Below are 138936 nucleotides of genomic sequence, written 5' to 3'. Positions count from 1 at the left end.
ATATCACTGACATCTCATTTTAACAGATATATTTACCAAAATTACATAAAAAAATATCTTGAAATACTAAAGAGTAAATTTGTTCATTAAAATCACCATTAGCTTCAAACACGGCCTCCAGACAACTTTGGAGTCTCCTGCAATTCTTCTGGATGGTCTCCTTGTTTAAGTTGAATGAATGCAGCCATAATCCTCGCCTTCAGTTTGTCTTTGGTTTTACAAGGATTTTTGTTGGTTTCTTGTTCAAATGCATTTCACAGATAATAATCAAGGGGGATGCAGTTTAGGGAGTTAGACAGCTAGATGTTAGGGGTGATGCGGTTGCAGAAATTGTCTGACAGCCATGACTGGGTTCTCCTGCTTGTGTGGCATGGTGCAGAGTCCTGTTACCAGATATAGGGTATTCCAGAAGCAACTCTCTTGACCCAGGGCAGCACTACCTCCTCCAGGCACTTTATGTAGGCCTCCATGTTGATTCTGAGCCCATGTGGGATGATGAATGGAGGCAAAATGTTGCTATCACTAGTGCTCACTCCAAACACCATGATGTTGACTGGATGTTTGATTTTTATCACTCTTGGTACATGTTTTGGGGACACGGCAAGCCAATGGTTTTTTCTCTGTGTTCACAATCTGTTCATATTGGAGCATCCGGTGTGAATGCCAAGCAGTACAGCATGTTGTTTCCAAATTTCTGGTGGAGTGAATTGCATCATGGTGCTGTTTTTCTCACAGATGGTGCCCTACTGACCCTACTATACTGTGTAGTTGACAAAATAAAAAAAAAACAATGCACATGTGCAAAATTAAAAATATAAAATGACAACAATTTACCCATCGCACCCTGTATATATATGTATATAGGCATGGCTGTGTGGTGAGAAGATTGCTTCCCAATCACATGGTTCCAGGTTCAGTCCCACTGCATGGCACTTCAGGTAAGTGTCTTTTACTATAGCCTTGGGCTTACCAAAGCCTTGTGAGTGGATGTGATAGACAGAAACTGAAAGAAGCCTGTTGTATATATATATATATATATATATATATATATATATATATATATATATATATATATATATCGCCTGATTTGCACTTGTGCCAGTGGAACGTTAAAAGCACATCTGAACATAGGGTGTAACTGGGCTACTTATGAGTACCCTTCATTCGTTGGACAATGAACTTTGCTTGTGAAGACCTATTGAGGCAAGTGTAAACAAACCAAAATCGCTGACGTGGCTGATGACAGTACCGCGTGATTGGCACTCATGCCAGTGGAACGTTAAAAGCACATCCAAACGTGGGGTGTAAAAAAACCATCATTTTTTTCCATAAATATATATATTATATAAATTAAATTATATATATATAATGCACATGTGCAGATGAAGCATTCCTGCCATGACCATCCTGTATTATTATTTTTTTTTCTAACTAAATACTCTGGACTACTTTATTTGCTGTATCCTGTTTCTTTCTTTATCTTTCCCTTATGAGTACCCCTCATTTGTTGGACAATAAACTTTGCTTGCGAAGACCTATTGAGGACACATAAAAGGTGCAGAGGTATCACTGGAAGACTAACAGAAAAAATAGCCTTTACATGTGGCAGATGTGCATGTACATTAAACACTAGGAATGTACAAAAAATAGACTCCCTCAAATGTCATGGGAGGTCCTTAGAAATAGTAGACGGTTTCTGTTACTTAGGTGACCAAGTTAGTAGTGGGGGAGGTTGTTCTGAAAGCATAACTGCTGGAATAAGAATAGGCTGGACGAAGTTCAGAGAGCTTCAACCTTTGTTAGTAACAAAGGGTCTGTCCCTCAGAGTGCAAGGCGGGTTGTACGATGCCTGTGTATGAACAGCTATGCTGCATGGCAGTGAGACATGGGCTGTGACTACTGAGGATACATATAGGTTTGAGAGAAATGAAGTCAGTATGTTCCGTTGGGTGGGTAATGCCAGTGTTGATATAGATCAGAGTATAAGGGATTTGAGAGAAAAACTGGATATACGACGCATTGGATGTAGTGTGTAAGAGAGAAGACAGTTCTGGTATGGCCATGTAATGTGTATGAATGAAGACAGTTACATCAAGAAGTGCTGATCTTTAAATGTAGAGGGAACATATGGAAGGAGTAGACCCAGGAAGACATGGAATGAAGTGGTAAAACAAGATCTACATACATTGGAATTCACAGAAGGGATGACAGGGACCGAGACTCCTGGTAGTTTGCTGTGCTTGAAAGCACACATCCAACATGTGAAGCTAATTAAGAAGCTAATTAAAAGTGTGGTTGTCCTTCATACAAGCTCCTTCCCTACATCTCTCTCCAGCTAAGCATTCCTAATCTTGCAGGCTTGAAGGTGCTGGCGCCACATACAAAGCATCTGTACCAGTGCCATGTAAATACACCTGTACTGATGTTGTGTAAAAGCACCGAATAGACTTTATAAAGTGGTTGGCATTAGGAAGGGCATCCAGCCATAGAAACCAAGCCAAAACAGACATGGAATCTGAACAGCTGGTCAGCTCCTGTCAAACTGTCCAACCCATGCCAGCATGGAAAATGGATGTTAAATGATGATGATGATGATGATGATGATACACACACACACACATATATATATACCCCTCCTCCACATACACACACTATATATATATATATATATATATATATATATATATATAAGTTTAGGATAAAAACTTTATAAGAATTTATCAGGTAGTTAGTGTGAAAAAACCTCATAAGGAAAAAAACCCATCATTTTTTTCCATAAATATATATATTATATAAATTAAATTATATATATATAATGCACATGTGCAGATGAAGCATTCCTGCCATGACCATCCTGTATTATTATTTTTTCTAACTAAATACTCTGGACTACTTTATTTGCTGTATCCTGTTTCTTTCTTTATCTTTCCCTTAAGAAATTTAGATATATTTTGAGGGAGATTTCAATGCTAAACCTATCAGAGGCTCTCTCAGATTTCAACAACAGAAAAGTTAACCCTTTCGTTACCATATTTCTTTTGAAATACATTATCTGTTTTTCGACTATTTTTTAAAATGATGAATTTAGTAGAATAGTTTAGTGATTATTAAGCAGATGTTTTGAATATAAATTAATATGAAATTTTGAAGAAAGGCTTTAACTAAAACAGTTTTATAGCAGGGAGTTTGTATAATTGAATCAGGGGTAGTCTCAGGTGGGTTGGTATCAAAATGGTGGGCTATTAATGACCACATGGTTCATAAGTTCTAGACTTATTAAATCTGTTGATATAGCACTGTGCTCCTGATCAAGGCACATAACTCTGTCGATTCTGGTCTGCTTGTTCAGAATTATTTGTGTGAAAGTAACTCAGAGGAATTTAGATCAGATGTAAGGTAGACATCAAAATAAGAGTAGAGTCTTTTTATTTATTTATTTTATTTGTTTATTTTAAACTTTTATCTAGCCCAAAGATGACCAGTGTTAGTGATTCCTTGCGGCCCTCTCAGATATGTTAGATTAACATAGCATGTTCAGTTTTAACTTCTGCAATTTTTACCTTCCTGTCTTTAATTTGTTTCACTCATTGGACTGCGGCCATGCTGGGGCATTGCCTTGAAGAATTTTTAGTTGAATGAATCGGCCTTAGTATGTATTTTTGTTTACAAGCCTGGTACTTATTCTATCAGTCTCTTTTGCTGAACTGCTAAGTTCAATATCAGTTGTCAAGCAGTGGTGGGGGACAAACAAACACAGAGACACACATGACAAGGTTCTTTCAGTTTCTGTCTACCAAATCCACTCAAAAGGCTTTGGTTAGCCTGAGGCTTTAGTAGAAGACATGTGTCCTAAGTGCCACACAATAGGACTGAACCTCGAACCATGTGGTTGGGAAGTAAGCTTCTTACCACACAGCCACGTCTGCACTACAAGTTAGTGTTTTGCCCTCAAAACAACCCTGATAGATGAAGCAAACTTATGATTAAAGGTAATCCAATCATGACCAAATCATCTTTTTAGAGGGTATGTCTAATACTTCATTATGTTTAATGAGTTATTTTTTTTTAATTAAAGATGATAGGTTATAGTTTGATGGAGATTTGACTATTACTTCTACCAGGTCTAGTGATCACATATAGACTCTCACATTGGCCCATACATACATATATATATATATACACACTAATGCTGATTAGATGTGAGTTGAGGAAAAACAAATGTTGGTTACTATTTCCAGCAGTTCTTGTAACCACATATTCTCCTCAAAGCCTAATGAGAAACAGAGCAGACTAGAGAGTTACAGTTGCTAAGGAAGAAAGAGTGGGTAAAACAATTATTTAGGCTGGGATTTAAATAATGTGACATTGTGCAAATGATAATATAATAACGATGAAATTATTGTATACAGAGCTCAGAAAAAGTAGCCAAAACTGCACGAACTGCACATAGAATATGCACAGGAAGTGAACAGTGAAAGAGTCTGCAACAAAAAAATGGGGGTGAAGTGCATCAGATGTACTCTCTTTACTCTGTTTCAGTCATTTGACTGTGGCCATGCTGGAACACCGCCTTTCGTCGAGCAAATCGACCCCAGGACTTATTCTTTGTAAGCCTAGTACTTATTCTATCAGTCTCTTTTGCTGAACCACTAAGTTACGGGGACGTAAGCACACCAGCATCGATTGTCAAGCATTGTTGGGGGGACAAACACAGACACACATATATACGACGGGCTTCTTTCAGTTTCCGTCTACCAAATCCACTCACAAGGTTTTGGTCGGCCCAAGGCTATAGCAGAAGACACTTGCCCAAGGTGCCACGCAGTGGGACTGAACCCGTAACCATGTGGTTGGCAAGCAAGCTACTTACCACACAACCACTCCTACTGTTGACTAATTTCAGGAAGCATGGAAGTTTTGAAGGATGTAGTGTTTCAACAGCTAACAACTGATGCAGGTAATTTATTCCATGCCTCAGGGAAAGGGTGGTGGCCTGGGGAAGAAACTGGGACAGTGATGCTACACAGCTGGCTAGTTCAGTGACACAGGGGCAGCAGTAGAAGAGACACAGGGGAGATAAAGAGTGCTAGTGAATAAGGGGAATAGTTACTGTTTAGCCCTAGGTCAGTCATAATCAAAGCCATTCCAACTATGACAATCCTACCTTCTTTTTCATGTTTCAAGGAAGACTTGGTAACATTTCCCAGTATCCTTCTCTAAAACAGTGTGATTTGAGAAAGATTTGACTGCTATTTCTAGCAACCACAGAGGCACTTTTATTGATACATAGCGGCTGTAGTATATTGATGACATAATGGTTATTATTGAAACTTGTTGCAGTTCAAGAGAAAAATCCAGAAGTTAATCCCAGTTTGGGATTTCTGGGGTTTGACAAAATCACACAAATGGTGTTTCCTTGTACCAAGTAAGGGACTCAATTTCTAACACTTCATGGAAGGCAGTGAAGTGATTTTTACATGGTTACTCGACTTGCTAGAAATGCCAGTTAAATCTTCTTTATGTCATCATTTATCTTTTCCTTGTTTCAGTCATTAGACTATGGCCATACTGGAGCACTGCCTTTAAGAATTTTTTAGTTGAATGAAGTGACTTCAGTACTTATTCTATCAGTCTCTTTTGCTGAACTGCTAAGTTACAGGGACATAAACATTACAATACTAGTTCTCAAGCGGTGTGTGTGTATGTGTGTGTGTGACAAACACAGATACACACACGCATATATGATGGGCTTCTTTTAGTTTTTGTCTCTCAAATCCACTCAAGGCCTTCCTTGGCCCAAGACTATAGTGGAAGACACTTGCCCAAGGTGCCATGCAGTGGGACTGAACCAGGAACCATGTGGTTGGGAAACAAGCTTCTTACCGCACAGCCATACCCGTGCCAAGCATCTCATGTCAAGAAAGGATAAGTTAGATAATGTAGTCTTACATAAATAAAATGGTATAATTAAACTGGAATGGCTAAATAGATGGCTTTTTGTCTTTTTTCCCTACAATTTTTCATTATAGGTACAGGTATGGCTTTGTGGTAAAGAAGTTTACTTCCCAACCATATGGTCTTGGGTTCAGCCGTACTGCATGGCACCAAAGCCTTCTGAGTTGATTTGGTAAACGGAAACTGAAAGAAGCCCATAATATATATATGTGTGTGTGTGAGTGTGTGTTTTCCCCTACTACCACTTGACAACTGGTGTTGGTGTGTTTACGTCCCTGTAACTTAGCAGTTCAGTAGAAAGAGATCAATAGAATAAGTAGGTACCAAGCTTAAAAATAAACACTGTATTCTATTCATTCACATATATTGTTATTTATACATAAATATGTACTAATAACCTGGTGTAGGACTCAATACAGTAATCCCTTTCCATATCGTGGTTTATCAAGCTTACGTCGATTCCTCCGTAGTGTTGTTTTGCATTTATAATAAAATAAGTATATATAAAAAATAATGACAAAAATAAAACAAAAAGTGGAGGGAATAGGTGAAGGAGGAGATTGGGAGGGTTGGTTTGAAAAAGGAGGACGTCCAAAGCTGGGTAAGGTAGCGAGATGGTAGGAGGGTGGTGGCTATGGCATTGAGGTAGATCCGGCCACCCCCATTAACGGGGACAAAACCCAGACTTAAAACACTGGATGATGATGATGATGATGGATGTATGTATGTGTGCATGTGTATCTCTCTATATATATACATCAATGAATGTATAATTCTAAATGCATTTTATGTAAGTGCATGTGAATAAGTAAATACATGTCATGTAAAATATATATTCTTTTATTCTTTCAGTCATTTGACTGTGGCCATGCTGGAGCACCGCCTTTAGTCAAGCAAATCGACCCCAAGACTTATTCTTTGTAAGCCTAGTACTTATTCTATTGGTCTCTTTTGCTGAACCGCCGAGTTACGGGGACATAAACACACCAGCATCAATTGTCAAGCGACGTTGGGGGACAAAACAGTCACACAAACAAACACACACACATATATACAATGGGCTTCTTTCAGTTTCCGTCTACCAAATCCACTCACAAGGCTTTGGTCAGCCCAAGACTATAGTAGAAGACACTTGCCCAAGGTACCACGCAGTGGAACTGAACCCAGAACTATGTGGTTGGTAAGCAAGCTACTTACCACACAGCCATTCCTGCGCCTATGAAACATCTATTAAATCACTATGTATATACATACATGCAAACGTATGTACATACATGCAGTTTTGAGGTTACTATTGCTACTCTGAGTTTCACAAATCACTGCCAGTCCTGAAACTAAAGGCAGCACTACAAAGCACAATAGACAAATATTCATGAAATGTTTTGGCCACTTCTGCTCAAACAAAGAAGGCAGTCTTGATGAAAAATTGAGGAGATTTATAATGAAAATAACATGCACTTCTAGCAACAGAAAAGAAAAGGAAAAAGGGAAAGAAAAAAAAAGAAGAAAAAAAACAAACAAAAAACAAATTAGTACATAATAAAAGAATACAAACACACATTCATATAAAATAAGACTTATAAACATTTAAATGTACAGACACACAGATATACATCTACATATGGCTGTGTAATTAAGAACTTTGCTTTTCAATCACTTGGGTTCTAGGTTCAATCCCACTGCATCTAAGTGGATTTGATAAAAGCTAAAAGTAGACATTGATATGTATTTGTGTACATATGCATGTATGTTTATACGTGTGTGTACACATGTGCATATACATATGTATGATGAATCTACAGAACTTTAAGCAGCACGGAGTTGAATCAAACTGCTATGGTGTATGGTAAGTAGCTTGCTTCCCAACCACATGGCTCTGGGTCCAGTCCCACTATGTGGCACCTTGGGCAAGTGTCTTCTACTACACCCTTGAGCCGACCAAAGGCTTGTGAGTGGATTTGGTAGACGGAAACTGAAAGAAGCCCATCGTGTATATGTATATATATATATATATATATATATATATATATGCGAGTAAAAATAAATGCAAAAAAGGGGTTTTGTATGATTGTGTATAGAGGAATATATTATTTTGTTTAAAAGAGTTCCAACACTGTCTGTTTTTTATGTTTTATTTATATTCCTGCAAAACCAATGTGGGATATAGAATATGGAATATACAATATATAATATAAAATAAAAATGGATGGTACAATGAAATAAAGTATTGAATGTCTTATTGAATATATGGAATATGTCTTATTGAATAGATGAAATATTGAGTGTTCAATATAAAGGATTAAATATATAAAGGCCTTTATATATTTAATCCTTTATATTGAACACTCAATATTTCATCTATTCAATAAGACATTCAATACTTTATTTCATTGTACCATCCATTTTTATTTTATATTATATATTGTATATTATATTATATATTCCATATTCTATATCCCACATTGGTTTTGCAGGAATATAAATAAAACATAAAAAACAGACAGTGTTGGAACTCTTTTAAACAAAATAATATATATATATATATATGTATATATGTATGTATGTGTGTGTGTGTATATGTTTGTGTGTCTGTGTTTGTCCCCCCAACATTGCTTGACAACCGATGGTGGTGTGTTTACATCCCCATAACTTAGTGGTTCAGCAGAAGAAACCGATAGAATATGTACTAGGCTTACAAAGAATAAGTCCTGGGGTTGATTTGCTTGACTAAAGGCGGTGCTCCAGCATGGCCACAGTCAAATGACTGAAACAAGTAAGAGAGTGAGAATAAATGTAGCTGGCTACAAATAACTTCAACTACTTGATACTCACACATATATCTATACATACATACATGCATGAAATATACACTCATCATCCTTGTCTATATAAATATGCAAATATATGGTGTAAGAATGGCTGTGTGGTAAGAAGCTTGCTTCCCAACCAAATAGCTCTGGGTTCTTTCTTACTGCATGTCACCTTGGACCACTAGTGTAATGGGAGGAGGGTACTTTTAAAGGGGCATCAATTTTGGGTCTGCTGTAGGCAATATGTATTTCTTGTGGGGTCTGGGGATGACAAACAGAAGGGCCACCCACGGTGGCACACTCTAGCTACGCTAGTGCCTTGGACAAGTGTCTGATACTATAGCCTCAGGCTGAGCAAGGCCTTGTCAGTGAATTCGGTAGGCGGAAATTGAAAGAAGCCCCATTATGTGTGTATGTATGTCCCATCATGGTTTGACAGCTGGTGTTTATGCCCTCATAACTCAGCAGTTCAGCAAGAGAGACTGATAGAAAAAATACCAGGCTTAAAAATTGGTTTGACTAAAATTCTTCAAGGTGGTGCTTCAGCATGGTCACAGTTTAATGATTGAAATAAGTAACAGATAAAAGAGAAAAGATACACACGCACACACACACAATCTTTATTTTATGTCCACTTGTCATGTTGTCAGGGGTCCACTTGTCATGTTGTCATGATTTAGCAGGATTCAATGTGTCAGAGGATCATAAGTTCTTTCAATGGCTCATTGGTATGGTATCTATGGCTGCCACTCCTAATGCCAACCACATTTACAGAATGGAGTGGGTACAATTTTTATAGCACCATCACAGTAGAGGTTGCCTTACCATCAACAAGACTAAAGAGCTCTCTCAAGTAATGCAGTAAAGCTGTTTGTGTCGATTGAATGTACTAAGTACTTCTTGTAGTACCAACAATGTTGGGGGACACCTTACAGTTTGCAAAGTGTAAGAAAGTACCCCATGACAGATAGAACAAAATTATTGTGCGAGGACGGTAATAGAGAATAACAGAGGGAACAATGTTGAGAGTGGGAGTAGAAGAGACAGGAAGAGGGAGAAGGATAACATTAGGAGTCAGAAGGAAATGGTAACAGGATGGGTTGAATAGGTGAACCCAGTGATGGGATGGGTCAGTCTGTCTGCCATGCAATAAGTTTATTTTTATTAGAATTACAGATTTAGTGGAGGCGCAATGGCCCAGTGGTTAGGGCAGCGGACTCGCGGTCATAGGATTGCAGTTTCGATTCCCAGACCGAAAACACCTAAAGCTCCACGAGGTTCCGGCAGGGGATGGTGGCAAACCCTGCTGTACTCTTCCACCACAACTTTCTCTCACTCTTACTTCCTGTTTCTGTTGTGCCTGTAATTCAAAGGGTCAGCCTTGTGACACTGTGTCACGCTGAATCTCCCCGAGAACTACGTTAAGGGTACACGTGTCTGTGGAGTGCTCAGCCACTTGCACGTTAATTTCACGAGCAGGCTGTTCCGTTGATCGGATCAACTGGAACCCTCGACGTCTTAAGTGACAGAGTGCCAACAACAACAACAACAACAGATTTAGTATTGCAAGACAGGGTTGAGATAATCTTAGGAGAGGAGGTCATAGGAGGAGTGGGAAAAGTATCATCAGGAGGTTAGTGAAAGAGTGTTAGCGTGATAAGACAGTGGGGAGAGTTGAAGAGGACGGGGGTGTAGTTATATAATATATTATGCCTGGCACCTTGCTATACTCAAGAAGACCCATGCTCCACAGCAGTGTTAAGGCTGGTTTTCCCTGGGGGTGAGGATTGACCTGCAAGAGTCCTGTGCTGGCGCCATGTAAGATGCACTTGTGCCAGTGCTACATAGATGCACCAGCACACACTGTATAAGTGGCCGGCATTAAGAAGGGCATCCAGTTGTAGAAACCAAGCCAAATCATACAGGAATCTAGTGCAACTCTCCAGCTTGTAAGCTTTGGTCAAACCATCCAACCCATGTCAGCATGGGCAATAGATGTTAAATGATGATGATTGGGTGGTTAAAATAGGGTGAAAGTGAGTAACAGGAGGGAAAGGAAAAAGATAGTGTCAGTGTGATTAGAGCAAAGTGCCTAGGATGGATGATAGTTTAGGTATATCTATTATTGTATTATTTATTTGTCCTTTTTTACATGTTAGAGGGTGTATAGGGTTATGTTATAATTTTTTAGGGCAGTTTTGTTTTTGATTTTTAGTAGGTGTATTTTTTATTTTAACTTGGATTGGAAGTTGTCCTGTAGAATATCCATATGAAATGATTGGTCGAATTTTTAGGGTTATATATTTTGTTTGTTTTTTAATTCGACCTATTTTAGATATAGTATGAATATATATATTAGATTATTAGGTTATATTGGATGATTATGGGTTTTGAAAACCTATTATAAGTGTTCGATTCACTTGTAACCTTAATATAGTTATAAAAATATATTATTTAATTTTGGTTTACAAAACCAATGTTTTAGTTAAACTATTATAACTTTATATGATTATAAATAATTGTTTATTGATAGGAATATATATGTATATATGTGGATTATTTGTATTAATATTTCAATGAAAGCATATTTTAAATATTTTATTGGGTTTTGAAGTATTGACATTAAGAGTTTTTTCTATATTTTTTTTTTCTGTAGGTATAGTTAGTTTAAATTTTTATTTAGTTGTTGTTATAATTGTTTTTGGTGTTTGTGAAGCTACTTTAGGGTTATCATTATTAGTTAGTTTTATTCGATTACATGGAAATGATTACGTTTTAAGATTAAGGGTTTATAAATTGTAGGTATATTAATGAGAATTATAATATTATTATTTATAAATTTTTGGTTAAAGTGGGAGTTGCGTTTATGATTTATAATAGGTTTTAGTTTTATAAGGTTAAAATATTTAAATGTTGGTTATAGAGGGGTTTGTGAATTTTATTTTTTTTTTGATAAAAGATCAAGGGTTTTGATTTTGTTAAGGTTTTGGACAAGTAGATTGATATTATTATCTAGTTATAAGTCTGTAAAGAAAAAAAACCAACTTTATTATTTACTCTCTTTACAGACTTATAACTAGATAATAATATCAATCTACTTGTCCAAAACCTTAACAAAATCAAAACCCTTGATCTTTTATCAAAAAAAAAATAAAATTCACAAACCCCTCTATAACCAACATTTAAATATTTTAACCTTATAAAACTAAAACCTATTATAAATCATAAACGCAACTCCCACTTTAACCAAAAATTTATAAATAATAATATTATAATTCTCATTAATATACCTACAATTTATAAACCCTTAATCTTAAAACAGTCACATCCCACATGTTTATGGTTAGGTAGAGTGGTGTAGGTAAGATGACAATGAAGAGCCAGAGCATATCCTTGTATTAATATATCCAAGAGAGAATGGTAACAGTGGAGTTAGAACCAGTAGAATGCCAGCATGCAATTTCTTCCTAACCTAGCATAATTTATAATTTGGAAAGAAAGATCAAAAGTAAGATGGAGGTACGGGGTGGAGAGAGAGATATATTGAATACACCCAAATCAAGTACTTTCCTCTCAGCTATGGGCATGCCATGGGGAGTAGAAGAGAGAATGGAGAGGGTGTTAAATATAAGAAAGCCATTTATTGTAGAAAAAACAATAACCCAAAAAACAATATACAAATGGAAACACATTACTTCTATGCTTTTGATATGCAGATATATGCTGTGTTATACATAAGATATATATTTGTTATATGTCCCTTCATATATATATATATATATATATATATATATATATATATATATCACATGGTTCTGGGTTCAGTCCCACTGCGAGACACCTTGGGCAAGTGTCTTCTACTATAGCCTCGGGCCGAACAAAGCCTTGTGAGTGGATTTGGTAGACGGAAACTGAAAGAAACCCGTCGTATATATATATGTGTGTGTGTGTGTGTGGTGTGTGTGGTGTGTGTGTGTGTGTGTGTGTGTGTGTGTGTGTGTGTGTGTCCGCAACATCGCTTGACAAGCGATGCTGGTGTGCTTACATTCCTGTAACTTAGCAGTTCGGCAAAAGAGATCGATAGAATAAGTACTAGGCTTCCAAAGAATAAGTCCTGGGGTCGATTTGCTCGGCTAAAGGCGGTGCTCCAGCATGGCCGCAATCAAATGACTGAAACAAGTAAAATAGTGAGATATATATATATACACACACACACACAGAGGAATATATAGGAATGTACTGACACATATATTTATGCATACACATTCAAGCTTGTATGACATACAATTTATATATAATACATATAATATAATGCATTATATCATTCATATTGTATGATATAATGCTACAATAATAGTTTTTTCATAAAGAATGCGCACTTAGTTCTGAGGTAGGTGACAATCAGATCTAGAATGTGTCATAAATGCTGTGCTTTGTAACAAACAGCATTTTGCTGCATGATCAGTGAAGCATCACAAAACTTGGGTGTAAGCTCATGAAACTTGGGTGTAATCAACAGAGCGAAATCTCTTTACCCTTTGTTTGTAAATTCAAAACAAATATGTGCACATAAATATATTTTTTGATGCATACATTCACATATATATATATATATATATATATACACAGATAGATAGATATGCATATAGATTAGCCAACTTGTGATTGGCTTCTTGGAAGTATAAACAACAATGCTGCCGCTATTTATTGAAAGCATTATATTGGGTCATCCCATAAATAATGCGGTTTTTCAATTGCATAAAGTAAAAGTTGGAGGGGGATGGGATAAAGTACCTGCATCAACTGGCTAGAAAAGCAGGTAGTAATTTTACTTTGACTTATTCTTAGTGAAAGTTTTGAAGAGTGCAGTTCGATTTTAAGCTATTTTTTTCAAAGCTATAATAGAAGTGACAAAGGAGCATAATCGGCATATTTTGCTTTATGAGTTCAATAAAGGCAACAACACAACGGAAAGTGCGAAGAAAATTAATGTAATATATGGGGATCAGACAATAAGCAGAAGCCAATGTCAACAATGGTTTCAGAAATTCTGAGCCAGAAACTACAGCCTAGAAGACAAGCATTGTCCTGGATGATCTGTAGAGCTTGATGAGGATGTCTTGCAAACCCTGGTGGAACAAAATCCCATCGTAACTGTTGAGGAACTAGCAGAGAAGCTAGGATTAAGTCATTCAACCATTCATCAACATCTGCACTAGAAGAAAAACGACCATCTTTGGTTTCAAGACAAAAGGTGTTCTTCTATCAGGATAATACTCAGCCACATACAGCAAGGACGACATTCCAAAGGCTGGAGCAGTTTGAATGGGAAATGATGCCTCCCCCACCATATTCGCCAGACATTACCCCATCTGATTATCATTTATTCCACAGTCTTCCAAATCATTTGGACGGAAAAAATGTGAATTCTGTAGACGAGGTCAAAACAGTACTGGAGAAGTATTTTACATTACAAACAAGTGAATGTTAGAAGAGGGGTCATGCTAGTCTACCAGAGAGATGGAAGTGCATTGTAGAAAATGAAGGAAAGTATATTTTAGATTTAAAAAGACCTTTGCTTATCTTAATTTTGAAAAATAAAATAAGTATAAAAAAAGCCATATTATTTATGGGATGACCCAATATATCATCATCATTTAATGTTTATCTTACATGCTGGCATGGGTTGGATAATTTTACAGGAACTGGCAAGCCAAAGGAATGCGCCAGGTTCCACTGTCTGTTTTAGCATGATTTTTATAGTGGACTGGGTAATTTTTACGTGCATCAGCACTAGCAAGATCTATTTGGCATAGTTTTCATGGCTGGATGACCATCTTAATGACAACCAGTTTACAGGGTGGGCATATAAGTAGTAATTTTATATACAGGAAGACACATTGTAGTATGCTGTCTAAAGCCTGTTCGCAGTATTTGACTACCTGATGTTATCAACTGTATGGATTTAAATGCCACTGGGTTTACTTCAAGAATTCCTTTTGTGTTTGTAGAGTTTATGAAATATGAGGGAAAGAAAATGGAATTCACAAGACTCTTTATTATTCACTACAATCGTTTCAACCCTTCATACACTGTTGTGGTGCATCAAAGGTACAGATGTATCTCGTCAGGTACCTTGTTTTTTAATCTCCATTTCACTTATTTCTATCACAATAAATTTTGGTAGTTGTAGTAGTGTGCTTCACATCAAAATAACAGGTTGATTGTAGCTGATTCTTTGATTTGTTTAAAACTTTCTTTCACAGGTATCATCCATAACAGAATATTCTCTATATTCCCCTGCTGTTTATTTCTCACTCAGATATAATTTTTTTTGTTTATTTTTTTTCTTTTCCCAATGCCAGTCAGGTAGGTACTGTATTTGCTGGTGTAGAAAATGCATTCTTGTATAAAACAAATCTGTTTTTGTGGGGGAGAAAGTATTTAATGTTTCATCATAGACTCAGTATCCCATTTGTAACACAGTTGCATTAAATGCCTAGCATTTGGGTGGGGGGAGGTTACATTTTAGGATTAAAAAAGTGCATCTTAAACAACAGCATATTCAATAGGTACTCAATCATATATTTGCCTACAAACTTATGCAAAATCTGTTTGCACAATGTATCCCATGCTCTAATCACGATTTTTTCGTGTACTATAAGTAGAATATACACTCACCATCATATACAAAACTTAATGTTAATGCCAAAAATACCATCTTTAAGATGGCATAGTCATGCTGTGTGGTAAGTAGCTTGCTTACCAACCACATGGTTCTGGGTTCAGTGCCACTGCATGACACCTTGGGCAAGTGTTTTCTTCTATAGACTTGGGCCAACCAAAGCCTTGTGAGTGGATTTGGTAAACAGAATCTAAAAGCCCAACTAAGGCGGTGAGCTGGCAGAATCGTTAGCACGCCGGGCGAAATGCTTAGCGGTATTTCGTCTGCCTTTACATTCTGAGTTCAAATTTCGCCGAGGTCAACTTTGCCTTTCATCCTTTCGGGGTTGATAAATTAAGTACCAGTTACACACTGGGGTTGATGTAATTGACTTAATCCCTTTGTCTGTCCTTGTTTGTCCCCTCTATGTTTACCCCTTGTGGGCAATAAAGAAATAAGAAACTGAAAGCCCATCATATATATATATATATATACATACATACATATAGGCCACAGTTATGGCAAGCCAAGTGAGACCATAACTGTGGGCTATGCCAGTGCAGCATAACTGGCCCATCTAAGAGTACCCTTCAATCATTGGGCAATAAACGGCGCTTGCGAGACCTGTTGAGTCAAATGAAGTCACTGTTGTGGCCAATGACAGTACTGCTTGATTGGCTCCATGCCAGTGGCACGTAAAAAGCACCATTCGAGCGTGGTTGATGCCAGTGCCGGCTGACTGGCTCCCATGCTTGTGGCATGTAAAAAGCACCATTCAAGCGTGGTCGATGCCAGTACTGCCTCGTGCCAGTGGCTCGTAAGAAGCATCCACTCCACTCTCGGAGTGGTTGGCATTAGGAAGGACATCCAGCTGTAGAAACTCTGTCAGATGAGATTGGAACCTGGTGCAGCCCTCAGTCAAACTGTCCAACCTATGCCAGCATGGAAAGCAGATGGTAAACGATCATGAAGATGATGATGTCTGTGTTTGTCCGCCCACCATCGCTTGACAACCGATGTTAGCATGTTTACGTCCCCGTAACTTAGCGGTTCGGCAAAAGAGACCGATAGAATAAGTACTAGGCTTACAAAGAATAAGTCCTGGGGTCAATTTGCTTGACTAAAGGCGGTCCTCCAGCATGGCCGCAGTCAAATGACTGAAACAAGTAAAAAAAAAAATAAAAGGATATACACATTCACACATGTGATATACATAAATCAACAGTTGAGGTCCTAAGTTGCTCAACATAGAAAACACGCAGAAATGCTCAAACGATTTGAACTTATACATGAGTATTTGTCCTCTAAGTATTTTCCAGTTGTTTCTCACTATAACATTACATGTGTTTATGTATGTTTATTTTTTTATATCAAGCCTGTTTATCTGCATCTCTCTCTCTCTCTCTCTATATATATATATATATATAATTAAGTGGAGAATGGAGAATTATAATTATAAACTGCGGTTTAAACGATAAATTACCTGCCTCTGGATACCTTCTAACAAAGACGGTACCCACACAAGTAATCTCCAGGAGTGCCTTCGGATTTAACTATCCCCTGGTTGCTTAGATACTTCAGACTACCCCTGAAATATTGAAGCAATCTTATATATATATACTTTTTCAGACATTTCTTTGTGTTGTCTTAAATATTTTTTTTTCCTTTTCTCCTAATAACTTCTGTTTATTTACCATTCAGTCTGCACACCTCAATCTTTTCTGTTATTGTATTCATCTCAGTTCTTTGTCCTTGTTCATCTGCCATGTCTAATTGTTTACACTCTAGAGTTATGTTGCTGACACTGCAAAATTGAACAACATTGTCAGAAACTTTTGAAATTTTGATGAGATTTTCTCAACAACAAGGTGTTGAACTTGTCTGCATCTTTTTTGATTTTTAAAAAATTCTTTTCTGATTTTCTACATAAATACTTTTTGTTCTCCTTCTGTGACATTTTATTATTTTTACACACACATAAAGGAAACTGTTAAATCAACAAATGCTTACCTAAGAGCTTGACAGATATTTAAAGCTGACACTTGTTAGAAAAAGCTGGAAGAACTTCCTGTAACCTTGATAGATTGAAGAAATTTGAAATAAATAGCATTTGAAGAAATTTGAAAAAGCATTTGTTGTAAGAAAATGGTCATTGCTGTTGTTGCTAAAATTACAGAACATCAGCAATATAAGATTTGGTTATACAATTAAATTATGGTTGATATTGGTCCATCTAAATGAAGAATCAATAGATAAATTAAAAATAGCAGCAGAAAGTTTTAAATTTTATTCAAACTACATATTGGATCTTGAAATTATACCAAGTTTTGAGACTATATTGTCCATCCATCTTCTGTACCCACTATTCCTAGGAGGGTTGTAAGGGTAGAGTCCTAAGGCACCTCATCCATAGGATCTTGTAAGATGCAAACATTATTACTGTAACCTCTCAATGCAAATAAGTAGCGGCTCAACCCGGAGCGACTCCTTTATCTTACAGTTGAGCAACATTAGTCCAGAGATCCTTCCGAGGAACCGTTTTGGCTATTTGCATTCACAATCATTCATGACCAAAGATGAAGATAGGAATGAAAGCTGAATTGAAGATAGTGAGTTTGCTTTTTTTCCCCCCTTCTTTACTAACCTTTCCACATCTGGGAATCAAATGCTGGGCTAGCACATTACTTTGTGGAGGCACATGGCCTTGTGGTCAAGGGATCAAATCTCAGACTGGGCAATGTGTGTGTTTATAAGCAAAACACCTAAGCTCCTTGTGGCTCCAGAAGGTAACTTCTGCCACAACTTTCTCTCACTCTCTCCTCCTGCATCTAGCAGCTCACCTGTGACGGACTGGCATCCTGTCCAGGTGGGAAACCTACACGCCAATGAAACTGGAATTATGAGCCAAGCATGGCTCAAAAAGGAACAAACAACATTACTTTGCCAGTACCTGCAATCCAAGCCACCTGCTTCCCATCACTTGTGAAAAGTCCCAAGAAATTTGAACTTCACTTACTTTAGTGATGTTCCACTCATATCTGGAATGTAGAGGAAGACTTTCTTGAAAGGACTAATGTCTCAGCGTTTACAACACTGATTCTTACCCCTGCCTCACAGCACTCAGCAGCGAACCCATTCAATGCATGCTGGCGATCAACTTTTGAGTCAAGTACCATTATGACACCTGCAAATATCGGTTGACTGATCCTACTCACCAATTGTGATTCCACTTCAACAGTCAAATGCCATTTCAAACAGACACCTCTTAATAAAATCAAATATTATCTTTAGACATTTGATAGAAACAATTCTTTTTTTTTATATAATTACTAAAACTAGAGATAATTCATATTTCCTCAGCCCCTTATGCTATTTGGAACAATAGCACTCCAAAGTCCATTTAAGGTTTTAATACCTACTTTGTTTCATCACCAGAATGAGGTTACAACAATAACATACCTTCCAGTAAGTTGTAAATGTTCACAATAATATTGAAGTAGCTAGTGAAATCACCAATCTTTTCAGTCATTCAATGGTTAAAACCCTGTTAAAATTTCATGCTTTACTTTACATGCACCATATAAGTGTGTTGAGCTTGTTTATTTTGTCATTAGTAAAATTTCCATACCTTTTATCTTTGTGCAGATCTATATAAAACTAGCAATACCAACTACTTAATGTTTTTCTAATTTTATTTGATGGACTAATAATTTTAAATTTGGTGTTGAAAATGTTATCATTTCTATTAATTAGGCTTGGCTTGGCTACATTGTTAAGAAACTTGCTTTCCAGTCATGTGATCATGAATTCAGACCTACCAAGAATCACTTTGGGCAAACATCTATTATAGCTCTAGGCTGATGAAAGCCTTGTGAGTAGATTTGATAGACAAGAAACGAAAGAAGCCCATTGTATATATATATATATATATATATATATATATAATGTATGTACCTTCACTGCTTGACTTCATATGATTGTAAACGAGCATTATCGCCATACAAATGAGGCTCATTTCCAGTCTTTCTGTGAAAACATGTCTAACTATGGCTATGGGAAAATGTTACCGTTTGGAGAGTTGGTGACAGGAAGAGCATCTGGCCATTGAAAATCTGCCTCAACAAATTTCATTTGATTCATGCAAAAAAAAAAAAAAAAAAAAAAAAAAAAAAAGCATATAAAATAGTGTTGATAAGATTTCAAGAATTCTTTGTGACTGACCAGTTACAAGACACAAACAACAGGACATTATTATAAATAATTCATTCTGGTGATAAGGGAGTACCATCTTGAAATGGTAATTAGAACTGGCACTCTGTTTATGACAATATATGTTCCAGTTGATCTGATCAATGTAACAGCCTGCAGGTAGCTGAACACTTCACAGACACAAGTACCTACAACGTAGTTCTCCGGGTGATTCAGCACGACACAGAATGTGACAAGGCCAAGTGGACAGGAGCAACATGAAATAAAGTGTCTCGCTCAAGGACACAACATGCTGCCAGGAATCAAACTCACAACCTTACAATTGTGAGCCCAATACCTTGACCCCTAAGCCACACACCTTCATGTAATTGGTATGCTTGAGAAGAACTGTTGAGTGAAGTTGAAATCATTGTCATAGCCAATGCAAGTACTGCCTGACTGGCACATAAAAAGTACCATTCAAGCATGGTCAATGCCAGTCCCACCAGAGTGGCTCCAGTGCAGGTGGCACATAAAAAGCACCAGTCGAGCACAGTTGTTGCCAGAGCCACCTGACTGGCTCCTGTGCCGATGGCACATAAAGAGCACCATCCAAATGTGGTCGTTGCTAGTGCCGCTGGCATGTAAAATGCACCATTCGAGAGTGGTCGATGCCAGTACCGCATGACTGCCGCCCCCCCCCCCCCCATACTGGTGGCACGTAAAAAGCACACACTACACTCTCGGAGTGTTTGGAGTTAGGAATGGCATCCAGCTGTAGAAACCATGCCAGATCAGATTGGAACCTGGTACAGCCTCCTGGCTTGCCAGTCCTCAGTAAAACCGTCCAACCCATGCCAGCATGGAAAGCAGACGTTAAACAATGATGATGATGAACTGCTTCAAATTAAACAGATTAATATAATAAATATTCAAAAAATAATTCTCTTCAAAAATATTGAACTTGAACTGTTATGTCTTTACTGTAAAATGATTTGAAGGAAAAGTTTAGAAGCTCACTCTGCATCAATATAGTTTCAAGTCCAGTGCCGCTGTGTCGCAGCTGAGGAAAGCATTGTCAACTACAGCTCCAGGCTGACAAAAGTCTTGTGAGTGAATTTGTTAAATGGAAAATGTATTAAACCTGTGTGTATATACATACATACACATTATATAATATCTCCCTCCTTCTCCATCTGGGGTATCCTTGTATCTCTTTCTAAAGGCAAAGATACCTATCTCTATTCCTGTTATTTCTTTAACCTCTCACGTACAGGCACGAAATCACCTCCCTCAGTTGAGGGGACTGTCTTACAAGCTGCCTAATGATCCCTCCATATGAAAAGCACCCAGTTACAATCTATAAAGTGGTTGGTGTGAAGCTCCAGAAACCATGCCAAAACAGACAACTGGAATTTGGTGCAGCTCTCTGGGTTGCTAGCTCATTGAAGCATCAAACACATGCCAATATGAAAAATAAATACTAAACGAGGATGATTATATTTGCACACACACACACACACACTTGTATGAATGTTGATATTTTGCTTGATACCATTTTAGTAAAGCTGTAATTGTTGACGACACTTGTTGATATTACAACCAGTCAGTCTGTGCTCTTGAGGACCTGTAGAATACAAAAATCCATTCCCTTATAAACAAGCAAGGGTTGGCAAAAGAAAGAACTTCTGGCCTTAAAATCAATTCCTGGTATAAACCATGCCAGCATGGCATGGAAAAGCTAATATTGAAACAAGATTTTATATATATATATATATCTGTAAAAATGTGACACTTATTCGGTAGCCATGATAAAACTCCGAGTTCTATCATGACTACAGAATAAGTGTCACATATTTTTACAGATAAATTCCTCTATTTACATAATATCGAGGTCTCTTTCTTTCTTTTGTTGTCCTTCCTATCAATATATATATATATATATATATATATATATATATAAGGAAAACAGAAAACAACAGATAGACATCAGTTTTTAAACACATTCTTTTAAGAGGTATATATTCTCATAATGAATATAAACACACATACACATGCCAAAACAGTTGCAGAAGTCTGGTGCAGGCTCCTGCCTGGCCAGCTCCTGTCAAACAGTGCAACCAATGCCAGCATGGAAAGAGGACGTTAAACAATGATTGAGACATATATATATATATTTGAAGAAAAGCAAGAAAAATGCATTAGGTTATAGCAGTACGTACGTTTCGTACAAACTTCATTTGTTTATGTAGTGAGAATGCCACATAAGATGTGCAATGAAATGTACTCCTCAGCTGCATAATGGAAGTTCATTTCAGGAAGTTGAAATGAACTTCCATCATGCAGCTGAGGAGTACATTTTATGTAGTGTTCTCACTACATAAATAAATGAAGTTTGTACGAAACGTACGTACTGCTATAACCTATTGAATTTTTGTTGCTTTTCTTCAAATTTTATTCACCAAATCTCTTGATTTTGTTTTTGGTTTTTACCCTACCAAATTCTGGTGCCTCAAACATTTTAAGTACCACATTTAATCTTTTGATTAAAGCTATATATATATATTATACACACACACACACACACACAAATTTAAATATATATATATGTATATTATATATAATACAAAGAATATGTATGCATATATACACACATATATGTACATACTTACATCTACATGTGTATATAGATGCATATCAGGGTACAGGACGTTAGAACAATGAACTACAGACAACAGAACGAACACACAGGAAAACAGATAGACACTTGGAATTAATCCTTCGTCAGCTGCCTCTATTCTAACTAGACGTTTCGAAGATAAGGCAGTGAATGCATTTTAATGAAGAGTTCTACATGGAGCAAGAAAATAACTTCTTTCATGAAAAAAAACTGAGTGGTTGTGTGGTAAGAAGCTCGCTTCTTAATCACATAATTCCAGGTTCAGCTCCATTGTGTGGCACCTTGGGCAAGTGTCTTTTACAATACCCTTGGGTCAACCAAAGCCTTGTGAGTGAATCTGGCAGATAGAAGTTTAAAGAAGCCACCTGTGTGTGTGTGTGTCTGTGTGTCCTCCCCTTCCACTACTTAACAACCAGCGTCGTCCCTGTAACTTATCAGTTTGGCAAAAGCAACTGATAGAATAAGTATCAGGCTCAGCAAAAAAGTAAGTACTGAGGTTAATTCATTCAGCTAAAAATTCTTCAAGGTGGTGCCCCAGCATGGCCATAGTCTAACGACTGAAACAAGTAAGAGATAAAAGATAACAAAAACAAAACAAAGGCGGAGTATGATGTAGTGGAATCTGCCATTTATATTTAATTGCAATAAATTATCTTGCACACAACATGGACTTTTCAAAAACAGTAAAAAGTACCAATCTATTCATGAGGAAGATACAATCTGTTGTATGCCATATGCAATATTTGCAAAACAAAACATCACATAAACATTTTAATACATTAGAACATGTGGAATATCAAAAATATCCAATAGGTTGGTAAATGTATCAAACATTCCCTTTCTTTATAAATAAAATTTAACACGAAAAAAAAAAATGAACATACTGAAGCACTGTCTTCACAGTAGTACAACTAAAACTTAATATGTGTTTATTATATGTGTATATATATATATATATATATACTCTTTATTCTATTACGTATTAATTAATGAAATTATCTTTTTTGTAAAATGAAAACGTTTAAGTAACTCAGTAATCTTTATCGAAAATTAAAACAATGACTGACTAAAATTTTAAATAAACTTATACTTTCATTCTTCAGAAAATATATAGTTCTAATTCTAACAAATATTGTATTCAATTTAAATTCTTGTCCAGGAGAAATTTGTTGAAATATTTCTGAATATTCACTTAGATCTGTTTTTATCAGCAACTTTATTGGCTGAAAAGGAAAAAAAAAAAGAAAAAAAAAAAATCATAGCATTAATTACAGAATACTTTCAAAATTTCTTTTGTGAAATTCAAAATAAATTCTTTTGTGAACTTTTCCATAGGAAATAACTTTTGAAAGTTACTCTTACAAGTGATTGATCTTGAATTATTTTAGCATAATGACAATAAAGAACCTCGGAAAGAGAATATTACCCCATTTTTTTCAGTTACAATGAGTGAAAAACCTTAGAACCAAAAAGATTAGCCAAGGTTTATTAGAATTCCTAGTAGCTCCATTTCATCAGTACACCAAATGCTAATAAGAGAGAATAAGTCATAGTTTTCCTAAGTCAGTGCAAAGGGATTAACCCCTTGGCATTCAGATTATTCCGTCAAATGCAATGCTTATTTATTCACAAAGTTTTGAATTAATCATGCATTATCTTCTGGCTTTGAAATTTCGATAGTTTATTTTTAGTATGATATTGTAGGGTAGGTGTGAGAAGCCAGATCTGGTCAGTCTGGGCTAGATATGACAGGTTTAGATATTAAAGGGTTAAAGAGAAGAAAAAATAAGACTAACTTCAATCTGCATTACACAACCAGATGTTAAAATATTTCACCAAACAAACTATGTATTACCTGAGCAAATTATTGGGTATTCAATGTATTGATAAATTTATAGATTTAACCTTCCAAATGTTTAACAGCATCGCTTCCTGTCAAGCTCAATAGCTCTAATAAAGTCAGTATCTCATGAAATATGAAGCTACTACAAGAATAAATGACAACTGACAGACAAGGCAGTCATTTTTGAGCAAATCACTGGTATATTAGAGCCAACCATGCCATTACACTCCATAAATAACTTCCAAAAACTAAGCAAATACTTACCGAGTTTGTTTTTCTTTTTTTTGGCTTTTAATTTCTTATTCACTGAAGACAAAAAATATAGAGAAACAGGGAAAAAAAAAAATCAATATAAACTGAATCAATTCATGATTGTGGTTTAGAGAAGTGGTTCTTAACTGGGGTCCACATACGATTTTGCTGTTAAAGCTTATGAACAATGAATAAGTTATACTTCTATAGTATTGTAACAATTTTTAAATACAATTTGTAATATTCAATAATCATTAAGAGTTTTTTTTTGACGGTTCCAGGTTCATGGCAACTTAGGCAAGTGCCTTCTACTATAACCTCAGGCCGACCAAAGCCTTGAGCGGATTTGGTAGAGAAACTGAAAGAAGCCCGTTGTGTATATATATATATATATATATATGTGTGTGTGTGTGTGTCTTTGTCTGCCCATCTTTGCGTGACAACCGATGTTCGTGTTTATGTTGCCATACTAGGCTTACAAAATCTTACAATAAGTCCTGGGGTTGATTAGTTCAACTAAAGGTGGTGCTCCAGCATGGCCACAGTCAAATGAGTGAAACAAGTGAAAGTAAAAATAAGGGTCCAGTAGAGTAAAATTGAAGGGGTCCATAGGCAAAAAAATGTTTGGGAACCACAGGATTAGCTGGAGATTTCAAAAAATACAAAACAGCTAAATAAATAACTGACAAGAACAGAGAGAAAAAAAAGCAGAAAGTGAGCTTACCATTACAATCAATCTGTGCTTTTATTTGAAATTCTGCAAAAAATAAATATATACAATCAAATAATTTGATATTTAGAAAAATTATTTAAATTTATATGCTGTGTTTGGTCTTTCAATTTTACTCATCTAGAACTTTTTTTTTTTTTGAGGTGCCATGTCCAGAATGTCAGACATGGACAATCATGACCTGTCACAATTTTTTGTTCTTTCTTCCGTCCACTTTATCAAGCTTGACATCTATATCAACCTTCTTCCCCTGCTTCTTTTCCCTTCAATCTTTCCAATCATCACATGACCAAGAAAATTCAGTTCAGCCTTTATCTCACAAAGTAATTTCCTAATTTACTACAGCTCAGGTGATCACTTTTGCATTAGATGCTTTGTCTATCCATGCTATCTTCAAATTTTCCTTCAAATTTCATAGCTCTTCAAGCACTTTCTCATTCTTGATATATGTCTCATTTCCATACATTAGCACAAACAAAATATTCTCAAAACTGGAATTTAATATCTATATTCATGAACTAAGAAGGAAAAAAAAATGTTACTTTTATCTTTCTTTCTAAAAAACAAAAAAATTAAACTTTTGCATGTTGGAACTCAAGCTTAGTTTTACAGTTTGACAGAGCAGTTACTCAAACTTGAAGTGGAAGTTGTTACAAAATCATGCAAACACGGCAAGGTTTTAACTTGCAAACATGAAAAACTCATCACATCACTAAATACTACGGAGGGATTAAACCTTGTTACTATATTACTGTTGAAATATACTGCCTTTGTTTCAATTAATTTGAAAATAATGACCATTATCAAGCTGGTGTTTGGAACATGCATTAACATGAAATTTTGGTGGAAGAAGGTTTTTATTTAGATCACTTTAAAACAAGAAATTTGTATCAGAAACAGGGGCAGTATCAGGTTAATTGATATCAAAAAGGTTAAGCTGTTTGAATAGGTCAAGCAAAGTTATCTATCTTGCAATAGGCACTGTGAAATAGCTACAGTAGCTTTCAATTTGTATTGTACAAGTCAAATATCCTTAAATTTGATTTCTACATAAGCTTTGTAACTAATTAAATTCATGAATGATCAATTCAAGCAAGGCACCTCGATTAAGGAAATTCGTTTTGTAACATGCTTCAGGTCCTACAGTACAGCACTTTGGATAGATGTCTTCTAGAATAAACCTTGAGCTAATCAGTGCCTCAAGGAGACACCTGCATATTTTGTGTAAAAAGAGTACAAATTAGAAAAAAAAAACTGAAACTGGTACATTCAAAACAAAAAGTACCTTGTCGAATTTTTCCACAAGCTGTTGGCCTTTCACCGACAGTCTTGCCATCAGAAATGGACCAGTGAATGACCTACAGGGAAACTTGTAACTAACAATATTGTTGCTCATAATGCTATCAAAATTAATCCAGTGAATTAATTTTGTGGGGTTTTATTTTTTTCAGCAAGAATTTGACATAATAGATTTATTATTCAGCCTTCCAAATGACTAATAGCATTTTTTCCAGTGAAACCCAATAAAATAACGAAAATTCAAAATTCCAAGAATTATAGGACCAATCCTGGCAATAAACATGGTGCTCATATTCTGAGCAAATCAACATGACATACTGGCACGTCAACTTATATTTGGCTCAGAGAAGGTGTGTGGCCTTGTGATTAGGGTGTTGTACTCACAATCATGAGATCATAGTTTCGATTCCCGGACCAACTGTGTGTGTTACTGAACAAAACACTTTATTTTACATACAAGGGTAAGATAGCGACTCATGAAAATCACTCAAATAGGTCTTGCTACCTATGTTTTGTATTCAGCAATTAAAAGGATGAATAGTACAACCAATACTGTGAATCTCAACTAGTTGGAATTGGTTGTTCAACCATGGTAAAGGATTATTATGTATTCTCTCTCTCTCTATGCACTCACTCAATGGTCCCATAGTGCATAGAGCCAACAAGGTCCACAGTAAATTCAATGCAGCACCATTAAACAATAATACTTACGGTTGTCTCTCTTCTTTTTCTTGGATTTTTTCTTTTTTACCACTTCGGCTGAAAAAGAAATATAGGAAAATAATAAAAAAAAATTTAAAAAAAAAAAAACCATTAAAAATATTTTTTCGCTTTTATAGTGCATGATCTAGATGAATTGTTATTTTCGAAAAAGAAAAACGGTTAAATATTAGAGAAAAGTTAATAGGATAGGTCAATAAAAAAAATAAACTAACTTTTGTATTTAATCTTCGGTTTCTTTAATGGAATTTCTGTAAAATAATGAAAATGCAGTTCATCATTTAATAAAAATAATAAAAACTCAGAATAATTATACTTGGAGAGTAAATTACTAAAATTAAGAAGCCAAACATTTTTTTTTTATGTTGGTACACTGTTAAAATTTAATCTCAAAACAAGTTTATTTCACAATCATTTTGACGCCTGCTTTTCTATGCTTGCATGGGTCAAATGAAGTTTGAGGCAGATTTTCTATGATTGGATGCCCTTCCCGTTTTCTACCAGAGTAATACCATCCCATGCCAACATGCTTTTACAAAATATCAGAAACACACCAACATCGGTTGTCAAATGATGGTGGTGGTGGTGATGGGGGGGGGGACAAACATGGATACATATACATATATATATATATATATATATATATATATATATATATATATATATATATGTATATGTATATACACACACATATATAATTAATCAAAGGACATACTGAGTATGTCTACCTGCTGTTATTTCAAGCAGGTAGACATACTTAGTATGTCCTTTGATTAATTTTACTCCTTCAGTTATTTAATGCTTATTTTGGGGCCTGCAATCGCCTATATTATTCTGTTATCATTTTTAAATTGTTACACTAGATAACAGAACATCTTCACAAATTATTTTTTTGTGAATTATATTTTCTCATGAATTATTTGCTCCGTATTGAAATATATACGACCGGTTTCTTTCAGTTTCCTTCTACCAAATCCATTTACAAGGCTTTGGTTGGCCTGAGTTTATAGTAGAAGACACTTGCCCAAGGCGCCACGCAGTGGGACCGAAGCTGGGATCATGTGGTTGGGAAGCAAGCTTTTTACCACACAGCCAATCCGGCGCCTTGAACAATTTTTTTTTCTATTGAGAGGAAGAGTAGTGCCTATGATCATTTCAGGATCCCCAAGACCTGAAGTCCTAACCCAAATGCTTGGAACTAAATGGACTACAGTCAAGATGCTGAAGAAATATGTGGTATGGTTGAAGCCAGAAATGGATTAAAATCTACTAAACGAGAACAGAAATTATCAATGACTGGTTTCCACAAGGCTTTGGTTGACCCAGAGCTATGGCAGAAGAAATTTGTCCAAGGAATGATGTAGTGAGATTGAACTGAAAAACCACATAGCTACAAATTGAAATTTCCAAATATAGTTACACTTACATTCATTTTGTTAGAGTAAATGCTTAGTTATACAACTGGACGCTCTAGTCGTCACAATAATCATCATCATCAGTTTAACATTCACTTTTCCATGCTTGTAAGGGTTGAAGGCAGATGCCTTACCTGTCACCAACCCACACATTTCATCATCATCATTGCTTAACATCTGCCTTCCATGATGTTGGTATGGAGGGACAAAATAATTGTTTCGCCTGCAGGGGGACTTGAACCCACAACTCTCAGATGACTTAAGATTCAAACAGAAAAGTCAGATGCTCTACCAACTGAGCTTTGCAAGCTAACATTTCCAAGTTAATATTTTTCCATGGCCTGACATGTTTCCACAAGATATTGAAAATGAATGCCGCTACTCGTTTGACAATGATAATCATTTTACAAGTATCTCATGATGTCAAGACAAGCACAGCCACGATGGTCTTCTTTCAGTTTCTGTCTACCAAATTCACTAACAAGGCTTTGGTTGACATAGACCTATAATAGAAGATCGTGGAACTGAACCCTTGAGCATGTGGTTGGAAAGCAAGCTTTTTACCACACAGCTGCAACTAGTTACCGCTTACCAGAAATTGAAACAATCATGTAAATGAAACAAGGTGTAAATAGATGAAGATCAAATCATTAGAATTAGTTAGAGTTATGCACCTTCTCCTAGAATAACAAACAGCATGGAATGAACTTACAACTAGGTTTAGCAAGCAACTTGATCTTACAAATAATTTTGAATCGCACATTGTAATTTATCTTCCAAGCAGTTTATAGTTAATACTTACCATCATTTCCAACCATTAATTTCATATATCTTTTCTGCTCTTTCTGAAAAGATAGAAAAAAAAAAAAAAAAAAAATATATATATACACACACACACACACATATATATATAAAAAGTAAAAAAAAACAAAAAAAAAAACTATATATATATAATGCTTGCAAATACTATTAAGATTCAGAAAGTAAATGGTGTTCAGTGTGTTTAGGTAAATTAGTAAAAGCAACTCCTGTCCCATTGCTTGAAGTTTTAGTGCAAAACTTCAAGGAACAGGAAAGCAATGAAAGTTAACTGTGTGTGTGTGTGTGTGTGTGTGTTGGGGAGGGGGTGCACCCATACACCATAGAAGACCAGTAAGTCTTTAAACAAAGAAAAAATATAAGATTTTTCACCAGATGTGGTCATGTGGCGAGACATTAGCTTCCCAACTACATGGATTTGGGTTTAGTCTCACTGCTTGGTACCTTGGGAAAATGTCTTCTACAATAGTCCCACGCTAATCAAAGCTTTGTAAGTGGGCTTGGTAGACAGAAAGTGAATGAAGCGGATTGTGTGTGTGTACCTATGTGTGTGTATATGAGTGCAAGCTACTGTCTCCATGCCTTTATACTGCATAACAGACATAAATAAGTTTAAGTCTCATGCAAGCGGCATCCATTTCCTACCTTCCATGGAACACGTCTTGGCCATGGCATGGGTTGGTGGCGAGAATGGCGACTGATCATAGAAAATCAGCCTCAACAAATTCTGTCCAACCCATACAAAATAAAGTGGACACTAACACAATGATTTTTGTTTGAGATTACTTAAACAGGAGAGATAACTGACAAGTGGTGTCACTGAGCAAAACATTGGTTAATATAATGATTGGCACCAGAGTCCAGGAGAAAAATCTATTATTTTAACATCCTCTTCTCCATGGCTCAGACAAGTGTTCTTGTCATGCAAATCTTATACAAGTATATTCGCATATGAGGGGGGGGGGGTCTTGGGTAAAAGAAAATATAGGAGGGTCAGTAAATTAGGATTTTACTCAACATATCACCCCTCTCAGATTCACACGCTTATTGCAGCAGTCCTTCAGTTTTTTCTAAACTCTGTAAAAGAATTTGGAAGGATGTGCTTCCAACCAGGCCTTTTCAGCACCCCTTCATTATATATATATATATATATATATATATATATATATATATATATTACATATGAGGGTGTGCTGAAAAGTTTCTGACTTTGGGTAAAAGAAAATAGAGGAGGATCAGTTAATTATGACTTTATTCAACATATTTCCCTCTCAGATTCACACACTTATTGCAATGGTCCTTCAGATTTTCCAAGTCCTGTTAAAGAACTCAGAAGGTTGGGCCTCCAAACCAGGCCTTTCACAATACCCTTAAAGCCAGGAACTTTTCCCCACCCCCCTCGTAATTGCCAAACACTTACAAATGAAAGCTGTCATTTATTATCAGTTGAAATTCAAATCCCAATGAACAGTATTCAGCAAATTTCCCCGAACAATACTTGATTAATAATTTGAAATCCAAAATTAGGATTTGAGCAAACTTCCAAGGCTAACAATGACAAAATACCCATTCAGACTAAGTACAAATAGGCATTCAATATTTATGCAGTTCTTTTAAGCGTTTAGTTAGAGAGTGAAGAACAGCATCCATGGCATTTTGGCAGGTAAAGGATGGGAGAAAAAAGAGATTTGGACATATTAACCCAAAGACCTGGCCCAGGTGCTTGCAACAGAACTGATTCAGACTTAATTTGTCACACAATTCATTTCTATCAACACTGGAGTACAATGGGTGCATGTTATTGTGGAATAAGTGCTAGCGAGATTTCATCATCATCATCATCACCGTTGTTTAACGTCAGCTTTCCATGCTAGCATGGGTTGGACGATTTGACTGAGGATTGGTGAAACCAGATGGCTACACCAGGCTCCAATCTGATCTGGCAGAGTTTCTACACCTGGGTGCTCTTCCTAACGCCAACCACTCAGAGTGTAGTGGATGCTTTTACGTGCCACTGGCACGAAGGCCAGTCACACGGTACTGGCAATGGCCATGCTCAAATGGTGCTTTTTATGTGCCACCTGCACAGGAGTCAGTCCAGCGGCACTGGCAACGATCTCGCTCAAAAGTCCTTACACATGCCACGAGCACAAGTGCCAGAAAGGCATGTGTTCACTCACTAAAGACAGACTGAGAAGGTGAAGAGTTGATGCCCTTTTAGTAACCAACCAAATTTCCAAGGGTTAAATGCTGACTTATGATACACCTGGTATTTACAGATGCCACCTTTCTTCTGTTCAGTTTGCAGTTATTGTTTGCATAGTTGTGAAGATTTTAGTGAAAATATTAAAAGAAAAAGATTTATACAATAAATTAAATACAATGTTGTGCATACTTACTTCAAAATTTATTCTAGTCTTGAAGTGATTTTTATAGCTGACAATGAAAGGATAACTAGGTTTGATGAACTTGTACATGGCTACTTTATAACAATCCTGTTTAAGATTAAAAATACATATATTAAATGTATGTACATATGTATAATATATGTGTGTGTGTCTGTGTGTAAATATAAACAAACATTTGTTTTTATTAGAAGCGTTTGAATGTGTAGGGTACGATACAAACAAAAAGGTGATATTGTTTTGAAACACAGTATTGCTGTTAGAATGGCAGAAAACAATGAGTAAATTACCCTTACAAGGCGAAAAAAGATGTCAACAAACAGCCAAGTATATATATATCACCATCATCATCGTTTAACGTCCGCTTTCCATGCTAGCATGGGTTGGACGATTTGACTGAGGACTGGTGAAACCGGATGGCAACACCAAGCTCCAATCTAATTTGGCAGAGTTTCTACAGCTGGATGCCCTAATACATACATATGCACACACGTGTGCATGCAAGCACACAAAGAAAAAAGTATCACTAAATTTTATCCATCTTCAAAAATTCATATTTAACAAAAACAAATGTTAATCAAATTACTGCAAACTAAATACAGCAGAAGATACGATGCTGAATTGTCTAGAAACAATGTGCTCTTGTAACAAAATGTAGTCATTGTCATCATTTTAATGCCCACTTTTCCATGCTTGCATGAGTTGGGTCGAGTTGAATGTGGCGGATTAATTTGCCAAAAACCCTCACCAGTTACTAAGCAAAGGAAATATTTCTCTCCATGGCCAGACATGTTATCACAGAAGATTGGAAACAAATGACACCACTCGTAGGAGGATGACACTCGTTTACAACCAATATGCAATGTCTAGACAAGGAGACACTAACACACAGTGTTCTATATTTTAAAGATGAAGTATTCTGTACATTATTTACATTGGACAGATATGTGTCCTCATCTTGTTTCTTGTTACCAAGTTTCAGCTGCTTTACTCTCCAGCCTTCATCAGGTGTCCTTGTAGAATTTTAAACCCAACCCTGGGTTCTCATTCCTAAGGTATTTTTTTTTTTAGCTGATATTATTTATTCAAGGCACTGCCTGGAAGTGAACTTGGAATCTTGGTGCAATGGTTAAGAGCATGGGCTACTAACCCCAAGATTCTGAGTTCAATTCCAGGCAGTGCCTTGAATGTTGTGGTAACAACAAACAAGATGAGGACACATATCTGTCCAATGTAAATAAATACACACACACACACACACACGATGAGCTTCTTTCAGCTTACGTCTATCAAATCTATTTACAAGGCTTTGGTCAGCCAAGGGCTATAGTAGAAAATACTTGCTCAAGGTGCCACACAATGGGATTGAACCTGAGACCATGTGGTTGGAAAGTGAACTTATCAGTGCCTTAATGCAAAATTAGAGAAATGCAATGTAGATGGTATTTTGGTATGTTATATTCCATTTTACTGTTAGTTCTTCGTGCAACAAGAGTCTCTGGTTGTATCTATTCCAGCCACTCCATTCACTTGTATTAAGTATCAGTTTAATCAGTATTCACTCCTAAAAAAACCTGTAGTCATTCTAAGACCGGACAGTAACAGTTAAACAAGGATTCATTGATCAGGTATAATAAGAGAAACAGGCCTGAAGTCACTCTACCGATTTCTATTTCTAATTCCAGAGTTATCTCCCCTACTTTCCATCACTAGATTTAGCAATTAAAATTCCCATCTCCATTAAGTCATCATCATCGTTTAACGTCCGTTTTCCATGCTGGCATGGGTTGGACGGTTTGACTGGGGACTAGCAGGCCAGGAGGCCTCTCCAGACTCCAATCTGATTTGGCAATGTTTCTACAGCTGGATGCCCTTTCTAATGCCAACCACTCTGAGAGAAGTTAGGCATAAGAGGAATTGGATGCTGTGTGCAAGAGAGAAGACTGTATTTGTTTGATCATGGGATGCAGGTGGATGCTGACAGTTCCATAAAGAAGTGCTGATCTCTAATAGTGAATGGAACAAGTGGAAGACCCAGGAAGGCATGGGATGAAGCACTGAAGAATGATATCAGAACACTGAGCCTTTCAGGCGAGATGACAATAGACCTGTACCCGACAGCAGGAGTGTTAAGACTGTCCTTCTGATGGTGTAAAAGCACTTTTGGCTGTGCCATGTGAGAGTACCTGTGTAGCACCACATAAAAGCACCCAGCATACTCTGTAAAATGGTTGGTGCTGAGAAAGGCATCTAGTCATAGAAATCATGTCAAATTAGACTGGAACCTGGTACAGCTCCACAGCTTACCAGCTCTGGTCAGACTGTCCAACCATGCCAGCATGGAAAACAGGCATTAAATGATGAAGTGTGCCTTTGTATTTGCACCACTGCCCACCACTTGACAACCAGTGTTGGTTTGTTTGCCCCCTGTGACTTAGCAGATTGGCAAAAAGACCCCAAACTTAAATAATAAGTACTGGTTTCGATTTGTTCCACTAAACCAGTCAAAGGCAGTACCACAGCACTGCTACACTCCAATAATTGTAACAGGTAATTTTTGTGTACCTTTACCTAGACATCATGTGATGGTTGTAAAGATGCATGATCATCATACAAGTGAGGTTGTCCATAAAAAACCATTACCTTGCTTGGAAGCAGGTGAGGGCTGGCAAAAGGAAGGTGACCCGGCCGTAGAAATATTTGTCTCAACAGATTCTGTCTGACTCATGCAAGCATTGAAATGCAGCATGTGAAAAAAAACATTTGAGCAAGGTCGTTGCCAGTGCCGGCATGTAAAATACACCATTTTGAGTGTGGCTGTTGCCAGTACCGCCTGACTGACCTTCGTGCCGGTGGCATATAAAAGCACCCACTACACTCTCGAAGTGGTTGGCGTTAGGAAGGGCATCCAGCTGTAGAAACTCTGCCAAATCAGATTGGAGCCCGGTGTAGCTATCTGGTTTCACCTGTCCTCAGTCAAATTGTGCAACCCATGCTAGCATGGAAAACGGACAATGATGATGATGAACAATGAACTGTCACAGTAGAAATACCTTTTGTTAGATAACAGTGATAAAATTCAAGAATGTATACAATTAGCATTTCCCACCAAATATGGTAAACAGATCAGTACAAACATATACAAAGAAAAAAAAGCTAAAATAGTAAAGGATTGTTGATTAAAATTAGCTAATACATACATAGGCGAAATGTCCACATAATCCACAATTGGAGCAATAAACCCTTGGGTTACAACGAGATGGCACCTTCACAATAGGTCCTTCTTTGGTCTGAAGATCACATTGACATAAAAAATAAAAATAAAAACATTAGATAAAATTTGCCAGATTCTGCAACAAAACACTTTTCACAAACAGTTTTTCATGTTTTCAATTTCACATTAGTTTTAATTTTTTTTTAAAGTATTTAACCCTTTAGCATCAGATTATTTTGTTAAGTAACTTGCAAAGAAAACAGCAATGTCACTGGACACACACACATGTGTGTGTGTGTGTGTGTGTGTGTGTGTGTGTGTGTGTGTGTGTGTGCATTTGCTGTCCACCCACCATTACTTGACAACTGGTTTTGGTTTGTTTACATCCCTGTAATTTAGCAGTTCAGTATTAGAGTTCAACAAAATAAGTACCAGTTTAAAGAAAAAAAAAAAGGGTTCCAAGATAAATTTGTTCGACTAAAACTCATCAAGGCAGTGCCCCGGCATAGCAGCAGTCTAATCACTGAAACAAGTAAAAGATGAAGGATTATTTCCATCAGCTTGAAACAAACTAAATTCTGGATGTAATGAAAAAGAAGAAAGTTCCAATATAAAGTTCATTTTTCACTCGTACACAAAAAATGAAACAAAAATACATATATAGGTATAGGAGTGGCTGTGTGGTAAGCAGCTTGCTTACCAACCACACGGTCCCGGGTTCATTCCCACTGTGTGGCACCTTGGGCAAGTGCCTTTTACTATAGCCTCGGGCCGACCAAAGCCTTGAGTGGATTTGGTAGATGGAAACTGAAAGAAGCCCGTCGTATATGTGTGTGTGTGTGTGTGTGTCCCTAGCATTGCTTGACAACCGATGCTGGTGTGTTTGTCCCCGTAACTTAGCGGTTCGGCAAAACAGACCAATAGAATAAGTACTCGGCTTACAAAGAATAAGTACTGGGGGTCGATTTGTTCGACTAAAGGCGGTGCTCCAGCATGGCCGCAGTCAAATGACTGAAACAAGTAAAAGAGAGTGAAGAGAGTAAGACTTACGGTCATATGGTATCTTCTCCAAAGATCAGGGCATTCCTTTAAGAAAAAAAAAAAAAAAAAAAACCCATTTAAATTTCAAATTATTCATAACACAATTTCAAGGTCCTAATGAGTAAATAGTGAAACTTAACAACTGTTGTCATGAATCAATTATAAGAACAGTAGCAAAATACCTAGTTGGTGTTTAGCACCAGGTCAATAACAATCATGTGGAACTAGGATCAAAAGCTTCCTACCATGGCCAACCCATCTTTTTGGGGTGTATGTAAGACTATTACTTACTATGTTCTTTGGTCTTTGTAAAACTATTTTCCATCTTTAACTTGTTTAGGTTATTAGACTGCAGCCACGTTGAAGAATATTTTAGTCGAATGAATCAACTCCGTTATTCATTTTTTAGAGCCTGGTAGTTATTCTATTAGTTCCTTTTGACAAACCACTAAGTCACGGATATAACCAGATACTGATTGTCAAGTGGTGGTGGGGACAAACATACACAGACACGATGGGCCTTTTTCAGTTTCCATCTACCAAATCCACTCACAAGGCTTTGGCCAGCACAAGGTTATAGTAGAAGACATTTGCCCAAGGTTCCATGCAAGAGGACTGAACCCAAAATCACATGGTTGGGAACCAAGCTTCTTACCACCAAGCCATATCTGTGACATCATCACCTAATACATATACACACAATGATGCGCCTGCCCAGTTCCCACTTACCAATTCCACTCACAACTTTGGTCAGTCAAGGTCTTATAGCAGAAGACACTCACCAAAGGTGACGCACAGTTAGACCGAACCAAAAGAATTAAGAACTCTACAGCATATATGTCAAATAGAACTAATTATGATTACAAGAATTTAGCTGAAATGGAAACAAACGAAATAGTCTGTTGAATGTTTAATATGAACTTAGGAAGACATTAGAAGCTTTTATCTCAAAGTTGACGGTCTAGTCAAGAGGTTCATCCTCAGCTTGGCTGCCACGACTACTCAGTTGTGAACATCTCAACTAAGGGTGAATCTCACAGTAGACTGTCAACTTTGCAATAAAAAATACAATATTTACTTTTGTCTAAACTGCGCCTTTTGATACTTGGTTTTAACTGAAGAAAAAAAAGAACGGGATTTGGCTAATACAAAGGACAAAGCTGATACCAAGTTTGAATATGAAGAGGAAAAAAGAATTCATACCTAGATTTAATACTAAATTAGGGATGTGATTTATGAGTGTCTGTATATAATCACATATGTATATACTTATCTATATACATACACACTACCCAGTTTTAAGTTCTATAGCAGATGTATTCTATTACTGTTTATCCGACCGAAGCTTTGTAATTGAATTTGGTAGGCGGAAGTTACTGCCGTGTGTGTACATGTCTGTGTATGTGCCTCTCTCCCAGAGAGTGAGAAAGGGAATTACCATTCATACATTTGTTTAATGGAACACACACAGAATTTGGATCAAATTAGTGAAAAGTTGTGCCAAGAACAGAGAACATCAAGTTAGTGAGTGATAGATTAGGATTGAAGATTAAATCATTAAGATATCACAGATTTAATTAAATCAATGCAAAACAAACACAAGACCCTTCATGATACAGTTTCTTTAACATTTGAAGAGACATAGAATAATAATTTGTTTCTAGCAGAGGTAGAAGATCTGATATTTTAGGAGAGGAGGATAAATGATTATACCAACCCTAGTATTTGACTGGTACTTGGATTTTATCAAACTCAGAGAGATGAAAGGCAAAACTGAACTTTATGAAATTTGAATAAGGAATATAAAGAACCAGAAAAGAGAAAAAAAAGCAAAGTTTTTTTTTATCCAATCCTACTCTACTGATTTTGAAAATCCAATAAAAATATTTTTAATAAGTTTCATTTACTTACATGATTCATATGGCCCATTATGTCACATCGGGAACAGAGTGCATTATAAGGACGTTTGGGTTCATTGCAATCACGAGCAAGATGTCCAGGGCATTCACAATTATAACAAATACTATTTGGGCACTCTTGGCCTCTGTGTCCTAAAATTCCACAGAGGTAACATACAAGTGGTTTCTAAAATTAAAAAAAGAGAAAAGAATGCAAAAAATTTTGAAAAAGAAAAAAAAGAGAAATATATTTTATAGTCTGATTCTTTTAAACATTTAGAAGTAAAACTATTGCTTGGCAAGTATTTTGAAGTAAGATCTTGTTTTAAAAATGAATCAATTATAGAATAGAAAAGACATTTTAACTGTTTAAAGAAGGACAGAAAAAACAAAAAAACCCGGCTGCAATCACTTCATTTTATTTGTTAATAGTACTACCAATTATGGTCATTTTAACATTTGTTTTTCCATGCTGGCATCATTTTTAGAACTGCATGCCCCTGTCGCCATTGCTACCCCTAACACTTTCAAATAAATAATCTCTTATTCTCCGTGTCTTTGAAAGTGCAAAGGCAGCTAAGAGAGCCTGTTGACAGGCATACTGACCACAGCACTACTTGTAGCTCAGATTTTCAGGAAAGCAAATGTAAACAAATACATACATGCACATCATCGTTTAACATCCGCTTTCCATGCTAGCATGGGTTGGACGATTTGATTGAGGACTGGTGAAATCAGATGGCAACACCAGGCTCCAATCTAATTTGGCAGAGTTTCTACAGCTGGATACTCTTCCTAACGCTGACCACTCAGTGTATATGCACAGGCATATATATATATATATATATATATATATATATATATATATATATATATATATATACATACACACAGACATCATGACAGGCTTCTCTCAGTTTTTGTCAACCAAACCCACTTGCAAAACTGATTAGCCCAGGGTTACAGTAGAGGAGACTTGGCTAAAGTACCATAGAGTGGGACTGACCTCGAAGCCATGTTTGTGAAACAAACTTTCTTTAACCACACAAGAATACTCGTGTTTATGTTATGTAAAAGAAAAAAAAAGGAGATAGAATTTGGTCAATGAAAAATTCAAATTACAAACTCAAGTAGTGGAATTATATAAGCAATAAGATTGTAGAAGTCTGAAAACCTTTGAAGTTTAATGATATTGACAGTACTATTTGGAAACAAAATAACTAAATTTAACCGTTTAATATTCTGCTAAATGTAAAGCTTAGTTATTCACATTGCTTTCAATTAATCATGCATTATCTCATAGCTTTGAGAGTTTAATGCTGTGATTGTTTATTGTTACAATATCATTTTAGAGTAGATATGAAAGACAAGATCTGTCTTCATCATTTAACATCCGTTTTCCAGGCTAAGATGGGTTGGATAGTTTGACAAGAGCTAGTAATGCCACGGGCCACAGCAGGCTCCACTGTCTGTTTTGGCACGGTTTCTATGGCTGGATGCCCTTCCCAACACCAACCACTCCACAGAGTGAAATGGGTGTTTTTTTATCTAACACCAGCACCAGTGCTTTTAACAGGTAGAATATTAGAGCCAGGTATGGATAGCTTAAATGCTAAAAGGTTAACAGTATCTTTTTTTGTTCTTAAATGGTTAAAAAAAAAAGATTAAAGTAGTCTGTGATGTAACTGCAGAAGAAAAAGTAGAGAGTCTGAAAAATAAAGTGAAACTTTTAACAATAAAGAGTTTGATAAAATCTCCAATTTTATATTCGTTTTCTATGTCAAAGAAATTTGCAGAAGTAAAATGGGACAAATTTTACAGGCAGATGCTTTACTCTTTTACTGACTCCAGCATGTAAGTTGTGGCCATGGTAGGATACAGTCATTTACAATATATTTCTGATATTCCTTATATCAAGGGAAAATGGCTGTGACCATAGTTTTTATTTCTTCAAAGACTTAGAGATATCTGGTGATGTTAATGAGGTGAAAAGTGAAGAAAACTGACAAGGAAGGGGATCTAACCAGACTGGAATGAGGAAGAAGAATTGGTCAACATGCTTATTAAATGGTGTTTTGGTGGTGAATTAAGAGAAAGGGTAGAAAAGGTAAATATATTACATGCTCCGGTTGGGGAAACTTGAAGACTGTCACATTCAAAAGAGCAGGGATCCTTTTAGCAGCAGAAAAGAGCAGATGGCTAAAATGATAGACTAGTGATCACAGTTCCCTTACCTTAGGAAACAAGAATTTGTAAGAGGAATATTTTTTAGGAGTGGGTGGGGTGGGGGTGGGGGCAATTTTGGAACAATGCATAAAGTAGGCTATGCTGTGTGAACATTGAGAAAAGAATTTCGCCACACCTGACAGTTTTAGACATTGCATGGGGATAAGAGGGTTAAAAAAAAAAAACCCAGCTTAGAAAGGGAACTCCAGAGTGGACATATTGTAGCTTTCATTTCCTGTTAAGGTAATGGAGTTGGACACCAACGTGTAACAGAAGTGAGTGTTCAATTTATAAAGAGATGCCTACATAAGGGACTTGAAGTAGCATAGTTCCAACAGAAGTATGATTTGACTGCTCCTAGGACTAGAATATAAAAAGATACTAATCACACAGAACTTGAATACATCCACACAAGAGTGAGGGGGGGTCAGGGAGAAATAAAGACACTTAAGTGCATGTGAATATATGTTAGGCTACCAATAGACAAGAAATAAATTTTGTATATTTATCATTATCAATTAATGACATTTTAACACAAACATCAAAAATATTTAATAAGAGTTTGCTTATAGATGGGTAAAATATTGAGGAAATAAGTACCATTTGCTGACAATCTCTGCTAAGATGACCAACAAGGGAACAGTTACCGCACTTGAAGGTCTTTGTCAAAATAGGTTCTTCAGCATTCTTTTTATCTTCTTTCACTAATCAGTTAAAAGACAATGTTTCAATATAATAAACACAAATATAGTTTGGGAATGATGATTTTTTTTTTACTGTACAAAAGCTTCCTGTCACAACAGAGTTCAAATACTAATTTACGGAAGATGTAACATTTTGTACCCAAATCAGAAAGCCTGGAAGTCTTAAAATTCAACCCAAGTTTAGCCCAGAAGATAAAATTTCCAAAAGCCTTGTAAAAATGATTAAGTATTAACTACAAATTTAATGTTATATACATTCTCTACAGCAAGTTTATGAACAAGAAACATGAATTGATGCTTGCTATGGGATTTAGTCGAGAACAATTTCTCAGAGATGCTTTTGTGTTAAAAACACAAATGCTGCAAATGATGTCAGCAGACTATTGGACACCACAGCTTTGGCATAATTTCACCTCTTCAGCCTTTTAGAGTTAGCAAGGCAAGGAATTTCTATCACTTGATTCCTACAAAGCAAGGCAAGGAATTTCTATCAGTTGATACCAACAAAGGAACAAAAGTCTCTAGGTAGGGACAAAATAACTGAGGTAGTATTTGACATTGAGCAGGTGAAACACCCCAGATGTCATTTCGAGCAGGTTTTTAACAAAAAATTCCCGAGAAGTTATTCTCTGAGTCTGAATCCTGCTGCAAGTCTCATTCCATGTTTGTTTCATATATGCTACAGATAATGTACACACAGTTTTGATCTCTGCTGTTTCAAGTGCATAAACCGATTTAACTACAAATGTAATTTAAGATATTTTAAAGGAAGGTTTTAACTTGGATCACTTTAAAACAGAAAAGGTATTAACTCAGAACAAAGGGTGGTCTCACGTAGGTTAAAATCAAATGGACTAAATATGAACACTCTTAAAATGACTGCTTTGTATCGTAGTCACAGACTGGTCGGTATCAAAAGGGTTAAAGAAGGGAGTAAACTAATATTTAAAGTAAACTTAAAAAAAAAAAAAATGCATAACTAGTATTTTAAATCATAAAATAAAGAAGGTTGCATTTTCCAGGAGGAACTTTCTCAAACATTTTAGAATGGGCAAAGGATTTTAATACAATTGCATGGCAGAATTAACAGTCAAGACTATTTAAGCATTTTATCTGATCAAATTCATCCTATTTTTGCAGAACTGTTTCCAGAGGGAAATGCAATCTTTCAGGATGATAATGCACCAATTCACACCGCTAAAGTTGTTACTGAATGGCCACCACAGTCCCCAGATCTCTATATTATTGAGCATTTATGGTGCATTTTAGGAAAACAAGTAAGGAGCCGATATCCTCCACCATCATCACTACAAGAACTGGAGACTGTTTTAGCTGAAGAAAGGACAAAAATTCTTTTGGAAACAATTCAAGTTTTGTATGAGTCCATACCTCGTAGAATTCAAGCTGTAATTACTGCCAAAAGCAGTCCTACCCCATATTAAAATAAATTTGTTTGAAATTTTAAGGTGTTTCCATTATTTTATCCAACCCCTGTATAGTGATTTCCCCTCATATCACTATGTTTATACATTCCATCTATCCATTGTTATCCAGTGTATTATAAGCCATGAAGGCCCATCGATGATGACTTGCATTTGCAAGAACATGGTTAACAGATTATGAGGTGCCACTTTGTTCAGAAGTAATTTGTTATTTGAGTGGACATGAAATGAAGGACAATGTGCCAACGAATTTGAGAATTGAACCCACAATCTTACAATCACGAGGTTAAAAACAGTTTGTTTTTTTTAATGATATTACCATTGATTCCACAAATTCAAATATACATGTACCAATTCCTGGAGTAATATTTCTCTTAAAACTAAGAGTACCACCACAGAATATTTTAAAATTCTCCTGTTAAAAAAAGAAGTGATTTGTCTGGAATTTATTTGAATTATTAACCTCATCTGTCTTTAGAAAAGCCATTACCCGAGCTTAACTTTATTTGCTATATGCACCCCTAACAGCTGACCTTGATCTTGTGACAAGGGTAGTAGGGTCAGCTCGGAAACACTCTTGATTTTAATACACATGCAGAGCAATAACAAGCACTATAAATTAATGACTATTTCATATAACTGGCTGAAATGATTTAGCCTTGAGATTATTGTCAAATGCAATGCTTATGCATTCACATTGTTTTGAATTAATCATGCATTATCTCATAGCTTTGACATTTCAATGATGTGATTGTTTAGTTTTAGAGTGACAGTGTATGGTATGTATGAAAGGCCAATTTATGATCTGGCTAGTTTAAACATAAAGCAAATAGATTTAAGAATCAAGCACATAAAGAGAGTTCAGGACCCACTAATTTTGACAATAGCTGGTTGATAAGTGATTTGATCTCAGCTTAAATATAATTTCATTTCCTAACCGATTTACATGTTCATCTATTTGTATTATTGATATAAAAAAATTCCTTTCAATAATTTAGAAAAGAACCCTCCCTCCCAAAGACAAAAAAAACCCATTTGTTGAAATTCAATACTTACCCCTCAGCCTCATTAGTGGTCTATTTACAGCAGAATTTTCTTTTTCTAAAGAACTCCAAAGTGCTGAAAGGTAAGCAGAAAAAATTTACAAGGAAATAAATCTAAAAATGTAATGCTGTACTAGCTGAAACCCCTACTTTTTCCACAGAAAGAAGCTAATTTAATAGCAACAGAAGCAGCAGTAATAACAAATGGCAATCTTTATATCCAACTGAACATGGATGTTGTGTTAGAACATAGAATACTGCATTATTTATCTTGAGAGAACTTCTCATAGGGATTTGTGGTGCATAAAAACACTCCAACTTATATCACTGATAGACAAGAATTGTCTGCTATAGCTGTTTGAACTGCCAAATTATGTGATTTCACTGTGTTTTGCACTCCTCAGTGGCAGATGTCTGGTAGCAATGCAGTATTTGGTATTCAAACAAAGCATGCATGTTAAGTTGGACATAAAGATTGCATAATTTAATACTGGCACTCATACACTTGGTATCCCATCTGCAATACAGTCGCTTTAGACATGGAAATTTTTTTAATACATTTAAGAATAAAAAAAAAAAATACGTGGTATTCGGATTTGTGTGTGGAACTTGTACAGGTACAACAAACACTACAAATGTACAAAAAATAGACTCCATCAAATGCCATAATTGCTTGAATAAGAAGAGGCTGGGCAAAGTTCAGAGAGCTCCTACCTCTGTTGGTAAGAAAGGACCTCTCCCTCAGAGTGAAAAGCAGACTGTATAATGCCTTTGTGTAAACAACCATGCCACACGGCAGTGAAACAAGGGCTGTGACTGCAGAGGACATGTGAAGGCTTGTAAAAAATGAAGTCATTATGCTTCACTAGATATGCAGTGTTAATGTGCATGCATGACAAAGTGTAAATATCTTAAGAAAAAAAACTGGGCATAAGTGGCATTAAATGTGGTGTGGATGGTCATGTGATGTGTATGGACAAGGTCAGCTGTATAAAGAAGTGCTGAGTTCTAATTGTGGAAGGAACCTGTGGAAAAGGTAGGCCCAGAAAGACATGGAACAAGGAGGTGAAGCATGATCTTCGAATGTTGGGCTTCATGGAGGTGATGACAAGTGACTGAGACCTTTGGCATTATGCTGTGCTTGAGAAGACTTGTCAAGCCAAATGAAATTGTAGTCATGGCCATTGCTGGTGTCATGTAAATGGCACGTAAAAAGTACCCATTACACTATCAGAGTGGTTGGTGTTAGGAAGGGCATCCAGCCATAGAAACCAGGCCAAATCGGACTGGAACTTTGTGGCTCATCTGTTTCAGTAAAACCGTCTAACCCATGCCAGCATGGAAGACAGACATTAAATGATGATGGTTTATTTGTATGTATTGCATAATAATGATAGATGGAAACTAAACAATGTTTTAAAATAAAAGAGGTAGGAGGAAGAAGAAATAACAGTCGAAATTCAGAAGTGCAAAATTAATGAAATCATTATTCAGGAGACATCTTATATTGTTGCAAAAAATTTTGATTATGCATTTTTGTTCAATTGTTCACCATTCATTTCCCAGGATAGCTAATGAAGATCTTATGAAGTTAAGTCATTAACATATTTAATCCAGACAACATCAAAGATCTAATTTGAAATAATTTATACAGTAACAAAAAGACAGTATGTTTGGATCAAACTGTTTAGTCCTGGGACTACTCTGATCAAAAAGACAGACTTACAATCAAGGGTATTTCTACCTATGATTATACTGTCTTTTCTGAGTACCCTGGACAACTTATCCAGGGTGTCATTTTATAAGGATACATTAGGTGTGGTGTAGTGTAGTTATAAGGACACAGTGGAATGTGGAACATGGTTTTTGTGGGATGTAGTCATGTGACCACATAGGAGCTCCCTCATTGGTTCATGAGTAGAGCAATTTATTGCTGGGAGACAGCTTTTAATGAGAAAGGATAAGGTAAACAAAGCAGTTACTTGCCAAGGAGTAAATAACATAACATGAATGAATGCAATGAGGTCCAGGGTTCAATCCCACTTCACTGTTGCATCTTAGGTATCACCTCAGGTCAACCCAAACCTTTATAGTGAAATTGGATGTAAAAAAATTTTTAAAAAGCTCACTGAACGGATTGTAGCAATAATTCAAGAGGTTCATACCTGTGACAATTGGCCTAGAATCATGTTAAGAGTACACGTAGATGTATTTGGAATACTCATCCACTAACACGTTAATTCAATGAATAGGTAGTGCTTATTTGATTGAAGAACCAAATATTCAACCAAAACTAGATGAAAGAATACATTAAACAATAGTTGCACTTTGAAGAGATATGAAACTTACTTGGATCGACAGTTTCTGTTTCAAAGTCAATTTGAGAACCATAATGGACATAACTATACAGTTCGCTCTCTATTTCCTTCAATCTTTCTGCTTCTTCCTCTTCTTCATCCTTTTCATTATCATCATCATCATCAAATTCAATATACCTGAAGATATAATAGAAATATAAGTTACTGCCATCATTTAACATTCACTTTTCCATGGAGGGTTTCTCATCTACAGCAGAGTGGACAAGAACACTGAAAGAAAGTGTTTTTTGCAAGAGCACAATGCATCGCCTGGTCTGGGAATTGAAACCACAATGTTGCAAGCATAAGTGTAACACCCTAACCAAGTCCCCCATACACACAGTATATAAGATTTATTTTTAAATCTTTACTGAGGATAATATTTAAAAAATTGTGGAATGGAAACCATTCTTAACTGTAGCCATTTAGTCAGAACCAACAATACCCATGATCTATAGAAAGTAGCTCAACCCATACTAATCAGATTAATACAATTGATTTTGAATTTGTATAGGAAACAGAAAGTGGTAAAGTGATTTGCTTGTTTAAACAGAACAAATTTTATATCATCAAATGAAGATATATAAATTAGGAGTTTCTCACACTTATCTACTCAACACCAATAGACACTTCATCTTCACAGCATCAAATCCATTCCACTATGAACTGTATAACAGAACTAGTCTTCTTAGATTCTATTTCACTGTTTACTTCTCAGTCTTTTGGCTGAGGTTAAAGTGAAAAATATTGAGCCAGTTGTTCAGTGAGTGAGAGAAGGCATATGGTTCAGTGGCTAGAGTTTCAAGCTTACAATTGTGAAGTTGTGAGTTTGATTCCTGGACTGGGGCATGTGTTGTGTTCTTGAGCAAGACACTTTATTTCACATTGCTCCAGTTCACACATCTGTAGAAATGGGTTGCAGCATCACTGGTGCCAAGCCTTCGCCTTTCCCTTGGATAACATTGGTGGTATCGAGAGGAGAGGCTGGTATGCATAGACAACTGTTGGTCTTCTACAAACCACCTTGCCTGGACTCATGTCTCAGAGGGGAACTTTGTAGGTACAATCGCATTGTAAATCGTGGCTGGAGGGGGTCTTTCTTTCTCTCAGCAAGTGAGAGACACAGGAATGATGATAAAGGCAAATGTATCATATGGGCTGTAGTGGAGGTGCTTTGTAGTTTACCTGATTAGAAGTGTAGATGAAACAAAAAGAAAACGTTTGTTAACTAGAGGTTGTAGTGTATTGAGGAGCAATTAATTAAATGGTCCCGACATTTTTGGGGGAGTAGGAATAATCTGGAGAGTGTTGAAAACACCAGGTTGTAAGAATAGTTCAATTTGAACTAATCTTATTCGTGTGCCTAACAGAGGATCAGCAACTAACCAATATTGGAATATTTTTTAATATCCTCAAGAGGAAATATCTAGCTTTTGCAAGCAATGCAATTTTAGCAAGGTTAGACGTGTGGTAACACGACTTAGCATTTCCTGCAAAGTTGCTATGAGAAAAGCAGTTCTATTTCATTTGGCAAATATAGTCACACACACACACTCGCATTCCTAAATCACTCAAACCAAGTCAGAACATGTTCAAACTCGGCTAAAATCCCAGGGTATTATAAAGAAAATAAAAAAATAAAAAATTTCAATTGCCAACTCATCCATATTATTCATAGCGGTTATAAATGTTACTATAAAACCTGTGTACCTCGAAACTAAAAATTCTGCTAAGTTTGACATCCCTTCCAAACGTTTGTTCCTTTTATGCTCATACTGGGTTTCTAAACAGAAACGTCTGTAGAACCTTCAGGTTGAAATAAATTTTGTTGATTACGAATTTTAAAAGTTAAAATACTTACAGATAATCCGATTCGTCTTGATCACTAGTACGATGCAGCATTTTCACTGAAAAGCAAAACAATTTCCCTTTATATGAAGTTGACTCAGATTTTCTCCAAACGAGTTCAAATGAAATCATTTCTATAATTCTAATGAATTGGTCGTTAGTTAACTAATGAGTACATTGTAAAAAGCGTGAAGACAGTGGTAAAGTTACCTTAAACATAAAATATAATCCTTATTTATTAATCTAGATTAACAGAATAACTATTTACGGTATATTTTTTGGGGGGGTGGGGTAGCAAAAAAAAAATGTGATAATCATAACATTAGCCAGGGCACAAGGAAAAATATGTAACACGATTTAGAATAACTGCAAGTAGCTGATGAGAATAATCCAATAATTAGTATGACAGAGTCGGAAGTTTAAACTATTCCGTAACGGTGACGGACATATAATTCATAGAGATATTAATTTAATTTACTATAACCATAAGAGAATTCCGGGAAACCGGAGGATAAAAGTTAGCCTCTCAAATATGGTGACCATTGTATCTATTTGACAGTAAAATTAACTGGCGTTGGTAGCAATATACAATTTCTTTCTTGATTAAAAAAGTAATCTATTTGGATTAAAATATATCAGTTTTCTTTAATAAAAGTATCGAGGGGAAGCAAAAATGAGTGGACAGAAGGCGCATACGAAAGGCTAACAAAGATGCATCAATTCATATAAATACTAGAGTATATATAACAATACCTAACGTTATCCTATTTAAATATATACATAAATGATATTACAATGTAAACGGGAGTTTCTTATCAAAACAGGGAAGATAAAAGAAATGTTAAAACGGCTAAATGTGCACAAAAATCTGAAAGTTTTAAAGTAACCACTGAAAGAAGAAACTTGGGGTGGGTAAATATGAAAACATAAACAAGCGGTTAACTGTGCAACAACAAATAATAAACAACGGGCTTTCTAAATTCATTCAACATTATAAAGTAAGTTAATAATTTACGAGAAAAAAAGAGAAAGAGAGACACGAAGAAGATATTTGATAAATGGATATCAAGAAATTACTGGTTAAAAAGACAGCTGAATGTGTACAAATAGTGTAATGTGGTATAATTAAGATTATATATATTTTTTCTTTCTCTTTGTTTAGTGATAGGAAGAATCTAACAACATAAATTAACTTACAAAAGGTAGAATATACGAAAGAGCACGTGAAATATTAGCAAAAGGTATCATCCTCCCCCCCCCTAATAAATGAAAAAAAAAATCCACAAACTTAGAGTGATTTTTAAGTGAAATATTAAAGAATAAAAGTTGTGAAATCTAAATAAGTCAGCGTGGTTTACCGTGTAACTCTTTATTGGTCAGAGGTAGATAGAGTCATACGACGTTGGCAGCATGGACTTCCCCAGCACGGTGCGTGTTTTTTTTTTTTTTTTATATAATGCTTTCATCATCCGTTTTTATGCTACTTTGTTGTACTGCTGATCAATTGCTTTTTCTTTTAATTTCTTTTCTTTTTGCTTTTTCTTTTAATTTCTTTTCTTTTTGCTTTTTCATATGGTTCGATACATACATACGTTTCTTTAAAATTGAAAACCTAACTCCCCCCCCCCCCCGAGTTTAAAATAATAATAATATTATTATTATTCTATGATAGGCTTAAAGGGAGTGAAATTTGTAGAGGAGAGGTTAGTAAATACATTGACGCTAGTAACTTAACTGGTATTTATTTTGACGACCCCGAAAGGATGAAAGGTAAAGTCGACCTCGGCGACATTTGAACTCTGAATGTAAAGCGGAATGATGATAATAATAATAATTATGATGATTTCAAATTTTGGTACAAGGCCAGCAATTTCGGGGAAGCGGGTAAGATCGACTTCAGTGTTCAGCTGGTACTCTATTTCTCGACCCCGAAAGAATGAAAGGCAAAGTCAACCTCAGCGGTATTTGAACCCAGAACGTAAAGACGGACGAATAATAATAATGATTTCTATTATAGGCACAAGGCCTGAAATTTGATGGGAGGGGACTAGTCGATCACATACCTCCCCCCTCAGTGTTTCACTGGTACTTAATTTATCGACCCCGAAAGGATGAAAGGCAAAGTCGACCTCGGCGGAATTTGAACTCAGAACGTAGCGGCTGGCGAAATAATAATCCGAATCAAGTACAAGCCACATCTACCAAATGAAACATGAAATTTTTGAAATAATTGTATCTGTGTGCTCTTGCACACCAATTTTTTTTTTTTTACATTAAATTCCTATGTAATCGTAATTTACACCATCTGTAAGGTATTTTGCAGATAGTTTCATTAAAAAAAATACCCATTCTTCTAAAAGTTATGAAGAAATAAAGTTAGGTGGGGGACACACTTATAGTAAGTTGCCTTGTGATTTACGTAGGCAAATTTTAAAATTTATTTTATTATTGTTAAAATTGGATAGAGTAAAAAAAAATTCAGAAATTAGTAAATCTAAAAAGTTCTTCTCATTTAGTAGCTTACTTCAACTTCATTCACTTCGGAAACTATTCGTGTTTCTTTTAGGATTTTGAAAAATCAAGTAAAACTTTATCCACCTTAATGATTGAAGTAGACTAGGGTAATAAAACAACGCAATTAACTTATTCTTTTTAAGTAGTTTTGAAAAAGTAACAGTTTTCCCCTTATTTGTGGAATTTTATTTCCGTTTTATTATCAGTCGTTTATGTACAAATTCTTAAAACTAATAATAAGGTTTTGTTTCGTGAAGTGTCGTTACTGGATATCGACTTTGGCAAGATAAACAAAATTTTGGAAGTTCTAACTTGGATAACTCAGTATATTTTCTTCCTTGATTTCTAGAAAGAAAACTCATAAATTCTGTCGTAGTGATATGCGCACACTATCACTTTCTAAGCGCATAATTAGTACAGATATGGTCACTCTCACTTTATTTTTCACTCCCTTTAGCAGAGAAAATTGAATTACACTCAAGAATCTATATTTTCTTCAAAATTGAATGCCACCACGTTATGGGAACGATTTTTCGTCGTAGTTTTCTCGCACCAAGATTGCAATCCTAATTCTTACAGGTTTTCTCACATTTTGAAACTAAGCTTTAGTTTCTTCAATTTTGACTTCCCCCCCCCCCCAACACTTAACCCTAAAACCCTAACCCTAATTTAGAAATGTCGACTTTTGCCAATTTTTTTTTGCAGATTCAGATTCCCTGTAGCCGAAAAGGAGGTGGGGGTTGTGTCGAAAAAAATTTTTTTTAAAAGGGTGGTTTTTGTGGAGCAGAGAAGGGCGGAAGTCTTGCCTTCCCTTTGCATCTAGGATACCGTTAGTTCTTTGTATGCTCCTTCTGGGTTTCTGCAGAAATCATACTTCAAAGATTCGGCGGAGTTTCTTCGGTCAGGTCTTGCTTACTTTTAGACTAAAAGCAAGCAGGCTAGGCTTGCTTTTAGTCAACGAACTAATAAATAACTACCCAAACCAAACATCAACTGAATTGATTTCCCAATCTAAAAGGTGGGGAGGCATCAAATGTCTTGAGCTTCTCTTTCGACTAAGCGGTGGAGTGAACTTTTCACCAGATATTTGAAATGCAGTGTTTTATAAAAAGATGGGTATAAATCTGTAAACTACTTTCACAAATAAACACTAAACTCACCGCAATAATCTTAAACACGAACTTCTTGGGTAGTGTATGGTTGGTTATCTTCTTGCTCTTTTCTTTGTAGTTCTTTCCTGTCAGTATTTAAATTATTTTCCTCCCTGTTTATATTTAAATATAAATTGTCAGTTGTTTCTTTTTTTTTTTTACTTTTAATATTATTTTCAGGCAGATACATAATTGTCAAGAAGCCTCGTTATCAAGTTACTACCCTTTATACTTTGAGTTCAAATCCCGCCTGGTTTTCCTTTTATTCGACCGTGATCGATAAAATAAAGTATCAGTGAAATATCAAGTTATTTAATCATCTATAATCTCCCTCAAGATCTATGGTCGATGCTAAGAAGCAGTTTATTTTATTTTACTCGAACTTAAGCTTATTCATGCAACAACTTTTAGACTTGTAATGTTGCTTGTAAATATGCATCATTCATTACTTTGGTGCTACTGCTGTTGTTGTTGTTGGCACTCCGTTGCTTACGACGTCGAGGGTTCCAGTTGATCCGATCAACGGAACAGCCTGCTCGTGAAATTAACGTGCAAGTGGCTGAGCACTCCACAGACACGTGTACTCTTAACGTAGTTCTCGGGGAGATTCAGCGTGACACAGAGTGAGACAAGGCTGACCCTTTGAAATACAGATACAACAGAAATAGGAAGAAAGTTGTGGTGAAAGAGTACAGCAGGGTTCGCCACCATCCCCTGCTGGAGCCTCGTGAAACTTTTAGGTGTTTTCGCTCAATAAACACTCACAACGTCCGGTCTGGGAATCAAAACCGCGAGTCTGCTGCCCTAACCACTGGGCCATTGCGCCTCCACTTTGGTGCTACTACCTGCCAGAAATCAAGGGGAAAAGTCATTTCTTGAAGTCTTTAGCTGATAAGTTTGCATTCCAGTTGCATGGTCTCGGGTTCAGTCTCACAGTGTAGCATCTTCTACTGTAAACGACAGACTTGATTTTTTTTCTGTTTGGCTTCACTTTTCGAAATTTTAAAATTAAGTGAAATTTTTTCAAATTTGGAATATTGATGTAATTTTTCACGTTGAATCTGATGTTGTTATTCACTTCTTCTAGAAAAATTTTAGAAAAGAGTTACAGAGGTTTAAAGTCTGATGATTTTTGTCTAATAAGAAAACAGGATTTGGAAGCTAGCATTTTGTGCATAATGATACCATTACAACAACAAAACATTTGACGATTGAAGTTATAACTTATGTCATATAATGGTAAAAATTACCCCCCCCCCCAAAAAAAAAACGTTAAATTACAAAAATGCAGGTACTTCTTGGGGTCAAACTAAAGCGTTTGACCCGGTGACAAAAAATTTTAAAAAATAGTCTAATAGGTGTAAAACAACTTGCTGGGAACGAATATGAAGAAAAAAATGCGCGCTCGCGAACGGGGGTGGGGAGAGGGCTCGGAACATTCACATCGTCACACAGAGTCCATGGCCTCTAAACTATAGTGTTTGACCTATAGTTTAGAGGCCATGGACTCTGTGTGACGATGTGAATGTTCCGAGTCCTCTCCCCACCCCACCGTTCGCGAGCGCGCATTTTTTTTTTTTTATATATTCGTTCAGAGCAAGTCGTTTTACATCTATTACACTATTATTCTTTTGTTTCTTGGCTCCTGTGAGGCGTCTCGGAACATTCACGATGTGAATGTTCCGAGCCCTCTCCCCACCCCCGTTCGCGAGCGCGCATTTTTTCCTTCATATTCGTTCCCAGCAAATTGTTTTACACCTATTACACTAATTTTTATTTATTTTTGACACCCGGTCAAACGCTTTAGTTTGACCCTCAATAAAACAAACAAAAAAAAAAAACAGGAAAAATTAATAAACATGAAAACAGAAAAAATTAAACATCTTACTGAATCTGATAACATTTTTATAACAAATCCTACCATTCCTATTGAGAAGGCCAAAAGTCAACAATGTGTTGAAGTATCGAATCAAAAGGGTCTCAACTCTTTTAATCCAATCTCTTGTCACCACATAAACTGAATTTTTGAGGTGGGTAGATAACCAAAAAGCAATCTGAACGTTAAACAACGAAAAAAAAAAAAAACTGGTTCAGTTCATGTAACAATTGAACTGCTGGAAAAGACATGCAAAATGAATTTCATTTTAATCATTAGCATACAAAAAACTACACCAAATTTGAAATCAATTGGAACAACTCTAACCCTAATTCCTTCAAACAAAATTGAAAGAATTGAAAAGTGAAAGTCAAACAGAAAAGATCCAATAGGTTTCTTTCAGTTTCCATCAGCCATTCCACTCACAAGGTTTTAAAACTATATACAAGACACTTGCCCAAGATACCACGCAGTGGGATTGAACCCAGAACCATGTTTTTGGGAAGGGAGCATCTTAACATACTGCTGCCATGCCCGTGCCTCTCTCTCACTCTCTCTCTCTCTCTCTCTCTCTCTCTCTCTCTATATATATATATATATATATATATATATATATATATATATATATATCATCATCATCATCATCGTTTAACGTCCGCTTTCCATGCTAGCATGGGTTGGACGATTTGACTGAGGACTGGTGAAACCGGATGGCAACACCAGGCTCCAATCTAATTTGGCAGAGTTTCTACAGCTGGATGCCCTTCCTAACGCCAACCACTCAGAGAGTGTAGTGGGTGCTTTTACGTGTCACCCGCACGAAAACGGCCACGCTCGAAATGGTGTCTTTTATGTGCCACCCGCACAAGCCAGTCCAGGGGCACTGGCAACAATATATATATATATATATATATATATATATATGCCATGATAGATCGTTGACCAAACACCATTCAATTTTTTTCTCTCCTTGTTTTCTCCGTATTCTTTCTGTTGAAGAGCGTAGCTCGAAACGTTAAAGACTTTCCATATTCCCGAGCGTCAAACTAATACATCCTTTTGTTGTTTACACCACCTGTCCTCGTCTGTTGTTCTTTTTTTCGTATATTCTCCCCTATATATATTTGTGTGTGTGTGTATTTTTGTGTTTGTTCCCTACCACCATTTGACAACTGATATTTGTTTATATTCCCTTAACCTAGTAGTTCAGCAAAAGAGCCCAATAAAATAAATACCAGGCTTAAAAACAAGTACTTCAGTTGATTTGTTCAACTACACCCTTCAGCACGGTGCCCCAGCATGACCGCAGTCTCATGACTGAAGCTGATAAAAGATTTGCTTGGCAATTTTACTTTTATTTTGTAATTCACTCTTATCTCTCTCTATTCTTATAAAAAGCAAAGTTTGTTTGTTTGTACATTGACTGCTGAAAACATTAAATAAAATTGATAATATTTCAGGATTTTCATCTTATTTCAATTAATTTGACCATTCCACAGATAACTGTGCACTTATTTTCTGGAAACGGAATGGTGGGGGGGGGGGCGAGTTGGTGGTGCATTGACTCCTATTTCTACTAATCCACATACTGTCTATTTCACTAATGCTTTTTACAGAGTGAAAAAATACTCTGCCTATCACTAATTCCACCTCCAACTTCCTCTAACTTTATACATTCCATTTATTCCTTTGAAGTTGCTACCAGATCTCTGCTTTCTCTCTGTCTATATGTCCCCCTCTATGTCTCTCCCTCTCTCTCACTACCTCTCCTCTTTTTTTCTCTAGAGAAAAAATATGTGAGACAGATAGAAAGAGGATTAGGGAGAAAAAACAAATGAGACAGAAGGGAGAAGAGATGGTAGTAAGTTGTGGTTGTGTTGGTTGTAGTGGAGGCAATATAGATTATGACGAAAGAGAGGAAGAGTTGGAGACATACCGCTTAGAGGACAAGTGCTATAAAAGCTAAGGGACAGGTCTGGAAAGACTAGGAAAACGGTGGAAGCAGAGAATTTTATCACATAGCCAAAAGGGTAGCAGGGCATCTGATTAAAATTTCCAGTAGTGTAGGATACAGCTTAGTCACCTGTATATAATCAAGTTATTTAGGAAAGTACCATGCCCAATGACTGGTGTAGCAGTATTATAGTTAGCTGCTACAAGGGTAAAGATGATGCCTTATATAGAAACAATTACAGAGGTATCAAACTGTTAGACCAAGTCATGAAAGTTACTGAGAGGGTTATAGCTCAATTGATTAGAAATAGAATTAAACTAGATGAAATGCAATTTGGTTTTGTACTTGGGAAGAATACCACAGATGCCATCTTCCTAGTGAGATAACTGCAAGCAAAGTACTTGGCCAAAAGTAAGCCATTGTACTTAGCTTTCATCGACCTGGAGAAAGCTTTCAACATTTCAACAGAGTCCCCCGCTCTGTTATATGGTGGTCTCTAAGGAAGTTAGGAGTAGGGGAGTGGCTTGTTAGAGCTATGCAAGCTATGTACAGTGGTACTGTCAGTCCAGTGAGAGTTGGCCATGAATACAGTGATGAATTTAGTGTACAAGTAGGGGTTCACCAGGGCTCAGTTCTCAGCCCACTCTTATTCATTATAGTCCTCCAGGTCATAACAGAGGAATTCAAAACTGGGTGCCCATGGGAACTGCTATATGCTTGCTCTTATTGCAGAATCTTTGGCAGAATTGGAGAAGAAATTCCAGATATGGAAACAAAACCTGGAATCAAAGGGCCTTAAAGTTAACCAAGCAAAGGCCAAAGTTGTTGTTAGTAAGAAAGAAGATAAAACTCTCGTTCTGTCAGGTAAATGGCCCTGTTCAATATGTAGGAAAAGAGTTGGAAGAAATTACATTCGCTTCACCCAGTGTAAATTATGGACACATAAGAGGTGCAATGGAATCATAGGTAGATTAACAGATAAAGTAGTCTTTGTAAGTGGTAGATGTGCAGTAACAATAAGCATTAAGAGCCCACAGGACTTAGATTCTCTCAAATATCCAGGAGGCTCTCTTGAGGTTGTAGATAGTTTCTGTTACCTAGGTGACCAAATTAGCATTGGTGGAGGATGCTCAGAAAGTATTGGTTCTAGAATAAGAATAGGGTGGAGGAAATTCAGAGAGCTATATTGTGGTAGGAGGTTTCAGGTATACCTAAAAAAAAAGTGTGTCCCCTTCTGACTGCATTTCTTCATAACTTTCAGAAAAATAGAATTTTCTTTAATGAAATTTATTACAAATACCTTTCAAAGATGTAGATTCTGATTATATTGGAATTTGATGTGGCAACAAAAGGACTCTCTCTCAGAGTGAAAGGAAGACTGTATGATGCTTGTGTGTGAACGGCTATACTCCATGGTAGTGAGACATGGGCTCTGAATGCAGAAGATGTGTAGACTAAAGAGAAATGAAGGAAGTATGCTCTGTTGTATGTGCAACATCAGTGCACATGTATGGCAAAGTGCAAATCTATTGAGAGAAAAGTTGGGCATAAGAAGAATCAAATGTAGCATGCAAGAGAGAAGACTACATTGGTTTGGACATATGATGCATATGAATGAGGACAGGTGCATAAAGAAGTGCTGATCACTGAAAGTGGATGGTACCCACAGAAGAGAGAGACCCAGGAAGACGTAGGATGAAGTGGCAAAGACCGATCTCAGGATGTTGAGCCTTATGGAGGAAATGACAATAGATCGAGCTGTCTGGCAGTATGAGGTTCTTGAGAAGATCTGCCCACATCAGTGAAATTGAGTTCTCGAAGCGCTGTGCATCTCACCCACACATAGCAAGAAAACTTCTCACACACCCAACCACAACAAACCAAACTACATCTCTTCTCTTCCTCACATTTCCTCCTTCATGCACTATGTTTACCTCCCACTCCCCATTCATGTCCTCTTGGCCCTGTCTCACTGTATCATTACTATCTGCTAGCCCCCAACCTGTATGTTCCACCCACACTTAACAAGAAAACTTCTCACACACCCTACCACAACAAACCAAACTACATCTTTTCTTTTCCTCACATTTCCATTTCAGGCATTATGCCTACCTCTCACTCCCCAATCCTGTCCTCACTGCTATCCAGTAGACTGCCCTCCCCTACTCTATATACACTCAGGTATTCACCACTCACTTCCTCTCCCCACTCTCTAATCACACTTCTTTCACAGTATCCTGCCATTTATATTACGACCAACCTCAAGGGTTATTCCCTGGCACCTGCCACCATCTATATCTCTCTCTCTGCCTTTACTCAACCATCCCATTTATATTCTGATCCCTGTCCATTGTGAGTATGCCTGGCACTTTGCCACCATCTCTATCCTGCTGTCTCCCACTCTCTCTCTATCTCTCTCTCTCTCTCCTTCTGTTGCACTTTCCTCAGGATGAGTAACCATGTATCTCCTTCACACCAGCACACCTGTTTCTGTCTTCATTCCTGATCTTTCCCTCTCTCTCTCTCTCTCTCTCTCTCTCTCTCTCCACCCCCTCTGGCCAGGTAACCATGTATCTCCTTCACACCAGCACACCTGTTTCTGTCTTCATTCCTGATCTTTCCCTCTCTCTCTCTCTCTCCACCCCTCCGGCAAGGTAACCATGTACCTCCTCCACAGTAAGACACCTATTTCTGTCTCTGTCTCACTATAACCTTTCATCATCTTTTATTCCCCATTATCCTCTCTGCCCACATTATATTCACCAATCATTTTTCTGTACCATCAGCCATTGCTCTCTCTCTCTCTCTCTCTCTCTCTCCCTACCCCTCTCCCTCTCTCCCTCTCTCCCTCACCCCCTCTCCCTAACCCTCTCCCTCTCTCCCTACCCCTCTCCACTCCCCCCTCTCCTATGCTCCATTCTTAACCCCTCTCTTGTCTGCTATCATTCTCAGTGCCCTCTCATATCTACCTGCAAGCCCTGCTTACTATAGCCCCCCCCCCCCATATGTACCTCTATATCCCCCTCCCTGCTGCTCCTACACTTTGCACATCATTCTGCTACTTTCTACTCTATTCCCCTTCTTGAACTATTCCTATTTCCATCATCTTACCCTTCTCCATTCCATTATTTTCCCATTGACCACATCCCCACCCTCGTTCATCATTTGCTACTTTCATTTCCACCCCAAATTCTAACCATTTCTTGCTCTCCCTGCACACTCTTAGGAAACTTCAGAAGTGCAAAATTTTTTTCCATTATTTAACTTGGAATGAGATATTGATGGGTATTTTTGTTCTTATTTTGTTTAATAAAAATTTTTGTAAAGTAAAATTTTCATTCTAACTTTTTTTTAAATTTTGTTTTCAGACCGAGTATGCAGTTCAGATGTCTTGTAACAGTTGTGTAAACGCTGTTAAAAAGACTTTGGAAGGAGTTGATGGTAATATCTTAAATTTACTCAACCCTTTAGCATATCAGGCCAAAATATTCTCCCTGTTTTATGTTTAAACTGACCAGATTCAGCCTCTCACACCTACTCTACAATGTCATTCTAAAAATGAACAGTTATATCATTAAAGTTGCAAAGTTACAAGATAATGCATGATTAATTCAAAACAATGTAAATAAACAAACAGACTTGACTATATAGGCGTAGGAGTGGCTGTGTGGTAAGAAGCTTGCTTCCCAACCACATGGTTCTAGGTTCAGTCCCTCTGTGTGGCACCTTGGTTAAGTGCCTTCTACTATAGCCTCAGGCTGACTAAAACCTTGTGTGTGGATTTGGTAGATGGAAACTGGAAGAGGCCTGTTGTATATAAATATATTGGTGAAATGAAGTTCTTGAGAAGACCCACCCATGTCAGCGAAACTGAGTTCTGGAAGTGCTTTGTGTCCCATCCACACTTAACAAGAAAACTTCTCCCACACGCCACCACAACAAACCAAACTACATCTCTACATTTCTTTTCTTCCTCACATTTCCACTTCATGCAATATGCTTATTTCCCACTTCCCAATCCTGTCCTCTTGGGCCTCTGCCACTGTATCATTGCTGTCTGCTAGCCCCCAACCTGTGTGTTCCACCCACATGCCCTGACTCACTATATCATTGCTATTTCCTAGCCCCCCCCCCCCTGACCTGTGTGTTCCATCTACATGTAACAAGAAAACTTTTCACTCACCCTACCCCAACAGACCAATCTACATCTCCACATCTCTTCTCCTGCACTTCCCTCAGGTTGGGTAACTATGTAGTTCCTTTGCAGTGGCGCACCTGTTTCTGTCTTCATTCCTGATCTCTCTCTCTCCTTCTCTCTCTCTCTCCTTCTCTCTCTCTCTCCTTCTCTCTCTCTCTCCTTCTCTCTCTCTCTCTCCCCTTCTCTCTCTCTCCTTCTCTCTCTCTCCTTCTCTCTCTCTCCTTCTCTCTCTCTCCTTCTCTCTCTCTCCTTCTCTCTCCCTCTCTCCGGGTAACCGTGTACTTCCTCTACAGCAAAACATTTGTTTCTATCTCACTGTAACCTTTCATCATCCAACACAAGATCACCTCTTCCAATGCCCCTTCCACTCTTGAAAGTTTTTTTTTTGTTTTTTGTCTTGTAAGTATTTGGTGACCCTATCAGTGCAGGTGCCACTTCAAAACACCCAGCACACACTGTAAAGTGGTTGGTGTTCAGAAGGACATCCAGCTGTAAAAACTTGCCAAAACTGACCTCGCCTGCGCTTGTGACACATGAAAAGCACTCAGTCCATTCTGCTGGGCGATTGGTGTTAAGAATGGCATCCAGCTGTAAAAATCCTGCCAAAACAGGCACAAAAGTCTGGTGCAGGCTTCTGCCTGACTGGCTCTTGCGAAACCATCCCACCCATGCTAGCATGGAACACGGACGTTAAACGATAATGATGATGATAACATATATATTTGTGTGTGTCTGTGTTTGTCCCCTGCCCAATCACTTGACAACCGATGCTGGTGTGTTTATGTCCCTGTAACTTAGTGGTTTGGCAAAAAAAGAATAATAGAATAAGTACTAGGCTTACAAAGAATACGTCTTGAGGTCAATTTCTTCGACTAACACCCCTTAAGGTGTTGCTCCAGCATGGCTGCAATCAAATGACTGAAACAAGTAAAAGAATTACCTTTGATAGAGTAATCTGAATGCTAAAGAGTTAAGACCTCCTGTCAAGGTTTTCATAATTCCACTGTAGTTTAGGATCATATTGAAGAATTCCAATATGGCAAAATAAAATTAGACTGTTGTTGTTTAGTCCCAGTTTCGCTCTGATTGAGCAGACCAATGTATTACCAAAGGTTCTTCAGTTTTGACTATCTCATCTTACTTTTAAACTACAATGTTCCATGATCCACATTTCTCCAAGATGGTAAGGTGGAATTTGAGGTTTGATTCAGTTAAATTTTTTACTAGCTTAACCCTTTAGCATTTAAACCGGCCACATCCAGTCTTCTAGTTTTATGTTCAAACCAGCCCTATTAGGCCACTCGCACCTACTCTACAATGTCTTTCTACAAATAAGCAATCACACAATCACATTATATTAATCTTGAAGTTACAAGACAATACATGTTTTATTCAAAACAATGTGAATAGAATAAGCATTTCATTTGACAGACTAATCTGAATGGTTAAGTAACATTCCAGCATCTCCCATGTTAGGAAGTTGAGTCCTAATATACTTAGAAATTGAACTAATTTCTTCCGTTGTTCCATGTATTTATTCTTCATTTTAATTTTCATTGATTTTCCTAAGGCATCAGCTCTTTTGATGTAAACCTGGAGGAACAGCGTGTTGTGGTTAAATCTGTTTTACTAAGTTCTCAAATTAAAGAACTGCTTGAAAAATCTGGAAGAAAAGTAGCATTACAGGGCTATGGAACAGAATTTACTGGTAAATATATCTATTTTCTGGCTTTTCTTTCACTTTTCTGAACTAGTTCTTATTTCTTTAAGTACCTCTTAATCAGTCTTCAATTAAATTTTTTTTGTTCATCAATAATAATTAGAAGCAATGTTTTTAACCATTTATTTTCAATTCTATCATATCTATCCAATTTTTTTTTTTACTACATATAATATTTAGTAAAGAATTTTAAAACATATCTTTAACACATTAACGTCACATATACCACCAGTGGCTCATTGAAAACTTCACACATCCACAATATGCACCACAAGTAGTACATTTTCATAATTTGAGAAAATATTTTCTGTATAGGCGTAGGAGTGGCTATGTGGTAAGTAGCTTGCTTACAAACCACATGGTTCCAGGTTCAGTCCCATTGCGTGGTACCTTGGGCAAGTGTCTTCTACTATAGCCTCAGGCTGACCAAAGCCTTGTGAGTGGATTTGGTAGACGGAAACTGAAAGAAGCCCGTCGAATATATGTATGTCTGTGTGTGTATATGTTTGTCCCCCCCCCCAACATCGCTTGACAACCGATGGTGGTGTGTTTATGTCCCCGTAACTTAGCGGTTCGGCAAAAGAGACCAATAGAATAAGTCCTGGGGTCGATTTGCTTGACTAAAGGCAGTGCTCCAACATGGCCACAGTCAAATGACTGAAACAAGTAAAAGAGTATCTTTGACCTGGTTTCAAGGATATTTAAATAATATGAGTGCTACATATTAAATTTTAATTATTAAATATTGTGATAATGCCAAAAAATTACATTTCCTTGTAATCAAACTATATGCAGTGTGACTAGAAATACGTGGCATCACCAATAAGTCCCAATAACAGACTGTAGAAGTTAACGTGTTAGAATCCTTTTGTGACCATATTTCTAATAAAATATACTGTCCTTGTGTTTCAGTTTTGAAAATAATCAGTATTTCAATAAAATAACCTTTGTGTATCAAACTGGTGTTCAGAACATATTTTAATACAGATGTTTTTACAAGAGATTTTGATGGAAAGTTTCAATTTAGACATAAACATATCAGTTAAAGAAGTGGGGTAGTCTGAAGGTGTGTTGGTGTGTTGTTTCCACCAATACTCCTACTTCTGTTTTTATGATACTAAATTGCCTGTTGGTTGACCCATTTCTACACAATTTCAAAATATTTCCTTTTTTTTTTTTCTATAAACATAATATGTTCTCAGTTAAACATATGACATTTATTTTATAAACAACATCCAAGTTTATGCTTAAAATGTTTTGTTTCTCTTCATTAATGTCAGCCAGTGTTAGCTTTAGTGAATCACACACACTTCACATCACACATCACACACACACTCTCATCACACACACACACACTCTCATCACACACACACACTCTCTCATCACACACACACACACTCTCATCACATACACACACACACACACACACACTCTCTTACACACACACACACACACTCTCTCTCTCACACACACACACACACACACACACTCTCTCTCACACATACACACACTCTCTCGCACACATTCTCATGCACACACACACACACTCATGCATACACATTCTCTCACATACACACACACACACTCGCACGCACACACACACACACACACACACTCTCTCTCTCACACATACACACACTCTCTCTCACACACTTGCACGCACACACACGCACACACACGCACATTCTCATGCACACAAAGCAGATGCATTAGAAAAACGAGCACCAAACAGTGTTATGGTTTGTTGCACCCAGTTCACACATTAAGTGGTTGGTAATGAGAAAAGCATCCAGGTAGTCAAACCATTCACCCCAAAATGAAGGAATTTAGATGGAAGTGCTGGAGGTTCTGTAAGCTACTGTGAAAGCTGTCCAATGAGGAGAGAAGTAACTCTCTAATAAAATTGATACAGAGAACAGGAGGCTTTTTAGTTTTGTTGTAGATTTCTCTAGTGGTGCTGGCAATGAAAAATATTGCCCACCTATAGCTGATGATTGGTAGGGCATCAAGCCCTTAAACCATATTCTTAAGAAACCTGGCATGCTAAATAACAATGGTTTGGTGGGGAGGGTTCTGTTACTATGAGTGCTAGATGACAAAGTGTTCAGTAGTAACATAATACAGTCACAGAAAAATAGGCATAAAATATCCATCATGATGATGATACAACAGTTTTACAGCATTATTTTCATGAAGTAGTTGATAAACACTTAGATGTGTTTTACCTTGCTTGGAGACCTGGCATTGTGGAATGGAGCTAATGATAGGAAAGACATCTGGGTAGAAAATGTCTATCTCAATAAATTCTGTCTTTACTCATGCAAGCATGAAGTGTGAATGTTAAAATGATGATAATGATAATCATGAAGTTCTTACCTTCTTTAATAATTCAATAAAATTTTAACATGTTGAGATGGATACTAATTCATGTAAATATCTAATCCAAACTATGTCTTGAATGGGATAATATAATAAAACAAGGCGGCGAGCTGGCAGAAATATTAGTACGCCAGGTGAAATGCTTAGCGGTATTTCGTCTGTCTTTATGTTCTGAGTTCAAATTGCACCGAGGTCGACTTTGCCTTTCATCCTTTCAGGGTCGATTAAATTAAGTACCAGTTGCATACTGGGGTCAATCTAATTGACTGGGTTCCTCCCCCAAAATTTTGGGCCTTGTGCCTAGAGTAGAAAAGAATATAATAAAACAAGAATAACAAACCAATATGTATAATTTGCTTTCATTTAAAATAACTGAGTTGGGTGGATGTATGTTTTTATATACCATTGATGCAGGTGTGGCTGTGTGGTTAAGAAGCTTGCATGGCACCTTGGGCAAGTGTCTTCTATTGTAGCTCTGGGCTGACAAAAACTGTGTGAGTGGATATGGACATTCAATGATGATGGCAAGATAATATTATTTATTTAGTGTTTATTCTACAAACTCATTATTTGTAATATAAAACTGCATTTGTCTTTCGTTGTTTTGAATGAGCTGGTTTCGCATTTACCAAATTTAAGAAGCTTCTTTGATATTAATGCAGGAAAAAATTTGGGTGCTGCTGTAGCTGCAATTGATATGGGTAAAAGTATGGTTCAAGGAGTTATTAGATTGGTACAGGCTTCACCAAAAACGTGTGTCATCGAAGGAACAATTGATGGCTTAAAACCTGGAGTGCATCGATTGAATATTCATGAATATGGTGATATCTCAAATGGTTGTAATAGGTGAGTGCTATTAGGATTAAAACATCCCATAAACTAATGATTCTGTTTTTTACAAATACTTTTAAATTAAAATATATTCTAGTGAATTAATAAGGTCAGCTAATAGATTTCAGAGCAATATTTTCAGATTTCTTAACCTTTTAGAAATGAAGCCTACTGGTGTTTTCTTTTTTTTTTTTTGCACAAAATATGGAGCCATTTTTATGAAATACAAAAAAGTGTTAGTTCATCAGACACAGGCTTGGCTGTGTGGTTGAGAAGCTTGCTTCCCAGCCAAGTGATCTCAGGTTCAGTCCTACTGCACAAACCTTGGGCAAGTATGTTCTATAGCCCAGGTCAGCCAAAGAGCTTTGTGAGTGGATTTGGTAGACAGAAAATGAAACAAGCCTATTGTATATGTACGTGTTTGTACAAGTAATTTTGGAGGTGTGTAACATAATGGTTGGGATATTCAGCTCATGGTTGTAATGTCATGAATTTGTCCAGTCAGCTAGCAAACACAACTTGTACCTGTAATTCAAAGGACCAGCCTCGTCATATTCTGTGTCATGCTGAATCTCCCTGAGAACTACATTAAGGGTACACGAGTCTGTGGAGTGCTCAGCTACTTGCAAGTTAATTTCATGTGCAGGCTGTTCTGTTGATTGGATCAACTGGAACATTTATTATTGACAAAGTGCCAGAGTTTGAGTAATTTCATGTTTCTCTGCATGTTTTTCACTCACTGGTTTATAAACAATGGCTTCACTAACAATGTCATTTGTTTATAGTCCACCTCAAAAGCATGTCCCAGCTTCTTGACATCTTTTGATGTGTTCCACAAATCTCTATAAACAAAACACACATTTTGTTGTCGTATGTTGTCTGTTCTTCATGTAAACATGTCCAAGCTGGTCATTCTTCATTAGATTTGAAAATGTATTGCTTCACTTGGAAACCAGTGGGAGTTGTTGACAGGAAACATATCCAGTCACATTCTGGGGTTTAATTTAAATGTATAAAGTTAGTCAAATTTAGTACAAAAGATTTTTGTTGAAGAATTTTTTTCTTGCTTTATATAACATTGTGATAGGATACACAAACAAAATGTTATTCAAAGTTAAAATCCTTATAGAGTATTAAAGGAATTGATGTATTTTTATAAATTCACATTTAAAAACACAAAATTATTTTTTTTATTTTAGTTGTGGAGATATTTATGGTCTAAAGCAAAAGTTTGATAAAGATGTAAGTTTTATTGAATAATTTTCTTTATTCTTTCATGAATGAAAAGTATTCTACACAATAAAAGTATGGTTGAATGTTGTGTACTTCTGTAAGTTTTAGTAGACAGCCTCATTTCCCAGAGGATGCAACCTTCCTGTTTCTGCCAACTCATAACCTATTACTTTCCATTCCAACATTTCGAGAATGATGGAGTCATTAACAACCACCATAAATATATCTTGCTGGAGCCTAGCAGCGGGAAGTTTAGGCAGTGTCATGTGACAACTTGCTGGGGCTGCCTACTGGACCCTAGCAGCGGGAAATTTAGACAGTGTCATGTGACAACTTGCTAGGGCAGCCTGCTGGAGCCTAGCAGCAGGTATAAAAAGGGGAATTTGACATGACAATCAGTCAGACGCTGACACTCATTGATGCTGCATCGAAGAGGCCAGGGAACAGAAGAAAGAAGACATGCACCCAACACCAGAGCTGAAGACACCTCCGAAAGGGGGGGCCCCGCCACGTCAAAACGGTAGAGGAGTAGGGGCTGAAACCAGACGTGGTTCCTCCTGATGATGTCTTCAGCTAACTGGATCCTATAAAGGAGCTGTTGTGGTAGCAGACCACGAAACATGGTTGAAATTCCTCCATTCCATCCTTTTGCATTTATTGTCGCTTTTACAGTTTCCATGCAATAAGATCCACTTAAAGCCCTTTTCTACAACCCACACTAGTTGTCTCTCAAAGTCAAGAACTTCAGTAGAAGCAATATTATTGCTCTTAACACGCATAAATCTGCCATGAAAGCTACTTGGAAAATTTCTTTTCTCATGAATTCTGTCTCTGATCTCTTGAACCTGAAGTTTCCTGTCAGACTAATCAGACTAATCCTTCTTAGTATCTACAGACTGTGTCTAACACACAACCTATCAGCCTTGGTCAGCCTTAAGATTACATCTTCTTCATGCTGTTCTTGCTGTATCAATCCATGCCTGCTGTTGTGGCCACACATACACACTCATACACATATGATATCACTTCCATAGATTGGCCGAGTCGTTAGAACATAAAACAAAATACATAGCAATATTTATTCTGGCACCTTAATGTGGAAAGCTGGCAGAATTGTTAGCATACCAAGCAAAATGCTTAGTGACATTTTATCTGTCTTTACATTCTGAGTTCAAATTCTGACAAGGTTGACTTTGGCTTTCATACTTGCGGGGTCAATAAAATAAGTACCAGTTGAGTACTGAGGTCCATGCAATTGATTTACCCCTTCCTCTGAAATTGCTGGCCTTGTGCCAGAATTTGAAACCAATATTTATTCTAGCACCTTGTGTTCTAGGTTCAAGTCTGGTTGAGCTCCACTTTAACCTTTCATTCTCCCAGGGTCAATAAAGTACTAGTTTAGGGTGGCAAACTCACAGAAGTATTTATGATAGACAGGTGGCTTTGTGGTACTTCTTTAAACTGTTTGTATTCTGAGTTCATATCATGTAGCTTTTGTGAGTGGTAGATTTTATTTTGTAATGGTTCATGACTTATTGGTTAAGGTACTTGGCTCATGGTTGCAAGGTTACGAGTTCAATTCTCAGCAGTATATTGTGTCCTTGAGCAAGACACTTTATTTCACCTTGCTCCAGTCCATTCAGCTGGCAAAAATGAGTAATCCTGTGATGGCAAAAGGCCAGCTGTGTCACATTCTGTGTCGTGCTGAATCTTCCTGTGAAAAACGTTAAGAGTACACATGTCTGTGGAGTGCTCAGCCATTTGCACATTAATTTCACAAGCAGGCTGTTCTGTTGATTGAATCATCTGGATCCCTCAACATCATAACCAACAGAGTGCCAGACTTAATCTACCACCCTGTTTAACACCACTACCACAGTAAGATTTATTGGTTGTCAACTAGAATGTCTGTGTGAGTGTGAATGCAACATAATAAAACACAATATAAGACAGGCCGTCATGTAAACAAAAGAGTGTGTATACAAATATATGTATGTGAATGCAAGAGATACAGAGCATAGAAAAGAGTCTGTAACACGGATAAGAAATACCAGTTCTCAGTTAAGGTACACAGTAGATTGAAAGTCTGTATATAAGAGGTTGAGGCGTTGAGGCAGAGCTAAGTCACTTGTCGTGCAGTTGAGGCTTCTATGCCGGGCCAGGCTACTTGATACAGATAGTTTCTCGCAGGTGTCGAATTCTGGCTGTTATTTCGTGGTAAAACAATTCACACAAACAGTAGTGTTGAGAGAAGCTGCGGTTGCTGTTGGTAGCTTGTGTACGTGTTGACGCTGGCGACGAAGCTTGTGGTAAACAGTTGAACGATGGCGTTGATGTCGTCGCTGGAAACTGGCTGGTTGGTGTTACGTGGTCAACGACCAGACCTAAAAAGGTCTGAAGCCGCGAGCAACTGGCGTGGGTTAAAGCAGGCAGGCTATTTATAGGTACAGGGAGGCTCCAGAAACATTAGAAAAACACTCTCTCACGTGACCTTATTAGATGGCCACGATTGGTCGGTATGCACCCTGGCGCGAAACAGAACTGGAGACAAATGCCGCGCAAATTAGAGTCAGTCAGGGTGATGGACAGCAGGGTCCAAGGCGGGAAAGAGATAGATGTTACCTGCTACGTTTGCATATGTAAATAAATAACCGAGAGAGGTGGTTTCACTACAATGTCATTCATTTCCAATATTCTGGCAGGAACATGTCTGGCCATGGGAAAATATTACCTTATTTGGAAACAGGTGAGGGTTGGCGACAGGAAGGGCATCCAGCCATACAAAATCTGTCTCAGTAAACTCTATCTGACCCATGCAAACATGGAATAGTAGACATAAATGGTGATGTCCAAAATTCTAGTGTTTTAAAATGTATTATCATTAAATGTGTTCATTATGCATTCATTAAATGTGTTAATTATGCATTCATTCACTCAGAATTAACACTGATATATTTTATTTGTTATAGGCTTCTGGCAATCTTGATGTTATAAAAGCTGGAGAGACTGGAAGGAGTGATTTCAGGATGGTCAAAGATAATCTTAGCATTTCAGACATTATTGGTCGTTCTATGGTAATTCATGAAGGAAAAGATATATCGTTTACAGACAATCTAAGCGATAGGTAAATACTTTATTTAGAACTTTAAAATATACATCTCCTGAAGTTTAATCATATTTAATGAATCAGATCTGTTGTATTCATGTACTTTGTCAGTGTACATACATCCTTCACATCTAAGGAAAGAGCATCGACCTGATTGCTCAACTTGCTAGAAAAATAGCCAAACCTCCCTCAGTTTTAAAATACAGGATACAAAGAATTATATGGGATAAAACATGCTGTCTGAAGGCCTCAAAGCCTAAACCAATCATATGATTTAGGGTTTGTTCCCACTGCAAGGCCCTGAAGGATGAAGTTTTTTGGTTATGATCATGGGCTGACCGAGACTTTCTGAATTAATTGGGTAGAAACTGTAAGAAGCTTGTCATTAAACAGATTCCAAAGAAGCAAGTGTTGATCCATGTCAGCAAAACTTTAATGTAGTAAAATCGATAAAAAGAGTACAATGAACTTGCCATGAAGAGTGGAAAAATCCAAAGTTTCAGATGAATTCCTTCTTCTGGGTGACAATTTGAAAGGAGAGAAATTAATGAGAGACATAGTAGAGTTTTCCATCCTCTACTGTTAATTGCATGTAGAATATTGGGTTTAAAAGAACCTTGGATACAAAAAAGTTGAAGGGCAGCCTTCAACTTTTTTTCCCATCTGAAAGTTTTTAACCCAATATCCTACATGTTGACTGACCTTCGTAGGATTTTCGAGCGAGATCGTTGCCAGTACCCCTGGATTGGCTCTTGTGCAGGTGGCACGTAAAATACACCATTTTGAGCGTGGCCATTGCCAGTACCGCCTGACTGGCCTTCGTGGGGTGACACGTAAAAGCACCCACTACACTCTCTGAGAGGTTGGCATTAGGAAGGGCATCCAGCTGTAGAAACTCTGCCAAATCAGATTGGAGCCTGGTGTTGCCATCCGGTTTCACCAGTCCTCAGTCAAATCGTCCAACCCATGCCAGTATGGAAAGCGGACGTTAAACGATGATGATGATGATGATGATGATGATCATAAAAAATAATTTACTTTATATTTCTCAAAGTTTCTAAAATCATATAATATGTGTTATGTGCACAGACAAATATTTATAATTTACACAGAATTTTATTGCGGTTCATTAGCTGCAGTACTCTTAGAATAGAGATCAGAAGTATTGGTTATGGTAAACCAAAAAGTAACTAATCTGGTTTTAATATATTGTTCTTTAACCGAAGGACATTAGCAAGTCTACAATCAAAAGCATTCTGGCTGTAACCATCCTACCTTTGCAGTCAAGCAGTGTGTTCAAGATTATATACATCTATAGGTGTCCTTTTTAGATTTCTCCAAACTTGTACTCTCTTTACTCTTTACTCTCTTTTACTTGTTTCGGTCATTTGACTGCGGCCATGCTGGAGCTCCGCCTTTAGTTGAGTAGATCGACCCCAGGACTTATTTTTTGTAAGCCTAGTACTTATTCTTTCAGTCTCTTTTGCTGAACCGCTAGATTACAGGAACATAAACACACCACCATCGGTTGTCAAGTGATGTTGGGGGGGACAAACAAAGACACACAAACACATATATATATATATATATATATATATATATACATATATACGATGGGCTTCTTTCAGTTTCCGTCTACTAAATCCACTCACAAGGCTTTGGTCAGTATGAGACTATAGTAGAAGACACTTGCCCAAGGTGCCACGCAGTGGGACTGAACCCGGAACCATGTGGTTTGTAAGCAAGCTACTTACCACACAGCCACTCCTATGCCTGTGTAATTTAAGACAAATTTGGTGGCTATTTCTAATAATTCAAAGGATCTAGAGTGAAGGTGAGGAACCTTTTTTACTACCAGGAATAAACTAAAAATGCATGTAGGGACAGGGTATATGTATGAGAAAAAGGATAAATTTGCAATTTTACAAATTCAACGGTGTATATTGTATATTAGTTTATGAATTTTTAGAGATGAATCAATAAGTTGTTTCAAATTTAACCCCTTAGCATATAAACTGTTCATGTCCAGTCTAGTTCAAACAAATCAAATCAAGCATCTCATTCGTACCTTTACAATGACATTCTAAAAATAAACAATTACATCTTTGAAATCTCAAAGCTATGAGATAATGCACGATTAATTCAAAATAATGTGAATAAATAAACATTAGATTTGATAGAAAAATCTGAATGTTAAAGGGTCAAAATGGTCATATCTAGCCAAAATATTCTACTTGTTTTATGGTAAAAACTGGCCAGATCTGACCCCTCACACCTACCTTACAATGTCATTCTAAAACTAAACAGTCACACCATTGAAATCTCAAAGCTATGAGACAATGCAGGATTAATTCAGGACACTGTGAATAAATGAACATTACATTTGACAGAATGATCTGAATGTTGTGGAGGATTAAGATACAGATGAGAAGTACCATAAAAGTGACAGAGCTTTCTTACAGTCTGCTTAACTTTCATCTTTTCCACGACTATACTTCTAAGAAGCAAACTACCTGTGTGTGCTTCCATTGAGTTTTGAAGTAATAAAGCTAATTTAGGAGTTCTTATAAACTATCTGTAACTTTACTTATTTTTATATATTATGTCAATGTTGACCAACTGAAATTCTACATCATTTGTGTTGTAATGAGATTTAATTTAAATATAAACACCTCTGTCCAGTTAGTATTGAAAGGATTAATATAGATACAGGAGTGGCTGTATCGTAAGTAGCTTGCTTACCAACCACATGGTTCTAGGTTCAGTCCCACTGTGTGATACCTTGGGCAAGTGTCTTCTACTATAGCTTCAGGCTGAACAAAGCCTTGTGAATGGATTTGGTAAAATGAAACTGAAAGAAGCCTGTCATTTGACTGGCCTTTGTGCCGGTGGCACGTAAAAGCACCCACTACACTCTCGGAGTGGTTGGCGTTAGGAAGGGCATCCAGCTGTAGAAACTCTGCCAAATCAGCACCAGTCCTCAGTCAAATCGTCCAACCCATGCTAGCATGGAAAGCGGACGTTAAACGATGATGATGATATATATATATATATGTGTGTGTGTCTGTTCGTCCCCCCAACATCACTTGGCAACCAATGTTGTTGTGTTTACGTCAGTATAACTTAGCGATTCAGCAAAAGAGACCAATAGAATAAGTACTAGGCTTACAAAGAATATGTCTTGGGGTCTATTTGCTTGACTAAAGGCGGTGCTCCAGCATGGCCACAGTCAAATGACTGAAACCAGTAATAAAATAGGTGCAGGCATGTGGTAAGTAGTTTGCTTGCCAACCACATTGTTCTGGTTTCAATCACACAGCATGGTGTCTTTGGCAAGTGTCCTCTATAGCCTTGGGCTAACCAAAGCCTTGGGCTAACCAAAGCCTTGTGAGTGGATTTGGTTGACAGAAACTAAAAGAAGACTGTGGCCATGCTGGGGCACCACCTAGAAGGGTTTTAGTTGAACAAATCAATCCCAGTATATCTTTTATCTTTTACTTGTTTCAGTCATTGGACTGTGGCCATGCTGGAGCACCACCTTGAAGGGTTTTAGTTGAACAAATCAATCCCAGTATATCTTTTATCTTTTACTTGTTTCAGTCATTGGACTGTGGCCGTGCTGGGGCACCACCTTGAAGGGTTTTAGTTGAACAAATCAATCCCAGTATATCTTTTATCTTTTACTTGTTTCAGTCATTGGACTGTGGCCATGCTGGGGCACCACCTTGAAGGGTTTTAGTTGAACAAATCAATCCCAGTATATCTTTTATCTTTTACTTGTTTCAGTCATTGGACTGTGGCCATGCTGGGGCACCACCTTGAAGGGTTTTAGTTGAACAAATCAATCCCAGTATATCTTTTATCTTTTACTTGTTTCAGTCATTGCACTGTGGCCATGCTGGAGCACCACCTTGAAGGGTTTTAGTTGAACAAATCAATCCCAGTATATCTTTTATCTTTTACTTGTTTCACTCATTGGACTGTGGCCATGCTGGGGCACCACCTTGAAGGGTTTTAGTTGAACAAATCAATCCCAGTATATCTTTTATCTTTTACTTGTTTCAGTCATTGGACTGTGGCCATGCTGGGGCACCACCTTGAAGGGTTTTAGTTGAACAAATCAATCCCAGTATATCTTTTATCTTTTACTTGTTTCAGACATTGGACTGTGGCCATGCTGGGGCACCACCTTGAAGGGTTTTAGTTGAACAAATCAATCCCAGTATATCTTTTATCTTTTACTTGTTTCACTCATTGCACTGTGGCCATGCTGGAGCACCACCTTGAAGGGTTTTAGTTGAACAAATCAATCCCAGTATATCTTTTATCTTTTACTTGTTTCACTCATTGCACTGTGGCCATGCTGGGGCACAGCTGTGAAAGGGTTTGGTCAGAGAAATTGACTCCAGTACTTATATCTTTCTTGTTTGTTTTTTTCTCACATCTGGTACTTTTTCTACCAGTTTCTTCTGTCAAACTGCTATTTTATGGGGATGTAAACAAACCAACACTGGTTGTCAAGCGGTGTGTGGGAGGACAATCACAAAGACACACACATGGGCTCCTTTCAGTTTCCATCTACCAAATTCACTCACAAGGTACTGGTTGGCAGTAGATGACACCTGCCCAAGGTGCTGTACAGTGGGATTGAACCTGAAACCATTTGGTTGCAAAGTGAGCTTCTCAATTTCACACCACTTCTTCATTAGTCATAGGAACAAGCACTTGATAGTTATATAACAACTGCTTTGGTGATTATTTTATAAGCTCCACAACTGAAATCTAAATAATTTTCTATGGAATTTAAATATTCTTTTTCAGAGTTGGTTGTGGCGTCATTGCTCGATCTGCTGGGCTATTTCAGAATGTCAAAAAGATTTGTGCTTGTGATGGAGTTAATATTTGGAATGAGAAAGTGCAACCAGGTAACACTGCTGAAAATGAATTGCCTAATGCTAAAATTTAGGAAAATATATTGCAACGGTTTTGGTTTTGGTTTTTTTTGTGATTTTGTTGAAATTAATTTTTCTACAGAACTATTCAAAATTCAATGTTAGTTGAATTTTGAAAAAATATATTATAGCTATTCATGAGTTTTTTTTTTTTTCTTTACTTATGAACCCAGTATTACAGAAATCCATTAATTAGCATTAATAAAATAATCAAAAAATTGCCATTAAAGACTGAATAATTTAATTTTAAACAAATCAGTTGATTATGTTTAAAAATGTTGATTTAAGCTAAACACTGGGTTTTCATTATCTTTTTTCCTTTGCCTTGATTTCTTGAAAAATTTTGTAATATTTGATGTATTTGAAATAGCTACTTCTTTTATTTTATTATTTTTTTTTCAAATTTTTGTCTTTGCTTTCATTGGAAAAAAATTTGATTTTTTTAACATTCCAGAAATTTCTTCTGACTTTTGAAATAAATATATTTTTTCAAAGATTAAAGCTGTATTGTGATAAATCTAATTTCTATGGAATAAAATTGTTATAGTCATGGACTTCATACTTGTAGTTTATATTGGAGTAAAAGATTGTGACAGTTTGTTTTCTTAAGAATTTTATGTCATTATGGATATCATCATCATTTAACATGTGTTCTGAGTGGGTTAACAAGACCCAAAGAGCCAGGGGACTGCATTGAGCTTCAATGTCTGTTTTGGTATGATTTCTGCTGCTGGATGTTCTTCCTAACACCAACCATTTCACAGAGTATACTGGGTGCTTTACTTCATAACGCTAACATGCAATATTGAGGGAAGGGGCTTTGTGCCAAGTATTGAGGGGCTATAAAGTATGACATAGGGATAGGAACAGGTGTCTTGGTATAGAAGAGATACGTGGCTACCCCAGCAGGAAAGGATGTGGAGGATGAAGTGCCAGAGTGTACCCTTAGGGTACGAGATAGTGGATAAAGAGAGAGTCAAGTATAGGTAGATGGGTAGGTTCACGGGAGTGTGAAAGAATGACTGAGGGTAGAGGTGAGGATGGAGGAGAATGGTGAAGATGGGTAGAGGTGTGGTAATAGTGGATCTCAGTTTAGAGGAAGGTAAAGGAAAATAGGAGTGGGTGAAGGAAGAGGAGGTTATACGTGGTAATACATAAAATAGGGGGAGGGGCAATAAGATAAGACCATACTCACATAGATGAGAAATAGAGAGATGATGTGAAGTTGTGGGGAAAGAGAAGATGTGCAGTGACAGAGATTAGAGGGTGAATATAGTTTATAATTTTTTTTTTATGAAACACCAGATAATAGTACTAACCATCAACCTGTACTAATAAATAAGAATAAAATCCAGTACAAAGAGTGCAACACGACATGCTACAAAACATAGACCAACTCTGCTCACTAAACTGAACAATACTTTGACAGTATGTATATATATATATATATATATATATATATAAGCAATAATAAGTCTCTGAGCGAGGTATAAACAGTAGCTGCACGACATTGTGAAGTATATTTGCCACCTAATTGTGGCTCACCCTCAAGGGTGGATGCTACTGTAGCTTGTAGCCCCAGGAAGACACCTCCTCCAGCTGGCTATTGACACACTATCTGTGCCCTATCAATATTTGCAAAGGGAAGCCATCCTTCCCATCTCCAACCTGACGTGATACACATGGACCCAAGTTTCTGGGTATTGACCCGTCATCAGTGTGTGACAATCACCGGTTGTTGATGTGAAGTGGTTCCCAATGCAAATATATAGGCCACAGAAAGTGTGTCAATAGCCACAGTAGCATCCATCCTTAAGGGTTAGCCACATTTGAGTGGAAAATATACTTCACTATATATATATATATATATATATATATATATATATATATATATATATATATAGGGTCATCCCAAAAATAATGTGGTTTTTTTTAATTGCATGACCTAAAAGTCGGAGGGAAATGGGATAAACTACCTGCATCAAAAGCTATAAAAGCAAGTAATTTTACCATGTATTTATTCTTAGTGCAAGTTTTGAAGAGTGCAGTTCGATTTTAACAGTTATTTTTTCAAAGCTATAATGGAAGTGACAAAGGAGCATATTTTGCTTTATGAGTTTAATAAAGGTAACAAGCTAACAGAATATGGGGATTGGATAATAAGCGTAAGCCAATGTCAACAATGGTTCCAGAAATTCTGAGCTGGAAACTACAGCCTAGAAGACGAGCCTGGAATATTTTAGAGCTCAACAAGGACGTCCTGCAAACCCTGGTGGAACAAAATCCCATCATAACTGTTGAGGAACTAGTAGTGAGGCTTGGATTTGGTCATTCAACCATTCATCACTAGACAAAACATATTCTTCCATCAAGACTGCATGGCCACATACAGTGAGGATGACATTCCAAAAGCTGGAACAGTTTGAATGGGAAATGATGCCCCAGCCACCATATTTGCAGGTCATTACCCCATCTGATTGTCACTTATTCTGTAATCTTCAAAATCTTTTGGATGGAAAAAATATGAATTCTGTAGATGTGGTCAGAACAATACTGGAGGAGTATTTTTCATCACAGACAAATGAATTTTAGAAGAGGGGCCATGCAAGTCTACCAGACAGATGGAAGAGCATTGTAGAAAATGAAGGAGAGTATTTTTAGATTAAAAAAGAACTTTGTTTACCTTGATTTTGAAAAATAAGTATAAAAAAACTGCATTATTTATATATATGTGTGTGTGTGTGTGTGCTCCGAATAAATTTGACAGCTGGCATAAAAGAAAAAGAAAACACAATATCCCACTCAAAAATATACTATAACTTCAGCAAACAAAACCATTTACAAATTTATACTGTTTCTGCCACATATATCCCTGAATCATGTGCTTGGTATTAGTTGCTTTAACTATTGTGGGTTGTAAGCCTTAAGATCTATTGAAATGAATAAAAAAAAAAGTCATCTATAATAATAAATGCAAATGGGAATGTCAGTGTGTCACACTTCTTCAACTTTACTCCTCCGACCCCCTCTCTGACTATTCAATGACACTTCTACTATTCCTCATGCTTTAACCTCTCTCTCACTATTCAATGACACTTCTACTATTCCTCATGCTTTATCCCTCTCTCACTATTCATTGACTTCTACTATTCTTCATTTTTGGGGGGTTTTTTCTTAATCTTAACATTTTGAAAAAAATATTTCTCTAAACTGTATCAAGTAATTTAACCATAACATGTGCTTCATAATGTTTGGAACTGAAATACATACTGAACTCATTCTCTCATACAATATTACTTCTCATAACTCTCTACCATAAAAATGTTGAAAACTTAGTATTTTTTCAGATATTAATAAAATTTGTCAGACCTATTTTCATGCCATCAGAGCCATAAAAACTTAGCATACTCCGACTGCATGAAAATAGATTTGACTAATTTTATTATTATCTTAAAAAATACTAAATTTCAAACATCTTTATGGTCAAATGTGTTTAGAGTAATTCCAAACCATAAAAATCGAACTTTAAAATAGTGTTTAGTGACAGTGGTGTAATTTCCTATCAAACTTTGAACAGGAGTTTAGATATGTACCAGCTACTACAAATAATTGTTTGTATGAAAAGTAAGGCCCTACATACATCAAATTTTCTTTAAATTAAGTGGCGGCAGAAGAATTATCGTTGAACTTTTAAAAGGTAAGTTTATTGTTGCCTATAGCCAGTTATATGTTAATTGTTCAAGGGTAAGGAATAGAAACAAGCTATTTGTACTGACCCCGAATGGGAAGACAAAAAATGTTTCTCATGCAGTTTTGCAATAAGTTCCAAGTCAACAAATTATTTCATTGCTTTGATGAAAATTGTTCATTGCTTGAAAGATATTGGTCAAGTTTAATAAGATTTAATATGTACTCAATGCATGAAATGTCATTGTTGGGCCCAAGGTCCACAGGAGCTAGCTTAAAAGCTAGTATTAAATATAGGGCAGTCATCAAAGATCTTCAACTTTGCTATTAGCATATTTCTGATGAAATACACTGGCTTTGTTTCAATTAGTTTTGAAAATAAGGAAAAATTGGGAGAAAATGTCACTTGACAACTTGTTGGGGCTGCCTGCTGGAGCCTAGCAGTAGGTATTTAAAGGGAAATTTGACAAGACAGTCAGTCGGACGCTGACACTCATTGATGCTGCATTGAAGAGGCCAGGGAACAGAAGAAAGAAGACATGCACTCAACACCAGAGCTGAAGACATGTCCGAAAGTGGGGGCCCCGCCACGTCAAAACGGTAGAGGAGTAGGGGCTGAAACCGGACGTGGTTCCTCCTGATGATGTCTTGAGCTAATTGGATCCTATAAAGGAGCTGTTATGGTAGCAGACCATGAAACATGGTTGAAATTCCTGTCATTATTAAGCTGATGTTTGAAAAAAATTAACATGAAATTCTGATGGAAGGTTTTAATTTGGATCACTTTAACCCTTTTGTTACCATATTTCTGTTGGAATTCACTGTTTTTGTTTCAATCAGTTTTGAAAATAAGGAAGAATTTAAGATAATTTTGTCATTATTAAGCTGGTATTTAGAACATAAATAAACATGAAATTCTGATGGAAGGTTTTAATTTGGATCACTTTAACCCTTTTGTTACCATATTTCTGTTGAGATACACTGTTTTTGTTTCAATCAGTTTTGAAAATAAGGAAGAATTTAAGATAATTTTGTCATTATTAAGCTGGTATTTAGAACATAAATAAACATGAAATTCTGATGGAAGGTTTTAATTTGGATCACTTTAACCCTTTTGTTACCATATTTCTGTTGAGATACACTGTTTTTGTTTCAATCAGTTTTGAAAATAAGGAAGAATTTAAGATAATTTTGTCATTATTAAGCTGGTATTTAGAACATAAATAAACATGAAATTCTGATGGAAGGTTTTAATTTGGATCACTTTAACCCTTTTGTTACCATATTTCTGTTGAGATACACTGTTTTTGTTTCAATCAGTTTTGAAAATAAGGAAGAATTTAAGATAATTTTGTCATTATTAAGCTGGTATTTAGAACATAAATAAACATGAAATTCTGATGGAAGGTTTTAATTTGGATCACTTTAACCCTTTTGTTACCATATTTCTGTTGAGATACACTGTTTTTGTTTCAATCAGTTTTGAAAATAAGGAAGAATTTAAGATAATTTTGTCATTATTAAGCTGGTATTTAGAACATAAATAAACATGAAATTCTGATGGAAGGTTTTAATTTGGATCACTTTAACCCTTTTGTTACCATATTTCTGTTGAGATACACTGTTTTTGTTTCAATCAGTTTTGAAAATAAGGAAGAATTTAAGATAATTTTGTCATTATTAAGCTGGTATTTAGAACATAAATAAACATGAAATTCTGATGGAAGGTTTTAATTTGGATCACTTTAACCCTTTTGTTACCATATTTCTGTTGAGATACACTGTTTTTGTTTCAATCAGTTTTGAAAATAAGGAAGAATTTAAGATAATTTTGTCATTATTAAGCTGGTATTTAGAACATAAATAAACACAAAATTCTGATGGAAGGTTTTAATTTGGATCACTTTAACCCTTTTGTTACCATATTTCTGTTGAGATACACTGTTTTTGTTTCAATCAGTTTTGAAAATAAGGAAGAATTTAAGATAATTTTGTCATTATTAAGCTGGTATTTAGAACATAAATAAACACAAAATTCTGATGGAAGGTTTTAATTTGGATCACTTTAACCCTTTTGTTACCATATTTCTGTTGGAATTCACTGCTTTTGTTTCAATCAGTTTTGAAAATAAGGAAGAATTTTAAATAATTTTGTCATTATTAAGCTGGTGTATAGAACATTGGTATTTAAATTAACATGAAATTTCAATGTAAGATTTTAATTGAGATAATTTTAATCCTTTTATTACAATATTTCTTTTGAAATATATTTCCCTTGTTTCAATTAACTTTGGAAATAGTGAAAGATTTATTGAAATAACTTTGATATCATGGAGCTAGTATTTAGAATATAAATTAACATGAAATTTTGGTGAATGGTTTTAATTTAGATAATTTTAACCTTTAGCATTCAAACTGGCCTGCACAACGTATTTCCAAAAATTAACAGTCATCGAAATCCAAAAGCTATGAAATAATGCATTATTAATTGAAAATAATGTGAATAAATAAGCATTACATTTGACAAGAGTAACCTGAATGCAGAAGAGTTAAACAGAAAGCTTGCATCTTAAAAGCATGGAAAACCTCAAATGGTTAAAGAATCATAATTGCAGTGTTGCTTTTCATGATGTCTTGATTTAGAGTTTTGCCCATCATCATTGTTTAACGTCTGCTTTCCATACTGGCATGGGTTGGATGATTTGACTGAGAACTGGCAAGCCAGAAGGCTGCACCAGGCTCCAATCTGATTTGGCAGAGTTTCTACAGCTGGATGCCCTTCCTAACGCCAACCACTCCGAGAGTGTAGTGGGTGCTTTTACGTGCAACTGGCACGAAGGCTAGTCAGGCGGTACTGGCAACGACCATGCTCAAAAATGTGTTTTTTACATGCCACCGGCACGAGAGCCAGTCCAACGGCATTGACAATGACCTCACTTGAATGTTGTTTCATGTGCCACCGGCACATGAAGGCGACGCTAGTAACGATTATGCTCAAATGGTGCTATTTATAGGCCACTAGCACAGAAGCCAGACAGCTGCTCTGGCAATGATCATGCTCGGACGGTGCTGTTAGTGCTCCACTGGCGCAGGTGCCAGCCATGCTATGTCTAAATACATAGCACTGACACTGAAAAAAGGTTGGCAACTTATTCAAATGTGTGCGATATATGTTACGTAGGGCGTTTGACTGAGATTGCTTGCAGTAATTAGTTTATCTTTTACTTGTTTCAGCTATTGCAGTGTAGCCATGTCAGGTCACCGCTTTAAAGGATATAAATCTTTTTTTTCTTTTAAGTTTGGTTCTTATTCTGTTGGTCTCTGTTGCCAAACCACTAAGTTAGAGGGACATAAATAAACCAACACTGATTATCAAGCAGTAAGCAAGTACCAAACACAAGGACACACATGACAGGTTTCCACATAGTTTCCGTCTATCAGATTCATTCACAAGGCATTGGTTGGTCTGGGATTATAGCTGAAGACAATTGCATAAGGTGCTGTACATAAGGTGACTGAAACCTAAACCCATGTGGTGACAGAGCAAGCGTCTTAAAAACACAGTCACCATTTTGTTTCTTGATGCATTTGGCTGTGAATAAAGCTAAGTAAATTGAGGTAAAACAGTAATGCATCTGTGTTCTTGTGAACAGGATCATTTTTAAGAAATAAATTTCTAAGCACAGAATTTTGACAAATTAAATTTAAATGTTGAAGTGAATCTAACGGTTTTTGTGTGTTATTTTAAATGGCTTATAAACACCTTCCACGCTGCAATTGTTTTCGTTCCAGCACACGATCTCAGATCAGGTCACTTGCTATGCAAGTACATCTCCGAAATTTCTAATTTGTTTTTGTAGATTTAAATTAACCCTCTTGGAATACCCAGACCAATTGATTGGTCCAAGTGATACAAGCTGAAAGGACTTTGAGGCTGATCCATTGGCCTGATGGAACAAATCTTGTGAATGGTTGGTTTTGAGGTGAAATAGCTAATCAGAGATTTTTGGCTACACATACCAACACACTGAGTCTCAAAAGGGTTGATTAAAGTTTCTTTTTGATTAAATTTAATTTTTTAAAAAATCATAAATAATTTTCCATGGAAGGAAGAAAAACAAACAACAACGGTTCTTTGTTATATATTTTTCAGTTTTTCTTCATTAAACTTCAAGTTAGTATACAAGGCTGACATGCTGATGATAAAATCATCTTCAAAATAAAATAATTATAACTACATCGGGAGAATGTAAGAATGTTAGACATTTGTCTACATATACCAAATACAATACATTAGATGTCACAGGAAAAGAATTTAGCTACTGTATCCTGTCTCAGGTAAACAATGGTTATAAAAGGTAAAAAAAATTGCTTTAGATTCAGCAGCGATATTGTTGTTTAAAATTCAGCAAAATATGAAATTTTAAGAAAACAAATGCAAACAAAACTAATATTTTAAAATTACTTCATTTCTCCATCTCAAATATTGCAGTTTTTCACTTAATAAGAAATAAGTTTCAATTTCATTTTGCCAACTACATGAACAGTAGAAGCATTTTTAAAATCAGTAGGACTTTTATCCATTTCATTAAGTAATCTTCATGACAGGTTTAAAAAATTTATTTATGAACAAATAATAATAATAATAATAATAATAATCCTTTCTATTATAGGCACAAGGCCTGAAATTTGAGGGGAGGGGGTTAGTCGATTATATCAACCCCGGTGTTTCACTGGTACTCAATTTATTGATTCCGAAAGGATGAAAGGCAAAGTTGACCTCAGTGGCATTTGAAGTCAGAACGTAGCAACGGGCAAAATACCGCCAAGCATTTTGTCCAGCTTGCAATGATTCTGCCAGCTCGCCACCTTAATAATAATAATAATAACAATAAAACCAACAAATAGAAGGAAATGTAATTTCAAACATGAAATAATAAATTTTTGAAATTATATGGTGGTTGAAGGAGAAATTTAATGTTTTTAAGAATTATATTTTACATACCTACAACATGAAGGATTGAATAAAAAAAAAAAAAAGAGATGCTGCAGGTATTTCCAAGAGAGAAAAAGAGATGTTAACTGAAATTCCTAAAATATCCTGATATATGAAACTTAAATAATAAAATTATCAACAATTGTCAATTCCAGAAAATGTGTATGAGTGTGTGGGCATATATGTACATATATATTCTTTTACTTGTTTCAGTCATTGGACTGTGGCCATGCTGGAGCACTGCACTGAAGGGTTTTAGTTGAACAAATTGACCCCAGGACTTAGCTTTCAAGCCTCGCACTTATTCTATGGGTCACTTTTGCCGAGCTGTTATGGGGGACATGAACACACTGACACCAGTTGTCAAGTAGTGATGTGGGGACAAACACAGGCACAAATAGCTGTGTGTGTGTGTGTGTGTGTGTGTGTGCGTGCGTGCGTGTGTGTGTGTGTGGCAGTCTTCTTTCAATTGCCGTCTACCAAATCCACTCACAACGCTTTAGTTAGCATGAGATAGTAGTAGAAGACACTTGCCCAAATTGCCACACAGTGGGGCTGAACCCAAAACCATGAAGTTGGGGGAGCTAGCTTCTTACCACACAGCTATATGTAATATACACACGCATATATATATATATGTTAGTAGGAAAGGTTGAGTTCTATATCATCCATTACTTTGTGGGTTTCCAAAGGTCAATTTCTAATAAAGATTCTTCGTATTTTCATTGGTGGTTTACTGTTGTATGAATTTTGTGAATGTGAAAATGCTACATGCATAAGGTGTGTTATGAGAATTTATAGAACATTTATCCTATAGAAACTCAACATGGAGAAGAAAAGATGTTTCTATAGGATACTTGATCTATAAATTCTCATCACACACACACATATATATATATATATCCCTTATACACATAGGTATATAAACATACACACATATATATGTACATACATACAATATACATATCTGACCTGGGCATGATTTTAAACGGTATCTGATAGCAGGGGTCCTGTTTTAGAAGTTCCAGAGTTTTGAAGAGTGTGAAATCACTTCTTAGCCATTACTGGTCTCAGGTTTACTCTGACCTGGAGTAGAAACACTTGTTGGAGTCCTGGCTATGGGTTAATTAGCACTTTATGGAAGAAACTTCAATGTTTTGTAAGTTCCTTGGGAAGGGAAATGACTAATGGGAGTCAACCGTGAGAAGCAAATCAAGGAGTGGAGTCTTTAGGTAGTCCAGTGCTCTCTTTGACTCCCTTCTGGCGACTCCAGAGTAGGTGGAGCTCTCCAGTCCTGTAAAGTAATTCACCTTGAAGGCCACTCCAATATAAAAACCTACAGCTTGCTTGTCACAGCAAGTGTCTCAGCCTGTTAATCCATTGAGATCAGATCTCCAAGTCTAGAGTTGGGGTCAGATTGCAAGGACTGGCTCTCACTTTAAGACTAGTGAAAAGTAGAAATAGAAACCTTGTAGGGTCAAGAAATGGTTTACATAGCCATTTGGGTGCATGTTGCTCTTCCTCATGAAAATTGAACACAGAGAAACTGCCATTATTATCATCATTATCTACTTTAACATTCATTTTTCCATGCTGGTACCACATAAAAGCATGCGTGTAGTGCCATGTAAAAAGCACCCAGCATACTCCATAAAGTGGTTACCATTAGGAAGGGTATCCAGCTGTAGAAACCATGCTGGACCAAACTGGAGCTGAGTGCAACTCCCCAGCTTTGGTCAAACTATCCAACACCCATGCCAGCATGGACAATGGATGTTAAGTGATGACGATATATATATTTCACACACACCTCTCTCTCTCTCTCTCTCTGTCTCTCTCTCTCTATATATATATATATATATATATATATATATATATATATATATATATATATATATATATATATACCATATTTGATGGCTTATAAGACGCACCTTTTTTTACCCAAGAATGGCTTAAAAAATTCCCCCTTGTTCAATGCACTCAATGTAGGCTCAAAACTCGCGACTGTTGGTCAAAGTTATACTTCAGAGGTTACGCAGATGTAGCCTAGCCTAACTCTCTATGGCATTGTAATAGCCTATTTTTTCAAAGAAAAAAAAACAACATTTGTTTATTATTATTATTTATCATCATCACAATTACTATTGCTAATATGACTATTACATATGTTGTTATTATCGCCTAAGGTAACAAAACGTGTGCCGCCATCTACTGGTGAACAATCGCCTACAGTATGTTTATATTGAATGTGGATTCAATAAATTGCTTATAAGTACTGGTAATAACTAAGTTATACAGGTTAGTGGAGGAATTAAAACATTATTTTAGTGGCAATTTATTTTACAAAAGTATAGCCTAGGCTAGGGTGCGTCCTATAGGCCATCAAATACAGTATATTTACATATATATATAAATTTACACACACACACACGGTGCCTTGTTTTCACTTATTTTGTAGCACAAAATCCAAAGCCCTCAGTAAACTCCCATGTTAGAAATGAGTAGAATCTACCATGTTTGTCACATGTAAGGCAAACAAGACTATACAATATCAAGCATATATATATACACACACACACACACACACACACATAATTTCTCTCATGTACACAAATTAGTAGTAATGAACTGAAAGTATGAAGAATCAATACTGCATGAGAGGTTAAATAGAGGAGTACCGTCAATGTGATACCGATGGTTTTCATGTTAATATATTTACAATTATTCACCCATTGTTTGAATGATAACAGCAACTCTATCATCTTGTTGGGAGAAAACACACTCTTGTCTATTATGATTACAGAGTTGCCACTATCATTCAAACAGTAAGTCAAAAAGTGTAAATGCATTAACATGAAACCATTGGTGTCATATCAACAGCACTCAACTATAAGAAAAGTATATATGTACACACACATACACATTTTATGGCAATTTTTCACTTTAATACTATGCTTTTCTTCAGATTTATATGGAAGAAAATGAGTAAATTTAGAATTGTCACAACTGAATTCCATTCATTCAACAAAAATTCTTGAGGAACATTTTAAATTTTACAGAATTAATATTATTTTGACTGATCAACCTGTTTTTTTTTTTAAAATCTTTTTTCTTCTTTTTGCTTACTAGTTTTTATTGAAATAAGAAAATTCAAATAAATAATTAACGATGAATTTCAAACTAAAATTCCATTTCAGTAATTAAATGAAATTGAAAACATTTCTTGTTCTTCATAAACACCATATAAATGCACTGATCTGGATTCAAAGAACTTATCTGAATATGGTCATGATGTAACAAAAGAATCTCCATATGTATTTGCATGTGCGTATGCACACACACACACACATTTGCAGAAATACCATCATCACTAATATCAACTTTTCCATGCATACATGGATTGGGCAAAGTTTATTGAGGCAGATTTTCTATGGTTGAATGCTCTTCCTGTCACCAACCAAGGTAATATTTCCTCCATGGCGAGAGAGTGAACATTGGAAACGAATGACACTGCTTGTAATACAAGGGCAATCATTTCACAATTATCACATGATATGAAGACAAAAGAAACACAAATATATACACATTCACATACATACACACAAACTCACACATATACGACGAGCTTCTTTACAATTTCTATCAACCAAATCCACTCAGCAAGGCTTTGGTCAACTTAAAGCTAGAGTAGAAGACACTTGTCCAAGGTATCATGCAGTAAGATTGAACCTGAAACCATGTAGATGAGAAGCAATCTTCTCAACCAAAAGCCACTCATGCCTATTGCGTATGTATGTATACAGACATGACAGAAGTAAATAGACACCCCATAAAACATCGTTTTATGTTTATTCTAATTTGTAAAGGTTTATATTTTTTATTAATTGACATTTTTATGTTTCAGGTTCTATATGTGACTGTTTAATCATGCCATGTACAAAAGAAGCCTTGGAACTGTCTGAATTTCAAAATGGCCGTATTGTGGTTCATTCTGAAGGTGGACATAGCATAAAATTGCAGAAAACTTTGGGGATCCCACTTCCTATAGTTAATAGAGTGATTGTAAAATTCACCAGAGAGAGGATGGAGTTCAAATCACCTCGACCAGGGCCCTCTGACAGTACCTTTCTTTTTGTTAAGAGAAGACACTTGTCCAAGGTATCATGCAGTAAGATAATCCTCCTTGCAAGGCCTCTGACATAGCAGAACAAGTTGATGTCAATCTCAGAACAGCTGTCAGTTATCTCCACAAACTTGGTAACTATGGCAGAGCAGCAAGAAGGAAGTTACTTTTTCAACCAGCCAACATCAAGCAGAGGAAAGATTGGGCTAGTGAGATGGTGGAGAGGCCACTTGCATTTTGGGACATTGTCATATGTTACTATGGCAGAGCAGCAAGAAGGAAGCCACTTCTTCAGCCAGCCAACATCAAGCAGAGAAAAGATTGGGCCAGTGAGATGGTGGAGAGGCCACTTGCATTTTGGGACACTGTCATATTCTCTGATGAGTCCAGATTTCGTATATTTTCTGACAGTGGTCGAGTGTGAACCTGGAGACTGTGATCAACAATTTGATGTGAAAAGATTGCAGCCAACAATGAAACACAGCAGCTATTCTGTGATGGTCTGGGGAGCAATTTGGAGCAATGGTTGATCAGAGCTGGTGGAATGTTAGGGATAACAATTGGAAAATACCACATGGTGAACAGAAAATTGGTCGCATGGTTGGAAGAGAAGTTAGCAGGAGCGGTGTGACAATATATCTATGGTCATAAGTATGCACACATACATGCACAGATGTGGATATTTGTGTGTATTTGTACATGTGTATATGTACATGTGTATATGTACATGTGTATAAGATTGTATGCATATGTATGTGTGAGTGTATGCCCATGCACGTCTGTATGTGATTGTACTTACGCATGTGCATAGGTGTACACATGCACAAAAGTGCCAGTATGTGTACATGCATGCCTGTGTATGTCTACATATGCATACTAGTGTGTACATGCATATACATGTATACTGGTGTATGCATCTGTATCCATGTGCATATGTATGTACATGCATATGCATACACGTACACAGGGTGTACTTGCACGTGTACATGTATGTGTGCATGCATGCATACTTGTGTGGGTGGGCATGTACAAAGGGGTGTGTATATGCAGGTGGAAAGGCATGAACAAGCATTGGAGATTGGTGGCACTGCTCATGGAGGTTGGTGATGGTGCAAAGGTGGTATATCCAGGTTGTTGGCAGCCAGTGGTGTGAAATTCACCAGTAGGGCATACCTCTGGTGATGGCAATAGGACAGATCATACTTCTTGTTGATGGATACTACAGGTTGGTAGAAGATGCGCAGTTTTTCGTGGAGGCAGAGCTGGTAAATAGGGGTGCCAGGTGAATATGGTAGTGCCTTGTCAACAACAATCCACTTGATACTGGGTGCTTCATCTCAGAGGTCACAGACAAAGCAAGACAAGTAAGTAGAGTCCTCTCTATCCCTGGATCTGAATGAGTGCCTGTGCTGGGAGTATCACCCCTTGAAGTCATTGGCTGTCATACCTATATAGTACCTAATCAGCTGGTGTAAGAGTGGCTCTGTATAATATGGCCCTTGAGAGGCAGGATCCTTCTAGAGGGCAGGTCATGGAGTTTCGGCAGTTGCAGGTTGGAATTGGGGTTGTGTGCATATTTTAGTCTGTTGATGTGTACGATGTCTAAGCAGTAGCTCACCATGACATTATGGGGGTTGAAAAACTTGTAATATTTATGGCCTCTGGGGAAATGTTTCTTAATTAACAACAGGAAGCCTCTAGCTATGTTAGTAGAAACTTCTAGGTTGAATGGGGAGGGGTTTAAACTAAATAATTTTCATAATCCTCTTGGGGTGAGGGGAGGGGGTCTGGAGATCATCCACATACATCAACCTCTCAGTAAAGCTGTGCCTAGCTGAAGCATCATTGTAGTGGAGGTGGCCTTATTAAAGATCTCCCTGTTGGCTGAGAGTTTAGACACCTATTTTCTAATACCTAAAACCAAGTTTCTAGAACAGGTGATGGTGGTGGAGAGTCACCTCGTGTGGATGCATACCATTCCTTAATTAGGCTTCCTGTAGGGGTAGTACTTACCCATGTTCAGGTCTAAAGTTATGTCCAAGAAATTGACCATAGTCAGGTTGGTGATAACCATTATGGACAGGATGAACTCTTTGAATATCTTTTTTATCAAGTCCTTCCTGAACCTGTTCATGGTGTGGCCATTCATATGGCTTAAGATAGCCAGGCTGTCATCCCTATAGAGAGCTATCCTATGTGGATGTGGATGTTTCTTGAGGGTGTCCTAAATGTATAACCTGACAAGATTGGCGATTTCAGCCCAGTCAAAACTCCCCATACAGATATCAAACAACAGATTGCCTTCTTTCTTCATCCAGAAGGAATCATTGTGGACCAGAATTGACTTTTTGGTATTCGTGATGAAAGCATAGAGTGCAGGTCACTATCCATCAAGTTGAGATCCACCATAAACAAATCCACACCATCACTATTTATTCCTGCTAGGATTTCCTTTGGCACATTGTGTGTGTCCGTGGATATATATATATATATATATATGTATGTGTGTGTGTGTGTGTTGTGTTCTTGAGCAAGACACCTTACTTCACTCAGCTGTAGAAATGAAATGCAACATCACTGGTGCCAAGCTGTATCGGCCCCTTTGCCTTTCCCTTGGAAAAGATTGGCAGCATGGAGAGGGGAGGCTGGTATGCATGGGCAACTGGTGGTCTTCCAAAAACAACCTTGCCTGGATTTGTGCCTCAGAGGGGAACTTTCTATATGCAATGCCATGGCCATTCATGACCAAAGGGGTCTTTATTTAATATATATATATATAAATATAATTAAGGGATCAGCAAATATTTGCTTCACCATATACCGAAGTTCAGAAATAGCAGCTAAAAAAGCTGAGAATCCTTTACCCTTTTAATTTATATATATATATATATATATATATATATATATATATATATATGTATGTATATATATATCCTTCTAATATCAACAGAACCTACTGTACATAGATTTTTCCTTATGTCAATATATTACATGCATAGGATGGCAAGCTGGCAGAATCGTTACCGTGCTGGGCAAAATGCTTTGAGGCATTTCGTCCAACTTCGAGTTCAAATTCTGCCAAGGTCAACTTTGTCTTTCATCCTTTTCAGGAATCAATAAAATAAGTATAAGTTGAGCAGGAGTGGGGGTGGGGTGGATTTAATCGACTTAACCTCCTCCCCTAAAATTGCTGGCTTTGTCTCAAAATTTGAAACCAATGTATTACATCCATGCACACACATTTACCTACACACATACATGCACGCATGCACACAAACCCGTTACAGTCATTAATATGCAAAGGCTTATGTGGTACAAAAAGTTGTTTTGTTTTTTTTTTCCTTCCTCCTCTCTCTGCCATTATGCATCTCGTATATTTTCATTTGACTCTCAGACTCTGAAGCACATAGGTACAAGTTACTATCAAAAAGAAAAAAAAAAAAAGAAACATTACTTTTTTTTTTTTAACATCCTGTCTAGGTTGAGTTAACCTAACAGAAGAATGCAAGCATTTTTACTTGACCAAAATAGAAGGGAAGGTAAATGGTGTCCATCTGTCCACCTGAATAATTCACAATCACCCGTCCTTTGCTTTACACACACACACATCAGTGTCAGTCTGGACACTGCTATACATTTTCAAAATACAAATTTACTTGTGAGTAGGATTTTTTCCCTCAATCATAAGAACCATTGGTTTTTTTTTTAACTATACCAATTCTATACAAAGAGAATTGTAAGTCTCAAAGCCATATAGAGTAAAATGCTTTACCCAAGGCCAGATGAAAACCCTTCACCCTAATGTATTTTTATCCTGCTCAGACAAGGTAAAAAAAACAAAACAAAAAAAAAAAAACATGTACAACCAAACACAACTATTATTCATAACATTCATCACAAAATAATGCTCAAAGTTTTCAAGAATATTTTCAATATAAGTTTAGAAAAAGAAACTGCAATTAAATCTTATGAAAAAAAACAATGATTGTCAAATACTTACAAAAAAAAAAAATTTCCCTCAAGAAAAGATAGTATACTTTTTGCTAATCAAAACCACATGTGCATGAATGTGTGAAGATAAATTTAAGAGGAAGTTGATGATTATTATGTATACATACATATACACACACATATGTATATACACACATATGTATATACATACATATATATATATACATATACAAATATTTACATGAAGTTAAATATATATATATGGTCATAGAGTGATCAATGTTTTTGCATCCACAAAGTGCTTAGCTTTACAGAAGATACATTAGACTCTAATGACCTCACTTATATGCCCAGGGCCATTGGAGTCTGATGCATTGTCTATAAAGCGCTTTATGGGTGCGAAACCATTGGTCATTATGACTGGATATATATTTAACTTCATGTAACTACATTACTGCTCTAACTTTTAGAGCGTGCTTCTTTTTCTGTTATATGATTAACTGAGAATATTTAACGTCCGCTTTCCATGCTAGCATGGGTTGGATATATATATATGTATATATATATGTGTGTGTATGTATGTGCGTATATATATATATATATATATATATATATATATATAAATATATATATATATATACACACACACAAACAAGGTGTGGGGATGTGTATGCATTTGTGTCAATGATAACAAGTTGTGTTTGCACACACGTGTCATGAGCTGCCTTATATTTTTAAATTTAAAAAAAAAAAATTTTTTTTTGTTTTTTTTGATAGTTTCAAAGTTTCCATGGTAACGTCCTGATTTGTTGTAGACCAGTGTTCTCTTCCTCAGTGGAAGAGTTCCTAGCAGACACCATAGCTGCGGCAGCTTGAGTTGTTCCAGCAGCAGATGCATCGGACGCAGCAACTTTTTCAGCAAGTTCAGCAAATTTGCTCACATAGTCCATACTGTTTTCATTCATAATCATCTGTAACGTGGTATCCAACTGTAAGATATTAAATATAACATACAACATAAATAAATGTGAGAGAATATGAAATGGAAATCTAATCTGGTGGGGAGAAGTCTACAATTTTTAGCTCATAATCCTACATCTCTTTAGTTGAGTTGGAGTGGGGGCGCTTTGTATTGTGAGTTACTTGGTGATCTTGGCAACTAAATTTGACGACTGGCACCCATGCCGACATTGTCTCCTTCATTGGACACGAAACTTAGCTTGCGAAGACCTGTTGGGGCAAGCGAAAGCGAAATCGTGATGGCACCTGTACCCAGCATCGCCTTCCTGGCACGTGTAAAGACATTTGAGCGAGATCATTGCCAGTACCGCTGGACTGGCTCCTGTGCAGGTGGCACATAAAATACACCATTTTGAGCGTGGCCGTTGCCAGTACCGCCTGACTGGCCCTCGTGCTGGTGACACGTAAAAGCACCCACTACACTCTCGGAGTGGTTGGCATTAGGAAGGGCATCCAGCTGTAGAAACTCTGCCAAATCAGATTGGAGCTTGGTGTAGCCTTCTGGTTCACCAGTCCTCAGTCAAATCGTCCAACCCATGCTAGCATGGAAAGCGGACGTTAAACGATGATGATGAATAAACCCCATTCACAAACATACAATCATCAACATAATTATATAACCACTAACTGAAAACTTAAACTCACTGCCATTCAACAATACTCTAGCCAAAATTACTGGACCTGAAATAGGAGCCTCCACACTTTGTGAAATGGTTGGCATTTAAAAGAGCACCCAGTACACTCTGTAAAAGTGGTTGGCCTAAGGAAAAGAACCCAGCTGTAGAAGCCATAGGCATGCTCCTCTGGCTCATCAGTTCCTGTTGAACCACTCAATGCATGGAAAACAGATGTTAAATAATGATGATGAAGAAGATTTTAAGAATTCTACATCCACGACTAATGAATAGTTTGAAGGATAAAATGACTACTGTTTTAACTTATATTACTATAATTTTCACAATTAAGAAATATATCCACTTCCTGGTTGATGAAAGACTTCACCTCTGATATACAAAGCTGCTGAAATACTTATTAATTACACATTTAGAGCAGTGAAGTTCCCCTATATAACCCTTTTGTTAACATATTTCTCCTGAATTATACATCATTATTAAGCTGGTGTTTGGAATGTAAATAAACACAAAATTTTGATGGCTATTCTAAGTCAACTACAGTCTGTGTCCTCATTTCATTTGGTCCATCATTACTAAAGCAAAAACTTTTTGTTTTCCTCACCAATCTTTGGTTGACAAACTAATAAAATTCACTATCGAAAATGTCTCAGTAAAAGTCTATTTTTTTTGTAGCGGCATCAATTGAATTAATTTTTTATGGCTTCGTGTTTAAGAAGTTCCACTTCCCAAATATGTAGTTAGAGCTTCAGTCCCATTGTGTGGTATCAGAGCTTTGTGAGTGGATTAGATGGAAATTAAAAAAAGCTGCTGTGCATGCGTGTGTCTGGGACCACTTGTCATAACATTGTGTGATGACTGTAAACGAGGACCACAGTCAAAGAAGTGGTGTTGTTCGTTTCTAATTTTCTTTGGAAACAGCTGACCATGGGGAAATATTACCTTCGTTGGAAGCAGGTGCAAAAGGCTCTTGATTGTAGAAAATTTGCTCCAACAAGTGCTGTTTGGCCCATGGAAACACGGAAAAAAGGACATTAAAAGCAGCAGTAACTGGCAGCAATCATGATAAAGTTAATCAGTAATTCAGATATTCAGTTTCAATATTTAAGTTGCTCAATCTCCCACTGACTTGGATAAGCTCATCCTTCAATCAATGTAGAGTAGAGGCAAGAAGTGAAACGACCAAGTTCACAAAATATTAGATTAACAGCTTAAAAACCAGTTTGAAATTCAACACAAGTATTTTGTTGCTGTCTTGCTGTCAGAAAACATTATTTGTTAAATGCACAGACTCCCTCAAATGCTTAGGGGTGGGGTGGAGGATCGTTAGATGTTGTAGTTAGCTTTTGTTATCTAGAAGACCAAGTTAGCAGTGGTGGAGGAAGTTCTGAAAGTGTATTTGCTAGAATAAGAACAGGCTGGGCAAAATTCAGAGAGTTTCTATCTTTGTTGGTAACTAAGAGTTTCTCCCTCAAAGTGAAAGGCAGGTTGTATGATGCCTGTGTATATGAAGCTATGTTACATGGCAGTGAAACATGGGCTTTGACTACAGAGGACTTGTGAAGGATTGAAAGAAATGAATTTAGCATGCTCTTCTGGATGGGTAATATCAGTGTGCACACACAACAGAGTGTAAATGATTTAAGAGGAAAACTGGATATAAGAGGCATCAGGTGATGTGTGCAAGAGAGAAGACTGTGCTGGTTTAGCCATGTGATGCATATGGATGAGGACAGCTATGTAAAGAAGTACCGAGTTCTAATTGTGGAGGGTACCTGTGGAAGGGGTAGAACCAGATAAACATAGGACAAAGTAGTGAAAAAGGATCTTCAGATGCTAGGCCTTGCTGAGAAAATGACAAGGGATTTGGAAATGTGGTGATCTGCTGTACTTGACAAGACACGTCAAGCTAAGTGAAATCGCTGTCTTCCACACATACGGGCTTGTCCTTTGCAGGTGCCAGTGCTACATAAAAAAGCACACTTTGTTAAGTGGTTGGCATCAGGAAGAGCATCCAGTCATAGAAACCATGTCACAACAGACAATTGGTGTTTGAACAGCTCCATGTCAAACCATTCAACCCTTGCCAGCATGGAAAGTTGACGTTCAAACTAGTAGATTCTCCTCTTATTTACCCCAAACACTTTTAATTAGAAGCTAATGATTGTTGTTGTTCAGCCCCAGGTCAATCCTGATCAAACCAAAGGCCCCAGGTTCAAACATGTTCCAGTTCAGTTACATTATGCAATATGTCATTCAAAATTTAAAACCCAGCTGGATATGATTTGAGGAAGATTTGGCTGTTATTCCTCATGTGTCAAACAACTGCTTAGAAGCTCTCTTCAATAAGCCAATTTGCAATTCTCCAAGGCATGAGAAGCTCCAGCAAATTTCCCAATTTCATTGTCAAGCAGAATCACATGCTTAATACATACTAGTGTGGTCCATTCATTAAATGAAAAAAAGAAACCCCTATTGTCATTAATAAAGGCATTAATTCCTTTAAACCTTTTTCCTATTTCTCTTAACAAAAATAAAAATTAATTTCTAATTAATTGGCAAAAAAAAGAAAAAAAAAAGAAAGAAAGGTTTAAAGCAACATTCTTCTTAATGTCTATTTGCAAGAACGAAATAGCACATCTCCAATGTAAATATATTTTAATTCGATCTATGCATCTTTCTACTGCTTTCTTCTGCAATTCTGTTTCTTGTGTTTTCATAATAGGAGTAAAAAAAAAAAAAAGAGAGAGAGAGAGATAGATAGATAAAGATACTTACATCCATTCTTGATGTTGAAGAATCTCGAGACCAATCATTGAACAAACTATTAAGTGTAAGGTTGCTGTTGCTGTTGCTGGTGGTGCTTACAGTGTTATTTGGCAAAGTTTCAGAAGTAGAAACCCTCTTAATCGGTGAGTCATTCAGAAGGCTGCCAAGAGAGAGATCACTCATCTGAAAAGAGATAAAATGAAAACCACATTAAGGAAGGTTTTATTGCAAACATGAGACAAATTTACAAGCATAATAAAAGTATTTAAAACAGAAGAGAACAACAGATTTATTAATGCATGGTTTGTTTATGTTAAATGTAACCGACCAAGCTTCTTCTCAATTTTGTGAAAGAAAAAAATCCAATTAAATTACAGGTGAACATGTCCTTTGATTGATAACTTAATTAGTACAATATTTCTTATAATACTCCATGTAGAACCTTGAAAGAAATATCAGACAATACTTTGAATTCCATTTTACAAAATGGCAACATGCTTTGCATAAAACCATAACACATTATTGAAAACAAAAAAAAAAGAAGTTATGCTTTCTTTCAATATATCAAATAAAAAACAATGAAACTAATTTTAATCCTTTGCCTGTCCAAAGCATTTTTAATAAGTTTGTCCTTAAATGTCTATAGTTGTTTTCAGACTTTTAGTTAGCCCTATGTTCTAATAAAGCTTTCCATTCATAAGTCCCAAGTAACCCTTATGGTTGAAAAAAAATTAGGAATGTGTATCATATATGATGCAGAGATTCAACAGGACAGACAATGGGTTAAATCATTCATTCTGCAGCACACAATTTTGTCAGTGAACAGGTCGCGGTTTCAAAGCGACGAAAATATTTTGACAAATTAAATTTAAATGTTGAAGTGAATCTAACGGTTTTTGTGTGTTATTTTAAATGGTTTATAAACACCTTCCATGCTGCAATTGTATTCATAAAATTTTCTTGAAATTCTTTTTTTTTTGTTTATTACTTTCACACCAGGTTAGCAACACAAAGAAAAAAATGAGAAAATGGAAAGAAAAAAAAAAAAAAAAAAAAAGTGAAGTCAAGACAAGAAATTAATAAATAAACAAAATAGTTACACACACTTTTTCATACCATGGAACATAAATATTCCCTTTCAAAACAAATTAAAATTCTACAGAAATCAAATTATCATCACTTCAGAGTTGATTAAAAAATGTTGGTAATATGTAGAGGGGATTTCTATCTTAAACTGATCTAAATTATTATAAACTTCCAACAAAATTTATGTTCCAAACACCTGTTAAATAATGGCAGTTATTTTATTAAGTTGTTCTTCATTTTCAAAATTAATTGAAACGGTGGCAGTATATATTTAGAAATAATATGGGTCATAATAACCTATATTAAAAAAATTGTTGGTTATAAGTCATTCTCCCCCTTTTATATGTTGAGTCTTAAGAAAGAGTGCCGACGGCCTTTGCAGGCCCTCTTAGACTTGTGAGACTGATGCCATTAACCTTCTGAAACCTTTGTAAGTCAACACCAGTGGGAAAGACATGAAGAGAAGGAGATTTCTACAGCACCAATATTTTGGGAAGGAAAGACTAAGCAAGAGTAATTTCACGCATTATTAGTTTGAAAGTACTCGCTGATGAAATCCCTAAATTCTAACAGGAAAAAAAAAAAAACAATCCATGCCAATTTAATGCTGAAGACCAAAGTAGTAATTGTTGTTATGTCTTTTAAAGATATGCAGAAACAGTGACTTGTAATAAACTCAGGAAAAAAGTCACAATTAATTTATGGGATCCAGACAAAAACCCCTCAGGCCCTGCCACAGTCCAATGACTGAAACAAGTAAAAGAATAAATATATAATGTATATAAGTTTAGCACAAATAACACCAGTTAAAACAAAACTGAGGTCGAGTCAAGATGGTAACTGATAATATGATGGCCACATTATCAGTTGATATTTTGGTGCTATCATTAACAGAAAAGTAACTTCCTACATGTGATGAAACAATATAAAAACCTTGATGGGACTGGTTAGTCCACATTACTCCATAAGGAGCATACAGTCAGTTTGCCCAGTTTCTCTGGTGTATACAAATTCCTCCCTGGATGGAATGCTTGTCTGTGCAGGATCACTCATTTTTGCCAGCTGAGTGGACTGGAGCAACACGAAATGAAGTGTTTTGCTCAAGAACACAATGCCTTGCCCTGTCCAGGAATTGAAACCGCAATCTAATGATCATGAGTTCAACACTCTAACCACTGAGCAATGCGCCTCTACTCAATGGGATTGCTTAACCAGAAATAGTACCCAAATCACACACTACTATCTTAGAAAAAAAAAAAAAAGAAGACAAGAGCTGGAATCCCTTTGGATATAAGTTTTGCTTAATCAAGATTGAACTGAGTGAAATAATAAATTATTTTAATGTTATTTTTAAATGGCATTCATTTATGATCCTTAATCCAATACATTTCTTTTTTATTTTAAATATCTTTTGTAACTGTAAAAGAAAAATCATGTTTTGAAATAATTTATGATCAAATAAACAATTTTGAATTTGAATATGTATGAATGAAAAACTATTTGAAAAAGAATAATTTCAAACCCTCATCATCAATATAATAAAATGTCTTACTTCTCCAAGAATCCAGTTATTATCTGAGTTGAACTTAAAGGGACTGTAATAAGGACTAGTCTGGCTCCTAAATTCTGTACTCAAAGGAGGTGTAGTCAAACCACTGTCAGTGGTTGGCGCTTTTGCCTCAGAACCTTCTAGCATGGCTGTAAAATAAGTTACAATTGATGTCATTATACAAATTTCTTATCAAAAACAAAGAATTATTTGGCAATATCAGTTACATTATGACAAAATTTGTGGTAAGAAACTCTAAAGAGAGCTGAACAGCAAAAGGTCTTCAGAGAAGAAACCCCACTCAAGCAAATGTCTCAGACCTTAAAGTTTTCTAAGGGGGCTGAGCCACATCCAGGTCATGACCCCTGGGTGTTCTTCTGCTGATACTTTAAACCACGTGGATATTGGAAACTTGTGCATTTAAACCAAATTTAAGACAAATGTCTACAAAAGGTTTAAGATTTTTTGTAGGTGTAGCTGTGTGGTTAAGAAATTCACTTTGCAGTCAGATGGTTTTAGGTTCAATCCCACTGACCACCACCTTCAAAATGTCTGTTCTTCTATAGCCCTAGGCTTACCAATGTCTTGTGAATGATCTTGGTAGATGGAAACTGTATTATATATATAATTTTTAATAACAGTTTGACTCAACTCCATATGGCTTAAAAAGTTTCGGATCAGTTGACAGGAGATATCTTCTGATGAGATGGATGCATACTACGCTCTCACAGAAATTGTTGATATATATATATATATATATATGAATGAGAAAAAGAAGAAAATGGAGAAATTGACATGGAGACATCAGTTTATTCAAGGACATTCAAATCCAGATAATGAAATTCCAGTCCTACAGCTGTTTCCATATCCAATTAGTTCAATTACAGAAATTAAATTAATTTAAATTTTCATATTGAAACTGGTTAATTTAATCAGGGAAGAATGTCCCAAAAAGGGAGTTACATTTCAACATGTTGATTGATGTACATACAGATGTTTGTGTTGTTAAAAAAACAAACAAAAAAAAACAGCATCAACAAAAAACCCGGTATTTTCATATATATACATATAAACAAATATGTTTGATATATTTGTGGTCATGCATATGTAATACATAATGGCTTTTATTGGTGGTGGTGTGGTAGTTAGATGAAATAGATGTTATAGGGAGAGAGAGAGAAAGACAAAGTCAACTTGTGTAGAATTTGAACTCAGAATGTAAATATTGATGCTCTTATAATTCTGACCACAATAATGTCAATGCCAACATTAAGAACAATAATACTTACACATAGAAACGTCAGATAAAGAAATATCAAACAGTGTAGAAATATTCGGAGGAGAAGAACCTAATTTGGTCCCCGATGAAGAAGTGGTTGCAGAGGTATCTGTTGTAGTTGAACTGGTATTCATCAGTGAAATCTGTACAGAGAAATATAAAAGAAACTCAGAATGTAATTTCATAAATTCTGCATTTTTACTCAAAGAGGATCAGATCAGAGTCTGGTGCAGCCTCCAGGCTTGCCAGTCCTCAGTCAAGCCGCATGGAAAGCAGCTTTAGAAGAAGATGAGAGGAAGAGGAGGAGGACTCATTATGGCACATGCTTTAAGATGTTTCCATACTTTGGGATAAATCCCAGTAGAAGTACAAAAAGTGAAGAACTCAATGAGAATAGCAGCTAGCTCTAAGATACATTACCTGAGACTAACTTTACTAACATCTTCAACTCCAGCAAATAGTGGTGGTGCTAAAGTGAACAGAAAAGTGGGGTTCTTCCGGTTTTTTTTTATAGGTAGAAAAGAAAGAATTTAGGAGTTTTGTTGATGTGCGAAACTGAAGACAAAACAACTCCATCAAGAGTGTTACTTTATTATTTCTTTTATTTTCAGTAGGAAAGAGCAATGCTCTGGGTTTTTGCAGGCCCTCTAAGACCAGGAAGATCAATCATCATCATCATCATCATCATCGTTTAACGTCCGCTTTCCATGGGTTGGACGATTTGACTGAGGACTGGCAAGCCAGAAGGCTACACCAGGCTCCAATCTGATTTGGCAGAGTTTCTACAGCTGGATGCCCTTCCTAACGTCAACCACTCCAAGAGTGTAGTGGGTGCTTTTACGTGCCAGTCAGGCAGTCTGGCAACGGCCATACTCAAAAAGGTGTTTTTTATGTGCCACTTGCACGGGAACCAGTCCAGTGGCACTGGCAATGACCTCGCTCAATGGCTTTAAAAAAATGGCTTTTGGAGTGGGTTGGGGTAAAAGAGAAAACAATGGCTCATTATTGTAACTAACCCCTACAAATAACTTTTGTGATGCCCATTCTCAGCAAGGTCCTTGCTTTTGTCTAATCTGAGGTCAACTTTGAATGATTAGACTCCGCTGACCACAATGTTCTAAGTATTACCCTCAAGTCTTATTTTTAGACACTGTATCAAAATTTATTTAAACTGTATCCTTTCCTTTTTTAAAATGGTGAGGGTGTAATTTGAGTGAGCATGCTAGCAAGTGAGGTACCTGTATTGCACCATTAAAAGCCCTTTCTTAATCACAGTGGGCTTCTGCCAAGAAACATTTTCTCTCTAGAGCCCCTAACAGACACTGGAACTATGCAAGGAAAGTGCAACAAGAAGCAGCACTTGAAGAGACAATGCTCTTTTCAAATTCTGGGTGTTCATGTTTTTGGAATGGAATTAAACCTATTAAAAATATCAAAATTTATTTTTCTTTCAAACAGTTTTTTTAGTACTTTATATTTTCCTTTTTATTTCAGTCACTCCTTTAATATCCATGATTAATCTCCGAAAGAGAAAGAGAGAGAGACAATAAACTGAAATTAGTTGCTTTCATAATACTCATTGTCATCAACATAACCCAGAATATATATACAAAGCATCGATTTGATTCTCATACAAACACTGACATGGTTGCGTGATTAAAACTTTTCTACAACAGCCTCGGTTTTACAAAAGCCCAGTGATTGAAATTTAATAGCTGGAAACCATCTAAAGGAATTTTTGCTTTTAGAGGGTAGACTTTTTCTTGTTCATTTTAACACCACCATCTAACCCTCGAGTGCCTTCAGCAGCATTCACTGTTATAAGGGTTACATATAAATTCCAACTTTTTCCGACATTGATGGGGACACCGTGAGTAGTCATAATCACTAAAAGTCAATTCAAAAGGTAGCTTGAACTTGAAATATAATGAGACAAAAATAAATACCTTACTGTTCAGAATATTATTAAAATTTAGAAAATATGTTACCGTGACCTATTTAATGCGCATTAACAGGAACATAAGAAATATTTTGTTTGGACCAATATTGAACTAAACTCAGGTAAAGAGGACCTATTTTGTGGCTATCTTGTGAAAATAGTTGAAAATGGCTCTTAGTAAATTATATGGTCGATCATAGATTTCTCTGTGTAAACCATTACAAACAGAAAAATTTAATCCATGGACTACAAAACCATCCAACAGATCCATATTTATTTGTTCAGGTTCATCCCATACCAGCAAAAAATATATATATATATATACACACACAAGCCAATGAACGAGCTTCTATTTGACTTACTAGAAATAGCAGCCAAACTTCCGTAACATCCCAACTCTTATCATTAAAAAAAAAAAAAAAAAAAGAATAGTTATAAATAAAAATGTCTTTGATCACAGTTTTGATCAATCAGAGTTGACTAGAGTGGAATGGAGAGAATCTTAGCTAATTTTTTGCTTCGCGACACACTCACATAACATTAAGCTAAAATATGAATACTCTTTAACTGTTAACATGAATATTTTCCCCTTCGCTTGTATAGGATGAACCAGGGCCAGAACAAATAAATGAGCCAAAAAATGCAGACCATTACTAGTTACCTTGAATTCCTGATATTATTTTATTTTGAATTTAAGGTTAGTGTCTCTGTTAATATCAGTTTTAAGCTAATCATCTTAATCAGTTTTACTTCTGGTTTGCCACTGAACACTAGCTAATAATACTTCTCAATAATTCCCGGTCATTTATTCCAATTAAATTGTTTCATTTTTATGTCTTTTAATCTATGCAAGCATGAGTGAGAAGAGTATTTCTCAACCATTTTTTGGGCCCCTGCCCACTTCAGTTTGTCCAAGAAACATGCATCTCACCATGAGCAGATGGAATTTATACACACATACACACACACATATTCCATACTGGCATGAATTAAATGGTTTGACAGAATCTGAATGTCCAAAACCTGCATTGTGCACCAAAGCAAGTTTTGGTTTTTACAACTGGATGCACTTCCTAATGCCAACCTCTGAGTGCCTTTTTTTTTTTTGTACCATCAGCAGTAGTGAAGTTACCATGTAAGGAGATAGAGGGGGAGGGGGTAAAGTATGAGAGAAGGCATCTAAGCAGAACAGGTTTTAGGAAATAGGAAGGTGCTGAGGTGTATGTGTGGGCACTCAAAGGTAATGAGGTGAAAAGAAGTGAATGCGGGGAGAAGAACCAGGAATACAAGTGGGTAGAGGATGCAAGAGTGTATGGGGGGTAGCGAGGGCAGGGGAATGGGCGATGGGGGTGGAGTGAATTTAATGAATGAAAAAGTGCTATTCAAAAGGAATGCTGTGATCTTATATGCTAAAGAAACTGGTTAATTGATCCTATGTCCCCTGGGACCCAAGACCTTAACGCCCGGCGGTACTATTATCTGACTGTTTCATTCTTGGTCTATTCCTAGGTCTCTTGCCACATGTAGGAATAGATTCCTCAGGCATCTCTTTCAAAGGGTCCTATCAGAAAAAAAACCATCATTACACTTTCTAACTGGATTCCCAACTGAGACCATGGGTATTATCCAACCATTTCATTCTTGATCTACTCTTATGTCCCCCCACAATGTGCCAATTTTCATGTTTGCACCTTTTTTTTTTTTTTCAAAAGAAAAGATAACTTACCAAAGCGGGTGCCTCTAAGTGATCACTCACACTACTAAAAATAACAGAGAAACCTCCCTCAAACAACACGCTATGCTTTAAAGAAGGATTCATTGGACAGTGTAGTTCTACATATACAAAAAAATATGGAAAAATTACATGATGGTCAAGGTCGGAAGGTTTTTGCTCATAAATCCTCACAATCAGAGCCTATATGAGGAACAACAACAACAACAATAGAAACAAAATTAAATTAATGAACGGAATGCCTGGTTATAAGACATCCAGAGGAACATTCTGAAAAAGAATAAAAGATTATGTCATAAACTGTTACCATTTCTTGAGGAGTGGTTGAAATTTGAGATGGAACTTCCACTGAAGTAGGTACACCAACTGGTAACTTCACTGATAAAGAATTGGTATTAACTGCTAATGTTGAAGAATTTGACAAACCAGTAGTTATTGCTGGAAAAAAATAAAAAGAATCTTTAAAAAATTGTTAAAAAAACCCCCCAAAAAACCCAACAAGATAAAACAGAATTGAGATTATGAATCTTTTATCTTTTACTTCTTTCAGTCACTGGATTGTAGCCATGCTGGGGCACCACTTTGAAGGGTTTTAGTTGAACAAATCAATCCCTGTACTTAAATTATTTTTAAAGCCTGAGACTTATTCTATTGGTTACTTTTGCTGAACTGTTAAGTTACTGGACACACACAAAACAGGCTTCTTTCAGTTTCCATCAACCAAATCATTAACAAGGTTTTGGTTGGCCTGGGGCTATAGTAGAAGGCACTTGCAGAAGGTGCCACACTGTGGAACTGTACCTAGAACCATGTGGCTAGGAAGCAAACTTCTTACCACATAGCCACAGTCAATTTTCTTATTAATGACAGTTTGAAAATTGAATATTTAAACTGAGTCATACCAACAAACAAACTTTTTACATGGTCAAGCAACTTGTCTGGTATATTGTGATTATAGTTCCATTGAATCAATACCATAGTGAGGAAGAGGGCAAAGGTCAAACAGTAACAAAAAAAGGACACATTGGTAAATGTAGACCCTCCCAAATACATTGATTAAAAGGTGGGAGATTCAAAGCTGGAACCCTTTTGATTACAAGTCTACACAATTAAGGCAGCCCTGAGGTTAAACAATAACAATAATAATGAATAATTACATCATTCTGAACTTTTAAGTATAATTTTTCCATCTTATTATTTCTTTTTAAATTTAAAACAGAAAATTTCTAAGTATTGTTGCATCTCAAATTTGGTGTTGCTGTGTGGTTAAAAACCTGGCTTTACTACGAGGTGATTTTGGTTTCAGTCCCACTGCCTAGCATCCTGGGCAAGCACCTTGTACTACAGCACTGGATTGACCAAAACCTTAAGAGTGAAATTTGACAAATAATAGCTGCATGATAACCTATCGAGGGTACCATTCCTATCATTGGATTAATCATTGTCTTGCTTAATACCATCACTTGGCCATTGAAGTATTTTAGTAAAGTCCACACTGTTGCAAGCATGTCTCCAGAAGATGACTTCTTTACTTCGCCTCACCATCTGTGAAGATGCTGAAAACAATCTATAGGTGTTGCCAGTTCACATCTGAGTAAGTTCAAATATCATTTAGTAATTTAGCCATGTGTGTGTGTGTTTTATAAGCTCACTTAATGAATATTTGATTTTGATATGATGATGATGATGATGATGATGATGATGATGATGATGATGATGATGATAAAATATTAAGAAACAGTGAAGAGATGAAACTATTTCCAGAACCTTTAAACAATGAGCGCTTGGGATAGTTTGCTTCACCACCCTATCTTTCTGGAGGACAGACACAAGCTGAGTTGATGACAGAGATAAAATGCAAAACAACTGATCAGTATTGAACAGTTTTACTTATATTAAAATTACTCCTTAATTGCAAAGAACAGAGTCAAAGAGAAGCCAAAAAAATATATTGGGTTGTTAGATAAATCCTTTTGTTCCTTTTCAATGTTGATTGAAAAATAGTCTTTATTATAATGTTTTATGTATCTTTTTGTAGCTCTATTCTTCTTTTACAGATTTTGTTTATCGTTTTTGAAATTTGAATAAATTTTATCTCTTTTCAGACATATGATGACAGAGTAGAAAAAACAAAAATTAACATTTTTGACATCTGCTTCTCTTTGCTTTCAATCAAGGTTACAAAACTGCCAAAGCTGTTTGAGGCATTTGTACTGAGAAGGTACTATTACTGCAAGAACTGCACAGAAATGATTTTTACACTTCAAGAAAGAGGAATTTGACCTCACAGACCCTCTGCATTATAGTCAACTAGTTCAATTCAATGAAGATCAATTGGACAAGCTCATCCATGAGGATCCATGCCAATCCACTAGGGAATTAGCCTAGCGGATAGGATGTTTTCGTGATATCGCTACCAGTCAACATTGACATGGCATGCTTCTTCAACATGACAACACTCATTTCCACGTTGCCAATCAGACCAAAAATGTGAGTGGAGATCTCAAGAATTTCTACACCCATTGTATTCTCCTGGTATAGCACCTTCAGTTTATCATCTTTTCTGGTCACTGGTCAACAGTCTGTGTAGCATTTTGTTCAACAACATGGAGCAGAAAATGTGGCTCAATGAATTTTTCAAGTCAAGATCTGGTGATTTCAACCATCAAAGCATTGACAAACTAGTGGAATGCTGGCAAGAATTCATGAATGATGAAAAAGAATATATAATTTGACTGATTTGTGGAAACAGTTAATGAAAACTCAGGATTAAAATGAATGGGGAAAAAATGAACTAATTTATTTGACAACCCAATAATAATCAAAGCTAAACAAAATAAAAGTTTTAACACAATCCTGAAACAGTATGAGTTAAAACATCTTGAGTAATAAAAACCATATGTTGGCAAATTTTCTGAGCCCTCAAGAACAAAGAATTGAAGATACTGTTAAAAAAAAAAAAAACTGTACTGTATTTATACAGGGTTGAATAGCTGCACTATTGCAACATTAGGATGTAGTACACATGATCATAAGATTGTGGTTTCAATTCCTGGACTGGGTGAAGCATTGGGTTCTTGAGCAAGACACTTCATTTCACATTGCTCCAGCCCACTCAGCTGTAAATGAGTATCACTGTGATGGACTGGTGTTTTGCTCTGAGGGAATGTTGTGATCTTGGTCACTTATGCACCATGGAAGCCGAGTAGCTGGCTTGATGAGCACGAGGACTTGAGACAGTAATGTTAAAATGATGGACATTCTACCATTGGACCAAAGCAATCCTTCAAATTTCTCTATCCACTTCAGAAACTTTGTTCCTACCAGCAAGAATTGTATATTATTGGCCTCTTAACCCATATATGCCCATAAAAAATGAAGTCTTAAAATTTTACTGTATTTAGATTAGACTTTATGGTGAGCTTTCACAATCTGGAAGAGAAGAACAGTATGCAACTGTTAGCTATGGGTGTTGACTACCAACTGAACATTTCGTATGCTCAATCAGATGCTTCCTTGTGAGTTTATGTCCAAACAAGTAGGAGCAGGTTTTGCGTTATGAAAATGCAACCAGGGGTATATACAAGTTAAGAATTTATGAACTTCAAGAGAACATTAAATAATTCTTTTTTTTTTTTTTAATATTGGATTTTGAAGCAGATGAGCTATACAGGGTGTTCAAGCATAAAGATTAAAGTTGTAGTTGAAAAAAGGTCAGTTGACATGGAGGACTGGAAGCCATCTGAATACAGGAAGAGAGTTACCTGTATCATGATTTGCAGCAGATATCAAAATGCCAATGTCATGACTACTGCTCAATGCTCTGTGGACATTGTAAGGGGTCTAAGATGTGACATGGACAGCTGCAGCAGAGACTATGAAGCCATGGCCAACAGGAAGAGACATAGCAGGTGCTGTAACTGTGTCCACATACCAGAATTCATTCAGTAACCGTACAATAGGGTGGCAGAAACCCTAAACAAGGGAGTCTAGGCTTTGGTGAAAGAGATGGGCATTAGGATTGCTACCATGAAGCTGACCCTGAGTGAGGACGTTTGCTACCACTCATACAAAAAGCACAAAGGACAAATTCTGACTGCCAATGCCAAGGAGAACTGCTTGACAAAGGCAAAGAAGCTCCTCAACTATCCAAAGCATCCGGTTGAGCCAAGGATAATCTGGTTCTTCTCAGATGCAAAGAACTTCTGCTGGGATCAGTTGCACAACATTCAGAACAAGGTAGCTTGCCTACAATCCATACAAAGTCCCATATATCATGAAAACTAAGTTCCACCACAGTTTGCTGTGGTGGTCTTTGGATGTGTCTCCAGTGAGGGAAACATCATGCTGCCTCACTCTCTGAACACAATTCAGAAAGCTATGTGAAGCTGTTGGAAGACCATACGTGTAGCAGTAGGATTTAGCTCTTTATCATACCACTGGAAAGAGTGAAAAGTGGTTGTCCAAGAATCTCTATGACTTCACCAGCCCCAGTTTCTGGTCTCCTAATTCCTCCGATTGTAAACCCAGGGATTATTATGTGTGAGCCACAGTAGAGAAAGACACCAGCCACTCTGCTTGCAACACCAAAGCTGAGCTGGTGTTCAAAGATCTTCCCATGGACACAGAGAAGAATACATGTGCCAAATTCCAGAGCCATCTTTAGGCCAGCTATAAACTAGTTGATATTCTTTGGTTTTTAAAAAAATATACTTTTCTTGTTGAATGGGATATGATGTTCTCTGTTGCCTTGATGCAAACTCAAATTTAGCCTGAACACCCTGTAAGCAATAGCATACATGTCTTTTATTGGCCTTGATGTGTGCACTATAATTCTGCTGAATCAACAGCAAAAGAATGTGCAAGACATAGCAAAAAATACATTATATTATACCAAAACAATAAATAAGCTAACTAGACAATACAGCAAACTCATTGTTTGACTAATTCCAGGTAAGTGCTGATCAATGGAATTTGCTCAAGGTGTGTATGAATGACTATTTTATCTAATATGTTTCTTTCTTTCTTTTTTAACAACGGTATGGAATGATTTGAAGGAAATTAGATTTAATTGCTATTTCTAATTCACTGAAAGCTACTTCATAAGAACAGTGGTTCTCAGCCTTTTTTAATGTCTGGGCCAGATCCAAAACCTGGATTTTCTTAGGGGCCTTGCACAAAACAAAGTAAAACACAAGTCAGTTAAAGAAATAATTATATTTATAGAAGGAAAACCATCAGGGTCCATTAGAAGGAAGCTTGAGGGCTGCATATGGCTCTGGGAGCTGCAGTTCAGAATCATTGTCTCAGAGGTTTCTATATATAAAAATGTAATGGAGAACAAATTGTTGTAAAGGAATTAAGTACTAAAAATTTCCATTGCTGAATGTTAAGTTCCTCTAATTAATCCTTTATGTCTTAAAGAAAGATAAATACATCACAACTATTGTAAAATGTTAAAGCATTGCCAGGGACAAACCGCTTTAGATCCTCTCAGATTTGAAACACAAGGAATAAATAAGATTGATTTCAGTTAATGCTCAAGTGTTGTAGCCGAATGCCAAGTAGAAGGAAGGAAATTCCAGAGGAAAGATGCAGTTCTGGAGAGGAAGGACAATGTAAATACTTAGTAGAGAGTTTGTGAGGTAAGAAATAATGAGTGATGGTGGTGGTAGCGGGGATAATATGGAGAAGACCTGTACTCCACAGCAGAAATGTTATGACTGGTTCCTTTGATGGTGAAAAGCACTCATGGCAGTGCCATGTAAAAGCATCTGTGTAGTGCCAATGCAGCACCACATAAAAATGCCCATATGACACCATATAAAAGTACCTGTGCAGTGCCACATAAAAGCGCCAGTGTGGCACTGTGCAAAAGCACCCAAAACACTCTAAAGTGATTGGCGTTAGGAAGGGCATCCAGCCATAGAAACTATGCCAAATCAAACTGGAGTCTGGTTGGATAGTGCTTTTTACATGCCACCGGCTGAGAGCCAGTCAGGAGGCACTGGCCACAACTACGATATTGGAATAATGCAAAACATGTATTTTATAAATTCCTGTGTTCTTAAATGGCGAACAGACTTGGCAACGCTACCTTCATGGGTACAGGATGATTAAAACAACCCCAGTATTATTTAACTAGTATTCATTTTGCTGACCCTAGAAAAATGGAATGTAAAGTCAGCCTGACTGGAATTTGAACTCACAATATAATTTACCAAAACATATATCATGTTGATGCTCAACAATTTCTGTTTTACCAAATGATCCTCAACAGGTCAATTAGGCATGGGATTACTCTTTTACTGGTTTCTGTCATTTGACTGTGTGCCTTTAGTCAAAATAACTGACCCCAGGACTTACTCTTTGTAAGCTTAGTACATATTCTATTGGTCGTTTTTGCTGAACTGCTAAGTTACGGGGACATAAACACACCAACATTGGTTGTCAAGTGACGGTGGGGGAACAAACACAAACACACACATATATATATATATACAACGGGCTTCTTTCAGTTTCCGTCTACCAAATCCACTCACAAGGTTTTGGTCAGCCCAAGGCTATACTAGAAGACACTTGCCCAAGGTGCCATGCAGTGGGACTGAACTCGGAACCATATGGCTGGGAAGCAAGTTTCTTACCACACAGCCACTCCAGTGCCTATTCTGCATTTCTTTTTGTTTTTTAGATGGTTAAAATATAATTTTTAGAGTAGTCAAGAAATAATGTTTTAGGGTGGTTAAGATTATTTTTCTTATTTTTGGTAGAAATAGTTTGCTTAATATGGTCTGTGAGGTGTCCTACAATAAATAACTAAGATACCAGTTTCAACCTTATTAGGTCTCTTTAGGCTTTCATGAAGTAGCATATGACTACAAATAATGTTTTACATCTAGTTAAAAACAATTCAAAAGTATTCTTCTTCAGCAAAACTGGATACATTATCAGCAAGTGAATATACTTTCTATACTGATGGTCCTGAGCGGAGGTAGTACAAGACCAGCTAGTTTGAGGAACAGAGGCCACAATAGCAGTGTCAGCAAAGGATACAGAGTGAAGAAGCAAACAGCATGTCTGAAGCTGGAGAGCATTAGTGAGTGACTTAATGCCAACCAACTTTAGGTCTCATAGTTCTTTCATTTTTAAATACGTTTTAAAATAAAACAAATATTTCATTATTGAAGACTGCAAAGAAATTTTTGACATGACATCATGACAAATATTTTCCATGTTATAAATAATTTCTTTCTTTTGCATAAAGAAAAAAAATGCTCAATGTGGCACCATTGATTTTTCACAACTTTTTGATAATGCTTCTAATTCAGCTTTGATTGTCACCTTTGTAACTGTTTAACTTGCACTGTTTTCAACAATAACATCACCATTTTTCACCATCTTCTCTCTCCCTCTCGCCTTTTCCAACTGGTGGGTAGCCAAGCATCACCTCTACTGCAAAACACCTATTTCCTGACCCTCTATTCATATTCTAATGTGATATCACATGGAACTAAGCTACCTACCTCAATATGACTCCTACCTAAGTTGAGGGATTCATCTTGTAAGATATTTGGTGACCCCACAGCTGCTGGTACCATGCAAAAAGCACCCAGTACACTTTATGAAGTGGTTGGTGTTAGGAAGGGCATCCAACCATAGAAACCATTCCAAAGCTGACAGCAGAGCTATGCACAGTCTTCTGGTTTACCAGCTACTGTCAAACTGTTCAACCTATACCAGCATGGAAGGAGGATATTAAATGATGATGATCATCATCATCATCATTAGCAGTAGCAGCAGCAACATCACCATAATATCTACATCTGTTTTTCCATGCTTGTATGGGTTGAACAGATCCTTTTCAACACACAGCATCTCAGCATTTGTTGCATTCTTCAGTAAGACTCAACATTCTGAGATCAGCTTTTATCACTTCCATCCACGTCTTGTTCTTCCACACTTTTCTCCTGCATTCATACCCTGGCATTAATCTTTTATCTTTTACTTGTTTCAGTCATTAGACTGTGGCCATGCTGGGGCACCACCTTGAAGAATTTTTAGTCAAATGAATCAACACTTGCATTTCCTTTTAAACTTGGTACTTATTCTATTGATCTCTATTGCCAAACTGCTAAGTTATGGAGATATAAACACATCAACACCAGTTGTCAAACACTAGTGGGGGACAAACACAGATATATATTAGTATATGTATATAAATATATACGATAGGCTTCTTTCAGTTTCCACCTACCAAATCCTTTCACAAGGCTTCAGTTAACCTGAGGTTACAGCAGAAGATACTTGACCAAGATGTCACGCAATGGGACTGAACCTGGAACCATGTGGTTGGGAAGCAAATTTCTTACCACACAGCTACACCTGTGCCTAGCCCTTTACTCTGTCTGTTGTTATTCTCCTTGAACATCATGTGCCCATACGAATGCAATCTTTGGTCTTGCACACATCACACTCCTCTTATACCTAATTTTTCTCCCAGCTCATCTTTATCACATTGTTCACGCATGCTAATACCACACCCACACCCACATTAAACTCTGAGAAGTTAGACCATAGTACAATTGGTTGAAATATTAGATTTATGTGGCTAGACTACTAGCACTGAATGTTCTTTTAGTTGTACAAACAGAAAAGAAAATTACAAGTGAAATTTTCGTTTAAGTGAAAATATGCAATAAGCATCCAGTATCAGAAAACCGATCATATTTTACAAATACTTTGTTGGTTACAAGTTAAGGTAGCCTCTTTGCAGTTACTTGACATGTTATTAGCTTCAGCAGCCTTATCTCCCTCAAATCTCATTCCACTGTATATAAAAGCAAGGAAAGAAATAGAGGATATTCTAGAGACCTCTAAAAGAGCAATTTGGTTAAAGTTAGAATTTCTTTGATCAAAGGTTTCACGGTTCATTTGGTGCTAAAAAACAACAACTGAGTGGTTATGCTATGAATTATTAACATAATATATCAAGGATGCTAAGAAATGATACTGGCAAGTTTTAATTATAAGAAGTTGTGACAATTAATCATCATCATCATCATCATCATCATCGTTTAACGTCCGCTTTCCATGCTAGCATGGGTTGGACGGTTTGACTGAGGACTGGTGAAACCGGATGGCAACACCAGGCTCCAATCTGATTTGGCAGAGTTTCTACAGCTGGATGCCCTTCCTAACGCCAACCCCTCAGAGAGTGTAGTGGGTGCTTTTACATGCCACTGGCACGAGGGCCAGTCAGGCGGTACTGGCAACAGCCATGCTCAAATGTTGATTGGAATATCTGCAGAGGTATTTTCACAAGGAAGTAAATTGCTTCTGATATGACAAGCATTTCAGCCATAAGTATTCCATTTCCCTTTTTCAGGTCTCTAAAACTATATTCTGTATTTTATTTTTGTTTTGTTTTCTTTATTTAGAAGAACTGGATGTGATTCGAAGAGGATTTGGCTGCTGTTTCTAGCAAGTCAAGCAAAGACAGAGTAACTCAAAACAATCAGTGATAGAAATAGATGGGGAAAAAAGAAAATGAGTGAGAGTGACAAGGACAAAAAAAAGGGGGGTGAAGTGGATGAAAAGAAAGGAGAGAATGAAACGGGTAAAATATCTGTTAGGAACAATATATATAGTAAGAAACTCATGAGACAATATGGTAAGAAACTCACAGCAGCAGGTCTTCAAAGAAACCCACCTGTGGCAAGTATTTTGACCCTTAACTTCTCATACTTTAAGGGGGCTGGGTTGCATCCAGGTCATGACTCCTGGGTGCCCTTCTGCTGACATTTTCAAGCCACTTGGATATTGGGGATGTGTGCATTTAAACCGCTTGAAGATTTCATCTCGGTGTAGATGAAGTTGCCAAGTGGTATAAAATACAGGCACAAGTGTGAGTGTGTGGTATTGTGTAAGTGAAACAAAGTTTAAGAAAGAAAACCAAGTTATTGTTCTTACCTGTGTTGAATGAATTGGTTACAACAGCAGTTGCTGCAGACATAGAAGCTGAAGAAGTGTTTGATGCAGCTAGTCCAACTGAAGTCTGCACTGTTCCTTGCACTATCACAGGACTGTTTTGGTTGTGTACAGAAAGAGTACTTACAATTGGCTGTGTTAATACCTGAGTAGTGTAAGTATTAGACAAAGAAGAAACATCCCTAGTAGGAATCACAGTACTAGTCCGATTATTTACAGGAAGGAATGAGGCATCGACTGTACCGGGTGTTGCACTTGGCAACAACGTCAGTGTCATCATGTGTGGGTTTTCCTTTGGAAGAAGAGTCCGTTGAAAGAATACAGGCTTTTGTGCACTATGAAGCAATTTTCTACGATACCTTGTTGGTCTGTATTTATTCTACAAATCAAATAGAAATAAACTTTAGTAAATATTACAGGATATATCACAAGAACAGCTGAATGTGTTTAGGAACCTAAACACCTTGATATTTCAATGGACTTTTATCTCATTATCATCATTTAGCATCCACTTTTCTGAGCATGCATGGTTGAAAGTTCATTTGAGGCAGATTATCTACAGTGTGATGCCCTTCCTGTTGTCAACACTCACCTGTTTCCAAGCAAGGTAATAATTTCTCTATGGCCAGACATGTTCTTGCAGAATATTGGAAATGAATGACACTGCTTGTATGACTGGGGACTGAACCCGGAACCATATGGTTGGGAAGCAAACTTCTTACCACACCTCTGCCTGTAGTTTATAATTTAATTTCTAACATCTCAAATGTAGGCCACAGATATAATCAATTAGTGACACCAGTAATTGATCCAGAAAGAAATAAGATTTGAACCTGGATCATAAATGTATACAGCTAAATGCTACAATACATTTGGTTTATCATTCTTATTTCTTTATTGCCCACAGGGGGCTAAACATAGAGGGGACAAACAAGGACAGACAAGGAGATTAAGTCGATTACATTGACCCCAGAGCGTAACTGGTACTTATTTAATCGACCCTGAAAGGATGAAAAGCAAAGTCGACCTCAGCGGAATTTGAACTCAGAACGTAAAGACAGACGAAATACCGACAAGCATTTCACCCGTCGTGCTAACATTTGATGCCAGCTCGCTGCCTTTGTTTATCATTCTACCAATCTACAACTCTTTTGTAGATTATAATATTAAAAGGTAACTCTCCATACTGGTATTTCCATCAGTCTTATTTACTGCCTTCTACACTCACCTCTACCCCCATCTCTAACCATCCATTACAACCCCCTTCATCTGATCAACTGTTCATATCCCCTCTTAGGATCACCTTGTACCTTGAGAGTTTGCTCTGATATTCCATCACTACCTTCCTTTTATCTAATTCAGCCATGTATCTCTATAACAAGATACCTGTGTTTGTCGTTCTATCATACCAGACTTTCAACAACTCGTATATGGCCACCTAAACTTCTCAAATACTTCCCCTATTTAGAGGTGGTTGGGGCTTCTTTCTTTTCCTGTCTTGTAAGTTACTAGGTAACCTCACTAGTGCCAGTGACATGAGAAAAAAGGGAAAAAAAGCACCCAGTACACACTGTAAAGTGGTTGGCATTAAGAAGGGCATTTGTAGGAACCATACCTGGCTGTAGGAACCACACCAGGCTGTAGGAACCACACCTGGCTGTTGAAACCATACCTGGCTGTAGGAACCATACCTGGCTGTAGGAACCATACCTGGCTGTAGGAACCATACCTGGCTGTTGAAACCATACCTGGCTGTTGAAACCATACCTGGCTGTTGAAACCATACCTGGCTGTTGAAACCATACCTGGCTGTAGAAACCATACCAAGCTGTAGGAACCATACCAGGCTGTAGGAACCACACCAGGCTGTAGGAACCATACCAGGCTGTTGAAACCATACCAAAACTGGTATGGACTGGAACTTAGTGCAGCCTTGTAGCTTGCTGGATCCTGTCATATTGTCCAACTAATGCCAGCATAGAAAAAGGATGTTAAATGGTAATGATAATGAACTAATATGAAATGTTAAAAGAACTTACTATGTATTCATTTGTAACAAAAGTTTGTGGCAGTGGCCCTTTTCCTGGTATCACAGGTACTCGAAAAACTCCATCAACACGTTCAGAATCATCCTACCAAAATAATTGTAAATATGTTTTTATAATATACAACAATCAGATTGTGTGAGAGTGAAAACTTGTGAAAAGTTCACAAAAGGATTTCACATATTAAAAAAATAAAGGTATAATATTTGAAATTAGATTGTTAATTAATTACATGTAAAAGGTTAATCAAATTAAAATATGTTTAAATTCCAATACACGTAGATCAGTCAATTAAATATTGTGTACCACTAGTAATTTACTGTCTCTATAAGATTTCACTTTTGAAAACGGCCATCTCCTGGAACTTACAATCTTCCACTTCTAATGTAGAGTAGATATTTACAACAAGAAATATTCTCGAACAAGTTGTTGAAATATAGAATTTTGTTTATTTTTCTTTTACTTGTGTCTGTTAGAAGTGACTGCCCATGGCCTGTGCAGGTCTTCCAAAACCAATGAGATTGATGCCATTAACATTCTTCTTGGACTTTTTAAAATCAATACCTGCAGGAAAGATATGATTAGGGAGGTGTACCGATATTCTGAAAAGGGAAGTCTGGGCATAGAGTTTAGTACACCATTATAGAATTGGTAGAAAAAGAAGAGAGAGAGAGGATATTGTGTGCCTGTGGGCTGGAGGCTAGAGTGGGTCAATAAGTACTTTATGCCAGTTAATCAGGTGGCTATTTTGTTGATGCAGTCTCCAGTGATTGTGTGAATAGCTGCAACACCGTTCCAGATGTGAGAGCAACACTCCATTGTATGCCTCACCGAAGCTTTGTAGTGTATTAATAATTGTTGGGACCACTGAAGTACCTCCTGGCCTTGAAGTGAAAGGACTTGGTATACATGAAGAATTGTAATTAGCATGTTAACCGCTACATTTACCAATAGTGGTTCATCACAAACTTCACTCAATCGGCATATGTATTTTCATAATTTGAGAAAATATTTTATTCTAAATCTTTGACATGGTTTTGAGGAGATTTAAATAACATGAGTGTTAAATATTAAAGTTTAATTATGAAATATTGTAAAAATGCAAAAAAATTACATTTCCTTGTAATTAAATAGTATACTGTGTAACTGAAAATATGTGGCATCACCGATAAGTTCCAGTAACAGACTGTGGCAGTTAAAGTATCAAGACAGTGAACAATAATATTCTATTCAAGATTTTCTTATTCATAACATTAACCTCTGAAATTAAGTCTGAATTCATTATGTTTACAGCTAAATAAATTTATAGATACACAAATACATACGTTTTTTTCTTCTGTTTTTTGTTCTTTTTTGTCATGTGAACGTTTAACAGCATTTTCAGAATTTCCACAAGATTCCTTATAAATTGCACCATTTTTGGTATTATTTTGAAGACAAGTGTTCCTATTGATGTTTTTGTTCACAAACTTTGAATTAGTTTTTGCATCCGAAGGATTCAATAGTTTGCCACAAGCTTCGCAAACTTCGCAGCCAGCACTGTTAGCCTAAAAAGTGATAAACATACATGAAAAATGTTAACCCAAAATAACTTGAGAAATACAGAACTCTTGAGAAATGCAATAATTGTTTCTAATTTAGGAACAAGGTCAACAATTTTGAGGTAAGGTAGTTAGTTGATGCCACTGATTGGAATCTTATCCCAGAGGGATAAAAGGCAAAGTCGACCATGGCGGGATTTGAACACAGAATGTAAAGGGTCAGAAAAAATACTGCAAGGTGTTATTTCCGATGTTCTAAGAATTCTGCCAATGTATTACTCTCAAGAAATATAATAAAATTTTTTTTAAATTCTACCTTTCCACTTTTTGGTTTTTCATTTGACTTTGGTGCTTTAACTTTAACATAGTCCGTGAATTCCATTGTTGCCAAATGTACAAGTCTTCGCAGCCTATTGATGATAGTGTAAGATTCATATAATTTATCTTTAGAATCGGGAGATGTCTTTGACCAATCATATTCAAGTCTTATTGGTTCATCTTTGCCAAAAATTAGAAAAAGCTGAGCAACTGTCAAATTCTCGGCTTCTTTCATTGTCCACCCCTTTTTAGATTGTTCAAGAAGCTTTATTTTTATTTTTTCTAAATCTTCAGAAGTACGAATGTCTGTTGTATTAGGGGCTACAGATGAACTGTTTGATGTGACTGTTGTGGTGTGTGATGTGTTGCAAGATGTTACTGCAGACTTATTTTCATCATTTTTTTCAGACACTTGTGGAGACATTTCTAGTGTTTTGTTCTCTGCAGAATTCAACACAGGTTGACTAGAATTTTCAGAAACGTTGCTGCTGTGTGACATCATAGTATCGGGAAACATTGCATTGTCAGAACTCACATCAGCAAAATCTGTTGTTCCTGAAACTGTTACTGGACCATCGGATTCTTTTATGAAAGAACCTGAAAGAATTCCATCATCTTTGGCATTTTCAGAGGATAATTTTGGTGACTGTACAAAAGCAGCATCGCAGGAATTTTCATTATTTGTAGATACTATTGGCATTTTCCTGGTTTTATGTGCTGCAAAAAATAAATAAATAAATAAAATAAAATTGATAAAATAAAGTAAGCAATTTTTTAAATATAAATCTTAGGAAAGTAATAAATAGTTCCTAAAGTAATATAATTCTTCTACTCTTAATTATGTTGCTTGTTTCAGTCACTGGACTACATCCGTAGCAAAGTACTGCCTCAGCCTTTAAGAGTCTTAGGTGATTATCATAAAAACTTCATGTATTAAACAATTTCTTTTATCACCAGAAGAGCTCAAGACTCAAAGCTACGATATTAGACACTTGGCCAAAGTAACATGAAGTGGTTTCAAACATGGAATCACACAATCATAAAGTGAAATTCTTAACTGCATGAGGTGTCATAGTATCAAAATTACAACTTTTGAAACATCATCATCATCATTTAACGTCCGCTTTCCATGCTAGCAAGGGTTGGACAATTTGACTGAAGACTGGTGAGCCAGATGGCTACACCAGGCTCCAATCTGATTTGGCAGAGTTTCTACAGCTGGACGCCCTTCCTAACGCCAACCATTCCGAGTGTAGTGGGTGCTTTACGTGCCACCGGCATGAAGGCCAGTCAGGCGGTACTGGCAATGGCCACGCTCAAAATGGTGTTTTTTACGTGCCTACAAATGCCACTCTGAGTCATAAATAAGAAACAGACCAGCTGACATTTGATTTAGATTTTATTTCAAGTTCTTTTATAAATAAATTTATAATAAAAAGTTAAGAGTTGTCATGTTTTGGAATTAACGCCAGTGTATTTTAACAACAGTAATTCCTTTTAACTATTTTAGCCTCTTTTTTGCTTGGTAAGTAAAATCAAAGTGAAAGATTTCAGAATGTTGAAGGAATTAAATTGACTGAAGATGTTAATCATTATTGAGTAAATCTCTGATTAAAAGAGTTCCAGCCATTACCGTCTCTTCATTTTTGACAGACAGTGCATAGCCAAGACATTTCAAGACAGTAGGAGGTGATTTCTATTATTCGATGAGCAAATATATAGAGGCTGCTTTTGTTGACTCAATTAAAAATTCAGTTAGAAAGGAGAAATGCAACATATTCTTTCATTCTTTTACTTGTTTCCATCATTTGACTGCAGCCATGCTGGAGCACTGCATTGAGGGGTTTTAATTGAACAAAACAGGCCTTATTTCTTAAGCCTAGTACTTATTCTATCAGTCCCTTTTGCCAACTCACTAAGTTATGGTGATGTAAACATACCAACACTGGTTGTCAAGCAGTGATGGAGGGACAAACAGACATAAGAGACACACACACAGATATATAGAAGGAGTCTTTCAATTTCTGTTCACCAAATCCATTCACAAGGCTTTGGTCAACTTGAGGCAATAGAAAAAGACACTTGCCCAAGGTGCCATGCAGTCAGACTGAACCCAGAACCATGTGGTTGGGATGCAAGCTTCTTACCACATAGCAACGCCTGCAAATATAACACCGCCATCATTTAATGTCCAAATTCCATACTGGCATGGGATACCTTGACAGGATCAAAAGAAGCCAAAGGACTGCACCATGCCCCAGTATCTATTTTGGCACGGTTTCTATGGCCAGATGCCTTTCCCAATGTCAACCATTTTACAGCATGTACTGCATGTTTTTACCATGCTATGAGCACTAGAGGTTGCCAAAGAACTTGCGAGGCTACAAACCCCAGAGGAGCAACTTTATGCTAGGTGATGAAGAGTAAAGAGAGATAAAGTATGAGAGAAAAAGGCTGGAGCAAAACAGGTTCCTTGTTGTAGAGGAGTCACATGACTACTCATATACAAATGCAATATACTCATCATCAACATTTAACGTCCCTTTTCCTGGGACTCAACTTGCTAGAAAACACAACCAAATCTCCGTCAAATACACCTTACTGTGTTAAAAAAGAAGGAATGGCATATTTGATAATATATAGTATGTCTGAATGAGTCAATATATTCAGGGCTATAGTTCCACCTAAATCAGTGCTGACCTGACAACAACAATAGAAATTCAAATGTGACACACAAAGAGCTTCAATAAAATTAATTTAAAAAGTAAGAAGAACCTTTTATATTTGTATAATAGTTACTGAGCTTCAGATCAGGTTTTGGTGCTGTTTCTATTGCTTGAAGAGAAACTGGATAGCATTTACTGGACCTATGAGGGTATAATACAAGCTGCTTCTGACTTTCATCAAACGAGTTCAAACTTTCTTTCTAGGAAGGAGTGAAGGAAATGTTTCACTAAATATAAAACACTGCAAAATATTTGATGTCTCATGAGTGAAAGAGAAAAGCCTAAAGAAACGATTTTATCTGTTTACAAATACCATAAAAACCCATGTAATACATGCACTTTTTTCGCAGGGGTGCATAAATTACATGAGTAGATCATTTCCAGAATTTGTTTTGAAATTTTTGTTGTTGAAAAAAGACGTACAAAATGTAAACATTTGTACCAGAAGTTGACTCATTTAATGTCAGAATAAGTTTTTACAGAAAAAAATAATGGCTTAAATACACTTAATGAAGTTGACTTTTATTTATGCTGGACAGTATAATGCTTACTTTTTCTGTATAAATTTACTAAAAACACTAAATGGTTAACTAGTTTTTGAAGTCTGATGTTCATGCTGGGAAACACGGTCCAGACCATATTTTACATTGCTTGGAGTTTCTACCTATTGCAATGGAGCACATATTTAATTTCTCCTTCACAGTAAGCGATTCATAAGTTCTGCCCATACGAACAATAACGGTAATAACAAATTTTTAAGTTTGCTTGACATTTTATAAGGGATTAAAATTTCTATACTCTGTATCAAAGGTTCTAACAAGAATAGGTGGAAAAGAATTCTGTTTACATAATCAGCTTGAACAGTCAGTTGAGTAAAGTGTCATCCAAGCTGATGTGCATATTTATCAGCTTTGTTTTTGTAGGTAATTATTTTCCTGTGATCATAATTTGAGAAGACATAGCAGTATGCTAAAGATCGGACATAATCTCTTGTGGGCAAGAAATGTAAAATAAAGTTTATTACAAACACAAACTCCTTGTAATTTTATAGCTTTCAATGTGATACCTGTTAAGCAGAAATTATTTTTATTTAATGAAAATTTAATAAAACTATTCATAATTAAGTGAAATTATGCTAATTACAACTAAATTAAAAACCTTTTTCCTCTGGCTATATTGGCAATTCTGAAAACTTTTGGGTGTGAATTTTACATGAATAGAAGCTTTTTTAAACAAATTTTACCCTGAAAATCACCTGCGTAAATTACATGGGCTTTTACGGTAATTACAAATGCAACAAAAAACAAGTAGGGTAATTTAAATAAGGGGGAAAAAAGGATACAAGTTTGAGTCGTGGTGGTTTCCATTTCTTTTGTAAAAATAACATTACAGTCGATAAGTGCTGATCAGATTTTAAAGTCATCCGTAAACGTGGATTTTGAGCCATTTCTTGAACATGGAACCATGCAGAATTGTTTTTGGGATTTAGTTCAAGAGTAACTCTTTCAGGTACACGGCACGTGGAATCTTCATCTTCAACTGGATCTAGATAAAATAAACATTCATCAACAAAAAACAAAAAGGGGGATAAATTTTTAAGCTCTCAATTAATCCAAAATAGATATTGGCAAAATATTTCAAAGGAAATATTTTAAGCAACCAGAATTACTGAGCAGCAAAGTTAATTAAAACTTAAAAATAAATGTAATTATCTCTAAAGGGGAAATCTTCTTGAGCCTAATTAGAAAATATTTTCCTCCCAAGTTAAAAATATTATCAAACCTTCAACAAAAATACTATTACCTTACTCAACTACTCAAAACTTGAAAAAGATTGTTTTTTCAAACATTTGCTAACTAACGAAACTAGAAAAAGCTCTTTCACTAACAACAATGTGTGTGTGTGTGTGTATATATATATATATATATATATATATATATATATATATGCATATTAAGGTTGGATTTTAAAAGAAAAATCCTATTTCAAATTTGAATTCAGTTTCCTTGGTGTAATGTGCAGTTGCAAACATAACATCAGAAAATGCCAATGAATGAAGAGATGTAACTAAAAAGTTACTATGTATAATATATGCATCTCAATATTTAGGCCTAAATTGTCTTTAAAATACTATATATAACACACAGTGGTGCTCAAACACAAGAGTAGATAATCTACTATGATTCAACAGCATCACCACTTATTGCTGCTTACATGAATGGAATTTGTTGAGCCAGATTTTCTATGGCTGGATGCTCTTCCTGTTGCCAACCCTCATCTTTTTCCAAGTAAGGTAAAATTTCCTTATGGCCAGACATGTTTTCACAGACAACTGGAAATGAATGACACTGCTTGTCTGACAGTGACACTCGTTTACAACTACCAAAGTTGTGTCAATACGCAGGGCATGCAGCACACTCAACAGTGTCAAGTGGTTGGCGTCAGGAAAGGCATCCAGTTGTAGAAACTATGTCAAAGCAGACACTGGAACATGATGCAATCCCTGGGCCCATCAGATCCTGTGAAACTGTCCAACTCATGCCATGAATGTTAAACAATGATGGTGGTGATGATGGTACAGGGTGTCCCAAAGAATATGTATACATACTTTAGCAGCTGATGACTCACTTTTCATTTAATTTTTTAAAAAATTTAATTTATTAGAAATAATGAAGGAAGCCAGACTAACTTTTAAACAAAGAAAGATTTATCCTTATGTACTACTGGACATCTGAAAATGCAGTCAATGTGCAAAGCCAGTTTAGGAGGGGGCTTTAAACAGATCCACCCTTGTACTTACTCTCACTTGAATTAGAGATAAGCTTGAAGTGGGTAGAACTCCAGAACGTCCTCAAGAAATGTTCTGGAAGACTACAAACAGCATGCATCAGGGGGGGGCTCACAAAGCAAGAAAAGTTACAAGTGTATTGCTAGAGTTAAAAAAAACCTGTTTGGCAAGCAAGTTGTGAGATAGGAATTTTAAAATCTTAAAGCAATGTCATTGGGAAAGTTACATTCCAAGAATAATCCATGAACTCAAGGAAGATGGTTCAAAACCAAAGAGTTGAGTTTTGTGAATGGTACTTGGCAAGATACACATCCTCCAGTAAAGAGTGTTTGGAGTGGTGAGGTTACATTTAAATTAAATGGTTCAATTAACCATCACAATTGTAGATACTAGGGACTGATAATCTGCACATTCAAAGGAACATCATGTTAACTTACCAGGAGTTACAATTTAGTGTGGTTTGTCATTAAAAGGGCCTATTTTAAGGTTTTGCCAAACAGGTGTATTGAAAGAAGAGGTTCGGTAGAAGCCTTTCAGCATCCAGCAGACTTCACACGAATGGACTTTGTATAAATGTTTTGGGACACCCTGTATGTATTATATAGATATACAACAAACCTCTTTCAGTTTCTGACTACCAAATCAAATCTGTTCACAAGGTTTTGATTGGCATGTGACTTTGGTAGAGGACACTTGGCCAAGGTGCCATGCAGTGAGAATGAACCAGAAACAATGTGGTTGGGAAGCAAACTTCTCTATCACACAGCTGTGCTTGCACCTTAATTTTTCATTTCATGTAATTATTACATAATGAAGCTTTATTGCATTGGGGAAAAACTTTGCAGCCCACTACTGTATATTATAAGCAGCTCTAATTTTAATCTTGATTTTTGTGCAAAAAAAATGTGTATTAAATGTAGAGTTTCACAGTATTTAATTATATGAGTTCTAAGCTAGCATGTATATAAATTTTTACTCTTTTTATTTACCTTCAACATTGTTGATTTTCTTTAATGCATTACAATATGGTGTTCGAATTCTGAAGCTTTTCCTTCGAATTTTTATCAATGTAGATCTAAAATTATAATAAATAACAAAATATGACATAAACATTGTATATTTAAGTACATTGCTTTGAAATGTATTTTATGATCATAATTTACCTTCCTTTTATTGCTTGTGTTTAGCCCTGAGTCAGTTCTGATATATGGTCAGGGACATAATATCTATGACCATCCTGTCATTTTATAAATTGGCACTGACTATACTGACCAATTTAAAAAATTTTTAGCATTTAAACCAGCCATATTGGCCAACATATTGAGATAAATTCAAACTGACCAGATCTAGTCTCTAATACTTACCTTACAATATTATTCTAAAAATAACCATTTACATTGCTGAAATCTCAAAGCTACATGGTAATGCACAACTAATTAAAAACAAATGTGAATAAATAAGCATTATATTCGACAGAGAAATCTGAATGCTAAAAGGTTAAACAGTACAGTGTGATTTGAAGGAAATTTGACTTATTTTAAGTTGCTTGAACAAATACACAGCGGCTTCCCTATTAACATGTTTGTATAAGACGACAAAGACTGCAGAGTCAAAGATGGTGTCAGAAGTAATTAACGGGTTAGAAAGGTACTGACTCAACTGACTGAAAATATAATATAATGATTTAAAATTTTCAATTTCAAAATAATGAAATGAGATTTAAGGATTTCTTTGAAGGAGGGTTTAGTACAAGAAACTGTTTCTAACAAAAACATGTTAGTAATTTTAGATTTGGATTTTCTTAATATTTAATCCTTATTCTATAGAAGCTTATTCTTTAATAAATTTTGTGGGGATAAATTTTTTTTGATCTTTTACAATATAATTTTTATTTTATTTAACCCTTTAGCATTTAAACTGGCCATATCCAGCCCAAATATTCTACATGTTTTACATTAAAACCAGCCAGATCTGGCCTTTCACACCTACCTTACAATGTCATTCTAAGAATAAAGAAGCACATCATCGAAATCTTGAAGCTATGAGATAATGCATGGTTAATTCAAAACAATGTGAATAAATAAGACTGAGTAATCTGAATGCTAATGGATCAATGTAATCATTTATGTTATATTCACTTTAGTTTATATTTAAACAATGTTTTAATTACAAAAATAAAGAACTATGTATCTAACTTATTTAATTCTTTTGAAACATCATTTATTAAGTTGCTTCAGGTGTTCTGTGTTTTAATTTTACAACCAATTAATGCAGGAAACTTAGGACGAAAAAAGAAAAGGTTTTTCTAAAATATGTTATTAAATACATAAAATATTTAACACTTTCATGACAATATTCCTTTTGAAATGCCTTGTTCATGGGTTTTGATTTTTTTCTTAAGTAATCAAAAGTTTTGATGCAGTTTAGGAAATTATCGTTATCATTTGGAGCATATTTTAAAAGATCTTAAAATTTATGAATGAAAGGTTTTAATCTAAATATGAACACTTCAAAACAAGAGAAATCAGAACCAAGGTCTCAGAGAACTAAATGAAAGTATACTGTCTTTATGAGTGAATACAAAAAATATAAAATATTGCAGAAGTGAAGATAGGAAATTATGACAACAATGTACAAATATATACTACTTCATTGTTATATGAGATTTTAATAAGCACTTCTAGTACTACATCTGGTACAAAATAAGGACTAGTGTGCAAAGCAGAATTGTATATTACTCAAAAAATATATGATATCAGTAATCAGATTCAACGGATATTATCCAATCATCGCATTCTTGGTCTACCTCTAGATCTCCTGCCAGTTGGCTCAGCTTCAAGAATCTGTCTTGCACTACTTTCCTGCAACATTCTAATCATATGTCCTAATGCAGAAAAGTAGCAGCTCACCCTGGAAAGGCTCCTTGATCTCTGAGCTAAGCACCCTGACAAGTAATATTACTGCAGAGATCCTACGGATGAACCCCATTTTGATGCTTGTATTTGCAACTGTACTCTTTTTTTTTCAGTCATTACCCCCCAAAACTGATGATCACAGGTGAGCAGAGACACAAAAAAAAAAACAAATTAAAGACAGCAAGTTTGGCATTTACACATAATCTCTCCTCTTCTGGAACTGGTGCTTTACCGTACCATCACCTGCAATTCCAGCTTTCAGTTCAAAGCACGGCTTGAAAGCAAGTCTCCACTTTTGCATATGCAGAACACACCGAGGCATGAAAAGTTGCAGCAGAGACAGTAAAAACGTCCATAGCTAAGTCATGGTTGGACTCTGACTTAAGACTGGCCAATAAAGGATTCTGGCAAACCATTTCCCAACTTTGTAAGAAGAAGCCCTCATCTATAACTGTGATTAAGAACTCATCTGGGGTTCTACTTCTCTCTACAGAGAAGAACATTCTGAGGAAGTAGAGAGAATACTTTTGTTGATCTCTTAATTCCAGTCATGATATAATCTTCTGGTGGGCATGACGTGCATCTAGAGGCAAAGACTAACCTCACAGAGGCTGAAGTCAGAGAGGCAATTAAAGCCAATTTAATTACAAAGGAAAATGACATCTTACCCTTCTTGAATGAATTCATTTAATTTGTGTAGATTTTTATCAGCTCTCACTGTAAATAAAAACAGAGAACTATAATAATCAAATATGAAATATTACCAACCTTCACAGTAGATATTCTAAAGTAAATCTAATTTTTTAAATATATTTTCATTGTTATTCTTCAAATTACGGGAAGTGAATTAGTGGAGTCTTTAGAGCATTGGATAGAATGCCTTGCAGTATTTATTCTAACCCTCTGTGCTCCAAGTTCAAATCCTGTTGAGGTCATCCTTGTCTTTCATCATCTTTGAATTGTGCTTTGGTATGTAACAAGTGTGTTTCTAAATTGCTCTGTTGATAGGCGAAACGTTACCCAACTTACCAGACATTTTAATGCACTTAATGATTATATTAAGTACATTATCCCACCTACCGCAGACACAGCTAATAGTTGAAGACAACTGAGAGGTGTAGCAATAAGACTGAAGCTTCATAAATGCAATGCCACAGTTGGAAACTGTATGGAAGCACATAGAAAGAACAGCTTTTGCTTTGGGAGGTAGATTCAATGTGTGACTCAGTTTAATCCCACCACCTGAGCTCTTGAGCACCTTTAGCAGAGTTTATTCTGTGTCACAAGCTTTTGAGCCAAGTTCCCAATCAAGGATAATTTTCTCCCATCTGTTTTGGAGCACACCTTCCCACCCCCACTCCTACAAAAAAAAAAAAAAAAGTGACGAGTGCTGCCCACCTTCTCCTTGACTAAATCATGAAAAAAATATTTTAAAAAGTATACTTACTCCCTCCAAGCCTTTTTCGCATTTCGCCATAATGTATTAAACCATAAACTTCAAGAGCATGCTTTTTGATACCTGAAGAATAATATTTTAAAAATCCATTGAATTAGTTTAAAAAATTGATTTTTTCTTTCTTTTGGGGGAAATTAATCTATGGGTTTACATGAAACATATTAATACATTTTAAACGAAATGAAGATGAGCATGACACTCCACAGATGCAAGCATGAAAGGGTGGATGTTAAAAGATGATGATTATGATGTGAATGCAAACATAAAAGATATATGAAACAGAATGAATGCCCTTTCTAACACTAACCAGTTTACACCGAGTGCTTTTTACATAGCACCAGCACTTTATACATTGCACTGATACAGGTGCTTCTTATGTGGCACCGGCATGGGTGCTTTTTAAAAATGATATAAGATGAAAGGAAAAAAAAAAGTCATACAAATGACATAGTATTTGAGGGTGTTTTTTACTTGTTTAAATCAAAGAAATAACTCACCGTCTTTCATTTCAATATATTTAGAAATTTTATTCCAAGTTCTATAATAAAAATGGCGGACTTGCTCTTTGTTTTTAATCATCATAGCTAGAGCACCTTTTTTCTTGTATTTTTGAGCAAAATTATTCTGTATAGCATCAAAGTCTCTGCCACACTGAAATCAAAATGATTATTTTCATTACAAACAAAAAACAATTTAATAGAAAAAGAAATGAAAAAAAATATTGTATTTTATTAATATTTAGCAGAAGCACAGAGTGAGTTCGGAACCAAGAGTTTTGTGTGTTAGCACTTACCAAAGTTTGATAAGTGCCAACACATGAAACTGTTGGTCCATGAGTCACTCTGTGTATTTTGTTTTATCTATAGTCAGTGGAACATATTGTGTTGCTTATGGTAAAAGATTGAGATTTTATTTAAATAAAAATAGATGACAAAATTAGTTTGTGGATATTTAAAAAAAAACAATCAACGATTTGGAAAAATTCTTTGCAATAGAATCATGTATGGATGTGATTAAAAGATTTAAATTGAACCATTCAAATGCAATGATACAATAGTACATTATCCCTATTTTGCGGGTGGATAGTGGGGTATATTCTCATATGTCTTTCTGCAATAGGCACAAAGCATGGAATTCTGGGAAAGCAGGGCAGTGCTCGACTGGTATGTATTTTATCAATGCAAAGAGGTTCAGAGAACCTATGCCACTCTACCCTCCAGCAGAATTCTGAACTCTATGTGAAGTTGGGAGAAGTGTTGCAAAGCATTTTGTCCTGCATGCTAACAATCTAGTCAAACTGTCCAACCCCTGCTAGCATGGAAAAACGGGCGTTAAGTGATGATGATGATTTTTCATTTGGCATGGATTGGATGGATCTCAACAGTATCTTATCACTCATCTCCAAAAATTTCATTATCTAGCACAAACAGCAACAGATGAAGCTAGTGATTTTTGTTGTTGGTGTGTTATCCTCACCATCACCCTCATCATTTAACATCTGCCTTCCATGCTGGCATGTGTCGAACAGTTTGACAAGAGCTGGAAAACCAGAGGACTGTGTCAAATTCTAATGACTGCTTTGGCATGGTTTCTACAGCTGGAATGCCCTTCCTAACACCAACACCACTTTATAGAATGTGTACTGTGTGCTTTTTTCTATGTGGCACCAGCACCAGTGAGGTCACCCAGTAACACTAGCAAGACAAAATCTCCCCCTCAACTAAGTAGTTATGTACCTGGTGATGAGATGTTAAGAGTATGAATAGAGGGATAGAAACTGGTGTCCTGCTGTAGAGGAGATACATGACCAACTTGTTTGTTAAAAAAAAAGGGGAGGAGACGAGAGAGAGAAGAGGTAAAAATGTGTTGGGACAAATTTACAAGGATGGGTCAAGTGTATTAGTTTGAATTTCTTACCTCATTTAAAGCTTGGAAAAATGTACTCTTTTCATCAACTGTCCACAATTCCCATTGCCTTTTCTTAGCTTCTGGTGTAGCAGTTTTAACTTCTTTAGCTGAAATTTAACATGCATTATGTTGAATAAATACTATCTTATAAATTAAAAAAAACATTAGAAAATATTTTACCATATATAAATAAAAATGTAGCATTACAATTTGTTCCAACCCCTAGAATTAGCTTTATTACTTCAAAACTCAATGGAAGCACACACAGGTAGTTTGCTTCTTAGAAGTATAGTCGTGGAAAAGATGAGAGTTAAGCAGACTGTAAGAAAGCTCTGTCACTTTTATGGTACTTCTCATCTGTATCTTAATCCTTCACAACATTCAGATCATTCTGTCAAATGTAATGTTCATTTATTCACAGTGTCCTGAATTAATCCTGCATTGTCTCATAGCTTTGAGATTTCAATGGTGTGACTGTTTAGTTTTAGAATGACATTGTAAGGTAGGTGTGAGGGCCCAGATCTGGCCAGTTTTTACCATCAAACAAGAAGAATATTTTGGCTAGATATGACCAGAGAAAGAGGCTGGATCTGGCTACCCTGAACATAAAACAAGGTAGAATATTTGGGCCAGATATTTTGGGATAAACGCTTCAGGGCTAAAGATAGTTTCAACAAAGTCTGAATAAGTTAGCTTTGTAATATCCACAGATAAAATATGAAAAAGTTAGAAAATACATATAGTATGTAAAACAAATAAGGAAGGTAACAACTTGTAAAATAATGCCAATAAGATGCTTTTGGTGAAGGTAGGTGGCTAAGTGGTTACAGTTTTCAGCTCAAGATTGTTAGATCAGGAGTTTGATAGCTGGCAGTGCATTATGTCCATGAGCAAGATGCTTTATTACATATTACACCTGTCCACTCAGCTGGTGCAAAAATGAGTTGTACCTGTAATTCAAAGAGCCAGCCTTGTAACATTCTGTGTCACACTCAATTTCCCTGAGAACTAGGTTATAAGTATGCTCAGCCATTTACATTTTAATTTCATGAGCAAGCTGTTCCATTAATCAGATCAACTGGAACCCACATCATCGTACCTGATGGAGTGCCAGATTTTCTAAAGATGCTTTTTATCCAACTCATGCAAACGTGAAAAAGTAGACATAAAAACAAACAAACAACTAGCACTACAAAAGTTCACTTTCCAAGATAATGAGTCTTTTATCAGATGCAAAGCACAAATAACATACATACGTCAGTTTAGTGTGGCACAGGGATAAAGAGATCAAACAGATTGTGAAAAAAATATTTTATGAACCAAAACACGTTTAATCAAAGATATGTCCTAAATACTGCTCATATATATATATATATATATTTTCATGATGCAGCTTGTTATTTGATTCAAGTAGGAGTACTTTGTAGTCACAGACATTTTCACAATGGCCATTCAGGTTATGACATGTTTTTGTTTTGCAGGGAAGGAACAAATCTTTACATAAAAAAAAGATTCTTGTGTGTTTAAATGTAGCAAAGATTTTTGGTAAAAAAAGGAGAGTTACTAGTTCAATCTGATTTTTGATAAACTGGCAGTGAAATTCAATTAAAACTTTCACTCATTGATTCTAATATTAATTTAGCACCATTTGTATATATTTCTGAGACTTATAATTAACGAAGTAGTTAATGAAATTGGTGATAGATTGATATGCAAAATTAACTATCATGAAGATGAAAAGTAGGCAAGTTGAGGAGATGGCGAGTCATTAAAAGTATCAGCCGGTGTAAACAACAAAAGCAGCTGACAGCTACATGTTATATATGAAAGGGCAATCCCTCCTGGATGGAAAAGTGTTGCATGTTAACTCTAGACATGATCAAGAAAAGTGGTGCTATGTCATTCTGTGGAGAATGTCTAAATCAGTGCTGGCATGGAAACTAAAATGGATATTTCTCTCACAGAATATAGATAGTAGTGCAATCTGAGAATTATAGAATTAAAAAGAAGCAACCTTCTTTTTTTTTTTTACTAATCTTTTTAAGATTATATTTCTAATGAAGTACACTGATTATGTACTTCAATTAATTTTGAAAATAATTTGGAAGTTTTAATAAAATTAAAATAACTCTTGCTTATTTAACAATCTGGTGTTTGTAATATAACTTAAAGGGTTCTTTCATCAAATTAAGACAGAAGGGTTTATTGTAAACCATCATCATTTGATATCCATTTTCCATGGAAAATGCTAACATCAGTGCAAATATAAAATATCAATTTACAAAACAGGAAATTCTATGTGAAAGAACTAGAGGCTGTCTTAAATGAGTTGGTATGAGACAGGTTCAGATGTCAACCACTAAAAGGTGCTGCTAGACAGTCCAAAAGAGTCACAGGTAAATTTGTAATAAATATTATTAACTTTCTCACTTGTTTTGAACATAAACAACAACCACCACCATAGATCAATCATCATCATCATCACCATTATTTTAACATCCACTTTTCCATGCTTACATGAGTTGGATGGAATTTATTGAGGCAGATTTTCTACAGCTGCATGCACTTCCTGTCACCAACCCTCACTCATCAGTTCCCACAAAATATTGGAAATGAATGGCAACTGCTTTTATGACAGTGACACTCATTACTACTGTGTCAAGACAAGAACACTAACATAAACGCATACACTCAACACATACATGTGTACATATATATATATATATATATATATATATATATATATTATATATTTTGGGTTTCTTTCAGTTCCTGTCTACCAAAGATACTCACAAGATTTAGGACAGCCTGGGGTTATAACAGAAGACACTTGTGCAAGGTACCATGCAGTGGGATTGAGCTGCAACTATGAGGATGGGAAACAAACTTCTTTATCACAGAGCCACACAAGGACTTGTAGAGGGGAATCTGGTGTTTATGTTGTATAAGCATGTCACAATACATTTGCAAGACTAAACAATAACAAAGTAAATTTCTTTCTTGTTTTTTTTTTTACTAGAAAAATAGAAGCTACAAAAATATTGAACTCTGAAAAAGTTTTTGATTGGAACTGTCAGACTTATTTAAAAACATGAAAAGATAATGTCAAAAATAAACTTTTATATAAAAATAAGTTAAATCAGTGCTTTATTTTAGCATTGAAGTCACTTGAATTTCGGCTGAACCAAATAAATCAGGTGATGATTGTTATGAAAACAGTTCAGAATTTATCTTTACTTTTTATAAATAAATAATTGTGTGCCAGTACCGCTGGACTGGCCCTTGTGCAGGTGGCACGTAAAAGCACCCACTACACTCATGGAGTGGTTGGCGTTAGGAAGGGCATCCAGCTGTAGAAACTCTGCCAAATCAGCACCAGTCCTCAGTCAAATCGTCCAACCCATGCTAGCATGGAAAGCGGACGTTAAACGATGATGATGATGATGATGAATGCTAGCAATAAATAATTGTATAATGCCAGAGGAAGAAATTAGTCAGTACCATTAACAACAGTACTTGACTAGTACTTTATTTCATTAACCATGGTGGCATGAAAGGCAAAGTCAATCTCAGCTAAACTTCAGAGTGTAAAAGAGATGGAAGAAATACCACAAGGTATTTAGTCTGATGCTCTGGTGATTCCAGCCATGCACCACCCTACTTTTCATAAATAGTTCTTACAAATTTTAGAAATTCTGAGGGGAGAAGTCGATTACATTGACCCACCAGAACTCAATTGGTGCTTATTTTATCGACCTCGAAAGGGTGAAAGGCAAAGTCGACCTCGGCGGAATTTGAACTCAGAACATAAAAACCAGAAGAAATGCTGCTAAGCATTTCGTTTGACACTGTAATGATTCTGCTAACAAATTCGAAGAATGGGGAAACAAATTAATTCAACCAAAATAAAGACACTAAGCATTCTTTAACACCTGTTGTTGTTGTTATTATTATAGAAGTTTACTACCCGGCCGAGGTAGAGAATACGTAACCCTAACCCTAAACACCGGGTGTACGTATTTACTTTCGCCTACTACCCAACATCAGCACTGATTGAACGGATCTATAATCAAAGCTATCCCAACTACGACCATCTAGTCTTAGTGTATAACAAGCACAGCATTATCCAACGTGTCAATTTTTTAAAAATTTACGAAGACATTGATAGAAATTTGGCTGCTATTTCTAGCAGATTGAGCGACCGCTTAGTAAGAATAATCAAAAAGGTCCAAGAGAGTCTCTACACGGTCATTTGAGTTGGTAGAAATAGCAGCCAAATATCCACTCAAATCATACTCTACCGCTTAAAGAAAACAAAAAGGACCTCCTAAATAATGTAGTTTTATATATACTACAGGGGAAACATTACGGGAAAAAAAAACCCAGAACGGATGATCACAATTGGAATGTCTTAGATCATAAATCTGTTAGGACAGAGTTAGTCTATGTTTAAATAAATAAGAGCGAGTGCTGAATAATACATTTTTATGTTTTAAGAGGGTGTCTCCACGTTTTTATATCGAGTGGATCGACCAAGAAAAATAACTACAATCTCGATAACATACACACGTGTAGGTTATCGAGTTTTCAGTTGGAAAACAAATAATTATTAAACATCGAAAATAAAACTGTATATTTCTTAGAGTTGGACAGATTTTTTTTGAATTATTGAATCTATCAGTTTCTACATAAACACAGATATAGGTGAAAGAAACAAATAAAAACGCATGTACACCGGTTTCGGCGAGTTTTTCGATTGTTCCGTCAAACTAACACAACTACATGCTCGTCGAATTTAATACGTAACTGGCTGAATATCCCACAGGCACGTGTTCTCTTGACGTCAATCAACAAGCAGATTCATAGTGATACAGTTTGTATGGCAAGGCTTTACAGGTACACTTTATATCCGACGGGCTTTTACCACCGGTATATTATGTCTGTTCAAATTCGCTCACGTTAAATACTTGGGTCGAACCGAAGCCTTATAATAACTAACAATTGCTCAAGATACTAAGCAGTGAGATCGAAACCTGAACCTCGTGATTCCGAAGAAAACTTCTTAACCATTCAGCCACGCTGCATGCACATATATATCTAATTACATATATATATCTAATTACATATACATATCTAATTACATATATATATCTGTAAAAATATGTGACACTTATTTTTACAGATAAATTCCTCTATTTACATGATATCGAGGTTTCTTTCTTTCGTCTGTTGTCCTTTCTATCAATATATATATATATGCATGTATGTATATATATATATATATGCATGTATGTATATATATATATGCATGTATGTATATATATATATATATGCATGTATGTATATATATATATATGCATGTATGTATATATATATATATATGCATGTATGTATATATATATATATATGCGTGTATGTATATATATGCATGTATGTATATATATGCATGTATGTATATATATATATATATATATATATATGCATGTATGTATATATATATATATATATATATGCATGTATGTATATATATATATATATATATATGCATGTATGTATATATATATATATATATATATATGCATGTATGTATATATATATATATATATATATATATATATATGCATGTATGTATATATATATATATATATATATATATGCATGTATGTATATATATATATATATATATATATATGCATGTATGTATATATATATATATATATATATATATATGCATGTATGTATATATATATATATATATATATATATGCATGTATGTATATATATATATATATATATATATATATATATGCATGTATGTATATATATATATATATATATATATGCATGTATGTATATATATATATATATATATATATATATATATATATGCATGTATGTATATATATATATATATATGCATGTATGTATATATATATATATATATGCATGTATGTATATATATATATATATATATGCATGTATGTATATATATATATATATATATGCATGTATGTATATATATATATATATACATGCATGTATGTATATATATATATATATACATGTATGTATGTATATATATATACATGTATGTATATATATATATATATATACATGTATGTATATATATATATATATATATACATGTATGTATATATATATATATATATATACATGTATGTATATATATATATATATATATACATGTATGTATATATATATATATATATATACATGTATGTATATATATATATATATATATACATGTATGTATATATATATATATATATATACATGTATGTATATATATATATATATATATACATGTATGTATATATATATATATATATATACATGTATGTATATATATATATATATATATATACATGTATGTATATATATATATATATATATACATGTATGTATATATATATATATATATATATATATATATATATATATATATATATATATATATGCATGTATGTATATATACACGTGTTGTATGTGTGTCTAACACAAGTACACCTTTATACATACTTCGCATAGTTAGATTGGAAGACTACCAGACAAATAACACGCACAGCCAACATCCATCAACTTCGAAAATACTTACCAACTTTCTTGGCTGGAGACCCAGGAGGCCTCTGTTCTCTTTTCGGTCTTTTAATTCCCCTCGTTCTTGTGAAGGTAAATGCAATGATGCCATTGTTACTCGCAATAGAAGTGCTACTAGTCGAAGTAGTGGATGTAGTGGTAGTGGTACAATTATGGCCTGCGCCGCCAACAGCCGAGGCCAGGTTCTCGCCACAAGACCCGCCTGTTCCATCGTCTGCGATCTGTGTCTGATGTTGATCCGATTTAGAAAGTTTGGTCGGACGTTTCTCGCTCGCAGCCACATTACTAACATTGGTACTCAGGGCTGTTGTAGTGTTGTTAGATCCAGGTGTAGTGTGGTGATAACCTTCATTACAATTTGTCGCCCCTTTAACCGTTCCTTTATCGCTTCCATTGCCACTGTCAATTGAAACCCTGTTGTTGTTTTTTTGGTTTTTTGGTTTTAATAGAAGAGTAAATAAAAACAAATTAAAAAGTTAACTGTGTTAATTGTTTGGTAAATTGTCTAAACCGAAACAAATAGTTAGAAAGACACATGCATCAATCTACAAAGATCTTATTCAAAATGGCTGCCCGCAATTTTTATCAATGCATTCGCTTTTTAGATTTTATTTATTATCAGAAATAAATTAAAATTAACTTAAATTACTCTTAATACAACACTAAGGACTTTAGGTTTACACATTCGCTAAAAAGAAACACGGAAGAAGTTAATGTTAGAGAGATAACCATTAATGAAATGACATAAACAAATGAATTGCAGTCATTCCAACGCATTTTCCACACACACGGAAATATTCGATATTGACAAAATATTTCAAATAAAAGCAACCAGTTAGTTTTAATAATCTATTACTGTGAAGACTGGGAGTAAAAGAGGGAAAAACTTGAGTTAATTTGAACAGCGGAAATAACTAAAAACTTAATGTTTTTGTGTGAACAATTACGGGTTCGAAGTAAAAAATGGCGGTTGTACAACAATTTTATTTCCTTGCGGTTAAACTTAGACTGCATAGACATATACTTTACCGAGATGAAGCCTGGTCTTGTCCCAAACATTCTCCTTGATGACTTTTACTTCGGGTTCCAATACCCATTTCGATAGAACCTGCTAAAATCCAGGTTTTAATCCGACTTGTTGTTAGATGCCCACTTCGAAGTCAGCAGTCCTGTCCGTCACTTTGGTACAAATACAATTTTATCTTCTCTCGGTCGGTGACTGAGAGAAGCAAAAATAAATCAAAATAAACAATTTTAAAAAATATAATCAAAAATAATGATTACAGAATCAGAGACAAAAAGTTTGCCTGGAATTTTTTCCCTTTGGTAATTAATTGGAAAAAGCCTCTGTCAACGTTGTTTTGATAGAGTATCCTCTGCACAGCTCGACATCATCATCATTATTACCATCAACTAGCACTTCTTACTGCTAATAAAGACAGCTTCTTTTTTTGTTGTTGTTGCCATAATAGTGAAGAAGAATGCACCACCGCACACAGATTACATTAAAGAGACTGAAAAGCGTTGAGTTATTATAGTTTTTGATAGAAATTCACACAGACACTGCCTCTACACTATAATGCCATTCGCATTTTTACTCTTTTCTTTTTCAAGTTTGCTTTCAGTTTTTTCCTTCTTTTCTTTTCTCTTTTTCCTTAAGTTATTTATCCTCTTGCTGTTGTTGCCAGGATTACTACTGCTGCTCTTTTTTTAAAATTTAAACATAGAGAGGGTGTGTGAGTCGATATCCAATCCAACTCGGCCGGATTTGAACTCGGAATTGTGAGAGACGCATCAAAGTTTGGATACCTCAGCAGTTTTTGTGTTCTGGCTCTCTTACCATCTGCGCCAGTTATCTGGCATATATCTCTGAGAAAACAATTAGTATCATCATCCAGTCACTAATCACTTGTCACCACTGTTTTTCCGAACCGACGGGGAGGCTTCTACGCGGTCATCCTGGCCGTTAGAAATAGTAGCCAAGTCTCCCTCAAATCATACCAAACAGCTTTAAAACAGGATGATACACTCGGCAACAACCACCGCAGCGCATATTGTAGATAGTTACGACTAACTTTATCGTATATCTCTATTTATAACGATTTCTCAGTCGTGGATGATGAGGACCATGCCACAACTGCTAAATGCTTAGTGACGGGGCTTATATTCTTTTATTAGGATTTGACTCGCTGAGAAAAATAACAACACGCTATGTGCTTGTCACATTCATACTTAGAATGACACTTTAAGCTAAACATCCATTCACGGTCAATTGCGCACGCTAGCTCTTTCTCTCTCACTCATTCACTCTCTCTCTCTCGTTCCTTTTCACTCGCTCTCTCTCTCTCTCTCTATCACACACACACACACACACACACACACACACACACACACACACACACACACACTCACACACACACATAGATACATATACACACCTATAGAAAATTGGGCTATCTTTCGTTCTGAGTCGCAGAAATGTCAATGATCTATCAGCTGTGTGAGAGAGTGAAGGTGTGTGTTGATGTGTTTGTGTGTGAGGGAGAGAGAGAGAGAGAGAGAGAGAGAGAGAGAGTGACAGCGTACATTTTTTTATTGAAAGATCGCCAAAATTGCTTAGCTGACAACTAAGTCCTGCTCCGTCTTACAAAACCTGTCGAGTCTACAATCTTAGGATCATATTAAAGATCTCAGGGCCTAAGCATTCAAAGCTACTAATTACGACAATAATTCCCGTTTAATTAGATTCTTCACCAGGTGAGAAAAATACTTACACACACCCATCCACTATGCTACAAGGAAAATATTTTTCATAAAACTAAACGTGATGTTCATGCCTTTCCCAAAGACATTAGTATAAGCGATATCAAAACGGCGAGCTGGCAGAACCGTTATCGTGCCGGAAAAAAAATGAATAAGCTACATTTCTTTCAGCATTGCGTTCTGAGTTCGAATTACACCGATGTCAGCTTTGCTTTTTATCCCTTGGGGATGGATAAAATAAGTAACAGTTGAGCATTGGAGTTAATGTGATCGACTAGACCCTTACCCAAAAATTTCAGGTCTCGTGCCCATAGCGGAAAGGATTATTATAAGCGATAAAAAAAATTTTTTAAAAAAAGAGGAATGCTTATCGCTTGGAGCCTACATTCTGCAGCTTATCTCCACACTGAAATAAATGTTTGCTGTAACAGATAGATGAAGTTTAGCCCCATGTGAACCAGCTGATAAAAAATAAACTTGTGATCAAAAAGCTATGAAGACATCACCATTACATTTTTCCTTCTTTCTTTTATATGTCTAGAATTATATTGTTCAGTGTTTTCATACCTTTTTAAGTTGGGAGGGTGAGATTTGTGGAAAATTTTGTAGTTATTTTTATTAGCGTAGGGGTTCCATCAATGCTGATTGATTTCACCTGAAGAAGTTTAATATTTTTAACTGATTAAATAAAACAGTCCGTGCTTCATTGATTCCGCAGGTTTGAACTTAGAAATGCGAGTTCATTAATATTTACCGGGCAGCGGGGTAGTAAAATTATGATTCATTTTTGTTTGAATAAGCATGCAGGCTTCTAAAATTAGAAGGCAAATGTTTTGCCGTGAATATTTATAACAACGCGCGCAGATTTGAGTCACACGTCCGTTAAGCACTTTGTTTCTCAAGTTAGACTACATACATACATACATACATCATATACACACAAACATGCACACACGCATATATCATACACACACACATACATACATCATACATACACACACACACACATAGGTACACGTGTGTGAGTATGTACGTCACTCTTTTTTGGGGGAAGTGTATTTTTTTTAATGTAATTTGCTTTTTTTTTTAATTTAAGAGAATCTTTCTTCAAATATCTTGACTATCAACAATTCTTTCCCGAAACTTTTTAATACACGCGCGCACATATATACAAAATGTCTGAATATATATATAGTGTTATTTCTTTACTACCCACAAGGGGCTACACACAGATGGGACAAACAAGGACAGACAAACGGATTAAGTCGATTATACCGACCTCAGTGCGTAACTGGTACTTATTTAATCGACCCCGAAAGGATGAAAGACAAAGTCGACCTCGGCGGAATTTGAACTCAGAACGTAACGGCAGACGAAATACCGCTAAGCATTTCGCCCGGCGTGCTAACGTTTCTGCCAGCTCGCCGCCTTAAATATATATATATATATATATATAGTGTGTGTGTATTTAAGCGTAGGCGTGGCTGAATTGTAAGGAGTTTGCTTCCCAGCCATAAGGTTCTGAGCTCAGTCCCGCTGCGTGCCACCCACCACATGTTTCTTTTACTGTAGCTTCGGGCTAAATAAATCCTTATGGGTGGATTTGGTAGACAGAAATTGAAAGAAACCTATCGTGCG

General features: G+C 36.2%; 3 protein-coding genes across 8 annotated transcripts; 1 reads left to right on the top strand and 2 right to left on the bottom strand.

Annotated features, from left to right (window-relative positions):
- Positions 1 to 17439: 17439 nt before the first annotated feature.
- LOC106875867 (zinc finger CCHC domain-containing protein 7) lies at positions 17440 to 52088 on the bottom strand. Of its 6 annotated transcripts, none has more exons than XM_089365470.1 (15): positions 51228 to 52088; positions 47567 to 47612; positions 45698 to 45843; positions 43362 to 43424; positions 40760 to 40863; positions 37947 to 38120; positions 36045 to 36080; positions 34981 to 35070; positions 31775 to 31870; positions 29359 to 29401; positions 27357 to 27392; positions 27133 to 27180; positions 25117 to 25149; positions 24405 to 24446; positions 17440 to 17504 (listed from the first exon to the last, which is right to left on the bottom strand). In XM_089365470.1, the coding sequence occupies exons 2-15, from the start codon at positions 47605 to 47607 to the stop codon at positions 17440 to 17442; spliced, it is 1017 nt and encodes a 338-aa protein (XP_089221596.1). In that variant the 5' UTR covers positions 47608 to 47612; positions 51228 to 52088. The 6 variants fall into 6 exon arrangements, with proteins under 6 accessions (XP_089221596.1, XP_089221597.1, XP_089221595.1 ...); XM_089365471.1 differs by lacking the exon at positions 51228 to 52088 and adding an exon at positions 48912 to 49018; XM_089365469.1 differs by lacking the exon at positions 51228 to 52088 and adding an exon at positions 48751 to 48916.
- On the top strand, positions 48874 to 73968 carry LOC106875868 (copper chaperone for superoxide dismutase). The gene is made up of 7 exons (XM_014924167.3): positions 48874 to 48981; positions 58417 to 58489; positions 60817 to 60954; positions 64008 to 64191; positions 65376 to 65418; positions 68379 to 68533; positions 73337 to 73968. Exons 1-7 carry the CDS (start codon positions 48964 to 48966, stop codon positions 73479 to 73481), a joined length of 756 nt encoding a protein of 251 aa, XP_014779653.1. The 5' UTR covers positions 48874 to 48963; the 3' UTR covers positions 73482 to 73968.
- Positions 73969 to 90941: 16973 nt separating this feature from the next.
- Positions 90942 to 137418, bottom strand: LOC106875862 (uncharacterized). Its single transcript, XM_089365466.1, has 18 exons — positions 135565 to 137418; positions 134534 to 134949; positions 127927 to 128024; positions 126507 to 126660; positions 126001 to 126072; positions 125222 to 125270; positions 122628 to 122713; positions 120193 to 120395; positions 118900 to 119050; positions 116123 to 116841; positions 115591 to 115812; positions 114260 to 114352; positions 112203 to 112599; positions 102541 to 102671; positions 98573 to 98705; positions 97287 to 97432; positions 94658 to 94831; positions 90942 to 91216 (listed from the first exon to the last, which is right to left on the bottom strand). The coding sequence occupies exons 1-18, from the start codon at positions 135630 to 135632 to the stop codon at positions 91007 to 91009; spliced, it is 3522 nt and encodes a 1173-aa protein (XP_089221592.1). The 5' UTR covers positions 135633 to 137418; the 3' UTR covers positions 90942 to 91006.
- Between the last annotated feature and the right edge of the window lie 1518 nt (positions 137419 to 138936).

The sequence above is a fragment of the Octopus bimaculoides genome, chromosome Z (assembly GCF_046866305.1).
Source record: "Octopus bimaculoides isolate indiv1 chromosome Z, ASM4686630v1, whole genome shotgun sequence".
Classification (NCBI taxonomy): domain Eukaryota; kingdom Metazoa; phylum Mollusca; class Cephalopoda; order Octopoda; family Octopodidae; genus Octopus; species Octopus bimaculoides.
This window is presented reverse-complemented; position numbering and strand designations above follow the sequence as displayed.

Bases quoted from the DNA above. Each gene is read 5' to 3' on its own strand.
- LOC106875868 (XM_014924167.3), top strand. The intron at 64,192-65,375 runs GTGAGTGCTATT...TTTTTATTTTAG, and splicing joins ATCTCAAATGGTTGTAATAG to TTGTGGAGATATTTATGGTC. The intron at 65,419-68,378 runs GTAAGTTTTATT...TATTTGTTATAG, and splicing joins AGCAAAAGTTTGATAAAGAT to GCTTCTGGCAATCTTGATGT.
- LOC106875867 (XM_089365467.1), bottom strand. The intron at 43,425-45,697 runs GTAAGTTTCATA...CTTACCTTTCAG, and splicing joins AACAGAAACTGTCGATCCAA to CACTTTGGAGTTCTTTAGAA. The intron at 31,871-34,980 runs GTATGTATTAGC...AATCTTAAACAG, and splicing joins TATGTGGACATTTCGCCTAT to GATTGTTATAAAGTAGCCAT.
- LOC106875862 (XM_089365466.1), bottom strand. From the start codon at position 135,632: ATGGGTATTGGAACCCGAAGTAAAAGTCATCAAGGAGAATGTTTGGGA. The intron at 116,842-118,899 runs GTTCTTCTTACT...TATTTTTTGCAG, and splicing joins CTATTATACAAATATAAAAG to CACATAAAACCAGGAAAATG. The intron at 115,813-116,122 runs GTAGAATTTAAA...ATCACTTTTTAG, and splicing joins AAAAACCAAAAAGTGGAAAG to GCTAACAGTGCTGGCTGCGA.